The 135089-nt window shown below is 39.3% G+C and overlaps 2 protein-coding genes and 1 long non-coding RNA gene across 5 annotated transcripts; 2 read left to right on the top strand and 1 right to left on the bottom strand.

Annotated features, from left to right (window-relative positions):
• Positions 1–13515: 13515 nt before the first annotated feature.
• On the top strand, positions 13516–22632 carry hepacam2 (HEPACAM family member 2). Its single transcript, XM_061059569.1, has 9 exons — positions 13516–13724; positions 16704–17063; positions 17151–17438; positions 19248–19547; positions 20371–20496; positions 20823–20844; positions 20954–20988; positions 21574–21647; positions 21753–22632. The coding sequence occupies exons 1-9, from the start codon at positions 13664–13666 to the stop codon at positions 21861–21863; spliced, it is 1377 nt and encodes a 458-aa protein (XP_060915552.1). The 5' UTR covers positions 13516–13663; the 3' UTR covers positions 21864–22632.
• On the bottom strand, positions 22593–24530 carry LOC132991015 (uncharacterized). Of its 2 annotated transcripts, XR_009676134.1 has the most exons (3): positions 24465–24530; positions 23565–23664; positions 22593–23055 (listed from the first exon to the last, which is right to left on the bottom strand). It is a non-coding gene; the product is annotated as an uncharacterized LOC132991015 (long non-coding RNA). The 2 variants fall into 2 exon arrangements; XR_009676133.1 differs by having other exon boundaries at positions 22593–23664.
• Positions 24531–24932: 402 nt separating this feature from the next.
• On the top strand, positions 24933–134497 carry vps50 (VPS50 EARP/GARPII complex subunit). Of its 2 annotated transcripts, XM_061058936.1 has the most exons (29): positions 24933–25078; positions 25614–25682; positions 38568–38690; positions 39663–39734; positions 47691–47744; positions 54340–54410; positions 55075–55192; positions 55895–55930; positions 56352–56434; positions 66117–66159; positions 68782–68880; positions 70448–70588; positions 78696–78828; positions 88598–88695; positions 88850–88944; positions 90164–90262; positions 91663–91753; positions 93192–93377; positions 95065–95183; positions 96873–96979; positions 98090–98211; positions 102745–102822; positions 103292–103372; positions 118595–118743; positions 123939–124035; positions 124552–124710; positions 129558–129679; positions 132551–132740; positions 132857–134497. In XM_061058936.1, exons 1-29 carry the CDS (start codon positions 25046–25048, stop codon positions 132974–132976), a joined length of 2988 nt encoding a protein of 995 aa, XP_060914919.1. In that variant the 5' UTR covers positions 24933–25045; the 3' UTR covers positions 132977–134497. The 2 variants fall into 2 exon arrangements, with proteins under 2 accessions (XP_060914919.1, XP_060914920.1); XM_061058937.1 differs by lacking the exon at positions 102745–102822.
• The last annotated feature ends 592 nt before the right edge of the window (positions 134498–135089 follow it).

Raw genomic sequence — 135089 nt, 5'->3', positions numbered from 1 at the left:
TGTCAGATTATCCCTATGAATGGCCAATTACAGGCGTGTAACCCAGCTCTATTATCATAACTTCATTGAAGGCGTGTATCAGAGGCGCACACAGGATCAGAGGAAGGACATTCCTCCAGTGCTGGGATTTACATGCAAACTTCAGCTGCATGCTGCTTTAAAATCCACTGATTTCCATTGACAAGGAACATTTGGAGGAGATAATGACATGGAAGTATGTACAGTATGTTAGTCTCTCCTTCCTAACCTTTCTAGGCAACCCTAAATTTAAAGCATTTGCATCACAAAGCAACACAATGCACACAATGTATCCCACACCAATTACTGTAAATGTAATTAACATTTTTCATCGTCATTGTTCATGTGAAATCAGCTCTGAGAGCCTTCCCCCGGACTGAAATCATTAAAATGCATGCTTCTTATTTGTTTAGAGAACACGCCAATTAGATACTGCATGTGCTGTAGAGATTTAAGACAGACACATGCACACACTCCTTCTGTAACAGTCATTGAGTACGCAATACACAAAGAGGGTTTTTTTTTTTTATATTCGTTTCCACAAGTCTCTGTGTGTCATGTGTTTACTTTGATGGGGCAACTGTGAGGACTCATTTTTGAAAAGATGCGAGAACAGGATGGTTCCATGAAGAACATCTTGTTCTGCAAACATCACGGTCACAATTTAATTATTAATGTTGATTCTTCTGCTTTTCTTAACTTCTTCAGTATCTAAAAATGACCAAGCAAATGATGAGATTTCAAAAGAAAATACACAGATTAAACAACTCTTAGTTTGATGGTATAATTTTAGTCAACAATAAATACAGTTTGCAAGTAATCATCTGTCATTTATCAATTCCTCAACCTACTCATTTCATAAGTGACATCTCATTCTGTAACTTTTACAAGAAGCGGTCAAAGCGCACAGGAAAAGAACAGAAACCTGTTCATCTTGAATTTCAGGCACATTGTTGGTTATTCTGTGGTAATATGTATCCAATTGATTGTTTCTGTGATTTGTCAGTAGTTTTTGATACAGACATGCACAATGTGTTTAATCAACACTGAACATGAACCCTCTCCGTTTATTAAAAGTACACACTTTGGTTAAAAACATAATCAACAATCTGCATTACCAGTAAAAATGCTGCTTTCCAAATTCTTGGGGAAAAAAAAAAACAACAGCACATCATCTGCAAAATATAACTCAATTAACAAAAAAACTCAAATGAATTCTGCAATTCTTATTATTATTTTATTATTAATTTACCTTGTGATGCATGAATCCAGTGTCTTCTTACCTATTGGGCTCAAACTTCCTCAAGTGTTAAGTAATCATTTGCAAAGAAATTCTTTGAATGCCCTTCAGTAATGCTCAAACTAAGAGAGAATGACAAGAGCAGGTTATAAGAGTGTAAGACAAGAAGCTTTGCATAAGATACAGGAACAGAATCAATATAACATTAATTATACTGCTGTGGTGGACTTGTGGACAGAGGCAATACATGAATGAGTTTATAATAATGTTCTAGTGAGTGGTGACAAGTTTATCTTTTAAACTCTTTCCAAATCTTTGCTATGTAGGGATATTTTAAACTTCATATCAATCAGCTATGAATCGTCTCAAAAAAGCCTTGTGGGGTGTTTTGTGGTATTTATAATTAAAATTAGGCTAAAAGAGATATTAAATATATATTTTATGTATATTCTTTTGGATCAATAAAGTACATTATCTATTATTTAGAAACTGCCACTTGAAGCTTTTAACAATGCCGCCTTGTGACATTATTCTAAAAAGGAAGCCTGACATTTTTTTTTTTTTATCAGGCGACTAGTTGCCTTTTGCAGTTCCACATCTCAGATAGTAAGGTCTTTTGAGTGTTGTGGACAGGATGCCATAATTCAGGTTAAAGTAAATATGAGAAATAAAATTTATGGAGAGAAAGCAAACATTGTTGATATTTAATTTTGGTAATTCAACGCAAGTCTATAGTCTCTTACCAATTCAATTCAAGCACAGCAAAAGTACCTTTTTTACATTCAGCTTTAAGCACTACAACTAAAAGTTTATTTATTTTTCATTTTTGAATGGTAGAACTCAAACAAACACAAAAACGGATATATTTGACCATAGTTTCAAGTAAGGCTGCAGAGTATCAGGAACATGTTAAATCTGCATTAACAATGCTCAGTATTGCAATAATTAGTCTATATTAAGTGTGGTAAACAAGATTCAATCAAGTCAAAGTGTATAAGCCATTTGTTGCGTAGTTATTGATCAGCCTCTTAAATGAAGCCAGCCTTTATCTCTATTCATTTATCATATATTTGAAAGTGACAGGACCAGATTAGACCACAATTATTTTGTTAGAAAAAGAATATTAGATATCATCGAGTATAAGCTTAAATGTCTCAGGGTCGGGGGGTATTGGATTGGCTGTTGGTAAGCTTGCTTGACATGCGTATTGTTGATTCCGTTGTGTGTACCAGAATGCATAATGACATATTTATATCACTGTTTTTTTTTAAGATAACAAAACTTTAAAGAATAAACTTTTCAAAGAAAGTCACAAACCATAATTTCAACAGTGGGAATTCCGCAGATTGGTCAGTTCTTTGTCTTGTACCTCAAACTGAAAACTTGTCTGTGTAGAAATCATGAACATCCCCCTAACAACTCCTGATTCATGATGACTGAAACACCTTAGTTTTCTTTCATTATATTTTGGGGATTTTTATGCCTTTATTTAGAGGTAGGATAGTGGATTGAGTCAGAAATCAGGGAGAGTGGGGAATGAAATGGTTGAAAGGAGCCACAGGTGGTATTCGAACCCTGGACGCCCGCTTGGGGGACTATTGCCCCTATATGGTGTGTGCACAGTAACCACAACTCTATCAGCACCCCCCCCCAAAACACCTTAGTTAATACATAAATGAATGCATGAAGATACTGTTAAGACATGTGCATTCCAGATATTTCATCATGAATACATGCATTTAGTCATGATTCATTCATGCATGAAATTCATGATCATTTGTGGACCCTTATCTAAAGCGTTACCGATTATTTGTGTTTCTGAATGTGTTTCCTTTGTTCTTATGTGTGTGCACGTGGCAGCTGCTGATCAGTCCAGCCAAGAGAGAATTAGGGCCCTCCCAAGGGGGATAAGAGAGGCCAACAAGGGACAGGTGACTCCCAGATCTCCTTACAACCACACACACACACACACACACACACACACACACACACACACACACACACACACACACACACACATACAGAGAGAGGGAGAGATTGATTGTGGGCTTGTCTCCCTGGTCCCACCTAAGTAAAGGGGCATGTCCAAGTCAGAGGGTGCAGTGATAATAACCTGAAGTCCGTATAGGTGGACAGATGTCACGCACCTGGGGAGGAATCCGATAGGATCTGTGACACTAGGTTCCTTTTTAAGTTCACCAACCCTTTGTCAGGATTTACAAGCATCACTTAATGTGCTTAGTGTGTTTCATGTGAGTCAGGTGTGATCGACCCATCAGCAGATTAATATTTAAGCACATCTTGGGTCTAAAGACAGCACACAGTGGACAATCTGAGCCTGTTTTCGCATCCCCGACTTTTCTCTTCCTCCTTCTTGTCAAGCCAGACTGAAGTCCAGAGTATGTGCATGGCGTGCAAGTAAAGCCCCTTCTCTCCTCTCCTCTCCTCTTCCCTTGTCGTCCTCCTCCTTCTCCCTCCCAGCACCGGCCCCCAGACACAAGCCTCTTTCTGTTGGGGCATCCCCATGGCAACCAAGCCACTAACTTAAGGAGGCGACATAAAAACCTGCTCTACTAGGGGACACAGGAACACCTGCTGCCTCCGCCCGATTGGGGGGGTGGGGGGGTGGGTGCTTGATGCCGGGCCACGTGCAGACACACTTAACATACAAATTCATGTGGTCACCAACACACACACACACACACTCACACACACACTCACACACACACGCACAACCACACAACCACACACACACACACACACACACACACACACACACACACACACACACACACACACACACACAAACAGAGGATCATTGTAACATTCAAATGAGACCTCTAACTAACATCTGCTCCCCTTTAGAAGCTCATTTATCTTCTGATAACATCTCAGGTTGTTTGTTTTTTTAACTCTTGTTCCAGCAAAATCTAAGAAAAGAGCTTAATAAAAACAAAGAACTCGTTGTTGATAAGATTTATGGTTTCAGGCTAAGACACACATCTATCTCTGTTCTACCATTTTAGTTCTGTCTTTTTCACACCAGCGGTTTCTTTGATAAGTAATCATGAAGGACCACCTAACACATGCTCAGATGAGTCACCAGCTCATCCATGCAGCATGAGACTGTACCTAAGAGCATTTCTTGTTAAAATTGCATAACCTTCAGGGCATTCCTTGATTAAAGGGAAAAGGACCATAAAAATGAGTCTACGAGCAAGTCATTTGTTTAATGGCACCCCACCTAAACATTTTCAGGTGAATTGCTGTGCTTTATATTAGCAACAAGTGTCCTTTCTCCTGTAATCTTGTCCTGCTAGCTTAAGCTTGCGGGAGACACTGTTCATGTGGAGTAAATGATAATGCAGGCAGGTTGGGAGACAGGCAGGTAGAACATCAAATATTTTTGTCTTATCACAGCTATGCGCACTATGATGTTTTATTTTATTCCTTTCAAGAGCATTTTCCATTTTTTGTTAGGTGTATGGGTGTAAAGAGAATTTTTGCGAAAAGGTGCCTCAAAAATAATTTGCTCACATTTGAGCTGTTTTTGCAGGAAAAGGGTGCGTCCCATTGACCATGGAACTCGGATTTCTGAGCTGGGAATGATGTCACACCCGAGTTTACCGCGTTGTAGTTTCAAGTTGGCAACAAGTCGGACAAGCAACATGGACGCCTCCAGGAGTACCTTTGTTTTGTTAGCTAATACCTGGCAATAACAACACACTGCATGATAGTTTGTGTGCGATTAATTTAATTAAACAGAAAGAGGATTAAGTTTCTAATAAGCACAATAGCTACATCCGTTTTGATTTGATAGATTACTTGTGTTATGCATAGTTAGGCACGTAGCTGACGTGATTGACAGCTCCAGTTCTCAGCTTGTCTTTAGGTTGACTGAAATTTAAGCTGAGACAGGATTTCCAGCATGGCGACTGCTGCCGATGAACCTCTGTAGCCCCCTGCCGAAACACATGGGTGAGGTCACTTGTCCATTAATATTTACAGTCTATGAATGGAACGCAGTAAAAGCCCAGCTGAAACAAATAGCACAAACGATGACACAGTTTCTAACATCCCAGTAACCATGACAGTGAACAAGCCAGCTCAGTAGAGTACCGCAAGCTAGCTCAACTGAATGCAATACATCTGATATAATGTTATTAATTACACCTGCGTTTACTGCCATGACAAGACAAACAGTCTGTTGTGAAAAAAGACTATTAGCATAGCCCATATATACAACTGTTACTATTATTTGAATGGATACAGTAGGTGCTGGGACTCCTGGGATGACTTTGACTTCATACTGAACAGACAGGAATGCCACTTATATCCCATAATGTAAGCTAACTCTACAATAAAATGTATTTATATTACTATGTGCTTTAACCCTCCATTAGCTACCAGTTTTCGCTAACCTTTACACAACATTCCCAACAACAAAATACTAACACCTTCCTTACTGTGAACACGATGCCGTTTGACAAAAAGACACAGTTTAGGTCGCACCACTTGTCTCCACTTAGTTATAAAGCAAACTTTGTCATTCAGTTTTAATTTTTCTCAAGACTGGCGGCTCAATCTTCATCATAAAAACCGTCAGTTTAAAGCTCCCACAGCCCCCTTTAAAGGCCCCAATCAACAAGTGTCAGTTTGGGGTCAATCTGCGTCCTGCTGCAGGCGGAATATTCTGGAGAGACTGGTGGTGAGTGAACCTCTGGTGCCTGGCTGCTGTTCATTAAGAGTATTAATGATTAACTGAGAGTGCTATTGTCCCCCCCGGGCCCAGCTGTCCCTCCTCCGCCCGTTGATCCACTCTGATGCCTCTGGGCCACTAAACTGGCTCCATTCATGTGCTAAAGTGACAGCTGCTCCTCACATTCCCCAGAAAATTAACCGCAGACACAGGAAGCTGAAAGCAAATAAATAATATCAGACAGATTTCTTTGTCTTAATGTTTTGTAAAGGGATGGGTTGGTGATTAAAGACTGGATCAGACGGATTATTCTATGTCTGTGTGCTAATAGCTAAAGATGCAGAAGATGGGGGTTCTGACAAAGTTTGCAGTGTAGGTGCTTAGTCATTCATGGGATGTGAAAGAAGTGAAATTAATTCAGAGGAAATCCACTTAATACTGTGTCAATATACAATTTGTGATCAAATAAGGTAAAATCTGTAAAGAAAATTAAGACCACACTCAGAAATTTGGTCGAGTGAGTCATTTAATTATGTTTTTTTTTCTCACGATTTAATCTTATCAGTCTTGATTATCAGTCTTAGCAGGTGTATGTTTTAGTGTGTCTGATAGCTACCAAGAGATGAAAGCTGTTGTATAAATTAAAAGACTTTGATAAGCTCTTGAAAAAGTACAGCTGGTGCCAAAAAGATTAAATTAAAACAAATTATTCTCTTTACTGGTGTTTCTTTTCATTTAAAGTTCAAATTTGGAAAAATGCAGAGTGTGTGTTGTCATTAGTTGAGTAAAAAACACTTAACATTAAAGATAAGAAAACATTCCTTTGATATGAATAATAAAGGATGCCAAACATTCTCCATGCAACAGGTTGGCATCCTTCCCTGGGATTTGTGCAAAAAAAAAACCAATACAATGAACAATATCAGCAATCAGAACCAGTGTCAACCTAGGCGCGACATTTCTTTTTATTACACCTGTTGTAAAGGAATCAAAGTTGCTTTTATGTTTCCGCGGCGAGGCCTTGGATTGCACCTTTAAAAGAAGCCGCTTGTGTTTTCACAGGCATCTGTGGATCTTGCATTGTAAGCAATTGTTACTTATTTCACCTGGCAACACTTATACTCTGCCATCTTCTCTGTAATCAGTTGAGTGGTCACAGATACTCTATGTGCCTGCTGTAGGAGTTATGGGCCTATCTGCTCAGCACATGGTTTTACTGTCCCATTTTCTGTGTACACTCATGAAAACAGGTGGGATCTAATTACTGCTAACATGATGGTCTCTTTTTTCTGTTCTTGTGATTTTGGACCAAGTAAACCCATACTTTGCATTCCCGATTTTGTCTTCTTGGGTGTAGAAAAAAAAGCAGAAACTTTTACAATTAAAAAAAAAAAAATGCATTCCAATGTGTCATGGCTCATAGTATCAGGTGTTTCTTCAGCTTGTTTGAGGTTGAATTTTGAGGCTGTTGTCAGTGTTACTACGTTTTTTCTCATGTAGTCACTCTGAGGGTCTGTTCCTCTTTGCTAATGTGGCTTTGCAACATGTCTCTTGCCACCGTAGACACTTTTGAAGTGTCTGTGACTGATGCCCAAACTGTGACAGCAAGAACTCTGATAAAGCTGACACATAAAGCACATTGTTTTAGTACTACATGACTAATTTGGACATCTTCCTTTTAAATGTGATTCAAAGTACTAACACAGATGCATCACTTTCAAAATTGGAAAAGTTTTGCAATCTGCTTCCTTTCTGTACAAAGGTCACAAAATCTGCCATTCTAATTTCCACTGATTAGAATGTTAATCCTTTCCCTGGCGTATAAATTGTACATCCAACTGATATATAAGTGTGTAACAATTAAAAGTATTTTAGCTCTACTGGTGATGTTTTTGCATTGGAAAACTTGTATGTCTTCACGTGTGAAGGCTCTATTTGTGGTATAAGCCGGTATCACTTGTGAGGATGTGGACTACTGGGGGTGTCATACCAGATATACGTCTCCCGGGGCCTTGAACAACACAAAGAGATGCAAAACGACTACATATTGACACAAACTACAACAAAGAAACGAGATAAACTACAAAGGCCAAGTAAAGCAAAACAACCACGATGGGGGTCCTTGTACATGTTTCTGTCCAGGACCCTATTAACATATAATCCGCCCATGATTGTAAGTCCAAACACACAAAATGAAAGCGCTCTAAAAAAAACTTTGTGAAACTCTAAACCAACTCGCCATCTATTTTCCTTAGAAAACCAACCGACTGTAACTTGCTTGGCTTGTTTTCCTTCACACCTCTAGCTGATTACATCACCATTGTGGGTGGTTAAGAGGGTATCACATCCAAATACCACAGATCACAGGAATGCCTCTATTTAAGATACTCACAGTGTGATTGGCCAAAACCAGCTGTTAAACAACCCCTACTCTTATGTCCCTCACATCTCACTTTTTTTTGACAGGAGCTATGTAATCTCATACTTCTACCATGCACCAGTGGGAAACAGTTTACCATGAAACTATCAGATGTTTCACATGACAGTTAGGATGCAGGGCAGAGGACATTATGTTGATTTAAAAAAAAAAAGAAGAGGTGCAAGAGCAGGGACCAACTAGTTTCTGCCGAGGTACAGAAACATTTACACCTTACATGACAGGAAAGAGGTGGGTCAGGTGGTCTCTTTCGAAGCCATGGTTCTTGTTATGTGACATTATGCCAAAGAGCGTCATATTTTCCTCTCAAGTAACTTGGAGCCGGTCAGATAAGGTTAATATACCTTTTCACCTCAGACTGGAGCTTTGTGTTGTTTTTCAGTATCCTTGACTTTACGACTCTGTGAAGCAAAGCGGACAAGCACAGACCTGAGCAACAGGAGTACTGCTTTTCAGCCTGGGATCCTGGTCTGTATTAACAGCCAGGAGTTTACTGCTGCGGAGAACATAGAGGCGGCTGTGTCCACTCAGCTCTGTATGCATGCATGTGCACCCACCCAGAAAAAACACACACATCAGTTTGGTTTGTGGCGACACCTATTTGTCAAAGAAATGTGTTTTTGTGTGTGTGTGTGTGTGTGTGTGTGTGTGTGTGTGTGTGTGTGTGTGTGTGTGTGTGTTGGACGAAAAGCTACTGGGGAATTAATTAAAGAGTCACTACTGCAATGGAATAACGGCAAACTTTCATTTGTTGAGTAAATACACTTTACACTGCAGGGACATTTGACTTAGTCATGTCTGGAGTAGACACTTTTCATAATTGATGTCTGGTATCTGTTTTTCTTTCCCCCAAAGAAGGTCACACGTCTCCAAAAAATGATCTTTCTGGGTAAGAATTTCATTTCTAATCTCTCCATGGAACTCTAACAGGAAATAAGATAATACCTTTTTGTGTTTATAAGGGTGTCACTATGTAAACACAACTGCTGAGGAAAGTTTTTTTTATTTTTTCTATCAGCGCTACACCTGTCATTCACAGATACAGTGTCACATGTGCAGCAGAGAATGTGCACTCCAGCTTTTTGAAATAAAGACAGCTCTCACTCTCCAAAGTAAAGGCAATGATAGTTGGGGAAAAACGATGTAACAGAAACAAAGTTCTGTTCCCATAGATGTACATTGAGCTCTGTGTCTGTGGGAGTGTTTTGGCTTTAAATACACAAAGCCAAGTCTTTGACTGGAAGCAGAAGAGGATCTGGGTTGCAAGGCAGCAGGATTTGACATTGGCTTATTTCCTGTCATTGACTGCGGGTCACATGGCGAGTGCGTGGGCGCAAGATAGTGGAATGCGTTAAAGGGGTGAGGCTCTTGCCACCAGACACACTCACATAAAACACAGTTACACAGATTGCAGAACTTGCAGCTGGACCCATGCTGCACTTAATAAAGACTTCAAATAATACACTTTGTAGAAGCATAAGTGCATGTTTCTTTTGTGCACTCATTGTCAGAGGTCACTTGTCCATTACACACACACACACACACACACACACACACACACACACACACACACACACACACACACACACTGACAAACCATGTTTAAAGTTCAGGATAGAGAATGCTGGGGCAGATTCACATTGACTCGAAACCCACGCAGTCCGGGTCAAACAATCGGTCCATGAAGTCAACATGCTTGTCAGATGCAGCGAGAGATAGAAGGGTTCAATGGTGCAGCAGTAAAAAAAAAAAAAAAAAAAACAGTCATTCTCATACAAGCATAAGGGAAAAAACACGCCTGCGTACACCCACATGTACACTTGCACACACTCACACTGTGCAAACAACATTCTGTTTCCCACTGTTATAAATCTCTGTGTGTGAATGAAACTTTGTCATCCAATCAAATCACTCAAAGGCCACGCAGACGTCCCCGCCCCTTTTCTTTGCTTCCTGACTTCTCCATTTAAACGGACTCTCTCTCTCTCTCGCTCTCTCTCTCTGTCTTTTTATATTTTAGCTATTTCTTGAAAATGAAACATCCTTTTAAGTTGTACTCTAAGGTGTGAAATCCTCTTGTCAATAACCTTTCAATAATACTTTCTTTCACATTTGGCGGATTATTGTAGTAATGTGATGTGGGAGCTTACAGTATATCACATTAGAATGCTGACACCTTGGAAGGCCCCACTGTAACGACTGTTCCACACACTCACACACGCACATGCACGCATGTTAGCCAATACTGTGGCCTTGATGTGGGCTGGTGTGCTGTGTCTGCTCTGAGTGTCTGCAGCTGGAGGCCAAGGCTGCTGGAGGAGAGGAGGAATGAAGGAGGAGATGAGGAAAGATGAAAATAGAAGAAGGAGATATTAAAAGAGAGAAGAAGACGTACAAAAGAAGAGGAGCTTGATCAGGTCGTGTGGCAAGTGAAGAGGTGTAACATTTCAATGAGTAGTGATGAAGAACAACAAAGAAAGGGCACAGTGATGAAGATGAAAAGGAGGAGGAGGAGGATTAGAGTTGTGGTGAAATGTGGCAACAGTCTCAGACATGAGCTGTGAGGCTGAAGATGGAAAATGTGACATGTTTTAACACACCAAGAGGGCCCCCATTTGAGGCTGTTTGTGTTTGTGTGCGTGTGTGTGTGTGTGTGTGTGTGTGTGTGAGTGAGAGTGTGTGTGTGTGTGTGTGTGTGTGTGTGTGTGTGTGTGTGTGAGTGAGAGTGTGTGTGTGTGTGTGTGTGTGTGTGTGTGTGTGTGTGTGTGTGTGTGTGTGTGTGTGTGTGCGCATGTGCACTGTGCGCACGTGTGTGTCTGTGTGGTGGGTGGGTGTGTCACTCAGTTGCTGGTTCCTGGTTTTTGGTATAGGGCGGACCAAAACGGCCAAAACAGGCCATACCAAAATTGCTTTTTTTCATTCAGAAAAAGAATGGAGGTTGAACATTGACGAGGGACTAGCTTTGGGGATTGCAACATTTTGGTCATTTTGAGTCCAAAACCCCTCACCGAGCAGATGATGAAACCATCTGTGTTTCTCATAGTTACACATCCAAACTCCTGTCTAGAAAATATGTGTCAAAAATAAAATGTATATTATCTAAACCCTTTTCCATCACGTATCTCATAGCTCAGAGGTGGATCTGCTCAGTAGTTTTAAAATCAAAAGGTCACAGTGTAAACCATAACATCCTGTGCTTGTCTTTCACAACTTCCCTGGAGTTATGAAGATATGTTGTTCCCCTATTGAATAAAAATACACAAGAAAATCGCAAAATGTGTTGAAATGCTTTTATTATTATTTTTTTAAAGCAATTTTTCTTCTTTGAATTCCAAATCTATCTATCTGTTGTAGAATTAACATTAATTGATCCAGACTGGGAGTCTTTGCCTTATAGATGATGCAGTAGCTCCATCTACAGGTGAAGATGGAACTTGCAGGTTATGTGGATAGAGCCTGATTTAAATATGACATATTATCCCCCTTTTCCACCTTTTCAAACAGTCCCCTGTGGTCTAAATGAAAAATCTGTGCTGTGCTTTAGTCAAAATATAACATGAATCAAGCACCAGAGGAGGTTTGTAGTACCCTGTAGTATAAACCATATGTCTCAGAGCGCTCCGTTTTGGTGTGAGGCCTCCCCCCCCGAGTTTTCCCGGTAGAAATCACTTCTCTGTAGCGAGATTAAAAATGGCAGACCTGCGCAAAAGAGGGGTAGGGGGGAATCAAGAATCCAACTTGTGACATCACAAGGAGAGCAAATTTGAAACGGAGCACTTTCCTCTGTGTTGTAAGACTTATGCAGAGCACAAACAAAGGACTGGATGGATTTATTTCACATTTTGTGGGTCAGTAGACACTCAGGCTACCCAAATAATATGTTCAAAAAACACAGCAAAAGTGGATTTTTCATAATATGTCCCCTTTAAAAAGTGAAAAAATACTTGACATTTGTCTTAAAAAAGGAAAAGAAAGTTAGTTTTAAATTTTAAAAGTTCTATATTTTCTTAGTATTTCTATATTTGCTTGGACCCCAATCATTTTAAAACTAAGCTAAATCATTTGAATTGGGACCAATATTTGTTTCTAAGAAAATGAATAAATGGGTCTGTGTCGAGTTTGCCAGATCATGTGATGTAGCAAACAGATACTGTATTCATACCTCAGTTTATATTCAGTCTCTTTAATGGTGCCATCACCAAACTGGGCACCCATTAACACAGCCCACAATGGCCTAATTCATACATGCACTGAGCTCCCACGTTTCACTGATTCTTTTTAAGAGGATGACCGTGCAGAAAAAAAATCATTAGGGGACAGGATGTGTTTAAATAGTTATGTTGTCTGTGTTTTTTTGTCATTTTTGATTTTCTTTTACAAGCAAGATGACCAGTGATAGGATGTGTCTATCCTTTCACCGATTGTTAAACTCTCTTCATCTGAACCAGAAACAAACAAAAAAAAACAAGTATATTTTCAGGAAAATAAATTACAAAGATAAAAAAATGTGTTTGTGTTTTATTTAAAAATTAAATTAAAACAGATTTTTCCTAGAAAAAATTAAGTCATAGAATAATTTTTCATCTACGAAGTCTTCCTACAGGACTGAACACCAGCCTAAAATATTGTCCATGTCTCTCTGATCTTGGTGAGATTGTGTACCCTGCAGGTTCTGTAAAATGATAGGCGTGGAACATTCCTCAGTTATGTTGTTTTTTCAACACATTTCTGGAGTTAAAAAAATTCAGAAAAAGCGGATGACTGACCATTGATGGATCTGTAACTTAACCGAACTGTGTGACGTTGGCGGTTAAAATCTGTCTGTCTTCCTGCTTTTGTCTTTGTTTCACAGCCTGAGGGAGACAGAAAGACATCTGCTGTGTTTACTTGTAATGTAAAGGAACAGTTTCCATTCTGCTCTCTGCTATCCTTTTACAGCTTTTTGTCTTGGTTTCTCTATGACACAGTGAAACTATCAGCCTAAGGGGAACTTTGTGTGTGTGTCTGTGTAAGCGTGTGTGCCAGGTGGACCTCCTCTTCTTCTTCCTTCTGGTGTCAAATGGGAGGGGCCTTCTTGCATTGCAGGCTAAAGCTAGCCCTCTCTTATTTCCCTGGCAAATGTTGTCACCACAACCAGTCACATTTCTCTCCTCCTCCTCCTCCTCCTCCTCCACCTCCTCCACCTCTCTCTCTCTTCCACTCTTTACTTCATCCCTCTCTTCCTGTCTGCCTGACACAAGTCCCACATATCCCTGGAGGATAAGATGCCATGGAGGCCACAGGAGGGACAGCGCTGTCTATCTGCTCTGTTCTCTTCTTCTTTTTCACAGGTGAGCGCTCAAGTTGTTGCTGTAGAGGGATGTTCTGCTTGGGTTGTCTGTGTTGTGTCGGTGCCGCTATAGGCGTTACTGTGGTTGCTGTGTTTCCAGGGTGAATTGATGGAGTGTGTAGTAGAGAAATGTTCTTGGAAATTATGAAATACTTTGGAAAAGGAGTAAAGTAACCAAGGTGAATAAAGGAGAGAAAACACATACTATTGGTACAAGAAGCAAATTCAAATTCTATTGCTGCACATTTTTGTGTTTTCAGACGGGAAACTTGGCACTCTTATTTAAAAAAAAATTAGGCAACCGACAGTGACAGAAATTGGTCTCAACAGCCTTTTTTGCGTTGGAGTTGGAGCCTTCCAAGTAATACTTTTAGAGTCTTTTTGGTATGTTTTTCATGTATTTCCATAGTCATCCCAGTGTGACTTTACACGATTAGCTCTTCTTCTCTGGTTAGTATCGCCATAGGAAGCTGGTCAGTGGAAAGCAGAAGTGACCCCAGCCACAGCTCAGTGACTCAGTCATCACAAACATGTATCTCACATGACAGGATGTGTCTGACAGAAATAGTCCCTTAAACATGGAGGACTGCCCACCTGTTTTGATGTTTGTATCATCAACCTTTCTTTAAGGAGCTCTATTTGTCTTATCTTATAAGAGGACAGATGATGGTGGCGCTTGGACACGCACTGAGACACTCTATTTAGATGCCAAACATCTCAGACGTGTGTGTGTGTGTGTGTGTGTGTGAGGGTGATAAGAAGCAGGTGGTTGTTGTTCTGGTTGAATGTGTGTCTATGTTTGTGTGTGGCCAATTAATGAAGATATCCTCTCACCTCACACTCCATTGTCCTCCGTATCACCACAACAATATGTGCGTTGTTTGGGGGACAACAGTGAAGGAGCGGGCTCGGCACACTCCTCCTCACTCTTGCCTTTTCACTGAGTCTCAGCTGGTGTAAACACAGGCACACTCCTGCTACTGACCACACACACACACACACACACACACACACACACACACACACACACACACAGGCACGCACTCACGCACACACAGAAAGTAGCCTGCAGGCTTGTAAGAGTGAAGCGTGTCAAAAGGCTGTCTGCCCTGCATGTATTATTGAGGACATAACACCAGCAAACTGTGAATCTCTATTGTGAAGAACAACATGGGCAGCAGTCAGCAGGGACCTGGATGACACCCGCTGGGGCGTGTGGACTGAGAGGATTGGGTGACAGAAAAAAGGATATTAGAGATGAAGGAGTGAGGGGAAACATGGCTTTAAAAGGAGAGGTCAAACCAATTTTTCTTAGTTTTCTCCTATTTTTGAATCAAAATCAAATCAAAAAATTAGACTACCTGAAATGTAACTGAATCAAGAGTTTTTCCCTCATATATTTACTTTCCCTTCATTAAAATATTTAGAGATAACTAGATACACTGACAGAAGTGAAACAAAAGGACACAAGTAAGAGAAAAGTGTGAGGCTTTAGTAAGTTTGCTTCACAGTAGCACTGCCTACTCACATGCTGCTGCTTTACTCAACCTGGCAACCAAACTCATTTGCTCACTTTTAAACTTCAAACTGTCAGAAATACTCGTCAAAATATCCTATCAAACTCTGAAAATGTAAATGAGGTGTGATTGGATTTTTTTCATCTACACTGCATACTGAACATTGAGTAGTGAATTAGAAACGCCAAATTAAGATGGCAAGAAAAGAACTGCATGGGGAAAAAAACAACCTTTGCTCCTCCCTGTCCTCGTGTTTTTATTCCAGGTTGATTTAGCTGGTTACTAGAGAACAACATGTCTTAGCAACAAGCCAGCACTTTTAAACAAGACACCAAGATGTAATAGATCAACCGTTATCGGTTGATTTCAGACAGGCCGAGTGTTTGTTTTGAGACAAGTTGGGATCAAAGAGAAAAGCCTCGTCCTTGTCTGACAACAACAATGACACTATGTGGTGAGCTGGGTCAATATTAACTCATGAGAGTTTCAGGACCTGCTCAGTGTGGAGACTAGGATGTAGATTATGAGGTGACAGAAAAAAAAGCAGAAGTTGGATGGCCTTTTTTTAAAAATGTTTTTATAGTTCCACATTTACTCGATCTAATCAATAACAGAATACATAACAATGTTTTATTCATGGATTTACTGTAAATTGTGATGTACCAAATATAAACTAAATGATTGGTTTGTTAATAAGGTTTAATTACATATAAGTCATTTATTCCATTGGATTCAAAAATGTAGTAATGCATAATAATAATTATAATATGTTGACAAAACAGTTTACAGATAGCTAATATTCTTTTGTTATGCTTTCATTTGGTTATACAGGTCAAATTGACCCTTTAGTATCAAAGTGAGACTGTTTTATAATCAGTAAAAAACTCATAATTTAAGATATAAATGATAGGTTATGTATGCTGTGTAGTATACAGTGCATGTTTGTCTAATATTTATATGCAAATTTGAAGTTTATATTAAGACAAAAAAGTGTATGTATTGTTTTAAAAGAGTCTCTAAAGCAACAATAAACAGTGATTACGGATGTCTATAGATAGTTTAAGATTTTTTTAAGATCACTGGGGGACCTTTTTGCTAACAAATGAGCCACATATTTGTTCCAAGGAAATTATATGATAATGTTGCATTTATTATATTCTTCTTTGGCTATCCACAAGAGTCCATGTATTACATGGATAGAAATCTCAAAAAGGTTTTCATTACAATTCATCTTGCAACTTCAAGAGGACAGGCAACGGTGGCTTTGTAGCTTCTTACCAAATTTCAATAAATAGCTCTTATACTGCTGAAACCGCATGTGGGTCACCCTTACAGGCTGCTATAAGGATTTGGTATTGGTTTTAAGAAAAATGCTGGACAAGGTCAATTGACCTAACAGGGATTCTGCATTGATTCTCATTTTCTCTTTTTTCCTTCTTCCCCTGCAAACTTTGCCAACACAGAAGCGAGCTCTGAGTTCATCCACATCCCTACATTAGTCCATCATGGTATTGAAGGGAAGTCCCTGCTCCTGTCTGTTGAGACTCACTTCTCGTTGGATGAAGTAGAAATCCAGGGAACTTGGTCCCACACCAGGCCAAGTGGCACCAGAGCCACATTGGTGACATTCACCAAAGAGTCCACAATCACTGACATGATGTACCGAAACCACCTCATCTTTAGAGAACCAAATGTTTCTTTGCATATCCGGAAATTAAACCCGGAAGATGAGGGAGATTACACACTGGACCTCAACATCGAGTTCCACAACAAGACCGGATTGGTTATCAAGGAGAAGAGAACTGTGCATGTAACAGTTGACGGTAAGTGTCTTAGTGTTTCGATGACCACGTTGATCGTATCTGTTGACTCACCTGATACTGACCTTCATTTCCTGTTTTTTTTTCTAGTCCCTGTGGCATCTCCAGTCATTGAGAAGAAACCAATGAATGCAGTAGTTGAGGACAAGGCAAACGTAACCTTGTCTTGTTCTGTTGAAAGAGGATCAAGAGTTGTGTTTGAGTGGCTCAGGGACAACGTCCCACTTGGTTACGCTGACAGATACCACTTCTCTGAAGACAACTCCACACTTTTCATCAGTCCTGTGCGAAAAGAAGACAAGGGAATTTACCGCTGTGTGGCCAGAAACCCTGTCAGCCCGGGTCGCCACAGCAGGGCTGTTGAAGTCAATGTCTATTGTGAGTAGTTACTGTTAATTAATTTGTATTACTCATCTCATTCCCTGCACCAATACCTCCCAGAATTGCTAGTCTAGTTCTAAATTACTTACCAAAGATTTGCACTGAGGTTATTTTATGGTGAGAACCTTCAGACGTGTGTTTTGTTGTGTGGGTGGATTGGTGTTGACAGTCGCTTTTTAAGCTTAGAAAGTTTGGCACATTGACTGTATACAGGAAGTTGACTTGGGCTCTTGGTTTGTCAGAACCCATCTGGTGATGATATAGCCTATGAGAATGACCGTTTTTTGGGGATTCCTGCTGTATCAAACGTTATTGAGAAGCAGATCCATACTTTGTTTTCTGTGCGATGGCCACTACATTTATAGTCTAACTTGCTAGCTTGAAGTCTATAAAACAGCTTCAAACAAAGTAAAATCATCGTTGAAGAAGGGAATACTCTTGGGGCATTGATATCTGGGATTGAAAAGTTGCTCCTACTGTCAAATATTAACCAGGAGAGAAAACTAGCGAACCCATATCCACCAGATCCCTAAAGTTGATCACTTTTTGTTCCAAACAAATTGAGATAACGATAGACTAAATAACCAACCCCCAATGTCCCTGTCTTTATAACAATGTATGGTCAGACATGACAAATTACTGGTCAGTTCTGAGGAGAAAGTGACTACAGTTAACTTACATACTTACTACTTGGAAAATAAAAAAACTCCAAGCAAAAATAGGCTAGGACAAAGTCAGGCCAAAAAACGTTATCTCATTTTTAATTCCTTTAAAATTCCTGTTGAATTTTGTCACTCACTGGGACCAGATCAGTTAATATCTGGTTGTAGGATGTATTTGTCACAAATCTCCTGCAACATGTGTAAAAAAAATCATCTGATTGGTTTTCTCTTATATTCTCTCTGTCTGCACTCTCCTTCTCCCAGAGTGGAGGTATGAAGTCGTATGTAAATATCTGTGAGATCATACTTCTTCCAACAACTGAAAACACGTGGCTGATCTGGGACATTATTTGCATGGGAGCAGATATACCTCAAAGAGCTCTTCTGTTCTACCATAAAGTGTGTAGATGCACTGATAAACTTGCCTGGTTTTGTTAGTCTGAGGTTATAGCAGGGACTTAATCTTTCCATTAATTCATTTGAATATGGTTTCATTTTTACATAACTGGCACTTTTGTTTTGTTGGGACATTACAGAGCTTTAGCACTTTTGTATGACATGTACAGTTAGGTATATGCAACTTCCTTAATTATCTGTAATTGTGTCATGTTCATTTAAAAGGCAAAACTGCAGCTCTGTTAAATTATGTGTGTTGTGCATAGAACTTTGTAGCACTCATTCTGTGGAAAGAAAGGATCCATCTATATCAGTAAATTTGGTTTCTTGTTTTACAATGTGAAGTTCTATTTCAGACAGTCTTTATAAGTCTACGAGTAATTTATGATTTTTATTTCTCTCTGTGCCCTATTTGATATTTGTAGTCTGAAAAAACTTTACTTACACATTAAAAATGACTATAAAATATTTTATATAGCCTATATTTTAAAAAAAATCATTTGTTTGTTTAATAGCTTCTTCAAAGCCCCCCCAACTCTTAATTTGAAAGGAAAAGACTGCTCATTTATTTCCCCACTAGGATGTTTCTGGCTAGACTGTGGATTGAACCTATGACCCTGTCGACAAAATATTTATCCATAGCTGCCCATGATGCATGAAAATTAGGCAATTCTTAAAAAGAAAGCCATTGTGTATCATATCAGCAGTGAGCTGTCATGTTTCCCTGACCCACTGTCGGCCCCCGCAGATGGCCCCTACAACCTGGAGGTGAACTCAGGCCAGGGCCTGCGGACAGGGGAAGTGTTCACTATCAACCCCGGTGAGCTGGTCTTCTTTGAATGCCAGGCCGATTCCAACCCACCAAACAGCTACGTCTGGATCTCCAAGAGCCGCAACGCCACTAAAGTCATCACAGAGGGCCCGCGGCTCGAGGTGCTCTCCTACAGACTGGCCCAGACTGAGAAGTACCTGTGCCGAGCCTTCAACAACGTGACGCAGAAGCAGGACGAGGCCCAGTTTACTCTGGTGGTGGCCAGCTTAGGACCAGGTGGGTACGGAGGTGGAACATGGCAGGAGGGAACTGAGCGTGGGTAGATTTTGGGAATCCTTCGAGATAAACACTCTGTAAACAGTGTGTCATGCCAAAAGCAAAGGATGTTTAGGAGCTATGAGAGATATATCATTATCTTGACAATGACGGACAAACAAGAAGGCCAGCTTTGGGAACAATTGGGTACATAAAATACTGTAATTGAAGCAGTGTGTACACAACAGCTGAAAATTGAAACCAAGTTATGGCTATAACATAAAATGGCTTATAATAGCCTCATTTTTTTTAATCTCTGTTGCTAGGTGACTCTGCTTGCTGCCTGTATTAAAGTTCAGTGGCTGGGAAAGCAAACAGTGGACAACAGCTGTTGTGTTTGCTGACTAAGTTTTATAGCATGTGCAGTTTCTGTGTGGTCAATGCGACATTGATAAGTTGTCTTGGTTATGCTGAGAGATGATGATAGCTACTGCTGATACTGGCTATGATTTAAATGCTGTTTATTGACTCAAAAGAAGTCATTACAGGCTCAATCTTTAGTGATGTGTAGTAAAACAGACAGTGTTTCCATGAAAATTGGCAAGCCATGGAGAAAGGATCACAGATATTGATAATAGGGCTGAATGTGAGAACATTCAAACACCAAGTGATTATCTGCCAATGGTTAGCATGTTAATCTTGTGTACCATGGCAAGGTGACATAAAAATTCGACAGGGTTTTATTGGAAGAAAGTCAATTCATACCTATTGCCGGTTGAGTCATCCCATTTCAAACATTTTCCAGGACATGGAAAACTCTAAAATGTAATGTTTTTGCCTACAGGAAAGGAGAAGCAAAGCCAGGGCGGCAGCTCTGTCTCCCCTTTGGCAGCCATTACTGTTTGCTCTTTGTTCGTCATTGGCTTTATGCTGCTGTTCTTCCTCAGGAGAACCTGCCATCCTAAAAGAGGTAAGATCATGTTTGAAACCTGCTGCTTTGACAATGGTGGTTTGGTAACACGTCACCTCCTCGGACTTGAGACCTTACAGACTGTACTACAACCAGTTTAATATGTTTTATGTTTAAATGTCAAATAAGACAACACTTAACGACTCTGACAATGAGATCTTACATGCACAAGATTGTTATTAACACAGACAGCTTGGAAATGTCAGTGAAAGTGGAGGTTAACAAGACAGAGTAAAGACTACATTTGACTGAGTCAAGGAAATATTCAAATATGTGTAATTAAATTTCTGATTATTTACTTCTCTCTTTCTCCCCATGATCAACAGTGCTTATGAGTATTTATAACAGGTAAGAGTCTTGCAATTTCAAGGAATACATCAATTCACATCATTATTGTTGTTTATTCAGAGTAAAATCATTCTCTGACTTACACATTTTCCTGACTTTTTTTTTTCAGGCCGCTTTCGGAGCAGAAAAGACCACACCGTTCAGGTAAGCTAATGCTTGTTTCTATGTTTATAGCTGCTACTGAAGTTTAACGTTGCATTTATTGAAGACAGCCATTATCGAGTTTCAACAAACCGATTGTGTTTTAAGATGTTCATAGAGTTGAACATGGATTTGGCTTTCCAATGTTTTCCATGCACTAAAAGTCAGTGCAAACAACCAACCAACCAAACCAACAAAAAAAAAAAACAGGTTTGAGATAGGAGGAGCCAGAGAGTAAACAGGGTTAGGATGTTTTGATGATTCCAACTGAAAAGCGGCCATGTTTTTATGGCCCCATTACATTTCTGTTATTATGATTTTGTGCCAGAATAAATACTAGAGAACCTGCTTTGTATTTATGACATTAAAAACGGGGTGCCAGTTTAGCTCAGTATAGGCTATCCTACCATATACCATAAACAGAGGCACAAGTTGCACTGGTCACAGGTTTGAATCCATATTTGGTGCGTGTCATCCCCCGGTCCCTCTCCCCACTTTTCCTGTCTTTCTTTAGCTATCCTTTTGAATGGAACAGAGAAAAGGTCCCAAAAAAATTATCTTGAAAATAAAAAATGTGTGCATCTACAGGTCACGAGGATGCTACAGAAGACTTTGGCATCTATGAGTTTGTGTCCATACCTGGCAAAATGGAATCTGCACAGGTGATTAATACATAGTACAAATAAATGAATTTAGTAAGGAAGCAACAAGAGCTGAAACTTTTGTCTTTGTGTGTCTTTTAATTATCCTATTTAACTGTCCCACAGGCATCATGTAGATCTCTGGCTCGCCTCGAGTCAGTTCAGGATATGCACACCACCATCTACGATGTGATCAGAAATGTTCCTGAAACCCCGAGTCACAGTTTGCTGAAGTAACTTTGAGCTGAGGAACTAAGATGTAACTTACGGCCATTTCACTTAAAGACTCTTGTGTAGCCTTATTCTCTAAATCTCTGATCTCAAAGCCTGAAACTGGTTGTGATGGCCCATTTCTTTGCACAGGGGATGAAGGAGACTAATGACCTGATCGTGCACTGTTATTGTCCACAGTTTAGGACAGATTTATGGTATATTTTGTTGACATTATTGTGAGATGAAAGTGTATGTATGACTTGAATCTAGTCTTTTTCATGTGAATGTATAACTGAGGTTATAATGTTTTTTTTTTATTTTGTTAAAAAATGAAGATAATATAACCAAGAAAATAAAAGTCCCTATTTTACATAATTTTGGAGATCTTAAAACCTTACCTACTAGGTGCTTAAACTCCCCTTAGCTTGAAAACTATTTAAACTATTTAATAACTAAGATTTTATTAATATCATAATATTGTTCTAATGTAACATTCCCACCAAGGAGAGCCTGTTTTGTGAAGTGTTGTTATTATTTGTATTTTCTTATATGAAATATATATAAGTGTAAATATTGTACATTGATTATACTGCAGATTCTCTATACTTATTCTATTCTGTTTTTTTCCTATCTATTTATTCTTAATGAACAGTCAACCCTTTTTTCTTACAAATGTAGCATTTCCTCTGCTCTACATGGATATACTGAAATGCTGAAACAAGAAAGTAATGAATGATGTACAGTTTGCATCCACATGTATGTTTTGTACTTTATTAAATATAAGTCTTTCAAATGTTGGGCCATTATTTTAAAGTATGAATATACAGCCTACAACCAGATGAAGACCTTCTCTTTTTATGGCCTTTTCTGCTTTTATTCCAGTACTTTTTAATGTATTTCTCATAAACTGGCAGCATGGAGTGAACACACTCACAGATCCTAGAAAATACAAATAGCTGAAGCCAGCAAAGATGTCCGTTCTGCTGCTTCACAGTCAGTCTTTGTCTGATGTCTTGGCTGTGATTTCTCTTCCCACAAGTGTTTTGTTCGATGTCTTGAAATTGCGGCAGAGTGCTCGTCTCTCTCTCTCCCTCTCCCTCTCTCTCTCACTTCGCTGGATTGGTATGCTATGTACCTGGCGGGATTTGGAGACAGGCAGCAACAGACGGATGGTTCAGCATGTGGCAGAGTGCCCTCCACCTGCTCCTGCTGACACCTTGTCACGAGAAGATAAAAGTGTTTGCTGGTTTGCCTCTTTGTGTGTTTATGTGAAAGAGAGATCAGGTAGAGGAATAAGGAGAAAGTAGATGCACTGACGCTTGAAGAGAAACTGATTCAAAAAGATATTTTATTAAGAAAATAAAACATTTATCTACAAAGACTAATTAAGACAGCAACAGCCTGCTTTCTGCTATCAAGAGCTTTTTACCAAAACATTAGTTATACTCATTGTGACACTCTTTCATTTAAATTCATGTTCATACTGTGCTGTCATGTCCAAATACAGTCATATTGAAACTTTTACAACTGACAAATTTGAATGATATAACTCTTTTCTAAAGAAAAATGGTGAGTAAAGAACGGTTAATAACCTTAAAATAAATTAGACTATTGTGAAACTAGGTTCTGACTTTGTCATTAAGGACTGCTTTTAATGATGCCCCCTTGCATAACAACAAGCCGTTAATAAATCTTGCCCTTATTATATTGCATGAAGGTACCGACTGAGTGTGCTGTGTCGTAGTGATGGCATCTCCGGTTGAGGTTGCCATCTGTTCCGTCTCAGTATGTGCTTAAAGGGAGGCGCCACACTGTGGATCAGTGCCTAACAAACAACAGAAGAGTAAATTCACCTGAGGAGATCGACCTCACCTTCATTTGACTGGGAAATAGCCTGAGGCATCATTAACCAGGAACTCAGCTTGCATTGCCTTCTGTCTGCTGCATGCTGCCTGCCTTTTAACCAAACGCTGCTCAAAATAACACCCAAGGGGGAAATTACAAAGACAGGCTGGATGAGATGTGTGCAATATTTTTGTAATTATTTCGAACCATTTATAATTCAGAGCAAGGTCTGTGTCTAGCTTGGCAGAGTTGAAGCTACATGGCACTGAGTCAAAAAGACATGACATGATGACATCACTCTTGCAAAAGTAAATATAGAAAATGGTTGGTTAAATAATGAGGTCACACTAACTACTACTCACCTTAACCCGTTACAGACCGACTTATTAATTTAATGTAGGCTGCTATATGAACAAAAAGTTCACATATCAGCATTTATTAGAAAACAATATGCACTGGTGGAAAAACACATGTTCTTAACTTGATATAAAGTGGCATCAATTGTATAATAATTATTTCAAAATAAAAGTCCTGCATCAAAAAATGTTGGTATTAAAATAAAAAAATACAGTATTAAAATAAATCAATCTTATATGTGTTACAGGATGATACCTTTTGAGTGTTTTATCAGAAGAATGTGTTTGGCTATATTTTACATGATGGTGGGTTGTTTTCAAAATTAACTTAAGGAAAGTTATTGGCTATATCAACTTTAGAAACATTTTTTAAAAAATATATAAAAACATGAACAACTATTATGTAAAAACTATGGCAGCTTACCTTGACAGGTCTTCTTTCTCAGTAGATACTTTGTCTGATCATAGCAGGTCAGGTGTTTCTAAATGATCAATTAAGCCTTTCTTAATTGTAATACTTATCTGTTTTTTTTATTTTTTTATCTTGACATTTTACAATTTGGCACCCACACCTGCAGGTGACTGATAGGACAGAGAATGGAGTAACCGTTTCAAGGGAGGAAAAAGATCAATCTATTATTCTATATAGTGTTAAATTACTACCACCCAGTGGTAGTTGACAGCAGCACAGGTAGCATATCCGAATGTTAATGAGATAAGCCAAACAAGTACATTTTAAAATAATATTTATGTTTTAGTTTAAATCCAAATAGCCCCATTTTTTTTAATCTGTGACATTTCGACTGATAAGTTCACAAGCATACACTGAAACAAAACAAAACTACATTTCCCATGGTGCAATGGGGTTTCCCCGAGGTTCGGTGTACCAGTCACGTGACGGACAACTATGGCTTCCCACTCGTAGTGATGGAGGCGCTTCGTTGACAACAAAACAAAGTGTCGCTTTGTTCAATTGTATTTCTACTATAACGAGTGGGATTTAAGATGCAGAAGATTAAGTCTCTCATGGCCCGGCAGGTGAGAAAAGCAGGTCCACAGGAAATTAGCTGTTGAAAGGTTTTTCTCCGACAGCTGCAGTTAGCTAGCATAAGAGCTATCAAAGCTAACTGGCTAATTTGACAGCTCATCGTGTAGCTGAGGAAAGGGCACATTCAGACCGAGTAACAGCAGCTATATAAACGACTGCAATTTAAATACGAACTATTTATCTCGTAAGAAATATTTAAGATTTGTTTTGGCATCTATACGCACAGTTTTGTAGTTTTTTCTACCATTAGACAAACACATAACAGTGGAAACTGGAAACTGGGCGGTGAGGGAAGTTCTCAGTTTGCACATCAGTAATGTTAGACTCATTGGTTCACTGATGCACACAACAGATCATATCTATTACAGAAATCTGCCCAACAGTTCCCCTTCTTACTGTATGTATGCGGAGACACCAGAGTCAAGTAGCAAGTTTTCTGACAACGGGGGAACAGGTTATATTTGAAGAATAAAAAATCATTATTTGACATTTTGTGAGTCTAACACAGAGTCGTTTTTTTAACAGGGTCTGAAAAGCCCCCAAGAGAGCATGGCAGACCTTAGCCCTGTGGAGAACCTGAGGATCCCAAGCAAGGTAAATCCAATAAAACATCCCACAAAGCTCAAACTTAAACTGTCAGGTTTGTGGTTGTGATTGATGTACTTTCTATTCAACTATGTTATGTGCTTAAGTATTATTTAGATACAGTGTTTAAGAGTCATATATTGAACGGTTTACATTGTGTCACAAGATCAAAGTCAATGAATGTTTCTTGTAAGATTGGTTGGAAACTGTATATTTTTGCTGCTTTTATTTAATTCTTGTCAATACACCTAAAAAGGAAATGAAAATATGCAAATCTATAAATGTGCTTTTGAATTGTCTCAATGTCTTTTCATGCATATTTGGTATGAGCTAATCACAGGACTATGCATTATATTTAATATAAAAGCTGTGACATAGCGAGGTTGATTGTGTCACATTTGAGATCTTAATTAGAATAATTGCATGGTTTTTAAAGATGTATTTCTTTGGGCTTTTTATTCTTAATTAAGAAACAAGAAAGATTAAATGCAACAGAGAAGCAACAGGTTGTACCCGAACCCTGGCTGCCCACCTTTGAGAACTGTAGCCTCTGGGGCGCACGAACAAACCACTAGGCCATGGCGCCCCATTATTGTATGGTTTTTAAAGCTTTATTTCATTTTGAACTTCTTCCAAAATGTACATGATTACACACCTACAAGGGTTTCCACACTTAGACTGAAGTGTAAAGAGACAGAAGGCTACCATTAATATCACTTCAAGCACCGCTTCACATTAATCTTAACTCCAGCAGTGTGAAACATGGTCTGCTGTAACAGTTTTTTAGTATTTGAGCACGGCAGGGTTTGAAATGCAATCAGTCATGGTTGGTCACAGGAAGCATTTGTCGTTACCCACTTGTATTAATTTGATTTGTCAAGATATAGCAGATAGGCTCTATAAATGTAAAGTCACTTACTGACTTACACCTCAATACACTGGAAGTCGGTGGCCTTGCTTTGACTTTGCCATGTCGAGGAGACCTTCTATTAATGCAGCTGCAGGCAGAGCTCAATTTGGAAGGCACCCAACTCCATTTATTCAAACTGCAGGGTGATATAAGCAGGGCTGATTCAACAAATCATTCAGTTTTCCTCCAAAAGACTTCTAGGGGCGAATGTGGCTCAGTTGGTCGAGTCAGTCGTCTTTCAACCGGAAGGTTGGGGGTTCGACAGCCAACACCTGCAGGCTCATGTCCGATGTATTCTTTGGCATGAAACTTAACCCCAAGTTTCTCCAGCTGCTTCATTTATGTAATGGTTAATGTTGTTTGATTGTCACCCAAGTTTGACCTTATTGTGGTGTACCCTTTGTGTGCTGCCCAGCTTACAAGTCACTGCAAAAGACAAGACTAAAAGGAAGTTATTTTATCACTTCATCTAAGATTGTTGTGAAACATATCTTTCAGAGTGTTTGCACTTGTGAAATGGATAAAGAAAAAGACAGTGAGGATGACAAAAGACAAAAATTCAGCTTATGACAACAAAAGCTGTCTCCTTTAGAAGACAAACACCAAGAAAATACTTATTTTTGGAAGATGGACAATTTGGCTTCGTTATTGTCACAATAAAGTTAATTAGGTTTCATTATGATGGATTCAAAACATTTTTAACAATGCAAAGTTTTAAATCATTGTTTCACGTTGGTTCTATGCCTTTAAGATATGTTGCTGGACCTGTTGTTGCAGAAGACATCCCACAGATCAAGCTCAGATAAGATAAGCAGCTTTCAATGCTCCGGGTGTAATCAGAGAAAGATGAGGAGGGTGAATAGAAAACCATCTATTTTATTCTTAGCATGCTGGCTTTAAACTGGTATCACATTTTTACATTTGATTTACGTTTTAAATCCTTATTTATTCTAAATCTTTTGCTCATGGAATATGAAACAGCCAAATATAGGTTGACAGACAAACTGGGAGAGCTAGTCTGGATGTGAGTTGTTTGGATTGAGAGCACTGCGTCCTACTGCTCGACATTACAGCTGAATGATGTCCCCGGTGTGCACTGCAAACACCTTCCTGTTATGTGTTCAACCACAATACTGGGATGATTATTTGATGACGATAATATGCATTGACTTTATTTACTTTGCTATCCGGTCTTTTAGATTTCAAGTCAATGACATATAACCCATGCGAGCCAAGCTCTATTTTCACAAAACCCTCAGTCCTCTTTGATTAACAGTAGTGTAATCCTCTTAATAAGCCACTGAAGGGACCAGTGCACTTCTCAACATGCTGCCCTGTGGAGACCAAGTGGCTTGACTGTGTGTGTGTGTGTGTGTGTGTGTGTGTGTTATTATGATTCTAAATCTGATACAATTGGAATGGTTAGTGTGTTTCCAACCATTTTAGCTGTAACTCACATCATTAATCATCCTGCAGGAGTTGACAGCAACAGCTGGCTCACTGTAGGAGGACGGATGAGGGGGATGATTGACAAACGATGCTCTCAGTCACTATTTGAACTTGACTTGAAGGTTTGATGGAGCCAAAGCAGGGAAACATGCAATAAACAGATGCTTGTAGGTCTACTATTCAGGGTTTGGCTTACATTGGGGACAATTTTAGGGTTCATCTTCCCGCCTAGCACACGTCCAAATGTGGACAGAAGGACTGTAACAAACAATAATTTAGACCTTAAACAAAAAAGCAAGAATTCTGATAAATGAGCAATCTTTTTTGTTAATTATGAAAGACATATTCCAATGATTTGCTTCCTTTAAGCTTTTCAGATGTTTGAATGTGTTTTCACACATTTTAAAGACATGCCAGCTTCATCAAAAAATACACCACATAAAGCATTACTTGAAATAATCATAGGTTGCAACCCTGTTCTCATAGCTGGCCTATTTACTGTATTCACATTTAGCCCATAATACAGTCTAGATTTGCTATGTGCTGAATAAAACACACAGACTCCATTTAAGACTAACTGTAAAGCTAATTACAAGCAACATGACCATACATTGTAGTTCACAACCATTCTCTTTTGGTGGTTAAAATTCTCCAGACTTTCTAAAACTGAACTGTAGTTAACAAAAATAGTTGGCTACTTCACAAGACTCACTTTATAAATGAACATGTCTTTTTTTCCTTCTCAGCCCATGTGACTACAACTGCATTTGATGTTATTTTAAAATTATTGATTAATCTGCTAGTTGTATTTTCTATTCATTATTTTGCCCGTAAAAAGTCAGAATCTTAAGCCCATGTTTCTTTACAATACATATAAGAAAAACATTTAATAATCTGTTGCAGTTAATGGGTTGAGGATTTGTTATTTTTAAAAAGGTTTTGAAGGTGGAGACAAACCTCCAACCCCCTCCCTCTCAAACGCTTACTTGACATTCAAATTAGCAATGAGTGGGATATGTTATTCTTCTTTTCTCTAGTTCTTTACTAAAACAGCTTCTATATGCAAGGGGAGGAGTCGGCTGTCCCGTCCATGTTAACCTGATGTTAACACGTCTCACACAACAACACAGCCAGCGGGACTCAAACTACTCACTCATTGTACACAGTCATTGTACACAGTCATGACTCAGAGAGACATTTACATAGAATATACTTGATTTCTGCTAATATGTACGGATGTGTTAAATGTTGCACATTCTTCCTTTAAGGCCATCCTCTGCTTGTACTAAGAATATTATATCCATCTACCTGTTAAAAGTTTAAATTATTCATGACTTTAGTGTGATATGATCTTTAATATACCGAAAAAAAACCAGACAATACAGCAGACAATCTTTGGGGAATGATAAAAAGAAAAAAACACATTATTTCATGTGTAAACAAAAACTAATTTGCACCAACTCTAAAAAAAAGTCACAACCTAGGGCAGATTAGAAAAAAAAAGTATTTTTGTTTGGCTCCAAAGGGCTCAAACCTATTTTATATCACTTTGATGTTTTTGTTCTTTTTGTTAATCTCTCCAGGTCCCTGATACGGAATAAGCTGCTTTGTGGCCACACACTAAAAACAAACAAACAACTCCTTTTTGTTCAAAGCTGTCCGCCCTCTGCGGCAAAAACTAGTTTAAAGGATTTTCTTTGTAGGTGTAATATCTCCTTACCTGGTCAAACATACTGAGCCTTTGTTGGCTCCCATTATATGGGTTTAATATTTTGCAGTAGTCCACAGGTTTGAACGTTTTTTTAACAGTATTGTCAAACATTTTGATTAATGGTGAAATTAATCACAACTTATTATCCAAACACTTAATCATTTCATTAAAAAATGTAGAACCTAATGAAGACATATCAGTTTCAGTTGTTTTTACTCTTTAATACACAGGTTCCTCATGCTGATCACTCATTGTCATTGTTGTCAGAGTGGCTGTGGATCAGTGGTAGAGTTGTTTGTTTCTCAACTGGAAGGTTGGGGGTTCAATAGCCAGCTGCTGCAGCCACATGTCAGATGTGTCCTTGAGCTTAACCCCAAATTGCTCACGCTCCTTAGTTGATGGCATATGAATGTGTGTGAATGGGATTAGTTACTTTGGATAGTCACTTTACATAGCAGCCTCTTCCATTATGAATGGGTAAGTGTGACCTGTGGTGTGTAAAAGGGCTCTGAGTAGTCAGAAGACTAGAAAAGTGCTCTACAAGCTCAAGTCCATTTACCATTCTTCTTCTGCAGCAGTCTTGATCAGTCATTTAGCTACAGGAGGGACTTGCAAACAAAGAACAAAGAAATACAGAAGAGAGGGTTGATAGACAATTTTGTTGTTGAATCAGAGTAGGTCTGAACAAAAAATAATTAATGCAGAAGATGTTTCAGTCCATTTGGACTTCCTTCAGTGTAAAGTCTGGTATGCATGGTGATTCTCTGTAAATGTGGGTGACTTCACAGGTGCATCTAATCACTGATTAAATGCTTTATTGATTGAGCACCTGTGAAACCATAAAGGCCAGATCAGGACATTATAAACACATCAGAGTATTGCGGCACCTGGTTCAACATTAATGAAAGTAATTTTAGGTTGCATTTTGAAATTCAAGTGTGAAAGAGTCTAAGTCAAGCTTTGGAAGCTGAAGCGGTCTCATCATATCAGTGTGATGCTGTGTTATTTATTCAACTTTAAATCTGTTGGGGTATTTGTTGGTAACAGCGGGTTCTTTTCCTCAGGGCTTCAGTTTCCCTGAGGCAAATCCTGTTTTTTAAAAAAAGAAGGAGCTCTTTCTGTTAGTAATTGATGACAATGCAGTTACTACTTCCCGCCAGCAGGGGTCACCCTCAGTCTACTCAGTACATTTTTCTACCTCATCAGAATGAAAGAACCCTATTAAAAGCATTAATTTAAACAGACAGTGCATTCCCTGCTAAATATTGAAATATTTACTGAAACATTTGCATAAATTTGATCAGCTGAGTGCCTCCAGTGTACATGATGTTTTTTCTCTGAATACATTCGCTCAAGTTAGAGCTGTTAGAAGCAAATGTTTGATAACCTGATATCATTCCAGACTGTCTCTTGAGGGGGGGATACAGCTCACTTTGACAGATCACATGTGTTCTGTCCTTGGGTGACCACGTCAGGTTGTTCTTAGACAAGCCATTTTTTTTTTAATCATGCTTTCAAGGCCCTGATTGTGCAAAAGATGTAATAAAACAACTGTCAGACATCACAAAAAAACAGAAAAGAAGACTGCTTTTGGCTGTGAAAGAAAAATAATCATGCACTTCAAAGTCTTTAATTGAATTATATTACCTGTTAAGCCAGCAGCTGACAGCAGTGTTGCATCCTGGGTATTGCCTTTGGTTGCGATTGTGCACTAATATCCCAGAAGGCACCTGTGTTAAACCCTTGTTTAGGTAGCAGATGAGGGTCTACACTCTGTTAGGCTCACATAAATATTCAACACTGATTACAATGAGGAGGTTTTGATTTGTTCATGTAATGAATGAGTGGAAATAATTGGCCTTTATCTTGGTGTTCTCACCCCTGCTGTGTTTCTCTCTCCGAAGGATTTTGCTCTTACTTATTCTGTCTCCTATTTTACGAGGAACTGGAGTTGTGGTGCACCTTTTTGATTTCCCCTCATCCACACAGCTCTCCTGTAAGACAATGCTTCTTTGATAAGGCTTGTTAAATGTCCTGCACTTTGGATGCAAATATATTTCTAATTTGTGCAATGAGAAGAGAATTTAAGTAATTTGCAGAAACATGTAGGGGCGAGGGGGAATGGGGTTTTATTTATTCCTCATCCCTTAAATTGAAATTTGATCAAAGCATCGCGGCAGCTGGTGTAGGGAGTACTGTCTGTTTTGTTTTATACCTTCCTGAAAGAAAAAAGGCAATTACATAACCTAAGCTCACCTCTAAATTCTCTTTAGGATGTTTGGACTTTTTCTCAGCAGGTGAGATAGGTGAAAACAGAGAGGGAGTGACACAGGAGGAGTGATGTGTCTAATCGCACTGGAGGGGCTACACAGGAGGAAAGACAGATCATTGTCTTTGTTTCGTTTCATCCCTCTGTCTTTTTCTCCCTGCCCTAACTATCACTACCAATGAGTCATACACCTCGCCCCCCTCCCCCTATCTCCTCTTTCCCTTTCTCTCTCATTTGAGCTGATTTGCCACCCACCCCTTTTCGACGGTGAAGCCTGATCTCCTACCTTTCTACCTCTCCTCTCTAATCTCAGGCACTCACCCATGCGTCCCCCCAGGGGCTCCTGCTCACTCCTTTACTTTATTTCATCATGACAACACACACACATGTGCGCACACACACGCATCGCATCGCTGAAGGTGTGTGCACGAATGACAGACAATGACACATGCACATACTTTAATTTCCATCCTACAGATTTCCTGGTCTAAAAAAAGGAGGCTATGAAAAGGGACTTTGTTTGTGTACTTGAATTAAATTAGGCTATATTTCAGCTCAAACATTAAAATTACCCACAGCAGCGTAGCCTGATATAAATGTCACTCAGCCAGACACACTAACAGGAGCAGGAGCAGATTCAGTTACATGGGTGGCTCACTTCATTGCCTTGCTGCCCCCTTCTTGCTGATAGAAGCTGGGGGAAATATGCAGGTGTGTAACAGGGTTTTCTGAAGTCTATATAGGATGATGAGTGCAGATCTTTAATAGATGCATATACTTCTTTTAATAGAGTTTGTGCTGTATGTAGGGGTGTTAAAATTGCCTTTATCCCATATTTCCACTTCCACCTCAGGTTGACCTCCTTCCCAAGCCTGAGGACTATTTTTTTTTTACTGCCATTATGCTTTAATGTGCTGATGGCTCAGTGCATTGATCCCACACAAATGAGTTGTTTAACTCAGGATTACATTAAATAAAGGGTTCCTACCCAGGGCAAAAATGAAATTGCTGTATCTAGAAAGTTATTTGATATTTTACTATTTTATTATTTAGCGTAGGAATGACATGACTGTACTGTCATCACTTTGGTCCGGAGTGAAATATCTCAGAAACATGTGGACTCAACCGCTTTAAAATTTGCTTGAGGTTTTCATATTCTTTAGGGGATAAATCCTGAACAATTTGGGGTTGCCCTGATTATTTATCCCCAAGTCATCATGAGATTGATATTCATCTTTTGAGTATAATCGCTCAACAGAATTTGTCCTGATTGCTAACCAGTTTATTCCACTGATTCATTACTTCATTCTAAGTAGTTATTCTAAAGCTGGTATACAGGTATAGTTCTGAAGTACTAATACCAATTTAAATATGGGATCCTTAATATATAGGATGGGACCTAATGATATTGATGTCGATGGTTTTGTTTGAAAATGGTGATTTAAGGATGGCTTTCATGCTGATTAGACCTCTCTTGAACAGCTTTCGATGTTCCCGTTTGTCCGATCAAACTTAAAGCTTTTCGTTTACACTAAATGACTTTGTTTCCTCCGCTCTAGATCTTTGCTTGCATTGTTCTTACTATCTTATGTACGTCGCTTTGGATAAAATCATTGGCTAAATTAATTGTATGATTGTAGGGATCCCTACCGGTTAGTACCATAGATGTATTATATCGGCTATTGGGATCCACTGAATATCTGATTTCAGGTCAAAATTAACGAATTGACCAATATTCTATAATGGAGAAAAACTATTCTGTAAACAGTATGCAAGTTATCAGTCATGAAGTGTGCTGGATAAGAAGTACAACAGCTGTTGAAAATGTATTTATCAGGAAGAAAAAATGGTATCAAGATATCTCCAGTACTGATTAAACTTCCTGTAAGGAATCTTTGAGTTTGTATCCATTTTGGTGCCCGCAATGGACGAAGCAATTCCTCTTGTTTCTTTGAAGTTTTTGCCTGTTCATGTGTAAGAAGTGTTTTCTGATTTAAATCATATCCTGCCTTCTTAGTAGTCTAATGTTTCACTAATCCAAATAGGAAACATAAAGAACGCTCGTCTGACATCTACCCCGCAGCAGCATTTTACAAACATTAAAGAACACTGTATAAAAAAAAATCAATCTTTATGCTGATGGTCTTGTTTGTTTTTACCCATCAGTATTAAATAAAGTTAGTTTCACAACAAGTAGATACTTTTCACAAGTAGCTTAAACAAATGTTAGTACTGCTTTATACTGCTATACATGCTTATATAAGATATCTATCGTGCTATACTTTGTATTTGCTTAATATGTTAGCAGCATACTTACTGTACGTGAGCAGTTAGCTCAGCCACACAGAGCTGATTGCAATGTAGAATCTAGCAGTATGATTTTGGAATCATATGAACCATCCATCACCATCACTTAAAGTGTTTCAAGTTCAGTAGTAATATTTGCTTTTGCCAATGTGATGTCCATTTCATACATTTATGCACTCCTAAAATATTCATGTCATCGTCTGCTCGGTAGGCTGCATGTCTGAACACATGGCAGGATTTTTCACCCTGACCTATCGCGGTGTTTCCCCTACCATTGTATCAGGAGGGCGGCCCGCCCCCCTTGAAGGTCAAGTTAATATTTAGATTTATTTTTGGGCTTTTTGTGCCTTTATTGTAGAGATAGGATAGTGGATGGGGTTGGGAAGAAGTTATTTAAGGATTCCTTTCCGATAGAACAGGCCAGCTGTCATTAAAAGTAACGCATGAACACCAAGATTCCAAGAAGTGTTTGTGTCTGGGTCCTTCTGCCGCACCCCCCCCCCCCCCCCCCCCCCAAAAAAAAAAAAAAAAAAAAGCTGTAAACCTAGAGGAAACACTGTATCGGGACTTTTTTCCCTGCCAACCCCATAGTAAAATGTCCATGTGAATTAAGGTTCACTAGATGTGTGAACATATAGGCAATATAGTTTGGAGCAAAACAGCGAGTGGCCCTGGTGATGACATCAGTCACGTTGAGTGGAGTTTTGCTGCTTTAGGGCGCGGTCACACTGGCAATCTGTACTGTGCCGTACTCAAGCACGATTGGCCCCCCGCTGCGCCATATCCACGCTGGCCGGCAAGGCCCACCGTCACACTGGCCAGGACTAACCGTGCCCAAGCACGATTACCTCTTGTACATAACGGCGTAATACAACACATGCATTCTTTATGTTATCATGAAGCGTGCTCAGTTGACAAACAGGCGGACTCGAGAGAGAGGAAAAAAAAGGGACGCGCAGTCGAGTCTGCGTCTGCAAATCGGAGAACAGCACAGAGAACATGACAGTTATTTACTGACTTTTCAGCTTATTATAAGCTGGAAAGTGTGCCAAAGCCAAGGATGTGTACCGTGCCTGAGCACGGCACGGATCGGTCGGTCACACTGGCCAAACGAACTGGACTTTAGGGTTGAAACTTGCTTGGGCATGGAATGGATAGCCAGTGTGACTGCGCCCTTATACGCCATGCAGTTGTCTTAATATTGTTTTCCACTGTTGTGATTGTCTTGCAGAACCCTCCTGAAAAGTTACAGTGAAATTAACATAGAAGTAAGCCCTTTTCAGAAAGTATTATAACTAACCTTAGCTGTCATCACGTTTTTGTACATGCATATTAATTCTACACGGGTAATATTGGTATCGCAGTCTGTTAATTCACATTGTGTTTCAACATTGCGGAAGAACGGCACAGCTAGAGCTGCACATAGACACACAGTCAGACATGCACGCACACACAGCACTGCGGTCCCCTGCTGGCTCCGCTGAAACCGTCTCGCCTCTGTAATGCCTCTGTTACTACCTCTGAAGACGGTACAGAGGTGGGCTCACTCCGTCCACCCATTACACTTCTGCAACATTCAGATTGAAGGCGAAATGTCACAGGGGCGTAAACATCGCGGCAGACTGCCGGGCTCGACATTATAACTGGCCCGCTGGCCCGGATGAATGATTGATAGAGTCTGGGCCAGTTAAAATACTGCCTGAAAAAAATGGACAGTAACACATTCTCAATTTCACAGCGCGTTCCTGTCATACCGGTGTTTTGTCAGTAATTTTTTTTTAATACATCTTGCTAATAACTGCTACAGAATCAACGTATGATAAGCGCTTGTGCGCATGTATGTGTGTCACAGTTGAAAGGCAGCCGATGGCTTCACTGCTGACCCTCCTGTGAGGGCGCTCGCTACTCTCGAATTGTACACTCGCATTGTACACTATTAAATCAGCATTCAAAGGAAAAAAATCACCGGAAGAGTCGAGAGTGACAGCAGGGAAGAAATCTTTTTTTTTTTTTTTTAAAGATTAATTTTTGGGCTTTTTGTGCCTTTATTGTAGGGATAGGATAGAGTCGGAAATCAGGGAAAGAAGTCATTTAAGGATACCTTTCCGATAGAAAAGGACAGCTGTCATTAAAAGTAACACATGAACACCAAGATTCCTTGCTGTCGTCGTGTCGGCATGTCGGCTTGTCGGCTTGTCCCCACCCCCCCAACGCTGTAAACCTAGGGGAAACACTGAATGTCAACCCCTGAGTCTGTATAGGGCTATTGTCACCTTTTGAGTTGTGAAAGTGCCTCTTGCACAGTTAAATCTCCTGCTGTGAGGTGAAAATGTGTGAAATATAGCCTGAGGGTCCTGAAGTTATGAGAAAATGTCAGGAGTGTATGTGTGAAGAGGGCTATGGATTGGCAAAAAGTAGTGAACATGATATTGGCACTATTGTTGATTACAACAAGGACACACCACAGAGCTGAAGTTGTTTTGCCAAATAAGATGGTAGGGTTAAACGCAGTGCACAATGTAGTAAATGCTGAGGGAGTTATTTTAGAGAGTCTTGTTCTACTTCAATTTTTTTGTTCAGTAACTTCTCCTTGTTATAAACTGCTGGCACAGTCACCCCCTCCCTTGTTATTGACCTGTGGCTATGTTGGCTCATTAGGAATGTGGGTTTAAAACCCTTCATCTAAAAGACTGCAGCAATAAGCCTTGACGGATGCACAGCATGTTAATCAATGAGGCTCTGATGTTTCTCCGGGATGCTCAGAAGGGGGAATCTCTGGTGCACTTTTTTCTGTCATTCCTTTCTTCTTGTCTTTCCTCTCAAGGCTGCCTGCCATCCCCTATGACAAGCTGTCCAACCAAACAAGCCGCAATCTTCTTCCAAACTCTGAAATAAACATTTCCTTCCCTTCTTTTTTTCTCTCTCCAAAGCACCTCTTTTCCTTGCTCCCTTCCTCATTCTTATTCTGCTCTTTCTTCCATTCGTCCTCCACTCTTGACCTTGTCCTTAAACTATGCACTTCATGTTCCTCTGATCTTCTTTCTCCTCTCTTTAATGGAACTTATTCACCAACAATCCTTCAGAAGAAATGTGTTCTTAGAACTCGATTACACAGGTTTTAAGAAGAGTTTGACATTTACCAAAGTTGTCTTATCTGGGATATGTTCTGAACAAAATCTAAGAACACTGGAGAGCACTCTTATATGACAATCAGAAATGATGTCTTACTGTGTTTTTATTAATTTAGTAGTTCTATATTACAAATGTATTAATACATTATTTAAAATGTGGCACCCTTTATATCAGTCATGCAAAGTTTGATCTTAACTGCTAAATGTTAAATCATAAACAAACACTGAAGTTAGAATATTTGATGAAAACAAGTATTCAATCTAAAAAAAACCCTAATTAACAAAGAAATCTGTGATATGTTCCATCATTACATTTTACAGCGTCAGCTATTAGAAAATATGTAGACTTCTGTCAAAGCGTTTTGATTTTGAAAAAAATACAAGACGTGTGCCAGTGTCTGTTGTTTTTGTCTCATTAGTTTCCTCCAGATTTCACTATTTTTACTTCATCCGGTGTGCATCATTTTATAATTATAGCGTGATTTACGTTGTTTGTTGTAAAACACGGGAGTAAACAATTAGATAAAATACAGTATGTAAAAGACGTTTATGCTATATTCGATAAAATTCCATGAATAAAATATTTTGTCCTTCTCTTTTGGGGTGGTGAGTCACGTTGCTGTGGTGGGCCAAAAGAGAGGCTGGGGAAACACTGCCTATGATTAAATCAGCCTGTCTGGGTTTAATTTCCAGCATCACTACATCCAATTTGGAACCACTTCAATTATTTCTGACTTGAAGATTTTCATTTGGGCATTTCTGGTGTCTCTTTACTCCTCTCTTCAATCCAGTGTGACTTCAGTGTGTTTTCTCAGAAACTCTCTAAAGTATGAATTTAAGAAGATTCTCAAGTAGATATCGGTGAAATAGGCTTGTTGTTCTTTCACATGGCACCTTTCCTCTTAAATACTTCCTGTTTTGCCCTATTTCTCTTTCTCTGTCTGATGTAATTCTCTTGAAGCTTTTCTAGCCACTGCTTGTTGCTTTCATTACTTTGGAAATGATGTAATTCTCTGTTTTGGAGCTATAGTACTTTGTCTGGGGGTTTTCTTAAGTGCCTACTTCAAGGTCATCCTTTAATGGTGTTCCTGTCTCTTTCCGTCTCACCCTCTCTTAGGAGGAGTTGCGGGAGCTGAGGGAGCAACCCATCGACCCCCAGGCGGAGCAGGAGATCATCGATAGCATCGAGGAGGTCTACTTCTCCAACGACTCCTTTGACATGGTGCAGCACGAGCTGGAGGTCAGACTTCTCTCCGTATGAATGAGCATTATTGACTGAAAGAGACCCCCATTCGCTCATTAAATGATGACAAGAGACTCGCTCCAAAGTTCCCACGCCCCCCTCAGTGAAATATTAATTCCATCACACCCACCACATTTTGGTGCTACTGATAACGGCAGCATTGAATCTCTTACGTGGGTAAAAGTGATTTCCTGCACTTTGAACCCCATCTGTTTGGCAGAGTTAAAGCTCTTTCTCACCTGAGCTGCTGTCTCCTCCACTTCTACCGCGCTGTGTCTGTACCGTTGACGTCCAGATTGATGGATTGCATCCGCTCAACAGAGGAAGGGTGTGAAAATCTCATTAGATTTATCTTGGTATTGCTACACCATCTGAAATGAGACTCTCAGTCAAGGGGAAAGTAATTACCTATCATCCTTTGGGCCATGAATTTGTAATATCTTCTTTCCCTTGCAGAGTTTGTTTGCTGTTTACTAAATAACATCCTCTACCTCTTTCACTAATCTGACTTCTGATCTCGCAGACTGTATTTATTGAGGAGAGTTTTTTTGTTTTCTTTTAATAGAGGGAGAACTGCAACTATCTTCAGTCACACCAGTTTAACTAGCTAAAGCTCTTTGAAATGCTTGGTGAGGTATCTTTGAACGTTAAGATGCTCAGGAGTGAAGATTAGCTTTCTCAAGATAAATTAAATCCCTTCTGTGGCCCTGAGCACCGGAAGTTGCTGTTTAAATTTTAAATATTAATACAACTTTTTTTTTTAAAATTCTGTCCCACAGACACGTAGAAGCAAGTTTACTTCACTAAACAAAGACATTTTAAAAGCAGCATGCAGCTGTGTAGAAGCATGACATGACTGTGTGTATGTACTAGTGTGCAGAAAAGGTTCTGCAACTTTCACCTGCGTGGGAGGATGTATTGTACACAAACAATGAGGTTGAATGTTTGTATTTCTTTGTATTATTATAGAAACTCCCACCTGAGCTCAACCTGCAGGAGCTGGAAGAGTACAGAGACAAACTGAAGAAACAACAAGCAGCAGTAAGCCTCTCCCCTCTTTCTCTCCCTCACACACACCTGCAACTTATATCTTTTTTAAATGTTTATTTTGGGGATTTTTGTGCCTTTATTGTAGAGATAGGAAAGTGGATAGAGTCTGAAATCAGAGAGAGAGAGAGTGGGGAATGACATGCAGGAAAGGAAACACAGGTCGGGTTTGAACCTGGGACCATAGCCCCTGTTCATGGGGCGCACACACCAGCCACTACTCTACCGGCGCCCCACACATGCAACATTTTGATCTGCTAATAAAGACCATATTGTGAATCTAAAAGTGTTTACATTACTGATTTAAGTCAGGAGTTACAGATTTAAAGGCGTTAATGTGAATATTTTCTCTAAGTGAAATAAAAAGGTTTATACATCATGAAAACTAATCAAGTAAAGTCAAAATAATCAATGTAGCACTGCTATGGGATGACTAAAGTGCAACCAAATCCCAGGGTTGTTATAGGTGCTCTTAAATACAATATAGCAGTAGGAAATATAGAAATACATTTAAGAATGCAAAAATAAAATATAATAGAAATAATAAATTAAACCATAAAATTTGCAAAAAGTACCAAGTGAGAGTAAGAATATTAAACTGTGTAGAAAGTGCAGATAATTGAAAGATATAAATAATGTTTACAAACATAAATATACACAGTGTACAATTTGTGCGTCTCTTTTGCCGTTGTCATTTTTGCCGGTGATGCGCAGTGCATTCTGGGAGATGACTCTGTTTTTAGTGTGTCTCCGACTGATCTCCTTTTAAAGGGCTAAGCAGCCCTAACAATTCACCCTACCCCTCCGCTGCAACAAGAATCGGGATACCCCTACACGTGAACGAGAAAAATGTAGGGGTAGGGCTAAGTTGAAGGGGTAAAGGGGGAAACGGGACTGAGGAGTTAGAGTGTGATGACCACAGGCAGGAATGAGCAACTTACCCCCAATTCACACATACTCCGTGCACGCCGCGGCCCGTCAGCATGTTGTACTTAGCTGCCACTCTAGTCAATCATTGTGTTCACACAGGGCGCGCTGCGGTCCGTCTCCGGAGCGTGCTACCAACGGCACTACGCTCTGGTCCGTTTCAAATACGCAGCGAGTCTATTTTCACCGGAGTACGCTGCAGGCACGCGTCAAGTTGGACAGAATATGATAGCCCGGACAGGAAGTCAGGCAAGGAAACGCACAGAGCATCCGGCCAATTTCAAAATAAAACACAATATACGGACTCGTGATCGTATTCTTCATCACTTTATCAACATTACGTCAAAACAGGAACCGAATTAACAACAATGCATCCTCATAAAGACAAAGCAACATGTTGTTTGCATATTTTTCTCTTTATTCCCGCGGGATCTTGTAGTTCTCCTGTGATGTGTCATGGGTGCGCTCTGCTGCGCTGACGTCCCAGAAACGGATCCAGTGTGAATGGGCACGAGCCGTCCGACGGAGCAAAACCGCGGCGCTGACGGAGTATGTGTGAACTGGGGGTTAGACAGCATCCTACTCTATGAAACTGCCGTCAGAGAGTCTAGCTCCACCTCCCACAACGTTGCTGGCCCTGTGAATCAGTTTATACATAGTTTGTGTCTAAGTTGCCCTCTATCTTGGTTAATGCTGATACCAGGAACAGAACGGGATAACAATAGGTAATGTGAAGAAATACAAATAAAAATGTAAACACATGGCGATGTAGCATTTTCATTTTTTATTGAAAGCCAACGTTTTGGGCTTTGAGATTTGTATGAATGACTTGAGTCCAAGGGGCAGATCTGATGTGTGGAGACACCTTGTTCCACTACAGAGAAAGAAGGGTCACCTCTGAGTTTCTGTCCGAGCTGAAGTGCTTACAAACACACTGATGTCTATTGAAGACGTACAATATGAAACTATAATAATAATAATAATAAAACCCAAAAGTTTGTTTCATTAAGATAAAAGCTTTGGATATCTGGGCTTGCTGCTACATTATTTCAGAAAGACACATTTACTTGGCGCCACAAAGAGCCTGTCTGCCTACCTGGCAACTGCAACCCCAGTCAAGTCTACAGAGTGAGTGTGTGAGTTTAACTTCCCCTGAAACAACTAAACTACCAAAAGATTTACATGGAGAAAGACTAAGGACTGCAGCTAATCTCCTTCAGCCTCAGCAGGATCATTTCCACACATATCTCTCTTTTTCAGGTCAGACAGGTACTCGCAGTTTCAGATTGGAGAGCTGCCCCGTAAACAAACTCTATTTATAGAATCACGTGGGCGAGAAAGAAGATGTTTTGGTCCCTGCATCATCAATCCCCACGGTCCAGAGCAGATTTTGCCCACTATCCCTACTTCCTGACAAGCTTCTGGACTTTGGCACACCTGATGTCTCCCTCTTCCCCTCTGCTCTCCTACCTCACATATTTTCCTGTTTCATATTTCATATATGACACTCCCTCCTGATGTCACTTTGGGCATTTGGACATTTTCTGCTGTTGCCCACAGAGTTGTCTGTAAATTTGCTCCAGGCTTAGAGTGTAAGCCTAAGCGTACACAAACATACTCGCACAAATGCCTGCTTTCTTTGTGTGTCTTTGTCTCACTCTGGCTGTGGGCCTGCAGGCACCTTGTTGGAATAGCCATGGTAATTGGTCCTGGTGCTGCCAGGCATAAAATCAGCAGATATGTTTCTGTTTGTGTACCTCCATATCACAAGGCTTCTATGAAATATCTTCACTAAACACCCGCTTTGAAAATGTTTCTTTTTATTTTCAAGGCTGAAAAAGAGCATTGTCTCGCTGGCCAGCATGGACAGAGGAAATGCAGGAGAGAGGAAAAAAGGAGGATCAAAGCTTTAATGAGCCAAATATATACTCTGCAATTCTATTGCTATATGTTTTCCACTTTCTCTCAATAAGCCCCACAATCCTATAGATGTCCGTCATGAAAACGTTTACCAGAAAAGTTTAGAATAATCACAAGGATAGAGCATCTTTTAACACAAATTTAAATTAAAATGTATTTTTCTAACAAATACTGTCTCTACTCTCTACTCTAAAACATTCTATAACTATCACTCCCATTTTCTCTTTACACACTAGATAGATATTTGGAATTGATGTGCGTATTAACATGGAGATGTTACATGTTACATAAAAATGTAATTGTTACATAAATATGAACGGCTTAACTGGTAACCTGTCACTGACAGGTTAAGGAGAGGTTTGTTGAAAATATTTGTTGTGTTGTCAAAATAACGTCTGAGTCTGTTGATTTATTTTATTTATGATCAGGTAGATTTGGGGGAAGTTCTTAGGCTTCTTTTCATTCAAATCCAAATTTCAGTACAGGAAAAAGTTAAAGATATATTAGCAGAGCATGGCTTAAAGCAGATGCTGAATATTAATTGCAAGAAAATCTGAATTCCCTTGACAGTGTTCTGCAAAAAAGTCCTCCTTAAGGCTCCTGCATCACCTATAGAGTGCCGGTCTATACAGGCAAAACATTTCTACATGTGATTTTATAGTGGACACATATTCTCAGTGTACAGACACTGAGATGTGTCAATGTGTTAAATTGAGCATTGCACTCTGAAGAAGTGATAATGGTGCTTTCAAGTTCTCACCACGGGGCTGTCGTGTGACAGCCTTTTCCCCTGGCAGATGATGTGCAAGTTCTCCACACATTTTATCTGTGACGCTTTCGCGAAGCTGAAAAGCAGCTCGATAAAGATATGTGTGTGTGTGTGTGTGTGTGTGTAGCAGGGATGTGACTAGATGATACTAAAGTGAGAGCAATACGCTTTTTTACAATGTGTTCTCCATGTACTTCTTCCTCTGTTTGCCACTTGTTTTCCCCCCCTGCTGTGAGGAGTTGTGGGTGAACTGCTGTGTCGACACATATTGATAAATATCCTCTCTCTGACTTTCTCTGCTATGGGAGATGAGAAAATCTGCCCTGTGTGTCCGCCTCAGTTTCCAAACATAATTGGCATCTCTGACACGCGCCTTGCAGACGCTTGTGTCAAGGCCAATTGACTTTTTGTGCAGGAAGAAATCCAAAAATGTCAGCGTCCAAAGACACAGTTGGGTTATGCATTAATGTCATACATCTCCAATCAGCACATCAACACACAGATACTAGAAAGCCTTAATTAATGTGGACATGTTTTTTTCATACCTTTGAGGGCTTTCCAATACCTGATCAACTATTTCTCAAAAGATGAAACCCTAAAATAGAATCTGAAGATGTAAGATTGAACAAAAAATAGGAATATAATTTTAGATGCGTGCACAGTGCGTAATGCCTCTTCAGGGACAGCTCATAAGCAGTTTCTAACATTTTGCATAACACGTCCTTTCCGCCTCAAAGTGTCTTCTTCCCAGGAATGTAGGCTGCTGAGATGTCTGAGGAGGCGATGTTAATAATGTGGGTGAACGTTTTCAATTTTTAATGAAACTCGAAAGCTAGAGATGACTCTCCCTCCTGCAGCAATAATGAATTCTCTCCCTCTGTGCAGTATTTTAAAAGTTATGAATGCTTATGCAACCTTTGACTAAACCCCTGACCTGGCTGCCAAATTTCTTCCTGTGTTTAAATCAGGCTTTGAGTGATGTCTTGCTGGGCTGAGGAAGTTTCAGGTAGTGTGTAAAAGAGGCATACATGCACACCTGCAGAGCACCCCTGGCATTTATGAGTCAGTCAGTCTACAGAAGACACACTGAACTTTCAAGTAGAAAACTCATTTTCATTTAGCAGTTTGGATTTAAATTTTAGAGATTGATCACTCAAAAAGGTATTCAGTAATTATGACCAAAAGTCCTTAAATGTTGAGTTCTCTATCATTAGCTCTCTTAATTACAAGGAACCATCCTCACCATTGCTTAGCTGACTGTGACTGGTACTTTCCACTGCTACCAACTCTAATTAACACTAGCTAATTTAGCTCTAATTGCCTAATACATCTTAGTAAACACTTGCCAAGTAGCAAACATGTTCTTCGTGAGACACATTTATTATAAGCCTCACACATATCTATAGTGACCACTTACTAATATTGAGGCATTGCTTGATAAACTATTGTCATTTTTTCATTTTGGTTGGCCTTTACTAGATTTAGTGAGTGAGCTGCCTTCTCCTGCGACCGCTATTTTCTATTTATTTTTCTCCTGGGCAACCTAGCTTCCCTATGGAAACTAAAATTGCACTCTTTGTCTGATTGTTTCCCTAACTTTTAGATTTTTGGTCGTCAGTCAATAGTTTTGGACAACACTCTCTCCATCTGCTAATTACATGCACTGTGATTGCTTTATAACAAACTGTTGCACAACCAGCCTCCATTTGTGTGTGTGAGAGCAAGCTGAGTGCAAATGACTATGGTCTTTTAGCTCACTGCTGGGTTTGAATTATGTTGTGAAATCTTTTACGCCTTAAAAAAAGTTTAGTGTTGTGTGTTGTAGTCCACTGGTTACCCTTCAACGGTGTTACAGCCTCATTTTGGAGAGAATTATGGATTTAGGGCCTGTCTTTTAAACACATTGATTACATTTTTTTTTTTCTCTTACTTCCTTCTCTAAAGGCGTTTTCACTCCTAACCTGTTTGGTTCAGTTAAAACAAACTTGAGTCTGTTTGCCCAGTAAGTGCGGTTCCTCTGCACTGGTGGGAAAGCTGTCAATCAAACCCTTGTGCGGACTAAACTGAGACTGCTTGAAAAGGTGGGTCTCTGCCCACTTTTTTTAAGACTCTGGTGTAGTTTGTTTGTAGTAACGAACATGAACTGACCTCAATCCTACCTAACTGCAGGAAGCAACCGCTATGGGCCATCTCCATTCATCATTGCTGAACGTGTTAAAGACCAAAGGCTAACCTGATGGAAACAATCTTGGTGGATGAGCCGGTCATGGTTCAGGATGATTAACGTGCACCTTCAGCTGAACTGTATTGATAATCCCCTTCGGCGACTCCAGTCCATCAACATTGTTTTAGGGCCTCAGTTGCCCCTCATTTTCAAACTGTATAGTTTTGCCTACAGTGATGAATCGAAACAATAAAAAAACTGACGAGTGATTACCAAACCGATGACCAGAGCCCACATGAATCCGTGTGGTCGTCTGTCCACTTTGAAATTGGAAAGTGGCTTTGGAGCAGCCACAGCCAGGCAGGAGTCACCAAGTCTTTGTTTACCTCCAGGATTTTTCCTGCAAGAAATTCCAACTAACTAGAGAGTGTTTTCATCACGCTTCATCCATTCTGGCCTGCTTGTAAATGTCCTCGTGTGAACACAGACCAAACTTGGAGTAATTATTCAAAAATGCAACACATTTGTTGATGATTCAGACTGGAGAAAATGAACTAAAGGTGTGACAACGCCCTAAGCTCTTTAACTTACTCTGAATGCCGGACATTATTTTCTATCAGCATCTTATTTGCACATATGAATGTGAAAAGACGGAGACAGTCTCTCCTGGGGAATGTACAGTTTTTTTTTTTAGCAAGGCAGATTCCACCATCTGTCCAGGTTCCCACTTGGTCACATGCTGGGAAGTCATCCCTGCCCCCAGTTTGGCCTCCTGTTTACAAGCAGATATGAACACCTCCTCACTACTTTGAATAAACCAATAAACCAACCGTTAAATGTCTGCACGGTGTGTAAGGGTGTGGTTACATGGTGATAAAAATGGAAGAGAGGTAGCTCACTGTGAGAGGGAGAAAGTTGTTGTTGCCTGGGGACATCTGCTGAATGAGTGTTTGTCCTTGGTCATTATAATGAGCTTTACATTCTTACAACATAGTATTTGTAGTGACACATCCTAGATTTATTCACAGAAAATAACACGCTATGATGACTGATTTGTTCTCGGGTCGATGTGGGCCTATCACAGATCTTCTGATGTACTCGCAAGTGTTTGTCATGGCCTCCACAATGGTTATCCTAACCCCTAGCCCTAAAAGTACTATCAGTTTCAGACAAAAGTATTGCATATTGGTCAGGCTCCAGTCATTAGGGTTAATTCCTCTTGGGTTTCAAAATAACACATTTATTATTAAATTCCCATCAACCTAAGGGTGGAGTATGTTTGAATAAAAGTCTGTTAATTTAAGCCCTTACCTAATGCATGTACACACGGCTGATTAAAGCCATCAATGCAAGCTAAATCCTCAATTTTATTATTATATACGAGAGTCTTTCAATCTCTTGCCTGTGACTCACCATTAATGTTGCGTTTTCTATCCATTCATAACGATTGGTTTGTCAAACTCAAGGGAGTGTGTTACTCTACTGCAGCAATGGCCCAACTGGACCAAAAATATCCAAAGATGCATTTAAGGAGAGCTTGTAATGCATCAGAGGGAAATTAAATTAAAAAAGCAATAGATGGCTTTTTCCTCACTTCAGAAAAAAAACGTATAGTGTTTGTGTAATACCTCTTAATGCCAAAAGGGGGAGACTTTCCGTTTTTTATAGGTGTATTTAAGTACTATTCCATATCAAAGGAGTACACTTTTAATGTGTGTGAGTGTTATTATTATGCACAAATGTATCAATGTTAAGGTTATGTGGTAAACCAAAGGCAGTTGTCAATTTGACTGCATTGCTGATGCAGATTAATAAACATATTCTATCCAAAGACGCACTAGAGGAACACAAAGTACAGGAACAAACATTAGACATCACAATGAGGAACAGATGAAACTGAGTCACCGCTGAAAGAAATAAGAGTAATGCTATTTAGACAGAAGTGGAATGAAATGAAAAGGAAAAACAGTGACTCTGCTAAAAGGCTCTGGCTTTATTGCTTTCAGACACTGATTGTAATTCTTTCTCCGTCCTCAAGAGCAAGATTGCACTCACCACAAACTGCTTTGCTTGGTATATATTTGAGAATAACATCAACATTTATTTTTACATCTTTTTTCACTGTTTGCCTTCTTAACATTCTCTCTCTCTCTCCTCTCTCCATATGTAGGTTTCAAAAAAGGTTGCAGATCTCATTTTGGAGAAACAGCCTGCTTATGTCAAGGTAAGCTTGCAGTGTCGAGTCACGGCCACTTAACACAAGCATTTTTCTTTTTTTTTCTTTGCAAAGCCACTTGTCTTACATTTTTTTATTTTAAGATATAGTAGCTTTTTATTTATGGTATCTTCTCCCAAATTATTACTTAGACATCAAGGTGTTTTGATGCTTTCAGTGTGTCTCTGGATTCATTCATGTTTGAGTTTTTTTTCTGACTGCCAAAATAGGCTGCAATAGGAAATTTGACTCCAAAGATAAGGAAATAAAGAAATAAAACCAAGTCGATAAAATTCCCTCTTTCATTGCCTTGTGATGTTGCACTAAACTGAAATGAAGCAAATGAGTTACACTTTCTCTTCAGTCTATTCTCAGTCAGATCCAATAGAGAACAATCACAGAGGACCACGTTTGCTTTAGTAACGATGAGTCAGACTGAGTCTTCCAGCTGGGTCTGTTCATCTGTTTCATTTGACATCAGTATACTGATGTGATCTCATACGTGGCATCTTTTTAAGATATGCACTTTGCAGCAGCAGCAGCAGCAGCAGCAGCAGCATTCTTGACCCTCCAAACATTAACTCCATGAGTTAAGAGTGGTTACCTGAAACACCTGCAACATAAAAAAGGAAGAGAATAACATGAGCTACTTTTTCTGGAGATTTTGTAATCCGGAATATAAACGCTTGTTAACAAATCGAACTTCATCCAGATGCTGGTGCAGCGGCTGAAGCCAGTAGTAGAATCTGTGGTATCTTTCTTTAGATGTGTAAAGATGTCTGTGTACATTTCATGCACTTTGTTGCTGGATCAATGTGATTTGGCAGAAGATCAAAGTTCTGTGTGCGCTGAAAATATACATCTTTGTGCGCCTGTTGGATTTGATTGAGTTTGTCTTTTGATTTATTTGATTCAGCAACCAAGCTTCACTCACCCAATTACATATATCACTTTTGAAGAGTCTGTCGAATGATTGTCGAGTAAGTGAGTCTTAAATCCCACAGAGACTCATCGGATGACTGACAGCTTTAACAAATTTGGGATGTAGTGAAATTGCAGTGAAATTATCATCATTGTTAAGCCATCTGAAGGTCAATCTATGAATAGCAAATTGATCATTATTTCTGCGACTCCCCTCTGCAACGGTAGAGTCAAAATGACAGCAGGGCTTATTAGTAGATGTTGCCAGGGATTTTTTTGAAGCATCTCCATTGACCCCTTTCTGCCCATATTCACTTGGTATAGAATCTATAAAAATAGAGTTCAGAGAGCATTCTGTTGTCTACATCCACTGCATTTATTTAACAGCAAGAAGGACAGTTAAATATCAGGTCCTAGTATTCGGAGATAAAAAAAAAAAACAGCATGGCACACTTGGTATGTTATTCTTGAATTTTGAAGTACCTACCATAACATGTGTACCCTATCTTTCTTCCTGGAAGATAAAGTGAAAAATGTTTTAGGCTCCTCTCACTGTCCTGTTTACTGCAATGTACTTGAGGAGTTTCATCGCTCTTCTCCTCCACATCTTTTCTTTTCTGAGTCCTCTTATATCGTATATCCGCTTTGTGATCATCAAACATGTACACAGATACTACATTTGCTGCAGAAAAACACAGCCAAAGGGCATGATACAGCAGTGCTTGCATACCAAGCATAACACATCAGTGGACATAAATTGTACAGACACATACGCTCGTGCCTCAGAGCTTGAAATGATGGCTTGCTAAGAGCCTGCTCTGACTCATAGCTCTCTGTGTAGTGACCATCCCTCCTCCCGTTTGGGGCATGTGTGTAATCACTGTTGCCCTCAGAAAGGGTCAAACTGTGATCAGTCTTCCTCTTGTGCAAAGTTACATGAACGCCTGAGCCATTTTTGGTCATTGATTTACAACTTTGAATTCAAATAACTATTGGTTATTTTCTAGCAGCCTATACATTGTTCTCCTTTTTCATACATACCCCTGAATTTGATCCTCGTACAATTACATTACTTACCAGTTACATTACTTCATCTGCCTTAGAGAGGGGGTCCGCACCATAAATTTAATATAAGAAGTGGCCATAGCCTCCCAGAATGAAACGATAAGTCAATGCAAAACTATCCATCCATCCATCCATCCATCCATCCATCCATCCATCCACCTAGCCATCCATCCATTCATCCATCCATCCATCCATCCCTCCATTCATCCACCCATCCATCCCTCCATTCTTCCATCCCTCCATTCATCCATCCATCCATCCGTCCCAGTTCACTTTTCTGAATGATCCTCTTTGATAAAAAAAAATAAGCTATAAAGCAACATGTGTTTTGGCTTAACTTGTATTGATATTGCTACAGTGACAAGTTAATCAGGATTGAGGTGTAGCAATGTGTATCCATCCTCTCATCCAAATACAATCAACCCCCCCCCCCCCATCCTACCTGTATAATGCATTCTCTGATTGACACCCAGTGTTCATCCTTTAGTTTTAGAGGATATGTGAGGGCTTTCATCAGTGGGCATAGCCTCTGCCACCATTGAGTTAAATTAATGTAAAATCCTGTTACTTTAGATTGCCAATCAATGAAACACACATTGGGACAATTTGAAATAAAACTGCCAGTGACTGCCAGTACAGAATTGAGTGACCACAACATGACTTTGCGCCAGGTAGCCCTGACTATAGGTCATTTAACACCAATGTGGTCTTGTGGACTGGTATTCAATTATTTTCCACTGGAAACACTGCTGGTGCTTTTGATTGTGTTCCCCAGTCAATTTCTCTGAAAGAGATTGTTAATCTTAGCGGTCTTACTTGCTGATTACACAGGGGGGCCTTCAGCCTGTCTCACTGGGAGACTGGATACTGTCAGGCAAAAGCACTTTTAATAAATCTGTGCAGCCATGGTCCCAACTACGTAGAGCTTTTAGCTGTTGTGTATGAATGTGGATAAGGATCCTTTATGTAAAAGATGGATACAACTGTGAATCCCATTATTTGTGTTTCCAATTTACTTAAAGCTTCTTTGAGGTTTTTGCTTGTTATGAAAAGGACTGAAATTAATTCTGATAGCTCTTCAGGACTACAATAGCAGTTTTGCTGTTGAAAGAAAGCAGGATTAGATAAAAATATTACATACAAGTGCACATTATAAATCAGTAAAGAGATGAGTCATACTGCTATGTCCACAGGGGACACCAAAATCGGCATTAAGCCAAAGTTCCTCACCGGGAATTTAACAGAAAAACATGTTTTAGGCTTAACCCGAAAAGGCTTCATAAGAATGTGTAGGCTCTGGCAGCTTGGGGAACAGGGAGTTAGTCCATAGTCAATGTGAAGGAGGGTTAACTGGACGACCTCTTATGAATATATGAATAAAAAAAAACTTGGAAAAAAATCCCTTGTGACCAAAACATCTCCTTCTGAATGACCTTCACTTCCCACTCCAGCTCCTATGTTTGTGAACACTAGGAGTCGGTCGTATAGTTTAATTGATCACCTTCATGTTTACAGTACACAGATCTGCTCTATCCCTACATTTCTGGGTTGTTCTTTGGCTTTCTCTCTTCCAGGTATTGGATTTAAGTGAATCCTAGTAATGCATCCAAGCTCTTTAACCCCTTCGTCAACCCGAGACTGACTGACCACTTGTCCCAGCCTTATACTGTACACAGTTATTGCATTTCCCCTCACACGCTAAGCTGATTGAGCTCTGTGTCTGTCAGGTTAACTGTGGCTTACAGACAGCTCAGAACAGTTGTATAGCAACAAATGTGAGCCTCAGGCAACATACTGAGCGCTCAGTATGTAGACCTCGTGTGCTTGTTCGTGTATGAGATTCTGTTTGAAGCTGCATGTGTGTAATCAAGCTGTTTTTTGCCTTTTCCTTTGTTGTGCACATAACTGAAAACAGTATTTTCACAGCACATTACCTCATGGACGAAGTGTTTGCACAACCGCTGTGTCCAGTACATGTGTGATAATACACGCTATTACATAGAAATGGTTAGAGAGTTCCCGACTGTGTGTGGCCGTCTGGTGAAGAAAAAAATGTGGTTTTGTTGGAAAGAAACAGCTTATCGTTTCTTCTTAACTGAATCTTAGCACTTATTTGGGTACTTTGAGTACTGTGCAAAGATTTACACGTCAATCACTCTTTAACTCCGACTTTCCAAGAGAAATATTGGAAGAGGGTTTTTTTTTTGTCTGAGAAAATGATAATCCCCCTCCCCTGTGAACTTTTTGCACTGGTGTTGCAGCACTGCTCCCAATATGTGACTCAATCTGCCGGATTCAGACTCTAAATTATTCCTCAGCTAGACCTGGTGAGTCAGCCCGACCCCAGCTGGTTCCCACTGAGACAGGGTGCAAGGGCATATTCTGAGGACACATTTTAATGTCGGTTTGCGTGTACCAAAGCCTCCATGGCACTCTCTCATACATGCATAAACGTTTCTAACCAGAGCTTAAGAAACATTTTCTGTGTAGATATGCAAAGGCTGCATGGTCAGTTGCCATTAAATGGTTTACAAGATGTAAAAGCAGCAAAGTAGAGCACCGTGTTGATATTTTCCTCAACATGTTTAAAAAAAAAAGAGTACTTTTATTTGCCCTTTTGCCAAAAGCATATGACAATCTTGATACTTCTCTCATATATGTAGGCTAAATCTGAAGCTACAACTATCAGTCGCGTAGGGTTAGCTTAGCATAAAGGCTTTAAACGGGGGGGGGGGGAGCTTATTTGGCCCTGTAAGGGTGCTGCTACAGCACCTCCTAAAATCAGGGATAATTAAAACCATCAGTTTATGAAAACGTATAAATTATGTTATCCTGGTTTTATGGGATATGTTGATCAATCTCAATCAATCTTTATCTGTATAGCACCAATTCATAACAAATGTTATCTCAAAAAGCAGGTAAGTACCTCATTCTTATGTTATAAAAGAACAGGTGAAAAAGACTTAACGCAGTGCTATGTTACAAAGACCCAACGTTAATCCATCATGAGCACAGCACTTAGCTACATTTAGCAAAGGTACAGGGGCATGAAAAAAATCCTTCAGCTATCGTATGTAGAATTTTATGACAATGTTTACATTCAAATATCTAAATTAATTACAAATTGACTAAGCCTATGTTTTATATATATATTGAGTACATTCATTACCTCAAATATTTCCAACAGTTATCAAAGCCAGAGAAATCTGTAATTTTACAGTGGTAACATATCTTGTCGCGGCAGCAGATATAAGGCGACTTTTTGGTCTGGTTACCATAATAATCTTTAACGTGTTAATAACACTTCCTGCAGTGTAACAACTCACAGCAGGTCAGAGCTTTTCCATTGTTGGGCACACAGTGAGGTGTTTTGGAGAGGTCACCGTTGTTGTCAACATAATTGACAACAAAGGTGCAATTTGTAATCAAGCTATCAGGAAATAAGCAAAATAAATTTCCCCAAAATATATTTCTTAACAAAAGTTTTCCTTATTGAACAATTTGAGTCTTATCTTTAAAAATAATCTTAATCAGGTGTTTTCATCAGAATTCGTATCAGAGCATAGAAGTCCTCACTTCCTAAGCCCTGAGCAGAAAGAGTCACACGGTGTTTGTCCCCTCAGAGACAAGTCTGGTTATTGAATCAATCCCTGCAAACTGTTCTGTGGGCTTGTAAAGGGCCCCGTCAACACTCAAGATCATGAGGGCTGATTGGTATGAATGGGATCATTGATCTCATATGCACAGCTGAAGTGCCACTGGGATGTTGTTGTTTTTTTTATGACCGTTTAAAATTAATCTCCCCTAGACTTCATTCTGTATATGAAAGGTTGTGGTCTGTCTGTGTTATGAAATAGTGGGAACTCTGGACTGTTTATGCGGATGTTTGATTAAACATGAACCAAATAAGGTCACAGAACAAGGATCCTGTACCTCAGGCATGGAATCTGTGAGATCAAGAACATCAAATCAAGGAGAGAAAAAGAGCGGTTGAAAAGTATAGCACTTTTCTTTTTGTTCCTGCTTTGGCTGAGGGTGTATTCATTCTTTACGGAGGTCATTGAAGTGGCATAATGGCTGAACTCTCAGAGCAAAGTGCTCATTGATCCTTCTCTAAATCTCAAAGCTCAGAAGAAAGGAGGCTTTTCTGTGATTTTCTTTGTATTCTGAACATCTTCCTCTAGAACTACAGAACACCGCCATACCATATTAGCATCATCTGTTACATCTATCTTCATGAAATGCTCACAGCAGGATGCCTTTCACTCAAGACTTCTCTGATATATGTTTCCCTGTGTGTTTGTGTGTGTTGCAGTACATTGTGCAGAAAGTGATTTTATGCAGCAAATGGTATAATAACTCGCATATTTGGCTGACAGCACTGCAAATGAACCAGTGTAACAATATAGACGAATCATTGGGATTTTACAGGCCACTAGCGTTATAGAATAGCTTTCTGAGGCTGTTTCTTAGCACTCAATCGATATTTGAGCAGTTTAGGTACAACATAGTACACCCTTCTTTTGGAAATCAAACATTAACTTTGAAATGTTGTAACTGTCTGTACAGATACAGTATGCTGCTTTGTCTTATTTACTGTCATTCTCCTTCCTCACAGGAGCTGGAGCGAGTGACAGCATTACAGACTAACCTGCAGCTGGCAGCAGTCATTTGCACTAATGCAAGGAGGTAATAGAGTTACATTATACACTATCTGTTCACGAAATGAAATAGCTGCTGAAATAAGCCATTTACATACTAAGTGCCTTTCTCACAACCATGGTAACAGCCCTACCTTGTAGATTCTCCGTCAACTCACAAGCATCATACAAACACACTCGTTTGCTCGTTTGATGTGTTCTGCAATATCTTTCTTTATAGGTTAAGTTTTGGGATTGATGCATTAAATGTGTTTAAGTGTACCTTACATTTGGTATGAATAGTAGTGTTGTTGTATAATTTTGAGACATATTGTAGTATTTAAAGTAATACAGGTTTAATGTTTACTGTCTTATGTGATTCTGTTTGAGAATGAAAATACAAATTTTGGTGAATGTAATATAAGTGAAATGCTCAAGATATTCATACCAATGATTTGCCCAAATATATTTTATTGTTAGGCAGTAAAATAGTCTGCTGGTGTTACCAGAAATAAAACTGGAGCAAAAACAGCAGTGTCAACATCACACTGTGGGTCCATATGGAAAGGCTTAAGTGTTAATTTAAAGCTACAAATGTCAAGCTAAGTACTTGGCTAAATACTATTCCAATATTGTCATATACGTCCATGAAACTCCAGTTGCAGTTGACAGTAATGCCAACTGTTTCCTGCTCTGTAATGTCTTGTGTAAAGGCAACTAAGCGTCTCAAAGGAGGGATTCACAGAAGCCAGCCTGGGTCTATTAGCCAATCAGAGGAGACGACAGCTACTGACAGGCCTGCTGAAGTCACTAAGGACCATCAAGACGCTGGTAAGACTTTAACATATTTTTAGATGTATTTGTTTCTCACAGCAACTAGCTGGAGTGTGAAAGGACACCAGTAATTTTCCCCTCTAGTCCTTTTGGCTAGAGCACTACATGTGTTATTATTCTAATTAGTTCAGTTCACTCCTGACATCAAATTACTACCTGCCGGCAGGAGAGCCATGTCTACACAAATTGTTTCACCATCCAGCGTCATATTTGATTACATAATTGGTGCTGTACAAGCTATTATTTGAATTAATAGTGTAAAAACTGGGTACTGATGTTTATTACCAAACCTTTCTTTACCACATTTAACAATTATTTACTTGATGTAGGTTTGATTCTTACCTGCAGCATAATTCACACTTGATTTATTCAGAGTAAATCCTTTGTTTTCAATAATGCCTTTTTTCCATAACAAAATCCCTCAGACTGGACCCATGTTTAATCACTCTGTGACATGCTACACACATATATATAAAATAGTACCCAGTATAAAACCTGATAGGACAACATTTTGTATATATTAGATTAACTAGGAGATAAACTGTCACTGGGCACATTGCGGTCTTCCACTCCAGTCATTTTCAAGAGGACCGTTTTAAAAGACAGCCCTATGTCAACTAACCTCTAAAATGTAAGTTTGACCTGTTGGTTAATTTATGCTGCACCCAAGCCTTCCTCTTCTCTTTCTTCCCCTCACAGCAAAGAACAGATGTACGACTCAGCGAGATGCTTGAGGTATTGTGATCCTCTCCACACACACTGACACACATGCAGATTTGCTTATAGCTGACTTAAAGGTCAAACATTAGGAGGGATTCTGCACTGACAAATGCTCATCTATTGAATATTATTATTCTATATAATAGTAATATAATACTATTGTGAAGGTCAGCTGCAGCACATAGTATGGTTAAATGTTATGCAAGTATGTGAAACAATGATTTTTAAGATATATCAATCTGGATAAAACAAAACAGGAGAAGTCACACATACCACTGCTTCATTCATAGTAATCAAGGTAACTTTCTGTATGGTAATGTGTTACCTTTGAATGATTTTGTGATAGAATTAGACAGATTCTACTGTATTTTGGTTCTACATTGTACACAATATTTCCTGCATGCTTGCAAATGACCTCACTGCTCTGTTACTGAAGGAGGAAGACTATCCAGGTGCAATCCAGCTCTGTCTGGAATGTCAAAAGGCTGCCAGCACCTTCAAACACTACAGCTGCATCAGGTAAAGTAGATCCCTCAAAAATATTTATTACTCATAATCCAAATGGGAACAACCATGGTCTCATTTTCTGTGGCAGGATGGAAAGTTCTCTGACCTCTTTAGATTAAAACACGACTGCATCGAGAAGTGCCAGTCTGAAATCATCCGATGTCAACTCTTCTTAGAAAATAGGGAATAATTGGTCTCTTTCAAAAATGGCGACCCTGTGTTGGATTGTAATTGCTTTGCTCTGAGAAGTCCTTCTATTGTGTCCGGGTCAAATTTGACTTATTTTCAAGGTTAAATGAGAGACTTTTTTTTTGTCACACAAAAGGGAGGTTAAGAGGCGTTTTACAATCACTTATTTTGCTCATTGTCATTGCCTTGTTTTTCTGCTATTACAGTGTTTATGATGTCAAATCATTTTTTTTTCTATATGCTAACATTGTGAGTTGGTTGTTATTTTGGAAAAAAATGAGCACATGATTGGAATTCCTTTGAAAGCAACTGCGAGATTTTACCATAGTACTGATTGTGAAAGCCTTCAGTTGTATTAAACGGTGTCCAGTTATAAAATATATAGAAAGAGCCCATTCCTTTTTTGTTGTAACAATTCAGACACATGGCTGTATATTGTAAACCCTCTTCTCTCCACAGAGGGCCCATTATCTTACTTTCATTTCCTTTGTAATTGTGCTCCATTTCTCGCATTAGGCACGTCCAACACCGCAGCATTTTATGTATTGATTAAGAATCGATTGGGGATGCATGTCATTGTTGGCTTCCTCCCTTTTCTTGTCGCACAATGCACAGACTCAGACAGAATACTGAACAAAGTGGAGTGTGAGAATGACACTCCACTTTGTTCATTCTTAAGTATTCGGTTACCAACACATGCCAACCTTACACAATGTTTTGGGTTAATGTTCGCTGTTTTTTCATACATGGCAGAATGTGTCCTGGTCTAGTTGTGGAGGAGAGAACCAGAAGAGTCAGTCCCATTTCAAACTGACTCTGTGAAATTAACAGTTCTAAGCTAAGCTAAGTTGGAACCACACAAATGTACAAACTCAAGAGACTGCGCCCCCTTTGTTAGATGGACAGTCCATTGTGCTAATCACAAATGATGTAATAGAAGGCAGTTTTTTTTTTAAAGATGATTGTATAAAGGAGCATTGTTTTGACATTTATGCTACCCAGCTTGGCAGCCTACATGTGACAGTCACATAACTGTCACATGCTTTATTTTTCGGATGGGTTGCAAGTCTGTTCGATTGAGTCTCGAGTTACACTGGCATGTACATGGCGTGCCAACAAATTCCCTTGGATACTTAGAACAGACTAAAAGATGCCTTTGTATAGTGGGTCTGAATTTTTCTTCGTTTCCCCTCCCCTTTTTCAAACCATCCTCTTGACAAAAAAAAACAGAAAATCATCTCTGTCTTTTGAGACAAGATGTTTGAATCAAGTTCTTAATATTTTTCCAACCTTGAAGGCATTATTAACACTTTCTAAAATGTTTTCATAGTGATAATTAAACTTACTTTTATAACACATTCATCATGAAGCATGTGCAAGACATAATGAGTTCATATAACCAGCAACATTAACATCATCCACTACATAGCAGTAATGGGGCCCCAGCTTATGAAGCTTTCCTAGTTATCCTCTGACATCTTGAAAATGGTGATCAATAGAAGAAGATATACTTCCAATTTTACACTTTGTTGTTGAATGTGCTACACACACAGGCTGAAATACACAGACATGCAGAAACAGGATCCTATGGACAGGCACTAATGGAGAGAGAGATGTCAGAGTGAGGGGGCTGCCCAAAGCTAGCGCTCCTGAGCCTTGCTCAAGGGCACCTCAGCAGTGTTCAGGACCAATTTCCAGACTTGGTCGGAAATGGGACTTGAACAGGCAACCCTCCAGTTCCCAACCCAAGTCCCTACAGACTGAGCTCCTGCCGGCTAGAAAATACTATTTGTTCAAATCCATGTGCAGCTCCTTTATTGGGTACTGTGTACCCATCAGTGTTGAAAAGGTAGAGTCATTGGTTTGACCTTAATGCAGGATTCAACATTATTACAGGCATGTTTTTATGTCCCACTGGCTCACAGTTAAAATCTGCTTTAATCATAAATAAGCATTTACACCTAATTTCACATTGTTTTCCTTTAACACTGGTGTTTTGTGGGTGATTCTTGAGGGATCCTCTTGTTATTTACTGCTACAGGTGTGTCATAGTTTAGAGGCAGCCGCTGCCCTCAGCTTCCCCGCTCTCACTCCCACCAGTGGTCAGTCACTACACTCGGTTTATACACTTAGACACAGATTGTATTGCTGGTATTCTCTCATAGACTAGAATGTCAAAATGTCTTAAAACCACTGGTTCCCAGCCAAAAGCTGTTCAATAATCAAAATTCAAAGAAAAGGAAATACCGGAAGAATAGAGTTAGACTGACAGAGAGTAACATTTTTTTTTATAAATGAAATACTTTAGAATTGGATAGGTTCATTTTCTTCATTTCAATGGTCAATTCTTGACTGTTTTTTTCAAAATCATCAATCATCAATCAATGTTCCTGGGACAGTGGATACAATGATGTGCCACATTTACACATATTGTAACTACTACCTGTCACAACTGGCCTATGAATGAGGGAATGTGATTGTGATCATAATAAAACCAAACACTCCCACTTTCCATGAGCATTTGTGTCACTGTAGTCCTGATGGCTAATGTAACACAATGTCTTAGGCAGAAATCCATTTGCTCTTTGCACCAATGCTTTCCTTTTAAAAATGCTAGTGAAGCTTCCTCAGTGTCGTTGTATTTTTTCATCAGTGCATTGATCACACATCTGTCTTGCTCTGAATTACCATGCACATTGTTTTCTGGCTCTCTGCCCAAAAGCTGCTGGAGTTCTGACTGCAGCTATAACCTCCCTAAGCGGCAAGTTGCTGGTCTGCTGCACTTTGATTTTAACCTTGTAGCTTTGCTTTTCTACACACTACATGGCTTTGTTTCATGCTTGCCCTTTCTTTGTCCCCATCCCCAAACCTTTAAAAGTCAATACTGCTTCCTCAAGAAAGCACTTACACAGCCTCATGCTCCGTCTCAGTCCATTTTCATCATTGGTCCAAATGGGCAGCTGTTGGGGAGTTAAGACCCCCACATGTCAGCACGTAGTTTATCAACCATGAATCCTGCTGTGGCCTTAAAAAAGCAAATGTGTGATTTAGCCTAGAGCTTCTCTGTGGTATTATGAAGCACGCTGAACTGAGAGTAAACAAAACAATTCATTTTGTACCAGAGACTAAAAAATTGGGAAACATATTTTGATATTTAATTGGGTTAATTTGTTTATTTGAAAAAGACCATGTATATTTTCTACTTTTGGCATGGTTTAAGGCTCCTGTCAGGAGTTTTTAGCTGGTTACGAATAGCAATGGGGATCGTCATTTTTCATTGATATCAATATCCTTATCGACACTGCTTGATGATCTGAGTCTTTATCATTACTACTATTGTTACTTTCCTATTAGGTGCTGGGAAAACGATCAGATTTATCCGCCAAACAACTGCATATATTCACGTTTCTCGCCAAAACCTAATTTTATTATTTTTCTTGATGTTACATTTCAGCCCATCATGATCATGTTTTATTTACCTTTGCCTAATATTCATTTTACTGAGCCGACATTGAACACTTCATGATGTAACCTTATGTGCCCTTGTTTAGTTACCTCTCTAGCTTTAAACCTGATCACTTCACAGATTTAAACACCAGAATAATATTGTTAACTAACGGGAATTGCTACAAAGTTCTGGTGCGCTTATCACAGATGCTTTGAATAGAGGAGGACAAAGACTGTCCTGCAGCAGCAGCCGGAGTAAAGATAGTTATTTTAACCTGGAGAAAGTCAAGGCATGCACAGCGTTATGTGTGGGCCTTAAGGACCTGGGCCCATTTACCTGTGCACTTGTCCCACACTAATGCCTGGGGGAAGAATGAGTTACTTATACTACATATTTGAATGTTATTTACCATCTAAAATACAGTTTCCCCCTTAAAAAGACATTATAATTATCTTGCTATCATATGTGAAGTCTTCATCAATCAAATCAGGCCATGTTACACTTCCCATGCACTCACACACATGTGATGTTACTCTGCAGAGCTGCAGATGGCTCTGTGCTGGACAGAGAGCCAGTGTGACAGAGGCTATATGTGGAAGACAGGGACTCAGTCTTCACACAGGTGAAATTCAGTAATTTCTCTAATTGCTTCTAAATTCGTGAGCCACGTTTATTTTCTGAGCAAAGCTGTTTAAAAACAGACTGACAAATCAAAAACAATGTAGGAAAGACGAGAGGTAGAGCCTAATGTCCCTGCCTGGTCTGATCGTCTCTATTTTGTCATAAAAGCACAGACGCTCATAAAGAGACGGCGCAGTGCACTGCTCTCTCTCTCTCTCCCTTGCGCATCGACCATGGCTCTCTCCCTCCCGACAACGATTAAAACTGATGTCTCTTTTTTTGTGACTTACAAAAGTAAAGAAGACCTTCAGAATCAATATTGATCCATTCCCTAGTTTTGGAAGTTGTGAGAAGAAAACTTGGTGAGATTCTAGTCAGAAAACACAACCTATGTAAAGGACAAGTTTAGCAAAGCGATTAGACATAACCCTTTGAATGAAGGGGGTGCCACAAATGGACACAAAGTTGTGGCTCTTTGTCTAGCAAACATTTGTTCCTAACAGGAACTATCAAAGATTATTCCTGAAAAACAAAACAAAACCCATATTATAAACCCCACAACCTTTTTTTTTTTTTTTCTATTTTTATGTTTTATAGCATTACATACTGAATTGAAAAAAACTCTTCCCTTTGTCCGTATATTTTGCTACAAGAAGGACACAAAGTATTCTTTAACTCTGGTTGGGAATAAGTAGGTTATTTTGTACCAGTCATTTACCATACAAATGATCAATAAGTTATTCAAGGTAAGACTCTTACAGATCTCCACTTCAGCTAATTGCCATCTTAGTATTGAGAGGAGGCGTTTTGTATGGGCTTTGTAATCTCCTCGAAGGACAGGGCGGTACAGCTGAGTGTTCAAGAGACGCATAATGAAGGAAGGAGGCCAGGGGGCTGCTGGCTTATTCATTTCTGTGTCTCAGATACACAAACAATCCGGAGCATGCTGCGCAACATGACACTGCAAGCACAGAAGCAATTCAACTATTAATTCCTAGCCATGAAGCGTTCTTGCTACTCTGGAGTAGGACATGTGACCGTGTGTCTAAGAATCTCTCCTTGTGTATTTGCACTAATTTTTTCACTTTGGTTTACTTTCCACCATTTGATATTTTATGATGAAGATCTCAAATCACTGACAAAAACAACAGCTTCTTAGGATGTATTCAAAGTCTGATTAATTACTTTGGCCTGATTTACCTAAAATCTCAGCTGTCCAACAGTGCAATTGTCTTTCTTTATAACTTTTCCATGAATGCTCACATCCTCGGAAAGAAGTCGATACTAATATTTATACTATCTATTACATATGATCTTTTTCTGATTTTCAGATTTTTTGGGATTGGACTGGATGTTCACATTAGCTGCTGTACTAAGTCATCTGTTCAATAGCCATAGTAGTGCCAGCATATGCAACTGTTGGGCCAGCTAATATATAAAAAAAACAGATGCATGCTTTACCTTTACCTTAACGATGTAAGATCTTTGCTACTAAAAAAATCAGAGTTAATATCAAACATCTATGCTACATTGACTCCAGTAGTCTAAAGAGAAAAAAAAGACACAAAAATGGCTTATTGACCTGAAAGATAGTTTAGTGTTACTCTATGTAAAGTTGAATGATGTTCCGAAACCTTTCTTACTTTTCAGATTCTGATTCTGATAACAAGACATGAGTATCGGCCTATACCAGGTTAGCTCAGAAAGGATGGAAAAAATATATAAATCATTTTTCTTTCATTCCCTCAATAAATCCTAATTAGTAGGAAAAGAGAGAGTACTGACATTGTACGCTCTCTGCCAGCCCTGTACTATTGTTATTGTTATTATCCGCAGATGAAAGTTAACATCAGACTTAATGATTTTTACAATGGATATTAAATCACTGACGTACATGCCGATACTTGATACTGAACATTAAGCAGTGTCAGAGGCTGTTAGTGGAAGATCTTTAGTAAGTGCATGAAGCCCTCTAGACAAAATATATATATATATATATATATATATATATATTAATTGTTGCTCTTAGAAAGAAGAAGAAAACATTCTTCTATCTGGTTTGATCAGTTTTTCCTCTGAATGCTCTTCGTTTAGACTGTTTCTGTTCTTAACCTCTCCTCTCTTCTGGCTTTCCTCTAACCTCTTCTGCTTCCCCACTGTCATTATTTTGCTTCTAGTTGTCTCTTCTGGCCGTTTCACTCTTTGAACTCCTTCCCTTGCCACTTTGTTGCCTTTCGGCCTACCTTGGAACTGTGGCTAACATGACTACTATTAGGAATCCTCACAATTTCTCAGCATCCAGCAAGACCCTGAAAGCACATGAGTCTGCACATTGCCTGTTTGGCAAGTCAGCAGTCACTGTGGAGAGACTTGCCTGAAGGCCCTGTGGACACCTATTGCCAGTTATAATTGAAACCAGGGTGAAAAAAATGATGTGATTCTATTTCAATCCTTGTGTTCCCTAAAGGGAACAGATTGTTAATTAGTTTTTTTTCTCCTCATGTGCTATTTATGCATTCTGTCTGATCATGAAAGGGTGCCAGCATGTGGAGAGGAGTGCATCTGTACACATGAACACCCACTGGACAGTATAACGTAGTAATATCGACACGTGATAACAGGAGGATTAAATAGTCACCTGGCCTTTCTGCTGACATCTGTGGTTGTTCTTTAAAAAACTGTTAGTACGTATTTTCATGGATTCATTAATCTTGATAATTTTGTGGCTATATCTTTGATTTGTGTCAACCATCTTAGGGTAATTCTTCTTTTGGGTCTGTGAAGCTGTAACCTTATATGGTGAAACGTGTAAATTGTAGCAGATCTATGTTTGGCTAGGAGCCAACCATATGTTGTCAATAACTGTTTGCTAGACAAAGAGCCACATCTGTTACGTATACAAATCAGTGTCATGTCATCTTTATTGCTTTATAGTGATATACCCAAATGGAAAGGAATGGGCTGTACTTTCTAGCAGAATATACGCAACACTGTGAAGATGAAGACTGGGCCACTTTGCCAATGATTGTCAATGATAGCAAGCGATTGTGAGATCTTGGTCAGCATGGGTCAGCGATGGTCTGCACTTTGTCAGCCATGTGTGTTGTGTTTCTATGTTGTCTGACCATGGCTGAATAAATCCTAAGATGATCCACAGTCTGTTTCACCATTTCACCATTGTCCATCTACTACAGAAATAACCCCCACCTAACAAAAACTCTTCAAAATGATCATCTTCTGGACTTCTGAGTTATTTATTTACCTTTTATTGCTGCAAGCATTGATGGATCTGTGTGTGCAGTGGTTGGTTTTCTAACCCATTCTTTTGGACTTTGCCATTTCAGGTTCACAGTCTGACAACACAAGACCAATTTCCAAAGGCCAGTTACATTGGAACTTTTATTTTTTAATTAGCTTTTTTTAAATTTATTTATTTTAAATTCATTTAACCAGGAGAACCTCATTGAGATTAAGAATCTCATTTACAAGAGTGTCCTGGCCAAGAGAGGCAGCAGCACAACAAAAAGTTACAGACATAAAACACAGAGTAATTACAACACAGTAATTAAACTGCAGCATCACATTTGCTGTTTGCCAGTATGTTCTTCTCCACTCTTTTTTTTTATTGATATTGTGATGGCAAATATTCTCATTCAAGCTTTGCATAGCGGACTCGTCCGCCACTTCCACGTCTCCTTTTTATCTCATGTCTTGCATCAGGAGAAAAATTCGGCTGTTTGCATTCACACATGGAGCTCACAGGGTGAGTTTTTCTGGAGTTTTTTTGAAACTGTCAACAAGGTTTAACACTCTGCAGTATTGGGAGTACGTTGGAACAGTCTGTGATGAACGAGGTATTTATCCTGTCAGCCTCTGCTCCTCTGCTGTACCTTCTCAGTGTGGCTGCCAGAGCTATAAACCTTTGTTTAACTCTCTCCTGGGCCTTAAATGTGGACATTCAGATGTTTTCCTTCAGTAGCCAGGACCTGATATTGATCGGTACACCCTTCTGTAGTTAATCCAGCTTTTTTTCTACGTGTGTTTTCTTTATATTGGTTTCAAATTGTAGCTTCCATTGAAGATCATTGCTGTGACTTGCTGTCCTGAGCTTGTAGCTAAGAATATCTGTTTTTATTGCTGTGGCACATTCCACTTTACTGGATGCTGTTAGAGGGCGGTAGTAATTTAGATTGTGAGTAGTACTGCACTAGCACCTGCTGTCATACCGTTTAAGGTACATTGTCAATCATTTTTGGCAGTTAAGGTCACACTCTCACATCTGTCTATTGCGTCACATTGTGCTCACCTCACCTGCTGTTAACTCCATCAGTCTCAAGTCCAAAATTGTTCCCACACTCAATGTCACACAAACATACATATACACTAAGAAAGCAGATGGTTGGGCTACATTGCATCAGGCTTTGTATTGGAATGCTCATTTTGTTACCTGTTTTTTTCAAACGACCTGTGGGACTCACTCTGCAGTCCTCTCACACTTTCTCTTCTCTTCTCCTCCTAACTCTCGTAACTCGATGCCCAACCGAAAGCAAGATGCCTAATTAGCAATTTGTTAAGGACACTGTCTACCCTAGGGCGACTGCAGTCTCACAAGGCACAACATAAGAGCAGGCTGACCTGAAAAAGACCCCTAGTAAAGCAGGGACGGCGGTAGGGAAGTGGTGGAACAGAGGAGGATTATGAATGGGGGATTCACAAGGGAATTGGTGGTGTCTTGCGTCGGGCAAAATTGTTGTGTTTTAGATTGCTAGTTCAGTTTGTGAGTTGAAAGAGTTTCTCTGGATGAGGCAAACTCTAAGCACCCTGCTATGTGTTTTTATTGTTAGTTATAGTCATGCACAAAAACACACCCACAATTAATGCAGTTGATTTCACTGAAGATGAAGAGCAAACACTTGAAACATGTTTTAGGGCTGCAGCTTGTTGATAAAACAGCACTTTATAATCTTTAGATTTTTGGTGTACCGTAAAGTGTGCCATATTCTTGCTTCAATGGTAGTCCCTTTAAGCGTTGAACGTCAAAATTCAATTTCCTTATGAGTAGAATATACAAAAGACTTGCTGGTCACAGACTCTTAAATTTGTAATTTTGCTTGCCTTTCTCTGATTTATATTCTTTCAAATTAAGAATACATGAAAAAATATTGGTCAACACACAAACATTTTGTAATTTTAGTCAGACCTCAGTAACTTAAACATTTCCCACATTTTCACCTTTTGAAAATCCATACAAATATAAGGGATACTTTCTGGCACTCTTTGTCCCTTTAAGGTTATGCAGTTCAAATAGCTCTACAATGATTGCTTGATATGAATATGTACTATATGATTCATGCCTTATATTTAGCATTTGGTGGTTCCACTTCTGCATTAGAGCTGAAGGACTTACCCTCAATGATCTCCTTTCTCTCCTCACAGTGAATTGAATTCCAAACTACAAGACACTCTGGAGCAAATCGAGGTACGTGCACCTCTGCTTTTTCTCTAATTCCATTATTTGAAAGCAAATCAGTAAAGAGGCTTTTAGTAGCCAACAATATCTCGCTCTCACCTTGTGATTTTCGAGAAGCTCTCATTCAGAAAGAAGCAACTTCTACTTCATTTTGACATTTTAATAGTTTCACTTTCTTACTCTGGGCCTGGCAAATATTGACACATTCAGAAAGTCATTATTTTGAGGGGGTGAGCACTGAATTATATCTGTTTCATCTGTGGATGTGTCGTGATACATTTGTGTGATAAATGGTATGCAAAGCAATTTTCTCTGTAACACTGCTGCTGCGCTTGAGTAGATTAATTACCTACAGATCTGTCTGTACACAGGGAACAGGCGTGCATGTGCACATACATACAAAGCCAGGCACCGAGGTGCTCGTTTTTTACCTGTCAGTCAGAGTTTCTAAATAAGCAAAGATAAATATTCTCAATCATAAAGGTAAACAATTGCACTAGGGATTTAACCAACACTTTCACCTTTAGAATGCTTAAAGCAAAAACATTTTATAAGTATATATGCTCATGAATCATATGTACAGCATGTATGGCTATAAATAATAACATATGTGTATTCATATATATATACAGTATATATACATACACACATTATATTTGTTATCCAGCATATTTAACTCAATACAGATGGTATTGCTTCGTGGTCAGTCTAGTGCATTGGTTTCCAACCTGGGGCTAAAGTCCCCCAAGGAGAGGTGCCAATCTGCCCCCCTGTCAGGTTGTCCAAATTAGATTTGCACATTATAAAAAAAAGCTTGATAACATACAAACTGGATAGTTTATACAAAGGCAATGTATCTGTACTTTTTCGTGCGGTTCATTGCAGGAGCTCAGCTTTTCTAAGACAATAGAAGTGTGGGCTCCAAAGAAAAAAGGTTCTGAGATATGTAAGATATCTACTGAATTGAATCATGAAATGACCTTACTATATCATCAGACATTAAGGAAACATGCTATGTTGTTTTGCCCCTCGGTTTGCCAGGCAAATGGCAAACCAACAGGTGTTCAGCGATCAAAGCGTGAAGGTAATTGGTTCAGATATAACCGATTATTCCTGACTTAAAAAGCTCCACGACCATAGAACAGTCTATGGTTAGAACGCAGAAATGTTTCATGACCAATGCAGAGCTGGCTAAACACTGAAGCTTCTGTGTCTGCGACATGGCAACCTGCGTGCACATTGACTCCAGGGACGAGCGGACGGGGGGGAGACAGCTCTTTCCAATGTTTTGAATTTGGACTGCAGTACCCATTTTAAATGCTAGGTGTTAGAGTTACATATTGGTCCTTTAAAGCCACCTACAAAAATAAATAGGAATCATTATAAAAGTTAGACAACCCCGGGGAACATCAGCAACAGAAAGTGTTGCTTTGGGCTAATTTCATTGTCACTGGATGATTGTTCCTGTGTAGTAATAGGGTACACAAAATAATGTATACATAGTTGATTAAATTATGAAATAACCAATTAAAAGGTACAATTAAAGTTTCAAAGTACTTTAGAAGTATGAAAACATGTAATTAGATCAATTACCAGTGGCCAAAGTTATTTTTGTTGGTCTTTCCTCCAAGTATTTAGATAATGAGCTCAGTTCAAATAGTAATGGCAGCTACTGCTGCTAAATCCCGGTGCAGAGTTTCAGTGAAAAGACAGCTTTAAGAATCAGATGTAGGCTGCAGATTAGCTGTACATAGGAAGACAGTTAAGTCTTTAAAATATATTTTTTTGCAGACTTTTACACAGCAACGGGTCATAAAGCATTGATATCTCAGAGTGTGCTGTTATTTCGACTTATCTCCGTTTCATCGCCCCGTGTCCATATTTATCATGCACGTATCAGCTGGTAGCTGCATAGAACATTAATCAGAAACTTAACGCTAGTAAGGTTATGGTAATGGAAGAAAATAAATGTTTCTCACAGCAAACAAGTTTCTCACAGAAAGATTTCTGTTTTGTGTTTGCTAAGTTGATGTCCCTGATGGGGGGTAACAAATACACTACTGTTATTGAATTGATGCTGCATGTTATGTTGATGTTCCTCGGCCATTGGTTACAATAGTTGGGCCAGTAATCTTGAACGCCCGAATTTAACTTAATGTCAACCCCTGTAACTGCACTGTGTTTAAGAGCTGTTTTAAACACATGTTCACACAATGTGTTTGATCACATAGCCTTCATTAGTATTGTATAAAGTCAACTTATTGTGTCAGGGTCGTTACTCCTTCATGTGCTTCATAACTTCTGTCTGACCTTGTCCCACTTTCTCTTTTTATGTCTTTGTCAAAGACTTTCTCACATACACACTCATTTATAAACCCCCATCCATATCCTGTTACCTGCCCTTGGCCCTGTGCGGAAGCGTTTCATCTGCACATCTATATCTAAATCCCTGGTCTTAGTGCTGATAATCCCTCTCTTTTCTTACCCCCACCACACACACACACACACACACACACACACACACACACACACACACACACACACACACACACACACACACACACACACACACACACACACACTTTTCCTCTTTCCTTTTTCCCTTTGTCATCTCTCTATTTCTGCCCACAGGAGCAGCTTGATGTCGCCCTGTCCAAGACGTGTAAAAACTTTGATGTGTCGCACTACACCAAGGTCCAGCTGGCCTACACACTCCTCGGCAAGACACAGGTCAGTAGTTCGACTCAGTGACATGGTCATGGGGAATGACTAAACATGAATGGATGAGAAGCCCCCATTGATGCCAACACTTGCTGCACATTTCAAGTGTTTATATATTTTTTCAAACTTTTTCAAACTGTTTGATTAGAACAGTTTGAACAGGCTGGCTGAGTATTCATAGAATACAAGAGGTTTAATTTGGCCATGCTATCCTAAATTGATATTATATAATATCTATGTGTCTTCTAGTCCCAGTAGATAATATAATTGTCTAAAGAGCGTGCTAGTCATCCTTTGTGATTACAGGTACACCTTGCTCTGCTTGCTGTCAATCAAGATACACTCACAGAAATCACCCACAAAGAAAAGTCTTCAAAAAGAATCCCTAGATAATATCAATTAAGCCCTCAAATCATCAACACATTGAAGACAATACCTTCTCGACAACATGTTTGTGTCTGATATTGTTGTGCATTTGATTTGAAGGTGTAAAGCCTTTGCGTTAAGAACAATAACAACAGATCACTGTAGTTTCTGATAGGAATGCCTGGGAAGAAATGTAAGAGACTGTGATGTAATGATATAGACATTATAGAATGTAATAAAGCCACCTTCTCATGTTCTCTACATCACATTGTTCAGCTCTTGGAAATCAAAGTTGGAAATCTGAGTTTCATTGAGCTGGACTCAGTGTTATGAGCTTCTAAAATCCTAAAAAAATAGGATAATACCTCAGACCATTCGTGTCTTTCTTCTCATAATTCTCCTCATATTGTGACATTTGTCTGAAGTAAACATCTACGTATTAGTAGTTTGTTTAATTTAGAAGTTGATGATGCCATAAGGTCATGTGCTGAAATATATTACTGTTAAGGTTACTGTGATTTGAGAAGCCAAAGTTTCTTTTTTCCTCGCTAGTCATGGTTTTGAACAGCCAGCAGTTTTCCCAGTGTTTCTAGGGCAGATGAAGTGACTCTCTCAGAAAAGTGGGGTAAACATGTTTAAATTACTTTTGTGGCAGCAGGCACTCAGAATGGATGGGGGCAACATCTTGGGGTTCAGGAGTTTGCGGCAAGAAAATCGAATTGCTCTGCAACACCCATTACCTATAGGGCTTAGCTCAATGCTGTGCCAGAGTCTCCTGCTACTCTGGTGTCCTCAATTCACCGCGGTCCCACAGTGAGACTGTGGGTGGGAGCTGAGAAAGAGATGGTAAATCTATCTTTAAAATAGAATAAGGGATAACAGACTTTTAATTACAAAGGGATGAATGCAGTGCGATGGAGCCGCATGGTTTTTGAGCAGTTCAGTTCAGTTCAGTATCAGTTCTGATATTATGGCTGATCCAATCAATATTTATCAGGAAATTATTTCCTAACGAAAATGCCCTGTAAGCTTTCTGACAAGGACCTGGCTGCATACGGACTAAATTTGTGACTAGCTGGAGAACACAGTGAAGCTTCAAGCTACTGATATTTCATACAGGAGATTTGGGAAATGATGCCATAGCTCAATGAGGATTATTTATTCCACTTGTAAGTAGTTTTCCTGACAATGTGTTTGACTCTCTCTGCAGACTGCCATGGACCAGCTGCACATGCACTTCACCCAGGCCATACACAACACTGTTTTCCAAGTCGTGCTGGGATATGTGGAGCTGTGCGCCGGCAATGCCGATACCAAGTTCCAGAAAATGCAATACAAGGATCTTTGTACGGTAAGGAGATGAGTGTGTGTTTGTGTAGAAGGTCAATTTATTCCACCAACATTAGTCCATTCTGACTGTAATTTCCCAGTGATTTCTGGCGCTAAAAGGACCAGCCCCCTTTTCTTTTATGCCAGTGTCAAGTGTAGCCACTTCTGTAGTCAGTTAAGTGAAAGTGTGAATGAAACGTCCACCTACAAAGTGCTGAAAGGGCTTTTGACACACTGCTGAGCACATTCTCTCACACTTTTTTACTCACATTACTCCTTTAGATTTCTTACTGCCATGTAGCCAAGTAAAAAAAATAGACTTATTTCACGTGTAGAGAGCCCACAGATTCTCCATAATTGAATGAAATAAATGAGTGGGGGAGAGCGTGGAGATAATCGGGGTACAAAGTACATTCTAGCCCCTAACTCTGAGATAACTAATCCTGCTCACAATACAGAACCAATGCACTTCAGCAGCTGCATTATTTGACCAGGCTCTTCATGCTGGCTTTCCTTTACCCCAAGGATCAAAATAAATCACATTTGCACGGCCACATTACAGTAACTTTGTGAATTCATCATATATTTGCAGCTTCAGTCTGACCTTCAATGTGAAAGGGTATATAACAGTAAGGTTAAGGTTATCTCTGCCTGATCAAGGGAAATAATTTGTTTGCCTCCCCCAGTGTTTCTGCACTTCACTTTTTTTCTCCCTCACCCTCCGGCTTCATATTTTGCTGTGTGAAAGCACAGCTTTAACTAGAGGAGATGCCCGCTGTGCTCATAAATCTACAATGCCCTGTCCTTTACCTCTTACCTTCATGCTACCTCTCCTCCACTTCACTCCTTTGCACCAGCTTCCTGTCTATTATGCTCCCGGTTTCCCTACCACAGCAGTAATGATTTTATAAAAGTCGAGGGGCTTCTTTTAAAGGCTTCTTTTTGTCTGACATGGTTTCAGATCCAGAGTGGCATTCTGCCAGAACGAGCTGAAAAGTGAAATATCTGGAGTACTACTGTTACTTCAAACCTGCTCAGTTCTGTTGTTTCAATGGGGATAATTTACAACTGCTAATAACTAATATATTTCATTTAAACATTGTGTAATAAAAGATTGTAAGGGAGTAATGCTCCTCAATCAAAAGTTTTCATGGAAAAAACATTATTGCCTACTCTGCTTGCCTTGCGAGAACTTGGTAGAGAAATTAGAAAAAAAATGTGGATCTTAACAAACACACTTTAATAATAATGAAAAATATAACCTATGTATGTATGTATATAATGTGGATTTGCAAAGTCTTGCAGTCTGTAGAGCTTGAGCTTTATAAGAGATTACCAAACTGGTAATGTGAACTACCCCGCAAGACACTATCTTCAATTCACAATATCAACCCAGCCACATTACAAGCCTATGGGATAGACCACATATCATCTTCCCTAAAAGAGGTGACAGACAGAGACAAATAAACCAGCGGGAAGCCTTTTGGATTTATAAATTACAGACTGAAGAACACCCTGGCCTTAATGAGGATCTTGATTTAAATATCGCTTCTTGTAAAGCTTTGTTTTGGGACTCAAGATGTGGGTCTCTTATAATCAGGGTAATGTATTGTTATGTTATGTTGCTTTGATTCACCTTTTTGCCATCAGTGTAGAATTTATTTTGATGAATGTAGGGATAAGTTTATTTGCATACATTGGCCCTAATAATTTCTCCTAAAAGGCTTGATGCCGAAACAAGTTCAAGTGTGTTTTTTAAGGTCCACAGGGCCATGCCGTGAATGTAAAGGCATTTAAATTGTTTAAAAGATGATGCTTAAAGACTGCTTGCATCCCTGTACAAGGAGCACCTCAAACCAACACCCTTTTTTGAGTCTGGGTAGTGCTCCTTTCTACATTTTTTGGTAGATAAATGATTGGACCAATTTTTATTTAAACTTTAACAAGCTTTAGTAACCCTGTAAAATACACGTGCATGCATACAGTAGTTACACGCTCGTCCTAATGTTTACATGTGTTTGATAGATACCCTGTCAGCATACCGTGTTGCCTGGGTGAACTCGTGTACAAACAATTTCACCGACTCAAGATTGACTGAACGTGTCTTTACACTCACAGCTGTGTGACCATTATTGATGGGGCAGCGCATACACACACAATCACACACACTCGAATGCTTGATGAGGGTTGTGTGAGCATACACACAGTGTATATGCGTGGTTGACAACAATCTATTTATGTTTTATCTATGTTCCTCCTAGTTGTTTTTAAACAGAAGCTAAAAGTCAGAAAAAAAGTTTTTTTCCCCTCAATGATTTCTGAGTATTTGGGATGTCCCTGAGTTGTCCCTCTGAGAGTTTGTATGGTAGTTTTCAGAAAAGACGCACATATTGACTCTTTCTCACTAGTGTTTGAATTATACCGGTGACAAGACCGGCTGAAAATATGTGTAATCAGCAAAGCAATACTCTCTGCTTCAACAAATACCATTGATTAGCTCTTGAGTTAGGTATTGAACTTGCTTAGTATAGATGTGGGCATGTTGGTGTTTGTAGAATGAAGCAAACTTATCCAGTTATTCTGCTGATAAATAAAAGGTTAAGAAAATGCTAAAGCCACATAAGACCCACTGAACTTTCCTCTTAGTTATGCAACTTAAAATTCAAGGGAACTGGGAGCAGTCAGAAAGGTCAGCTCAGATTGGGAGAGGGTCTTATTAATTTTACATCAATACTCATCATTATTGTACAGCCTCACTCCTCATCAATCCCCTGGTCTGTCTGACTTTTCTGCTGATGGAAATAGGACAGTTGAGACCTAGTTTCATTGGACGTTCTTGTGGGAAAGAAGCTGACTATAAATGTAGGACTTTATAATGTACTGCATACCAAAACTTTGGTTTACTTCCTGTTCTTACTAATTACATCACATAAGTATTGATAATCATCCAGCCAACTGGTGGCTTTCTAGACTTAAATATATCATCAAATGGTAATATACTTGGATAATTATTATTTCTGATAATTACATATTATATATATATAATTACATATTATATATATATATATATATATATATATATATATTATAAGGTTTTGTAGGAGGATTGATATGGAAGCCTCTAGAACGGCTGGAGAGACTAGTATTTTTTTATACAAGACCATTAGCACTACTGATGATAGACAAATCACTCCAATAGTATTATACAATGGCACATCAGTAACCCACAGTGATCCATCCCTTTCTCTGTTGTGAACGTCCCATTATTTTGATATGAGCTGACCTGTAGTGCAGTTATGTAACAATGATGGGCCATTTTCACACTCTGTAGTGGATATAAACCCTTTTGCTTTTTCCATGTAAAGCATTGCAATAGTCTTAGGCTGGCATTTCGTGTTTACTTATCCGTGTCTACAGATAGCTTCATTACAGATGAAAACTTGTCATTTGGCAAACACTGTACATCTTGTCATCCCACACTATGGATGAAAACTGATGTTTCATGTTATTTGTTGTTATTACTCTGTCACATCAGTGACAGACATCTAAAGACTGCAGCTCTTTTTCATTGAAAGTGTTTTTTCTTTGAATTATTTTCTCAGAGGAATGCTTTGTTTGGTTTTCAGATTTTCAGAAGGGGGATGCCCAGTTGATTAGATGTTTTTCTCTTTAGTTTACTGGCCACATTTGTCTGTTTCGGGGGTATCTGCAGTTTGAACAGCGACAAAAACACCTTCCTATGAAAACCAAGAAGACTAAATGAATGTCTTTGACTTTGCATGATTGAAAACTTATTTCTGTGCAAAATTTGAATTGCATACTCTTTGTTTAACAAAAAATAATTCAACCATTAATTTAATGATTTAAGTCTGGATAAATATCCTTTGACAAAAGCATCAGTAAATGACAATGGAATCCAGAAATTCAGTTTATTTATTCCTAGGGGTGTACCACAGGGTTCTGTTTTGGGTCCTTCTTCCTTTACATTGTATGCAGTGGCAGCTGGTGCATCATTCTCCAGGGGGAGTGCAATTTTTAACAGAAAAACAGGGATTACATCTGAGTTCTTTAGCTTGATACTAACACATAGGGTTGCTATTAACTTGCTACCAGCATTGTGATCCCGGTAATTTCAACTTAAGAAACAATCTATTTTACCTAACATTGTTAAGGGATGGCTAAGTCCTCCATTTATACCAGCCACCCCTGACTCTATGAAATACTTTTTTTTGTTAACCTTTACGAAGATACCATTTCATAAGTACTGTGAGACTTTCAGCTGCTGAGTCCTTTTTTTTTTTTACTTATAGACTGATGTCATACCATCAAGAATACTATAAAAAGATCTAAAACCTTTCAAAAACAAATATTTTCCTTTCTAGCTGATTCAAAGGGAGTAGTAAGGGAATGGTATGTCCTTTGAAGATATTCATGATTACCTAGGAATCCACTGATATTATGTGTCGTGTCATACATTATATTTTTTGACTTTACAAAATTCTCTCTTTGGAAACTACATCACGAAGTCATTTCAAGACTTGGTCTGACTGATTTCCTTTTTTAGAGCCTGTTCTCTACTATGCCTCTTTGCTTGCACAGCAGTTCCACATTTTGCTGACTATGTTTTGATCTTTTGCAGGTTAATATGTTTGTTTATGTCTTTCTTGAAAGGAGGGGGTAGTGATTATATTTCCATAAAGAATGTGAATCAGCTAAATCAAGACTACCTGCAGTCTCTTGCACATCTCTTTTGTCAGAGTCTGGCAATTCTTTCATTCGCTCTACTCCACACGCCCACACTTGACTGAAAAAAGGCTCTCTTTTAAAAACTCCCTGACACAGCTTGGCATATGTTTTATGCATAATGACAGGTAACTGTCTTTATATCCAAAATAGATTCAGATCCTTCCTCTTTGAACTCATACTCCTGCAAGCTGGATATCTTTTTTTTCCAGAAGTTTTTATTATAATATTTTCCTGTGTTACCTTACCACAGGTATGACATGTAGTATTATATTCTCAGTTGCAGCCTTTAACATATAGTCACACAAACAGACTTGATAGGAAAGCAGTTTTGGTAGGATTAGCTGAGGTTACTTCTAATTGTCTGACCCACTGAAGATCCTAACGAACACCCACGCTCCTACCACTTATCCAAATGTCATGTCCTCTCACCCCAGTTGCCTGGCAACATGCTGCAGCATTACAGTTGGCTGGTGAAGCACATGGGGTGTAAAGTATAAGCCTTGCTTTGTCAGGACTGGTTCATTAGCTTACCTGTGTGACTGGTGATGCTAGAGTCTGTTTTGTAACTTGAGCTGTTTATCTCTATTTAATTCAGATATTTTTCCTATTTGGTAGTGCTAGATTGTCTGATTTGAGTAAAATGCCTGATGATCGTTTGAATGAAACATAATGGTTGTGTCGTTTAGTGTTACTATTTTATGCCTTTATTTCATACTGGATACACTAAAATAATATATACAAGATTTAGGTGTGTTTTAAAAAGGAATTTGTAGAGATCACTGACTCGTGACCTTGTGTGGATAGTTCCAGTTTCAGAGTACTAACAGGAAACGCTCTGCCTCTTTTAGTTTTCGGCCTGACGGGAACACACAATACACCTCTGCTGGAGGATATAACTGCATGTATCTCATTTCCCCTTATATTTAAAAATTCCAATATTTCAGCTTTCTGAATTATTAAGAATTTTCTGTGACAGTAGAGTTGTAGAGGTTTGTCCTTTCTTTATTGAAGTATAACATTTGGGATTTGTTAATGATGATTAAGTGGATTAATAAAATCAATATTGACTAAAAAACATTTAAATTTTCAAAAGGCATGGTGTTTTAATATGCAATAGAGAATGGATGCCTAATAGTTTAATGAATGTGTAATGTTAAAATGTATTTGACAGCATCTCCATAGATCCCCTATGTGTGCCTTAGAACAATTAGAATATAACATACTATATATATTTTAACAATGTTGAACATCACAGTTTTAACATTTTAATTTGAAGGACTTAAAATGTGATATACTAGTTTATCTTTAGTATTCAGTAAAGTGAAGCTACATTTATAAAATAAAAATGGTTGTTCAAATGACAGCATTCAACACGATAGTGTCTCTACAACAGTCCTTGTCAGTAGTGAAGTCGTACCTGTTGTGCAATTTAACTTTCTTTAGCAAAAGCTTGTTATCCACTTACGGCATTGGTGGTCATTACATGATGGTGTACAAATGTCTCACTGAGAATTGATTTGCTAAACAATCAGCCTGGCAACTAATTGTTTCTTGCTCAGGTATTCAGACATGCTAGAGGATTTTTAAAAAATAAGCTTAAGGTTTTACTTCTGTCAGTGTTTTTTATCTATTTGTGAGGATCTTAATATAACACATGTATTTTATTCAGACTAGAATCTGAAGTGTTCGTCTGTTGGATGGGTGCAGGAAGAACAACAAAATGGATTATTCTTGGATTGTTTTCTACCATATATAGCTTCTTTCTTTGGATTTAGAATCACTGTGAAATGCATCAAAGTGCAGTGAAGGAGTTGAGGTTAATGCCTGGGTTGATTTCTATTTTCAGATATGTTGGTAGATAATTATTGATTCATTCTAAAAGAAGACACAAGTCAAATTGTTATTAATACACATCAATCAAAACAAATACATATTGTATCTACTTCAGCAGAAAAACAAATACTTTTATTATGTCTACTTTAGGTTTTTAATTTTCCTAATAAGAAGAAAGAAGAAGAATTTATACTTTATTGATCCCGCGAGGGGAAATTCGTTTTTACACTCTGTCTAGTAAACATGCTACACAAACATGAACTGAAATACACACACATGCACAAACAGGATCCTGTGGACATGCACTAATGGAGAGGTCTCAGAGTGAGGGGGCTGCCCACGGCGGGCGCTCCTGAGCTTGTGGGGTGGGGGGGGGGGTTAGGTGCCTTGCTCAAGGGCACCTCGGCAGTGCTCAGGAAGTGGCCTGGCACCTCTCCAGCTACCAGACCAATTTCCGGACTTGGTCCGTACCGGGACTTGAACCGGCGACCTTCCGATTCCCAACCCAAGTCCCTACAGACTGAGCTACTGCCGCCCACACTGGGGGCGGAGCCATCAGTGACTCGAACTGATCCCAGACTGCCAATCAAATCTTTCTAATTGGTTTGAACACCAAGCAAGAATCCGAGTGGTTGATTGAAATAAAATCTGAGTCCTGCAGAGTCTCCATTAGATGCTGAATGTGCAGAAACAATAAGAATACAAAGTATTTTATGAAAGCAATACATCACTCGAGGCCTCCAGAATATGAACATTATTTTACAGCAAATAAAGAACTTTCTAAAGCACAAACAGATTATTAGTATATATCTACACTATTTGATATCCACAGGACTTAGATATATAAAGGAAAACATCTACTGAAGGGTGTAGTTACCTTGACAACCATGCAGTAAATTACCTTTTTGAGAATGGTTAACTGAGACCCTTGTTTTACAAGACTGCGAACTGCTGTTTTCTTTTAAAGATAGCATAAAAACTGTGTTTTTATTCCCAATAATACACAAATCACCTGTGTGTTTTATTTTTGAACAGAGTTGGTATCATATAGTATAAACTCCCTGGTTAAGTGCTGAGTAGAGATATTTTTAAATCCATATTCAGTTCATTAATAAAACATCCTTTAAACAACACCCTTTTATATACTGTATATCAGTTCTTACAGTAGTAGCTCTTAAAAATGATGTTCAGTTGGTCCTTACATAATTTATCCCTTAAGTGCTTCTTATTACTCAGAAAAAACAAGTTTTCAGACAAAGTGTCCTTGGATGATGAGCATAAGCAGGTTTTAATTAGATGTTAGAAAGAGGACAGTTTATTTTGAGTTGTTTGTTAAATCTCTTTAACAAACAAAGATTTTAAAATTGTCCAGGACAGTGTGTTTCATCACTCTGAAATGATCCTTTTTGCTTTTAATAATTACTTAAATTATTACAAAACAATAGTAGCACAGATTACATAAAATGAAGTATACAGAATACCTCACGTTTAAGAACAATGAAGTACAGAGCATCAGTGACCTTGTTTTCTTCTCTTCTCTTTATTGGCAGCATATCACACTGGACAGCTACATACCATGCCTGATGGATCTATGCAAGGCATTATGGGAGGTGATGCTGAGCTACCATCGCACCATGCAGTGGCACGAGGAGCATGACAAACTGGAGACTGCACCCACTCCAGGTAAGAGTCTTAACACCTCTTTAACACAATCACTGTTGTATTTGTCCAAGATATATATTCAGCTAAAAACTTCCTTTAGTTCTGACCTGACAAATTGCAAAAAGGAATACCCCATGCTCTGTAGAGAAATGTATCTTTGTGCAGTCACATATTCAGGAAGGAAAAAGAGCATGTCATAACCTCTAGCATAGAGAGGAAGAGTGTCACTTACTTGCACAAGCGAGTATTTTGTGCCTCAAAAATATCCGTCCTTTTTTCATTTTAGCACCCTCAAATCTCTCTTTGTCACTTGCTTTTCTTTGACTTCTTTCATTGAGATATACTCATGAACACCAAATCTGCTCCCCGTACGGCAAGATGAAGGAGTAACTCACAAATTCAGTTCACAAAGTAGATAGGGTCAGCTCTCTTCACAAGCTCTGGAGAGCGCTGCTTCTCCCTGGCTGTTTGGTTTCGACATACTGTAGGTTTATCAGCTTTATAGCCGACAGAAAGGAATGATTGAATCTGGGCTCATGAAAAGAGAAGACAACATTCGGGTGCTCCGGTGCAGAACAGAGTAGAGTGGTGCGGGCGCTGAAGCTGGATTTATTTTCCAGCTCTTACTGCGATCCTTTTCAGCTTAGAGGTCACTGAATGAGTCAGTGGTGGAATAAACACCTCTGATTGGACTATTGTTGATAAAGCATCTCCTCTCTTCAACAGTACAAATAGATGTGCATCATAGTGCGTTCTTTGTGATTAGTAATTTTGTTCCTTTATCAATTTAAAATGAGTTGGACAGTGTGTCCTCATTGGGTGAATAGAAATGAATACATACACATTGCAGATTTTATATAAGATGTTTCAAGGATAAGTGTTTAAGTAGTAATGAGCCATGAATGATTTATTTATTTCTCAGGGAAAAGTCTCATGCATTACATTGAGCGGCTTTGTTACAATGCTGATACAAACAGGACTTCAGGATACAAACTATAACATCCTTTAAATATGTTTCATATAAATCCACACATGCACCTCTTTTTGTGTTGTTGTCAGCAACATTCTTGATCATCCACTAATTAGATCTCAGACTCTTCCTGTTTTAATGGTGTTAAGGCCCTGATACACCAAGGAGATCGTCGGCCGTCGGTCCCAGTTGGACTGTCGGTGAGCGATCGTCGCCCTAGTTTTTGCGGTGTGTCCGGCTCCGTAAGCCCCCGTCGGCCCCCGTCGGCCCCCGTCGGTGGTTGGTGAGAGGTTTCATGTAACTCCAGCTCTCGACACAGGTTCGGGAAAGGCCCTTAAGCAGAGCATGCTGCTTTAGGATCCGTGCTTTCACCCATTAGTCCTATTTCTCTGTCGCCTCCGCCTCTTCTTTTCTTTTTCCACTAAGAGCAAGGGCTGACAACACCAGTGCCATTTTCAACTTTTAATCAAACATTATTCTTGATTAGAGGTACCTATATGAGGCCTATGAGTGGTGACCATAGAGTGAAAATATTAAGGTGGCGACTGAAAGCGGTGTGAAAATGTTCTTCTCGTATCATAACAACGGACTACCGCCGCCTGCTGGCATGGGGAGTTATTTCCTCTGAGGCATCTGCAGAACGTACGTGGTGGTTGGCAAAAAGAGAAGAGAGCATTTGATTGCGACTTTCTGGCCAGGACAAAAGGCAACGTGAGGCCATGCCACAGTCGGTCTTCGTCGCCACTATTTCTTTGCCGTTTGCTTGGTGTGTCAGGGCCTTTAGAAAAGAAATAGCAAGTAGTTGTTCTGTCCGAGCATTTTCTACATTTCGTGATGCGAACAGTACCAAGTTCCCCGTCTCTTCTCTGGAAACTCAGTAAAGCTGCACTCAGGTTCTGGCCCATTTGGTACACCGAGATGACTGAACACCACATCTGTCCAAACCCAGAGCTTATGTCTGGATCAACAAGGAAAGTCTCACTTGTGTCATCACTGCCTCCCTCCATCCTGCCTTCAGTCCGCCAGATGTGCAAACATCAGCCTCGGGAAGCTCAGTTGTCAAGGCAATGCATACTCTGCGGTTTAGCGGTAAGCTCTACTAGAAGTTTGTCTTACCCGCGTAAGAAAAGAAACCCACACTGGAGTTGGTGTATAGCAGTTTTAACCTCATCACTGTTTATATCATTTGTCTTACCAGAGGCTCTGTCAGATATTAGCTGCAAAAGCAGAACTGTCAAATTAGCTACCTCCTTCTTGCTGCGTATTGAAATATCGCTCATTCCCCCTCTCCCGTACTCTACAGAATCAATTTGTGGAATGGATGAGCACACAAGGGTGTCCTGAATGCCTGGTGACATGCTAAGTCCTCACAATCCTTTATTAGAGGCTATCCTCTTGGGAGGGGGGGACAGGGAGGACGTACAACACATTCCCCTTCATTGGGCCCATCTATCATCTCACCATTTGATTGGCTGTCACCTCTGCACACCCCCCCCCCCCCCCAATGTAAAGGTGACCCTGACCTCGCCTTTGTCCTGGCTGTAACCTCTCTCCCCCTACCTTAATGTGTGCATTGGGTCCATAAGTGTAGTGATTGCCTGTATAGCCGTTGTCTCATTTGTGGAAGAGTGTTTTGAGGTGACCCCCATCTCTCTCTCACACACACACACACACACACACACACACACACACACACACACACAGCAGTCACACCCACTCAAGATCATTGTCTTCTGTGGCTTGACTGTCACACATCTCACCTCTACCGTCAGCGAGGAAGCAATTAGAGAATCCCAATGAATTTAGCTGTTGACACCTGAAATATTGAGTCAGCTCCTGTCATTTTTCAGTTACTTATTATTGTCTTCTTATTGCCTATTGTATCTTTAAATACAGCTGTATATCCCTAGTTTCTTCAATTTCTCTTGCTTCCATTTCATTTTATTGCCCTCATGACTTTTCTTTATTTTATTGCTTCTCTTTTTACAGCCTTCAATACTTTGAATTGCCCTTTTCTTACCTCTTTCTCTATTCATTGTTTTTTTTTTATTCCAGGCTAATTTATTTTCTTTTACAGATTTTTTGTTTCTACACGTTGTTTCTCTTTCCACACTGCTGCTTTTTTCAGTTCATACATTTTTGCTCCTCCTCCTAAGCCACAAAGTCAGCAAAGTAGCCATCATATTCTCTGTGTTGTTCGTGCGGATGCAGACTCAACCATGAGTCCCTTTTTTAATTGTATTTTTTGAATGTGTGGTAAACTAAAAACGCTTTATAATCACAGTTAGTCCTGGAGCAGTGTGAGTGCAGGCCAGCGGGGGAATGTGGAAGGGGGACAATCGTGCTTCAGCGTGGTACGGGATAATTGGGCCTAGTGTGACTGCGCCCCTATGTTCTTAGGATGTTTGGGTTCATATGTTTTACGGCTCTTTTTTGGTTGTAAGTCAAGGCACTTTCTAAACCTTTGTTGCCATACTATTAAAGTTATACGTATTGGAATTATTAATTAATCCCACCACCTGATGAAAGTAACATTTTATTAAATAAAGTATAATACAGGCCAGGGTCGTACCTGCCTGACAAAACAGATTGACTTCTGTGCTTCACACCTGTCATCACTGATCAGCACTGAAGGCTGCCAGGCGCATGGGTTGCTCTGTGTGTGTAAAAGTAAATTACCGTGCTCATTTTGTGGTTTTCTCTCATGCTCATACACAGCATGGGCATAAAGCACAGATTGAAATGTATGAAGGCTCCACTGTGATAAAGAAAACCATCAGTTTTCAGCAGTCAGGTTGCGAATTGGCCTTCACACTTCATTAATGTTCAATAGTAACATAGAATTCAAACTAAACTGAGGAACATGGCATGTGATATAACCTCTGGTTTGCTGACCTTTCTCAGAACATGTTGCAATTTATTGTTTCTGATAGAGCCATTTCATCATACTTTTTATTCCTGCATACCTCACTTCCCCTGAGTCAACATCACCAATCCAATCGTATCCAATCTTTTTTCTTCAATATTTTCAATCTGCCTATAGATCTTGTGTTTATAGTAATTGGATTTATTTGCAAGCCATTCAAATGTGTCTCCCTTAAAGGTCTTTTAGGTTGAAATTTACATATACTGTAACATTGAAACCACGCTTTTACAAACATAGAGGTCTGCATGCAAATAAAAAAAGCATGATTTATTTTGGGTAAACATCACTGAATAAGTTAATTAAAATGTGTAGGGCATAAAGTGTGATAGCATTTATTCCCTTGGAATGTAGTGAGGTTTATAAACTATGTGATGAAATCCTGCAGATCTATATTCTCTAAAATACAGAACTACTTCTTTTTTTCTTTTTCTTCTTCTGTTATATCATTTTAATGGTTGTCAAGGACAGTTTTTTGTCATTAAGATTTTGGTGTTGTAATACTGAGAAACCATGAGTCGTGATTTCACTGCTCTTTTGCTGAACTCTCACATTTATGCAAAGTCGTGCAAAAAACTTCTCCTGTATGAGTCATAGTTTGAAGTCAGAAGGAAGCCAAGGCCCCTCTGGGTGTTCGTCCTGTGAGTCATCAAGAACTCTGTTACCCACAATCACACCGACAGTCACACAGTGGTTACTACCTAAAGAGTGACAATAAATGGCTTTCTCTATAGCTGATCCTTTCCTCCCTCTCCTCAGTAAGAGGGAGGAAATCAAGTTGAAGTCACCCTAGGGAGACACCTTTACCCAGTCAACAGCGACACCTCCGCATTCAGAAGAACCACAAAGTAGGGGGGATGAACTCACACATGTCTTTAAGAACATCAATATACTATGAACATACGTAGATGAGCTGCTAAATGTCAGAAGACATTTTGAAATCTTGGTTCTCATTATTACATTTTGAATCTAAATAGATTGAGCCAAACAAAATGCTTTCAAAAAGAAAAAAACTCATTGTTTTAACGTTGTAACCTACAGTTTACCTTTTAAATTCATGACATTATGCTTTCTGTAAGCATCCTCCAAAGTATCATTGGAAGTTGCAAAACTTTTGCTATTCCTTGAGAACCGAGGTTATTATGGACTACAACTTAATTTGCACATTTTTGTGCAAGGTATTAAGTCTAAAACAAGTCAATACTCCCAGCTCTGCTTAACCAGTTAACCAGGTTGTCTGACTTTTCTTGGGGCTCTCAGTTATTTCAAACTGTTTCACCTCGTCCTCTCCAAATGTCTTGGCTGTCTCTTCCTCACACCCCTTTACTCTGACGACCACCCTTGTGCTCATTAAATGAATCCCAGATTGGTCAAGCTGCCGTGTCACAATGTCTCCTCAGTCCTCTGTTCTGTCTTTCACTGAACGATACAACTGTTTTCACCAGTTCTGTCCCTACTAATGACCCGAATTACAACCAATGCTATTCTGATCTCAAAAGGTGTTTGATACTTCCTGTTTCAAACCTGCATTTAAGCTCCCACAATATCAGTATAAGAGTATTATATTAAAGAAATGGCAGCCGTGGCTGTAGATGTGGCTCGATTTTAAAATGCATCATGAGTACTAACTCCATGTAAATGTAGAAATTTGAGAGGAATATGTACACTCTAAATGTAATCTTAATGCAAATATCAAGAACACATAAGAGGTGCATCACTTTCACATCCATGTCTGTGAAGATTGCACATGGTAGGTGAGAGGAGATAATACGTGTTCATAATATAACCAGGGAGCTAACCAGAAATTAAACTTGATCTTCTGACAGAAATATGTAGTGAGCTAATTTGTGAGTTTTTGTAGTAGATGCAGAAAATGATGATTAGAAGGATATTTGCACTCCCAGGAAAAGTATCTGAAAATAATAATTTATTTTCTAGGGCATCTATTGAAACAAATAAATCCTGACATGAATTCCTCTCTGGGATTTTCCTCCTCTTATGTGTGTTGAGGCATCTTTCAGTATCAATAGTAAGGAGAAGGCAATCCTCAGAGTATGATTAATACAAGTCCTTTGGGTAAAGTCTACATGCAAACTGATTAAAAAAAAAAGATTGGCAGAATTCTTCATCTATTTTGTCTCTTGAAGAACAATTTAGAAAGCAAGAAATGATAGATCCCACAAAGCTGAACAGAGATGCCATCTTTTTTTTTTTGAAGCCTTCTTCTTCCTTTTCAAAAATTGGTTAACTATGTTACCCACAATGCATCTGGATGCTGAAATTTGGGTGTGTCATGCTAGTAGCACACAATGTCGTCTTTGTGCTTCTAGTCTTAAACCAAGGTCATGAGTTTTACATATTTGAATCAGTAGCCTTTGGCCAAGACCAATTATGCCTTAAGTGATACCACTTTTACATATACAGTTGTAGTCTTTGAAGGATAAAACCCTTTCATCTCGTATAGATGTTTTTTGCGGCCCACTTGGACAAAGCGGCTCATCTTATTGCTTTGCTAATCTTACAATTTATATGAGTAGGTAATGTTTTCCAACAAAGAAATCTCATCATGTTCTATTTTGACAGCCAAATCATTCATATTTTCTGTGGCAAACGTAAAAAAAAAAAAAGACTGTTTCTTCAATGTGCTGTAAATCATCTTGTTTGTCACGTACCCTGTGGCAGAGGTTGAAGGCATTAACAATTACAATATAGAAGCAGACGGTGTTGTAGGTCTTGTTTGACATTTTAAGTCACAAAATGGCATCAGTATTGATTTCCGTCTCATCACAGGAGCTCTGATAGATTGAGCACTTTGCACCCTTTTTTATTCTAATTCATCCTTGTCTTTCCTGTCTGAACGTTCGGCCAATAACATTAACATCAATGCAACTCAACCGCTGGAAAATACCGTCGGAGATTTAGGTTTGTTGTGCTAGTACGGTCTAGTGTTGCCGCAATGATTCCCTCAAGCAGAGTTTGGAGACGTCACTTGAGGAGATTTATCCCCATTTTCAGACAGCTCGCTCTGTGGGAATGTAAACCACAGCGATTGAAGCTGCTATGGAAGGCATGATGGCACGGTAACGAATGTGTTTTCTTGAGAATTATTGGGTGATAGATCTCATTGTATAATCCCAGGTTATACCTTCCATATGTTTGTATCACACGAACGCCCACTCCTTTTTAAAACTAGAACCTTCATTTGTGAACACCTCATGTAGGTGAAAGAAACAGTTTGTTCTTTGTTTGTACTTTGTCATCTGTAGAACCATAAAATAATGCATCCACAGATAGCAGGAAAACCAGAGCAGCTTTGATTTATTTAGGTTCACATACCCCAACTAGATACAGATTTTACTTTACTCACGTTGTTTTGAGTTTAGTTTTTTTTAAAAATCTTTTTCTGTCTTTTTGATCAGTTTTTTCTTTCAAGGCACCAAATAACCCTTTCCTTCTTTGTTGTGAACCTTTCTCTTCTCCATCATGATGTTAATCTTTATAGATATACCCAGTGTGGGGATGTAATTCACTTTATGTTCCCTGCTCCCTCACTGCCTCTGATCATCTCTTCAAAAAGGTCTGTGCATTGTTTTCTGTGCAGCTTTGCTACTTAGTGTCATACTTTTTTTTCTGAATAAAAATCTGACATGTGGGTTACTTGTTTAACAAACATTTCAAACAGTTGGAGACCTTTACCGTCTTTCTCTGAAGACAAATGCCTCGCCCAGCGGGGTCCGTGATCAGTGGCTTTGCTTTGACTGCATATGTTTGAGTCTTGCTGAGTTCTATTATGTGTTTGGATGTTTCAGGCTCTAGGTCTTTCAAACATCTCACTCCTTCAGAATAAGAAAAACACCAGCCCATGATTCATGCCTGTCTCCCTTCTTTACCCAAACATATGCGTCTAACACTCATTGGAGGACAGTGTGTGTGATAACAAAAATGATGAGATCATCACATACTCTGTCACACTTTTAGGTTTCCTTCAGAGCTGTTACACTGAAGACTGTAGACCGCAAATGCTTGCCTCTTTGAATGTTTTGCCCATCAATAATCTCTGCCTCCCCTGTGATTTGTTTTGCAAATGGAGATGGATCAGCTGGATGGATTCTCAACAGAAATTCTTGTCCAAGTATTCCAGTTATTAGTTTCTCTCCTGCTTAGAAACTCTTGTTTACTTTTCATTTGGGGAATTTTTTGGTTCAGTAATGACTGGATTGGTTATTGGGGTGCCGCAGGAGAGGGAGAGTCCAGAGGGAGACATCTTCTCAGCCCCTAAATCCCTAAAAGGAGAGAAACCCTGCAGCTGAAGTTAAGTAAGCCCGTGGTGTACTCAATAGGTGATATTAAATCAGTGGTTTTCTTTTAAGAACATTCTTAACCCCATCCCAACCCACTGACCTTCAGCGGAATAACCAGGATAGTAGGAGTGGGTTAAATATGAATCAATAAATAAGGTTTTTCAACAGTTTCTTTCTTAGCAGTATAAAACAAGATAAACATTGTTTTATAGGGTCGTTCCCTATAACGAGGTGCCAGTTCACGTCATGAGAATTGCCAAGGTGCCCTTGAGCAAGGCTCAGGAGTGCTCGCTGTGGGCAGCCCCCTCACTCTGACATCTCTCCATTAGTGCATGTCCATAGGATCATGTGTGTGCATGTGTGTGTATTCATGTCTCAATAACAGTGTGAATAATTGAATTTCCCCTTGTGGGAAATACATTTATTTTTGGGCTTTTTGTGCCTTTATTGTAGAGATGGGATAGTGGATAGAGTTGGAAATCAGGGAAATAAGTCATTTAAGGATACCTTTCTGATAGAAAAGGACAGCTGTCATTAAAAGTAACACATGAACACCAAGATTCCTTCAAGTGTTTGTGTCTGCGTGTCCCCCCCCCCCCACCCCCCCAAAGCTGTAAACCTATGGGAAACACTGCTAGAGTGTTGAAGCTTAATAGGGTTTGTTAAATTAAATTTGAAGTCCTGGGTCAATTTGATTACATTTACATTAAATATGTTCCTGTTAACGTTTGAATGCAGTGCCAAATAACAAAACACTCCACAACACAACCAGTGGGCTTTTCATTGACCGAGTTCGGTCTCCACTTTTCTACCTTCCTGATACATTAAAAGAATTGAATGTGGGATTGACAGCCTCCTGCTTGTTGCCTTGCCGGCTCTTCGCTGTAGGCTTTCCTCTTCACACAGAGCGAGCAGCTTGTGCACTGATTGAAGCAATTTTCAGCCAGAGGAAAGTATTACAGCCGCCATGAGATTGTTGCTGCTGCTGGTTTTCTACACCACATGCTGGTCTATCCTAACCGCAGATCACTGATCTGATCACGAGCAAGACTGGTGTCATTTTCTGACAGTGACCAGCACCCTGACATCTTACTGAAGTGTCCCCCAGTATTGTGCTATCAGATTCTAGGTTTGCTGTCAATGTTCTTTCTATTGAGCTGCTCCTGTTAGATGCTGACTGACAACCACTTCTGTACAAAAAAGACAGACCCTGGAACAAAATCCAGGCTGTCTACAGTACGTGGTCACACTGTCAATGAAGGACTTTTGACAACACTCAAACATGTCAGATCTGCAGATCAATTCCCCTCATTTTCCTGTTCAGATAAGAATGCACATTTCATACCATTGTTACATATTCTTTCACCGTGATTTTTATCAACTTGAAGAAAAGCCTTTTTTGACTTTAGCTTGGCATTCTAATGCAGTCTGCTTAGGCCTCATTGTGCAGACACCTATTGAAATAGGTAAATCGAATCCTTTTAATTACGCTGAAACAACTCAGTCAACAAAAGGTAAATCAAATGAGTTAGAGGAAATTGGATATTATCCATCTGGTTATTCATTTTCAGTTCGTCTGTGTGCTTTGTTTGACAGCCGTAGATGACACAGCGGCAGCAGAGTCGGATGAGTCAGTGGTGGACCGCAGCTATGTAAAGAAGAAGCTGGAGCACGGACTGACACGCATCTGGCAGGTCAGAGAAAATAGTGTGCACTCTCTTTTTACATGGTTTAAACGTGCCTTTTCCTCAAGAGTTTTAGCCATTTCAAACATTTTCCCCAAATTTCTGCTCAATCACAAGTTCTCCTCCCACATATCATCCTGTCCCCCTCTCTTCTCTCCTCCAGGATGTCCAGTTGAAAGTGAAGGCCTACATCCTTGGCACAGACATGTCCAACTTCAAATACGATGATTTCATCGTGGTTCTGGATGTCATCAGCAGGTACAGGACCGAGCATGAGCGGGCAGCTCTTATTTGTTTCTAATAATTGGCCATCATTATTTGTCCCTTTCCTTCTCTTTGCCTTTTGACTTTTATTTTTTAAGTTGATCTTTTTCACAGGTACTATTTTATCCCTTTAGTGACTCATGATGTTGATTTGCCCAGCTTATTAATGTTCAGAATTTTACAAATACACCAACACAGAAACACACACTCTCTTTTTCCAATGAGACGTTTGTCATTCAGACACTGCAACACTAACACTTTACATTTTATAAACCTTCTGGCTTTTTGGCTTAAACAAACTTGAAATTGCGAGGGTGCAAACCCCTTCATTTACAGTGCTTGAACTTGGGTCCAGTTGTGCACACTCAGCCTTTTGCAATTGTGTGCAGGTTTGCAGTTTGTGAAGGAAATCAGATTTTTGGAGGATTTGAAGAGATTAATAGCAAAATCCAAGAGAACATGCTACATCTTTTCTACTGAACCTGAGATTATCTGTATTTTCATGATCACATACTAATCTGTACATAGTGTTTTTTGATCCTTTTGTTGAAAATGTAGGTCCTCTGTGAAACGTCTTGAAACATATATCTGGTCTTTTAGAATAAAATTAATCAGCTGTCTGTCATGTCAGCTTCTAAAGTAGGTCAAAGTGCCTTCTTAACATGCAGAACTGTGTGGTCCTGTTTCTTCAGTACCACTGCTGACATTACAGTGCCTGTGTGTTGCCTGCCAAGTCAGAGGTATCAAACCAAGTCTGTTTACACGGTGTCTCTGTGCCCCTGCTGGCTCAGCTGTCAGTCAAACACACACAGCAGTGCTCCTCCAGGGGCGTTGACTCTAATAGGCTTTAAAAACGAATCTATTTCAATTATCTCCAACATTCTTTCTTTTTTTTGATGTAAAAAAAATGTGATAAGTTTAGAAAATGACCTACTACAACTGCAACAACCCCCCCCCCCCCCCACACACACACACACACACACATTCCCACTTGTGATGACTGACAATATAATAATTTCATGATCATTTCATGATGACTGAAATGATATAATAAATATTCCAACAACAATTACACTTTCAAAAGTTTTTCAATCAAAGTTAAAAAAAAATCAAAGTAAGAAGAAAATAAAACTGACAACCAGAATTTCATCTTGCTTCTCTCTTCATCATAAGTTGTTCCCTCGTCCTTTAGTCCTTTAATCGTCTCTTCCAGGCTGATGCAGGTGGGTGAGGAGTTTTGTGGCAGCAAGTCAGAGGTCCTGCAGGAGTCCATCAAACGGCAGAGTGTCAACTACTTCAAAAACTACCACAGGTAAGAGACGTCTTTTGCCTCTGGATCATTGCCTTGATTATGTGAGCTTCTGACATAGTATCTTGTTCATTCCCTGAGCTGACGTAATTTATTATGTGTGAACAATTATACAGAGAGTGCATGGATCTGACTTGTGCTTCTGTCCCCTGACATTATTGGAGGAGAGTTGTTATCATTGCTTGATTGCTTGAAAACGATTTCACACAATCACAACCATCGGCTGCCTTGATTTGCTCCACCAAGCACTCACATACCTGCAACGTAACTCTCTTTGGAGTAGCCATGTAATTAACCGGTAACACTCACTAGGCTGGAAGAACCTATATACATCATGAATACATAACTTCATTGCCATCCACATGAATATGTAAGCTTCCACACTGGCAGCAACACATCATCTGAGTTGATTTGCATTGATCAACATCGGGATTACCTGTCAGGAATCATCGATGAGATTCTTCAATATAAGAACTCTAATAAGCTTCATTCCTGTGACCAGAAACAGGAAAGGAGGGGGTTGCAGAGGCATGATGGGGCACATTAGAGGTGATGACATGGGGGTGTGAAATTGTAATCAGAAAAAAAAGAGTGAGAGATTACACACCCAAAGAGAGAGAGAGAGAGGGGGCACATTATCCTTCCAAGCACTCACGTATATCCGCACTGTTAGCCCGGAGGCTTCCTCTGTGCATCATCTTTACATTAGCTTTGATTTATTTTCCACCCGGGTGTCATCTCTAAAGAGATTACCCATCAGAGAACTTTGACTGTATGATGCTCATATGTGTGTGTGTCAACTGCCTGAAGTCACACACTCACTCATCAGGGGGGTGCGTTGGTATTGTTGGTCTGCGGGGTCCAAAGGACAGAACGACTCCTGCAGGGGTTCAAACGTGATAAATATCTGCAACAAGGGTGCTTTCATTTTCAATAACGTATTCTTTCTGAGTGATTGAAGTTTCAGAGTTTTAATATACTTTAAATTCACATTCAATTTGCTTCCCTGTTTTATGCCACTGTTTCATGTACTCTTCCGTCTACATCTAAAAACCTTCAGACCAGCAACAAGGGGGGCTGCAGTGTTTGAAGTCGACACTGCTCGGCCATTTCACACTCACAGACTTGATACTGACCCCGTGCCGTGTGTGAGCACCAGGGGGCCTGTCTTGAGCTGTGAACATGTCACACACACAGAAATAACACACACACACACCTCTTCCTTTCTCACTGACCTTTGCAGGCGTTCCTTTTTTTTATGTCTGCACATATAATCTAGACTCTCAGAACAAAGGAGCTGATTGAATATAGGAAATGGCATAAGGTCAGTAGTGGCCAGATGTCGACTTTTTCTTCTTCAACTAAATCACCTTTCCTTTGTCTCTCTCCTCAAACTCCCACAGGACGCGACTGGAAGAGCTGAGGATGTTTCTGGAAAATGAGACGTGGGAACTGTGCCCGGTCAAGTCTAACTTTAACATCGCCCAGCTCCATGTGAGTATGAATCACATCACAGAAGCGGGGGAAGGGACGCACAGTAGCATCCATTTATTGTACTGTCGCTCTTTGCACACCCCCAGCACAGCGACATCTGCATAAGGATATAAACACAGGGAATCCTGCTCATTTATTTTAGAGTGTGCGTTTGTTTGTGTGGGTGCAAATGTATCAGCCCATGTATCAGCCCATGTATCAACACAGAAGAATTAAAGTACAACAAACATTCTGCTACCCAGAAGAAGATGAAGCGGGGGCTGTAACTTGTGTCCAACACATGTCTTACTTTTTGACTCTTTTTGCAACAAAAAACAAACAAACATCAATCATCATAATAAGTCCTCTGCTATAGACAGTTTTTTTTTTTTTTTTTACACAATGATGATGTATTTTGTGGGAGTAAGTTATCTGGCCGTGTTGAATTTACTGGTGATACTCCAGGAGAATCGGCTTTTAAGGAGTCTTGTTTACCATTAAAAAAAAAAGATTAAACACCCTCTCACGTTGTGGTCATGTCCAGGACATTGAATACTAAGATTTATAAGATGGTTTTGGTGTATTTTTGGTGACCAACGTTCTGCTAGCCAGCCACTTGCCAGCGGCTGTCTTTCTGCTACCAGAAACTGATGGGACGTAATTGCGAAGTCTACTCCAAATCAGTCTATTGGAATTTCCTCATAATCACTTTTTGTATGGCTTAGGACATTCATGCTAAAGCCTGGATGGCATGAAAGAAAGAATAAAGCTTGCTACAGTAAAAGGTTGTTTTGCATCCAGGTATTACTTTTTCTTGTTTACTCTTTTAAGGTCCCTTAAACTGTTGAAGCTGGTTATGAAATCTTAATATTGAAGCACACTGAAGAATCATCCTTTCATTTTACTAATTCCACTGCAAAGATTCTTGCGCACACATACATGCTCTCACCCACCTGACCGGCCACACATCCCTCCCACAGCACCCACACAAAACCATCATAGGTATAATGACTTATAGTGAAAATCGAGAAAACATTGAATGAATTGACAACCAGAATCCGTATGATATTAAAGGGGCAACAAGACATTACCATTAGAAGCAGCAGCATGATTTTGTGAGAAAAGGTAGTAGTGATTTCTTAAAAAGGTACAGTGAAACATTTCATCACTTGACTCCACAGATTGCATTTGCAATTATTTCATTTCCTAAGCATGAAGCATTTCCACTTAAATTAATTATGCAGGAAGATTTGATACACCTTCTCATCTGCAGCCAAGAAGAGCCCATTGTTGAAGGTCAATGACTTGAAAGGGAACAGACAGATGATACACAAACAAGCCCAGAGTTATGCATGCTCCCAATACAATGATTATTCTGTTTTTCTGTGCCTTATATGCTTACTTTACCATTCAAAAATCTATTTTGTTTATTCAATACCTTTACACTTCTCTCATTCAGGAGTTTAAGTTCATGGGCCAGTGTCGCTCTCCGTCCGTGTCTCCGAGCAGACAGGCCGTATCCTCCACCGGCCTGGCTCAGGAGGAGCTGTCTCTTTTCCAGCAGTACCTGCAGGAGGGAAACCCCTTTGAGATGCACACTGAGCACAAAGAGGAGGAGACAGAGGATGTGCTGGCATCTAACGGGGTAAGGGCACCACTTAGACACACCAACTCCCTTAAGGGTGATAACTAACAAGGCTGCCTGTTGAAATATATCAACAAACAAATGAACAAGGGAACGAGCTGATGATTAGTAGGGAGATTATCACTGCGGATCATACGAGGGTTTCAGCATCCCTCAAGCGGCAGCATCTGCAATAACAAACTTTTATGAACCATGTACAGCCAAGCTGCCATAATTGTTGTAACACTTTGATGCATTGTCTGACATCTAGTATAAGATGTTAAAATGGAAGTGAATTAGTGGGTAGATCCAGGGAAAAAAATCAAGACCATTGCAGTTGAGTATCAGTTTGCTTTGTGCAACTGCATCATCAAACCCAGAACACCAGCCTAGCTTTATTTAAAGAGGGAGTGTGAGCCTTTTGTCTTAAAAACAAGCGCTTCAACTTGTCTAAGAAACTCAAACAAAAAGAGTATTGATCTTCCCTAATTTTGAATAAAAGCAAAACATCTGCCATAATTATGTGTTTGAAAAAGAACAAATTGATAAACATCTTCCAGTCTTTCCGTTTGTGCACGGGCAAGGTAATGTTAGCAGCTACGCTTGTTTGAAATCAAGGCTTTCTTGTTCCATCAGTAGAGCTTTAAAAACCTTGTCATCACACACAACAGTATGGCCTCTCTGATACTAACATATCCTCATTGCGGGAGCAGAAATAGCTCCCTCCGTCTATGGTCGAGGGGAGAGGAACTGCTGCTGTATGGCAGGGTCACTGCTGGACAAGTTAGGTGCTTGTCAAGAAGTTCTGCAAGCACCAACAGCCCCAATCTCAGCCTGGTTTATTGCATTTCACATCAATAGACTCACAAAGAGCCACTTAGTAACAAAAGTGTAATACAAAAACAGAAACTTCTCTGCATCTATACTTGCAAGTCTCAAACATCCCATCTTAGCTGTTAAAGCAAACAGAGGAGAAGCGACAACACAAGATGGAAACAACCTGATCTCCTTCTAGGCTTCTGTGTGGTTCAACCATATATAAAGTATATAGCATTGAAACAGTGATCTAGAGAATATTGCCAAGGCAGGCGGATTTTAAAAAACATGAATCAATTAAAGTCCGAAATAATTATTTGTTTCCTCCAGGCTTCTCTCTAATAAATAAGCATTTCTCTAGTAGAAAGTAGAGCTTACAGAGACACCCTGACACATCACCTGCCTTTCATCTATTGATATATTTTCCTTTCGGGCTCAACATGAAATGCAATATTGCACTGTCTAACATATTAGACTTAAAGAAGCCCCAGCCTTGCTGGTTCTTAAGCCTGTAATCCTTTCTATATGCCTGCTATGTTGCATGAGTTTGCTGTTAAGACCAAAGACAATATTGTCTTTTTTTCAGGGGAGATTTAACTGAACTCTCCCGCTAGTAGAATTCTGCGTCAAGCAAGTCTTTTCATGGTTATGAGCCCTTTAACACTTTTTCAAAAAAATACTCAATCACAGCCGTTTGAAAAAAAGTGAAATCTGATGGACAGGGAAGTCACACACTCTTTATTCCAGATGTTTCACAGCATGCAGAAGCACTGTTTCCACCTGTCTTCATCCCCATCCTCACTTACATCATCTGCATTTTATCTTTTCTTTGCACTGGCTCTTGGACCATTATCTCCCGTAACCTCCATCTTTCTCTCGCACATTTCTAAAGTACGAGTCAGACGAGCTGGAGAAGAGCGTGTATCAAGATTATGACAGCGACAGCGACGTCCCCGAGGAGCTCAAGCAGGACTACGTCGATGAGCAGACGGGAGACGCACCTCTCAAGAGGTCAGTTCCATGTCAAACTGTTCAGCACTGCTCTACCCTGCAGCTCAGGTTATGGCATGTGAAGTCACTGTGTATATCCAGCTGTCCATCATTTCTCCTCCCAGGTCATTACAATGTATGAAAGGAAGTGGGCATGAAAAGACGCAAAAATAAGTCACTCATGTTATTCACAGATGCAAAACAAAGAGATGTGTCCTTGAAAATCTTATTAGGAGGTTCTAAAAGGATGTGAAGTCATGCATTACACCACTTTGTGTGCATTTATCTATGATAATTGTATTCCATTTCAGCCTATCCTTGATAGGCAGAAAGCTTATATAAAGCTTCTTTTTTTTTTTTTCTTACAATGAAAAATTCTCCCACCTCCGCCTACGTGCTGGGTGACGGTTGAATGATTAGTCGAAGTTTAATAGAGGCGGAGGCAATCAAGTGATTTTTGCTGCTCATTTCCATTCAGAGGAGAAATTTGAATGCGTTTGTGTATTTTTTCTCTATAACGAATGCAAACATTGACTATCTTAGTATGTTTTAGCTGTAGATATATAGTATAGGATTCTCTCACATGATGTGGAATGCTTTAATGCAGCACAGAGTTTTTTTTAATTTTTATAACCCTTCATGTTTAATTTATTGTGTTTTTTGTGTGTTGTTTTGCATATCCAAAAGCTGATATCAGATGTTTCTGAATTAGTACAGGGAACAAAACATTCCATACCAGTGTTTCCCCTACCATTATATTAGGGGGGAGGCCCGCCCCCCTTGAAGGTCAAGTAAAAAAAAAAAATAATAATAATAATTTTTTTGTTTGTTTTTTTTTAGATTTATTTTTGGGCTTTTTGTGCCTTTATTGTAGAAAAAGGATAGTGGATACAGTCGGAAGTCAGGGAAAAAAGTCATTTAAGGATACCTTTCCGATAGAAAAGGACAGCTGTCATTAAAAGTAACGCATGAACACCAAGATTCCTTCAAGTGTTTGCGTCGGCGTCTTTGTACAACTGCACGTTGTAGATGTTGCTGAACACAATAGAAATCATCATGCAGGAAGACAGTTGAAACCTTTTTTCTTTCTTGGAAACCCCAACCCAAAACAGACTGTCTTATATACCGGTGTGACTTGTATTCCGGATTTTACGGTAGGTCCTCAATACAGAAGCTTTGTTCCAAACAATCATCTCCTATCATGTATAATGACTTATTAATGGTATCAGGGTGTTTGTGTTCAGTGATAAGATTCACAGGTCTGACATGTCCGATATTTTGCTTTAACTCTCGCCACATTTGATTTCTACTGGCCAAGTGTATGAACCCTACATTAGCCCATAGTTGCTATAATGCTAATTTCCCATTCTAACAAGCATGGATCACTAATGGTTAATTATTGAATGGCCTGCATGGTCACAACCAGAAATAAGTAGGTTCATGTAATAATTAATGGCTAATATATCTGGATGATGAGAGTCAGGGGTCCAGTGCTGCAGGTTCAACCGTTCAAAGACATCATGGCCGGGGTCCTACTGTGTCACCTGCTCTGTGTAGAGGGTTCTAATTGATCAATTACAGGACTCTGAAGCGCGTGGAGGTTTTGAACCTGGCTAAATCATTACTGAGGATTAGTGATGTTACCATATATTAGCCAGTCTCTCTTTTTCTCATGACTCTGCCCTACTTTCTCTCTCACGTACGCACCAGTGTCTCCCGTGAGACCATCAGAAGCAAGAAGAAGTCCGACTACAACCTGAATAAAACCAACGCACCAATCCTCACCAACACCACCCTCAACGTCATCCGGCTTGTCGGTGAGTCCCACACACACACACACACACACACACACACACACACACACACACACCTCCACTACTAACCTCTACTTCAGAGCAATCACGTTTCAGCCACAGTAGGCGTTCTCTCTAACCTGTTGAGATTCCTTTTAATCCACCAGTGAAGCCAGTAGCTCAGGTCTCCATCATTCCCTTTGTGACTACACAGCGCTAATAACAGTTAGCCTTCACCCTGAGCTCTGACCTTTTGTTTCCAGAAAGGTGCTTTCATGTCTTTGTGACGTGGCTTTGAAGACATCGGGGCCCTTCCTTTGGCAGAGTGTGCCCTTTGGCAAAGTGACCCTTATGATGTGATATTCATGTGTGAAAAGGAATTAGATGAGCCATTTATCTCTCTGCATGGTCGTATGACCTTCTCTTATTTAATTTAATGTAATAACTCATGATGGTGATACAGCTCTGCTACTTTTCTTTACCATTGCACACACACAATAACTTTTAACACATTTTTTTCCTTTAATCGTTCTTTCTCTTTTTTTCTTTCATACGTCTAAAATGGACATACAGTAAAAAAAAAAAAAAAGTGCTATTATTGTTTTTCTTTTGTCTTTTTTTTCCACACTATTGGTCTTATTGATTCAGAGTCGTGTGGCAAAACTTGAACCGAGTGAGAACCCCGAAGTTTGATCCCAAGCAATCACTTCTAATTCACTCTCTGCAGCACGTTGATGGAGTTAGATTGCTCCCTCAGTTCAGGAGAGTTCCCTTCGCGAGAAAGGGCATGAAAAATGAGAGTGTTAGAGAAATAGTGCTGTCTCAGTGGCAAAGCCAGCTTGATTGAGTTTATTTCTTCCGTTTTCCCACCCTCCATTCATCAGTTCTAAGTCAGTGGTAACCTTGTTACACCCCGGTACCTCTGTACCCATTGCTGTTATTACCTTCCTGCTAAATTAAATCCTCGCTTCCAAATGTATTCAAATGTGCTCCTGCTGAAGTTGTTCCACAAACGTTCACTTCCTGTGGTTAAAACCTTTAAACTCCTTAAAGATGGACTGAATAATGCATGAAATGTCACGTTTTGGACACATAAAGCTTTTCAATACTTAGTCCTGTTTTATTTCTGCACAGGGAAGTACATGCAGATGATGAACATCCTGAAGCCGATCGCCTTCGATGTCATCCACTGTGTGTCCCAGCTGTTCGATTACTATCTGTACGCCGTCTACACCTTCTTTGGACGCAATGACATGGTACAGTATTTTTTTAATCACATATCAACCTTTTTATAATAAACTGTATATTCATCTTTAAGAGTAATTTTTTTTATGGAAAACACAACCCTAATGTAGCTCCTCTGCCCTATTGAACAAGGTTCTTTGAATCAGTGACATCACTCATCAGCTGTATTGTAGCAAAGAACTGTTGTGCTGTAGGCCACCAGTCACCTCTACCACATGTTATTTCTTAGAGATGAAGCAAGATCTTATGACTGTATCTTTATAAGTGTTTCTGTTCTGACTGCTGTTATGTAAATGTTCGTTTTGAAATGTGGGACTGCAGCACTGTAAAGTACAGAATTCAAAACCAAGAGTTTAACAGAAACAAAGGTAACTAAAGGTGTCATTTCTCATCTATTAAAAAGGTCGAGCTGCTTAACTGTTGTAACCAACTGTGCTCAAACATCAACTTTCCTTGAGTGTTGGCACACCTTAATGCTGGAAAAAAGAGGACTATAGTGCTGCTCAGGTGTCTACGAGTGTCAAGAGCATAGACTTTATAAGCAAAGGACGTAGACCCCCCCCTGTGATTGAACCCATTAGTTCCTCGGCCGCTAAAATGAAGCCTCCAGTGAAGTATAAGGCCATCACCAAGTTGGTTTTCTAGAGCTAGGAGTGACCAAATATTAAGAACAGGGTGGCGCCAGAGTCAACATACTAACGTAAATTTCTTATTTGTTTAATAAGTTCATTCGGCCTCACGTTTCCCACAGAACTAGATTCTGTTTGTGGTGAAAACTGACCAGAGTTGAGTATTTATCAGACCCAAGAAACTCAGGCAGCTTATTTAGTGGCGGGTGACCATCATCACTATTGTCCACATTAATCTTCTCAGGGAAAAGTCAACAACAATACTGTCCTATGACCTATGCAGTGGCCAACATATGAATACATTTATAATAATAACCGAACGAGCTAAGAAGCCAGGTATAGCATAGTTTACCTGCTACTTAGTGATAAAAGATCAATTACGATAATTCTAGAATTTCACTCACCAGAAATGCTTGAGCCCAAACTTCTTGGTCAGCCAGTCAATACCATAAATCCCAACGACAGACAGATATTTTTATTCTTAAGATCCCACAAACACGGCTGAGAGTTAATGTCCAGTGATCATGTATTGATGTCTAGCAAGAAGACAGCAGCTACCAGACCCTGTTACTTAAAGGCTTAATTTAATCAAAAACTCACCCTTTGTACAGTTGTCATGCAGAGAGAAATTAACTATAGAGACCAAAATTGTGTTGTTCTTGTTTTTTCCCAGGCTGTTACATGTTTATTTCACAAATAAAACTGGCTACTTAACATGGGCTCTAATGGGGATTCCTTTAGAGCCAGCCTGAGGCGCACACTTGAGTTTTTTTTTTTTTTTTGTGCAATTCTGTGTTGGCTTCATTTTTAACACTGGAGGGTTCCACTTGGTCAATGATGCAAATAATGAACCACAACATCCTCTATTTGAATCTGGAATTCCTCCCCATCTCTATCTTCTGTCATTTTCTGTCATCTTCCAACGTTTTTAAAGAACCGAGTAAAATAATTCACAGAATTACAAACAAAAAAAAAGGCACAGATATTACCTCATTCATCCCTGATGTGTGGCTTCATTTACATTGCTTTTAAATACAAAGAAGAAAGCTTCACCCAGCAAGTAATCTGAATATTTTTCTACTTCAAAGCCTACGGTTACATAATGAACTGGTGCTGTATCAGTGGAATGCTGCTTCAAGAATTGCCTTTGTTTATTTCAAAATGTGGATTTATGATTTTTTTTTTTCTTTGTTTATTAGATGATTTACAGTGAGACGTGGGAAATACTGCTGCTTCCATCCTTTCTCATGGCTGTCTGTCTCAGTTAAAATGTCACTTTAACGATAGTTTACAAGCCCGGTCTAACACTCCATCTAAAGGCGATCATATCATTTATACTGCATCTCACAAAGAAAGGAAACATCATTTGTGTCAGCAGCACCCTTGGGGGAAATGGTAATGATAGCAACAAAATGACTTCTGTCCCTTCACAGTGGAAGAGATAAAGAGGATGAGCGCTCTCGGTGGGAGCTGATGCCATACACATTATTGGCACATTTGTTGGTGTGAGTGTGTGTCTGTCTCACGGGGAGATTCGTGAAGTAGGTATACTGGTTGTGAGTTGACAATTGTGAAGCAGTTGCTTTTCACATGTGTCTCTATCTGACCGCTGTGGGTACAAACTGTATGTGAGTGTTTCTGTCACATTTCCTCTGTAGATCTTTCTACCTCTGTTCCTTCTTTAAACATATACTGTATATGCCATGTGTGTTTTTTTTTTTTTTACTTCTTTCTTTTTTGAAGTACATTGTCATTAATCTTACATGTTCTGCTTCTCTCACTCAGCCATGCTTGTCTTTCATCCCCCCTGCTTTCTTTCCTCCCATTACTCCCCTGCCACTCTTTATCTGTCTGTATGCATCTCTCTTAAACTCTCACTTTTCCTTCTTTTTGCACTGTACCTCTAGTCCTCATTAAGTGTAATTTCATTAACCCACCCACTTCCTGAATAGTCTCTCTCAAAGAGCCACCTACAGTCAAATGCTAATATGGCCATGAATTTTTAAACAGCTTATGGAGATTTCTTTGCACATATGCTGGCATGTTTGACCTGGACTCTGCTCTTTTTACACTGTCGGAATCAAGATGGAGCTGCTTGACTTCTTCGCTTGAAGAGTAATGGGTGACATTAATATTCAAAAGGGTAAATAGCCCCATTATCTGTGTATATTGGTCCTGTCAACTCCAGCTGCACTACTGACTCTGAAATACACATTCTCAAGATGCATTATGTGCCAGGCTCAGAGATTCTCCATCGTCATTATAACCGGGATTTCTTCTGCTGGGGGCCAAGAGAGGCAGATTAACTAACGTTATTTGAAAAGCTGATTAATGTTTTAAAGTCATGGAAAGCTTAATTTAGTAGGAAAGTTGAACAGAAATACGTGAACTAAAGATTGTGGGGGAATGAAGACGGATCACTCTTCTGTGTCACTCTGTTCTACAATATGATGGCAGAAAGACGCGAGGAGAGAGACGAGCTACCAAAACAATGAAGTCGAAAGTTGTGTTGAGACAGTGCAGAGCAGAAAAGTATGTCACGCTTGAAGAGATGACTTTTCTGAACAGCTCTTTTTTTTATTTTTTATTCTCGAGTCATAACTCCCTCAGACACGTCTTCACAGAGGTTATCCATTTTTCATGCTCATGTGCAAGTCAAGGCTTACCCAATCGGAGTCAGTTGTGATGTAGAATAAATCAAAAGTTCCCAAACTCACATTTATAACTTATCATTACATTTCCAATAATGGTGTGTGAGGCTGATTAAAGACAGACGTCTGAAACACTTATTCTTCACTGGTAGTTTGGTTAATTCATATTTGGGGTTACAACGTTCACCTCAGTGCGAGGCTTTTTAACTCTAAAAGAATGAGGGCGACAATTCGAGCTCATTTTGAACTGTGTTTGCCTTAGTTGAAAGTTCCTAGGAGTTTTTTTAGCTGCTCATGAAACTGTCTGAAATTATTACTGATGCCTCTACATGGTCTAAGAAACTAAAAGGAACCGTTAGCATAGAGACCGACTATTTCTTGAATGCTATTATTAAAGCCTGAAACTGCTGCTGCAAGGTACTGTAGGTGTCAGACAAGGTTCATTTAACAGCACACTGCAGAAACACCCTTTGTTTTCATATTCCATAGCCAAGATTCACAATGAGTGGTCCAATTTGATTTTTAAAATAAAGGAAGAGGGTTTTTTTAAGATAACAATAATTATAAGTTGAGAACAGGATCATTAAAAAAAAGTACTGTGTACTGCTTTGTCCACAGTGAAGTACAGCAGCTTTAAGAACTCAAGAAAGACATACATGTATTAGCAAATGATTTGAAACATCAGATGTCAACAAATACTGATACATTTACTCTTTATTATGTGTCACAATGCTACAAAGAGCTGGAGTCTGCATTTCTCACAAGCCCACAACATAGCATCTTCAAAACACACAGACGCGCACACACATAAACAAGTTTGAGTCTTTTGCCAATGTCACAAAAACTAAATGGCGTTATCAAATTTCTCATCAATAAAATGTTAATTTTGCATCATTTGATTTAGACCAGAGGGGCCCCAATTCAGGGCTTTTCAAGACACAAATATGAAGATACTAAAAATGGCAACTTAGAAGCTTTTAAACTTGTGAAAAGCTGATTATTGAGGAGCCTGGAACTCAGCTTTTTGAGTTTCTCAAGAACAGAAGAGAAGGTGTCACATCAGTGTCACATCAGTGTCACCTTCTCAAAGAAACCAGGCTGTTTTCTTATGCATTTTTGAGTAATCAATAAATGTCTTCCATTTTTCTGATTCTGTTTGTATGATTTTTCTTTTTCCCACATTCAACTCTCTAATACTTCTTCCTTTTAATTTTAAGAATTTGCTTTTTGTTTGTCTCCTCTGCTGTCCATTCATCATCCATAGCCTGTCCCAAGCCCATCTTTGCCGTCTCATGGTGGCAGAGAGGTGGGTGCTGTCAGGGTGGTGGGCCCTACCTGCTTGGTAAGAGTAGATCTGCACAGGGTTGTCCCCCCCCCCCCCCCCCCCCCGCCCCGCCCCCTGCCTTGTGAGTGGTGGTGTTGATTTAAAGTCCTGAAAATTGTGCATGAATGGCTTTCTCAAGCGACATCAAGTGCACCTGAAAGTAATTTCAGCAGCATTTAGATGTTGAATTTGCTGTGATATCAACCCCCCTGACCTTCCTTATTTTCCCCTCTAGTCTACCTAGTCTATTTACCACCATAACAGTAGTGATTGTCTATTTTTTTTTTTTTTTTTTTTTTTAACGCCTTTTCCTCTCAGTTCCTCATTCTCTTTTCTCAAAAGAGCCTTATCAAAATTAGAGTGTAAAGATTCTCCCACTGCGTGAGATGGGAGCAGATGTTGTATGTGGGTATGTGCTTTCACACTTCCGTATGTGTTTCTGCAGACTCTAACTGTGCGTGCATATTGTGTGTGTGTTTATCTTCAGTATGAGTCATCGGGCCTGGGCCTTATCAGCAGCCGACTGAGAACCACACTGAACCGGATCCAGGAGAGTCTCATCGACATGGTAGGACTGCAACTTTCGTTTTCTACTCACTCTTTTAATTTCTCTTTTCTATCATCCAATGTCACCTCCCTGCCTGTCTCTTTTTCTGATGCCCAATATGCTCCCTCCATACCCTTCATCCTCATGTACCTCTCTCCTTTTTAAGCCCCTGTCTGTATTATTTTTTTTCTATCCACCGTGGCAGTATGTCTGGTCCTACTGTTGAAAGTGTGCACGGCCTTCACTGCCACAAATGCCACAAATGCCACAAATGCATTATGGGTTGCCATTATCTGGCCAGTGGTCACTGACACATACACACCCCCCCCCCCATGTTTCCAGGCTAGATGTGTTATTCCATTAGAGCTCTCAATCACTGCTCCCTGCTGTAACATTACATTGTGACAATTAGCCTGATGTGGTCCACACAGTGTATTCCCCAACAGGTCCTCTCCTCCGTTATTTGATGATACGTGTGTTCTCTCACTTCTCTTGTTTTTCTTCTTCCATTTTCTAACAAACATACGGCCTTCCATGGCCTGTCTTCAGAGCAGCTTTACTTGAACTTTAATCCAACTCTAATCTGCTATGCTGCTGAAGTAATTCCCCCTGGAGGAAAATTAAAATTTGATTCTGTTTTTTTTATTTTGTTTTCTAACAAGAATAAAACAATGATCTTTGCCCCCTGGGTCTAATTACAATAGATGTTTTAGTGAATGTCCAACTGAACTCATATTTAATTCATGTTGCCTTTTTATTTAAATGTGAATCCTTCGACTACAGTTTTAGAAATGTGTAAGTGGAATCAGTTATTTACATATTACATGCTATTGTTATTCAGCAGTAAAACACCTCTCACACCAGACAACATTAATGCTGCTTTCATTTCAAAGTTTAACGCTCAGAGCTGTATTGGAAAACAAAGAGGCCAATAATGCATATGCGCTGTTGAATTAGATTTTGATCATGCGTCACAATTTCTATCAGCTTGGAAATGAAAAACAGAATCTCTTTTCCCATGGTGATATCCTGATTTTTTTTTTTTTCATTTTCTGGAAGTCTTTGGGGCTTTCTGTCTGTCTCACTAAAATATATTTTATAAGTCCATCTTTATGTTCTGGTAACTGCATACACAAGCCTGCAGGATAATCTGTTAAATGTGCCAGTTAGTGTCTTTTCATTTACGGATGCATTTCTGCACCTTTTAAGACCCTGACATGACCTCTGTTTAGACGGTGTTAAGGTGTCAATTGTTGCTGTCAGTTCAGATAACTATCAAATAGGATGCTGTCATGGCAGCCATCAAGACCTGTCTCTTTGTTAATGTATATCCCATCAGTATGGAAGTAAGGTGAAAGGAGTGAATTGTTTTCCTACCAGCATCACCTTTTTATTCAGATACAATCAGCCGCTTTCCATCGTCAGGACCATACAGCATTTAAATGACCTTTTTAAAACAAAGCATTTATTTGACAGTTCGGCATAATGACATTTTGATGTGTTGGCAATGAAGGCCACTTGGCTGTGATGTTCAGGGCTATGGCTGAGGGAAAGGAATACACTAAGGAAATAAAGCAGGAAGTCAGAGGCGAAAGAGAAAAAATAAAACTCAAAGCTTTCAATTATTTTTTAGAGGTGTGATACAGCGAGCATGTTTTCTTCTCTCAAGGGGCACTATGGCAAATTATTCACACCCAGTAATCTTCTGGTTAATTTGTTAGATATTTTCAAAAGCCCGACGAGCTCAGCTGCCTGCTGTTCTGGACAAATGGACGGACTTGATGGAAGTGGAAAATTACAACAAAAGAGTATCAAGAGACATAAAACTTTAACACATGCACACTTACACATGCATTACAGATGACAGCAATCGTATCACTATATGTGGCCATCACAGTCTATGTCCTCAGAGGGAGGACGCTGCAGGCTGTAACTACACAAATAGATCTGCAAATGCTTTGAGTCCGTCCTTTCTCATATGCAGAATTCTTTTAGCTCATCGTGATAAATCATTCAATGTTGGGAAAATGCCCTATTCTCCGAGCTAACACTATCTTGTTCTCTCGCTGTTCTTCTATGTGTCAGATCATGACCTGAACACATACATCTCACACAGACACACTTTTCCATTATACATATTGAAAACATAAAGATGAAGTTTCCAGAGCTTGTGTACATTTGACTCTTTACCTTATATATTCAGTTTGAATGTAGACTATGATTCCTTTGTTTCAGATAGGTAACTAGAATGTATTCAAAGAGAGTACACAAATGCACTCCACAACCTACATGCCAATACACAGCCTAACACTCCAGAGATTGACGCGGGGTAGACCTCATTTGTAAACAGATTATAAAGTTAATTGCACGCTGCATTTCAATTGAGCTGCGAATCCTTGCGGTTTTGTTCACCTGACTTATCGTTGCAACTGTTTGATTCCAAAACCGATGTGCCTGTAATGACTCCGAGTCCCATATGAACAGTGGTAAAATTCCATCTCATTTTGTCTCCGCTACCAAATGGCTTAGAGTTAAATTGGGAGCCCCATGGGGGAAAAAGTAAAAGATCATCCCCTCATTTATGTTCCATTTCTCTGCCTCCCTTATTCTTGATTACCTCTACGAAACCCCCACAGCCGGTCTGGGTATGACAGTTTCATTTGGAGTTGACTCACTTTTGACTTTGAATATTTAATCGAGAGTTGTTTGGAAGGTTTTAAGGTTAGGGAGAAACTTATGAGAGTGACAGCGATGGAATTGCCTTCTCCATTTTTCCCCCCAAAAAAACCCTCCTGTTACATAATGTCCAATTAATGCGCTGTCATCAACACCGGGTTCAAACTGTGTCGCCTTTACCTAACAGGACGCTCTAAACTGAGTTATCTTCATGAAATAATAATTAACGTACAATCCTTCAAATCCTTTCTTTTTTCTGCGTTGGGGTGGGTTAGATGACATGCCATCTCAGAATGGCACCATGAACTACATCTGCGGCCATATTGTCGCTGCCAGAAAGTTCAGCTGTGACAGCTGTTGAGCCTCAGGCATCATTGTGAAGGGAGCTGCCACTAGCTCTCAGTGCTTAAACCACCACTATTTACTCTTTCAGTCACTCAGTCCATTTTTTAACCACGATCTCTCACATTTCTTCCTTTTCCTTATTCCATCTGATCTGCTTGTCCTGTCAACTCCTTCCCTTTACCACATTTGGAAAGGTTTGTATCTGCATTACTAACACCTTGACACAGGAAGACAACTGGAAATGTGTTGTTTTCTGTTTTACAATTGCTGAAGTCAACACATAACTGTGAAAAGAGCTGAATAAATGCATGTGTGAGTGTGTTTGTGTGCATGTGGGTGCTCAGCTTTAGTGTAATAAGGGACGTTTTTGCAGGCCTGGCTCTCAAACAAGAATGAGAATGTGGGTAATTTCAGGACTGGCATCAGTAATCTGGCAGTGAAGAGTGCTTGCCGACATGCACAAAAACCCACTCGCAAACAAGAAAACACATTTTAACAGAGAGAGTACAGACTTCAATTAAACTTGTACAGGTTTGTAGTCCTATTGTATGTCAGCAATGCAGTGTGCAATTTTTCACACCCTCTTTCTGTCGTTAGTGTTTATCTCTAAGCATGTGTTGTGTGGTTGTGGTGTGCAACTATAGCTTGGGGAAGTTAACACACTCTGGCATGCGGCCTTTCATGTCACACATACACACACACACACACACACACACACACACACTACATGTATTTCACACTGCAGCAGTCATTAGTTCTGCTTGTCTCACAAGGATAGATCACTGTCCAGACATGTCTCAGTGTTGTGGCCTGCTGTCTCTCTCTGAATGGTGAAACTGACCAGAGGGGATTCTCATTTGACAGGGATTATGGATCATAATTAAGCTCCATGGTGTGACTGTTTATACTGAAGTCATCTGGGCATCACTAGTATCGACTTTTTTTGGTGGGGTTCAGTAAACACACACACATTTCATTGATAAGCCCAGCTGCGGGTCATGCTCCTCGGCCATGATGAAGAGACAGTCAATCCCAATGGATAGAGTAACCCAACTTCTTGTCTGTAACTTGTGCAGATGACTCATCAGCGCTCCAAGTGTGACAAATGTAATAAGCAGAATCACTGCTACACCCCACAGGGTCTGCTTGCCTTCCAGCACGCGTCCAGCTGAACAGAGCAGATCGACCTGGACAGGAAGTCAGACGCTGGAACAGATAGAGCATCTGGTCAATTTTCAAAATATATTGTACCACCATGTACAAAATGCCAATGGTATATCCAATGTTTTCCCTACCATGCATTTGGAGCGGCAGCCCGCCCTACCAATGCAACCTCGCCTTACTCCAAAAGAAAGCACAAAATAAACGTCTCTGCTTTACTTGCATTTTCCTATCAAGGCTGAGTTTTCGTCTCTGCACAATCACACTGGCTGATACATTTGAATTGACACGCTCGAGTTACTATGCATGCTGCTCTTATAGTGCCAAAAAACACAATGTATTTTGTAGACCAATGCATCCATTTTTCATAACACTGTAATTTTGATTCCGTTTATTAAAATCCCCTCTATTTGATGATCTAGATGGATTATTGTTGGTTTATATTTGAAGCGGAGGGAGAGATAGATCGTCAGTGGGCGTTCTACATTGATTAATAATGAGAGAGAGAGAGCGCCGCTCTGCCCTGCACTGTCTGTTGAAGAGCTTGTCTCTTTGTGCTTTAAAGATAATTAAGAGACGATCATACCAGACAGGAACTATCCCGACTATCCTCTGCTCCTTCTGTGTTTGTTCAGGATTCATCAGTCTTGATAGGACAGCTATGAAACTGGACAGTGACTCTCAGCAGAAGCAGTGTCAGTTACTGTGGATGAGACTGACAAGAGACAGATTGTAAATTGTAGACTGGGTCAAACTTGAGTCCATGTCCTTCACTTGTTGCCCCCTATGTCCCATCAACAGAGCCCCCGGTCCTGCTGATGGCCAAAGTAACATGACATGCTTGCGAGCGTGTTGGTTTATCAAGCAGGGGCAAATCCAGACTTTTCTGTTTCAGGCTGCCCAACTGGGACCCCCCCCCCCCTAATGCAGGGGTGGCATGTGGCTCTCATGTTTGGCTTTGTTAAACCAAAGATTTCCAGTTACTGCCATCTCGTGTCTCCCTTTTCTTGTCTGACTGAGACAGTTGATCAAAGCAGTAACTTTGAGAGTAGTAGTTTCCAAACACATTCCTAGAGGAGTCTGGGGATGTCGCACACAATAAATGAGAGTCCTAATTTCATGTGACATTCGTCTAATGAGAACTACATTTCTTGTATGAGAGGGATGAAGAAGTGCAATAGGATCCACTTGACAGTAATTGCATGGCAGCCAGTTCACTCGACATGGCCATAAGTCTCAGTGGGATGGACTTGGAGAGGAGTAAGCAGTCAATCATGTTAGATTGAGACACTTCAACTGAGAGATCTCTTTTCAACTCTCAACGGGAAGCTTCCTTCATGACGAGGGTGATTACAGATCCATTAAGCTCTCCAAATTTACTGCGGCTTTCAAATTAGGGCTATTTATTTTTCTATTCAAATTGGGAATAATAAATGAAGGTTGTTACACGTTTTTAGATTTGCCTGCAGATGCTGGTGTTTAAAAGGCATCAGTTATCATCAGCTAGGGTAATTGATTGCTTAAATCTTCCTCTTTACTATGAATAAGGTGCGAGTGGATATTATTGGATATATATTATTAATATTATTTACACTTTGATGTGTTCTACACTACTGCTTTTCAAATCTAAGAAATTCTTGAAAAACCTTGTGTTTTTAACAGAATGCTTTTCAAAAGATGCATTGTGGGAATATTAAAGCCTCTTAAAACATTTGTTTTCACAAGCACAGTTGATGCATTTTGTATGTGTTTAGGTCTATTTGTAGTCAATCCCTAGGGCGTATAAAACTACCTCACACAGTTGAAATGATGGACCCAGGCATGTGATAGTGAGAGGGAGCTCCCGTCTCTCCTCAGATGTCTGCTGGGGCCGATAGATAGAGCCTCCCATACCCACCGCAAAAATACCTCAGGCTGTTAATCAAAATGGATCTACTCACAACAAACCCCTCAGTGGATGTGCAGGGAAAAACCCAAGGATGAAATAGATTCTCCAGGAGCAGAGGTGGGCCTGAATCAGCACTTTAGAAAAGCATTGAAACCTAAGGGCCCGCAATGCAGACAATGGCTACTTAAGTAAAACAAGGGAGCCTCCTATGCTGCTGTATACTCATTTAAGATATGCAGTAATGCTAAATGGTATATGCTAGAACAAATAATATGAATTCTCCAAGGACTTAAAAAGAAGACAAACTCTGAAAGTCACAGTATAATGAAACAAGTCAAGAAAACTTTTGCTACATTTGAGCTAATAACATTATTTTGCTACATTGGCTAATAAGTTAATTTGAACATAAGTCCCACCTCTGACTGTGGAGGGAGCTAATCAAAGTTAAGATCAGGGGGTGTGTCCCCTAATGTAGCCAATTAGAGGGGGTCCCTGGTCACTGCAGGGTGAGGTGACATACTGTGGAAACTTTTTTTCAAAGATATTAAGAGAAGAAGAAAACATGTCCCCTATGAATACCACAAAACATTACATAATCTCATTATACAAACACAACATAATGTGTTTTCATCTTACTCATTAAGAATCTTTTCTCAGCTTGATAAATATCTCGGCCCCTGTCTTTGATCTGTTTGAAGAAGAAAAAAGAGCAGGGATTTATAGTCATCAAGCATCTCTTGTACCTCTGTTTCTCTTTGCTCTTATCTGTTCGTAAAGCCTCGCTGTACGTTCATTTTACAAGTTTTTTTCTTCAGGGCTTACTTTGTAATCATTACTCAGGGAAGAGAAGCTCCCTAGTGTTGATGCTTGATGTCTTCATAGCTCTTAACAGCGCTCTTAATTAATACCTCACAGGCAGACATAGAACTTGTTTTCCCCTCTCCCCTGTCCACGGAAAACAAAGGTCTTCAAGGACAGTGAAGATGATGTTTGCACTCTCAAACAAGCTACTTGTTTTTAACTGGATATTGGTAACACTGACAGAATCAAGTCAAGAAATTCTTCCCCAAAGGCTTTTTGGGTCAACGCTACTTTCCAAAATTCCTAATCAAATTATAGGTTGGCTTGTTATAAATGCAGTTTCTCTTGAAGTACTGATGTTCTTTTTTTCTTTTTCTTTTTTGTCATCAACATAGGTCTTTTCTTTTGACACTGTAAATAGCTTTTAAAGCTGAATGGGTGCCAACACTTCCACATTCTGACTCGCTCTAATTCTTTGTACCGTTCACATTAATTTTTGATCAGCTAAGATGTTTTGTCAGTGCCGGAGAGCGAGTACAGTAGTGCATGACTGAGAGAATTCTGTTAAAATGATGAGAGAGAAAAATAAATCTGAGAGTAGTTTGACCTTAAAGCAATGCAGACGGAAAGAAAGAGGTGAAACAGAAACTAGATAGAAGCCCAATACACTCATTAAAACATATCAAATGTGTTTATATCAAGACAGAGACGCTTGGTTTGTAAGGATGCGAAAGTTTCATCACGCATAATGAGTATACATCAACTGATTATCCTAAGATATGAAATAGGCCCCTTATTTAGTTGTCTGAAGTAGCTTTTCCCTCCGTGACATGGTGTAAATAATATTTCTAGCAGGCGTTCTTGATGAACAAAATGTTCTTTTGCGTCGTCTTTATCATGAAGTCACTTTCGACAAGGTGTTTATTACAAGTCTCTCTCTTACAGCCTGATTTCTCAAACCATTTGTTTTGTTTCATGTTTATCTCATAGAATGACAAAGTCGTATTAGTTTTCCAATTTAAGTCAGCACAGTTTCCTATAGTAATATCTAGGACATAAGTATATTAACATCATGTAGGGCCAAGGTTTTAATTACTTGAGTATGTTCAGGGTGTAGCAGAGTAGTCTCTATTTAAAAATATAAAAAAGAAAGACGCTATCTGTCTGTCACCACAAGGTTGGAGTCTCGTTCTTACTCACCGTTTAGCAAAGAGGGCTTTAAATGGTTTATTAACTTGAGGGTTGCTTTTATCTGAGCACTAGTGCCAGACAGATAATTAAAACATGGGGAGTTCACAAAGAAAAGATTTGTTCTCTCTCTCTGTCTCTCCAGTTCTGTTGCTTGGCTTCCATTTTTATCATCATTTGAGATTATTCCGAGGAGTCAGACACCCACTCATATATTCTCCTTTTTCTCCTGTAACAATGGACAGAAGTACTGTTTTTGCTCAAGACTCGTTGTAAACTTTGATTATTTTTTCTTCTGAAGTCTTAGAAATTAAAGACATGGCTGTTTAATGAGAGGCCCAGAAGGGGAAAAAATGCTGTCATTGTTTATAATATGTCAAAGTCCTTAGCTATGCAAATGTACACAAGGTTTGTTAGCTTTACGTGCTATAAAGGGCTAACGGCTAGCATAGCAAGTCTGTAGTGTGTCCTACACTCATTAGCTTCTACGTGACACATATGAGGTGACAAGCTCTGCTAGCCAATCACACATGAGTTGTTTTCATTGTTTATAGGGTTTCCATATGCTACTCACACAAGGCTTGTTAACTGCTGCTTGATTATAGCAAAGGGCTAACGGCTGGCGTAGCAGGAAGCCAAACAGGCTGTTTTAAAGCTGCTGTGACAAACTTTGCAAGCTGATTCATTTTGGTCATTCATAGAATATTGCCCTGCAAAAGTAATTATGAAAAAACAAACATTAAAGAATTGGGTGAGATTATAAGTGGGGCAGATTTGCTTTAGGTTGGAGGAAAATCGTATTTATTAGCGGCAGCTTCCCACTACTTCTGTGATTCAATGATTAACATAGTTTTGAAGATTACTCCCAAACAGTTCGATGATGAAAACGAAACATTAACCAATAAAAGCCAGTCTTCTTTTGTACAGCAGGTTTATTAATAAAGTTTGTTTAAAGATAAAATTCAAACAGATCCCTTAACAAAGAAATCAAAACTTGATACATATTCTGAGGGAATCGTTTTTCTCTGAGGTCGACAGTTGTTATTATTCTAAATTGATTCACAGTCTTTAACCAGTTCAGCAGGCTGCAGAGGACCTGCTGGCTTGTTTCCAGTCTGTTACTTGACTCAGGATGTGTTATCAGCATTCTGCTCTCTGGTCCTCTGTACCAGGGAGTTGAACAAATTGTACCATGCAGTGCATCCACCTCGGAGGATGCCAACCTTGTTTATTTCCTGCAGAGCTTGAAAATGTACTTTGGGTCCCACTTGCTGGCGTTGCTGCTTTTCTTCAAAGTAACCTGCCCTTTTTGAATTTTCCAAATCGTTTTTTTTTTTTCATGCAAAAGAAATCTAATAAAAGTCACTGTAGCAGCATTTTAAAATATTCTTAAAGTTATTATAGCAGAATATGAGGCTTCAGATGTTAAAATTGTCTAAAGAACACCTCACACTGAAGGAAGCTTTATCAGCTGTCACACTTCATCTTTGTAAGTTTTATCACATTTCAGAATGAAGTCCTCTGAAGGAGGATCACAGGTTTGAATTTTGGAAGATGATTTAGCGTTTTTTCTTTCGCACATCACAGACTGTCCTGTTGTCGTATTAAAAAAAAAAAAAAAGAATTCCAACACAGACACTCATTTTTCTGTGGGTAATCTGCAATGAGTCAGTGGGCTATAAAGAGAAATGTGAACCTCTTCAGTGCAGTGGTGCAGAGGCAGTGTAATAGTAGATGAAATGCTTTCAGTCTGCATAGACACAGAAAGGTGCAGGTGGAGATGTGATAAGAATATTCTGACTTTCCATACAGCCATTTTTCTCGTATTGTTTGCCATGGTTCGCTTCATTGCTTAATTTCCTCCTTTTTTTGTGGCGGCCTCTGTGTTTGACTCGGTGTGATAACATAAATTATCATTAACTTCTGACTGCGGTGAAAGTCTTTTCAGTGAGAAATGAAAACGAGCATATTCCCCTTCCAAATCGATGTCAGCCGTATTGAAGAGTAGCCGCCCTTGGCTATCGTAAAACGTCCTCATGAAATGTTCATGAGTATCTCTCCTGTGTGAAGAGTGTGTGGTTGGATCTCCAAACTGCGTTGGTTAATGCGATAGGAAGAAGTGGGAGCATTTCATTGTGGAGCTGTTTTTGACATGCTCAGATGCACATGACATAGTTTTGTGCACAGAGGAAATCATTCATATTGTAATACTAAACTCAATGTCTCACCACTGCTTGCACTGGATTCATGTTCATTCTCCATTTGTCACAACTTTCTTTCTTTCATTGTAAACAGAAAAATGTGAAATCAGCCCCTGGATGGATTCAATGTCACATTCTAATGACTGCAATGTCAACCTGTCAGTCTTCAACTAATGAGTATTTACTGTAGCTTGATTGCAGGTGTGAGTCTGAAAGATTATGTGTGAATTAAGGAAATTACCTGTTTATTCTCGAGGTCTGCACTGCATAATTACTTTGCTATTAAATTGTTCTGCTGTTTTCTATTTTCCTCACGTATGTGAGGGTGAAACCAAAATGTTGGGATGTTGTTTTTTTTCAACATCGTCTCCTAAAAAAATTCTGAAATGATTTATGGATGATCAAATTAATTGTCTTTATCACTCTGCACTCGGATTCTGATAGTTGTTATCTTGTAGCAAATGTTAAAAACCAGCACAGACCAATAATCATTCGTCTTTATAACAAACAAAATTCCATTCTGATAAAGCCATTCCATTATGTATCTCCGTGTAACTGCAGAGAAACTGCTGTTTAAAGGTTTGCACTGCTGCTAAATATCTCCCACAGCTGCAGGATGTAAATCAAATGAGTCATGACCTCCTCACTATAAGTCACGCTATATGGAAAGGTCTGCTTCATCCCCAGCCACTTTGAAAAATCAATCCCTCGTGTTTAACTTGTCCAATATGGCATTCCTTTGTATACACGTGGACGAGTAGCAGGCACATTGAGTCAGTTTGCTTTTTATCTCGCTGAAGTCGTTTGTCATTTTGATCGAGCATCACCGTAAAAAATCACAAGTTTGAGCGGTTGTATCTGTGGTGATATCAAATAGCCAATGCGGTTCACCACAATTGAAAACAGTGCGTCTACAATGATGACTGAAGACCTGATGTCTGTATTTGTAAAGCTTGTATTTGCCATTTAACTAGTTATTGATAATTTCACAGATTTTAGAAGCTGCCTTTTGGTGCCAACAAACGCAGAGAATTCAGTGCAAGACTCACTCTCAGATTCACTGCTGCAGAAGCAGAACATATTGTTTGTGTCCATCAGTTGTATAAAGAAATTAGGACATTCTTCTTGTCTTTGCAGATAAAAAAAATATTCATTCAGACTATATGCAATTATTTTTTTTAATACTCCTGTCTTCCTGATTTGCATGTATGTCCCCAAAAACCATTCAAATATTCTAGGTCACCAAAGGGCAACAATGGTGGTGAATTATGTTAATGCTATTCCATCAAATCGCGTTTGCCATTGAGGTGCACGTCAACTCACAAAAGTGAAACAATGTGGAGCACAGGGAACTTTAGAACCCGTGTTTACCCTCTCTTTCTTGCCTCTCGTAATTTTAAATGTCACTGTTTTTTGTTTTTTTTCCTCCATACTTTTTCTTTTCAGTGTTTCTTTTACCGGCAGAATCCCCGCAGAGTCATACGCAGTTTGAAAGACACACAACTTTTCTCCTGATGCTCTTTCAGGAGTCTGTTTTAATGCTGCAGGGGCTCAGTCAATGAAAGGTCAAGCCTCATGCGGAGTAATTAAAAATAGACCGAGCCAGACTTTCCTGTAATGTCAGACTAATGAAACGGAGGTTGAGCTGACTTTAGAGGAGATATATAACTAACCTCTATTAATAAACAAATACAATAAAACACAGAGCTAACATACATTATCTTCTCTTTGGGGGCATTGAAACTTGGTTTCCAAACAAAGAGGTACTTCTCACCCTGAAGAGCATCTGGTCACACTGTTATTTTTTCTTGGAAACACTGTGTTCACAGCCGGAGCCGATTTTTTAACAATGAGCCAGTCAAAGAAAGAAAACCATATCCAGAACATTTAAAAAACCACAAGAATAAAAAAATCTAAATCACTACCTTAGATCTGTGAAGCACAAAAGAAGGTTCAAATAATATCTTGTGTTTCTTTTGGTCTCGCATGTCACCCGTGCATTTGACAAACAGCCGCTTCTCCGCCACAGTTTTGATCATGATCCAGATCTTTAATCTTCTGTTGCAAATTTGCTGTTTTAAGTGAGTACTAATGGCTTCTCTGGATTAAGTCCACGGCTACAACACATTCATCGCGTTGGTTTGCTGTAAATTTGAAGAAATGTCCTTCTTGAATCCTTCACTTCACAGCTCTCTTTGACCGTTTTGCTTTAGCCTGAAATGTGTTTAATCACACAGTTAAGCAGAGCAAGGCAAGCATGTTGTTCATTTCAAGTTAAGTATACTAAGTACCACTGGTTGACCTGTGGAAATTAAATTCACCCTTTTTTTTAATTGGTGTGGTGGAATTCTGGATAAAGCCAATTGTTCTTCTTAAAAACCATAAAAAATAATCTTGATTTGGCATCCCATGCTTTAGGATATCATTTCCATTATGGCTGAGACCAAATGACCACACAACACATTTTACAATACAAACCCCCTAAAATGCATCATGTCAGAAACAAAGTGTGTGTGTGAATCTAAAAACCCCTCTAGCCACTAAATAAATGCATAACAAAAGAGAATAGCTTCACAGGCTCACCTTTGCTTGATCTGACATCAGATAACTTCATGCTCAGCTGGTTCAACGGTTTAAGGGCCGGCAGGTATTGAGGGGGTTTTGATCTCCAGCCTTTTGCAAGAGAGGAATACTTTTGCAGTGAATAAAAAAAAATCCCTGTATTTACTTTTCATCCTTTTAAAAAAATAAAAATAAATCCTGGCTGCATACTGTATATCAGAGGAGGGAAATGTGACTCATGCAATGAATCATTTTGTGTGTTTAGAAGCAGATGAGGATTCTACTTCCAACTTGAATTAACAGTAATATAACTTTACAGGTAACTTCATATTTCCCTTCTTGTTAAATAGCCCTGTAATGGTTTATTTTATTCCCTGTGCTTACTTCTGACATTTAAATACCACTTCTGTTTGCACAGACTTGCTTTTTGTGGGTATATATTTCACTCTCTATGGGAAAGCCATTAGATTCCCTCCACTGTACAGGCAAATAATCCAATTCAAGCGTAAATCTTCAGAATGTGATAAAGTTTGATTTTTGGACCGATAAGGTTTTTCTGCCCGGCTGAAGGTTTGATTGAATGCAGAGAGATCACTCACTGAGGTTCTGGAAAAGGAAGCACTTTTCCTCATCGGAGGAGGCAGAGTCGGTGTTGCAGTTCTGAACTATAAATTTTTAGCAGAGCTGCATGCTTTGCATTTTTTGTTCTGTATGCTAAGCTGTTTGCGTAGCTTATTTTTTTGTGAACAGATTGCTGAGGATCATAAAACACCCGAATAAACTCGCCTTGCCTCTTCTTGATACTGTGTGCCTGCCAACAACACTCGTTTGACGTCAGCAATAACATTTCCTTCTTCTTTCTTTCTTTTTATTTACATAAAGGCTTTTAACACACAAGTTCTGATATTCTAATGAAGTTGTTTTTCAGAAGAATAAAAGTGATGTAACCATATTTTTTGAACATTGTGCTTTGATTGACCTTCTTTCCTCCTGTAAAGCTGCTCCTCTTTACTCGCTGCAGTCTTCCATAATAAAAACCATCCACTGCTGTGGTGGAATAAATGTGCTCGTACACAATATTAGCCTCAGATTGCACAGGAGTGCAGTGAGTAAGTGGATGTTACAGTCCACCATTAATAGTTCCCATTCGTTCATTACCTGTGCAATTGCTATTGATCTCCCAGAGGCTGTTCCAGGGTTCAGTCTGCCACTGAAAGGTCTGACATGCCAGTGGGATACGCCATGCCAGGCAGACGTGCCTTATAGAAAATAATATCCTCTACCCGCTGGTGTTGACTCTCAGTGGCTTTGTATGCAAATATAGATTATTGGGATTGATGGGATGGGATTTAGGTTGAAATCATTCTCTTTCTATTGTAATTGTTTTTCAAATGAAGGGATAAAAGGCTCGCCGGATGGAGACGTGTAGTGGAATATTTCAAAAGAAAGATAAAATGTTTGCTGTTGAGGAGGGTTCAGTGGGATTTCAGATGTTACTCAGTATCCAAAGGTTGATTGAATTTTAGATGATGCTTACCCACCAGTAATCATCGTCATTTTGTCTTCATTTTACAAGTTAAACCTTTAATAAGTAGAGTTAACTGTTACAGTAACATCGGGACGGTGCTGTTTCGCAAAAACCATAACAGAATTAAGCTTTGCATCTCATGCTACCTATGTTATCATGTGCCTCATAATATTAATATTAACTATGCTTGCAGAAATTAATAACACTGTCCAAGCAGCTGATGCAATCAGTGATTTGAGCGGGATAATTACAGAATGAGAAATATGAGGTTTCAGCTGGGAGAATTTGGGATTTGCTGCTTCTCTTTTACTGAAAGAAGCATTTGGAATATATAGATGAATAAGACATACTTTATTAATCCCCAAGGGGAAATTCAGTTTTCTCACTCTGTTATTGAACATGCTACACAGACATACAGTATGCACAAACAGGATCCTGTGGAGATGCACTAATGGAGAGATGTCAGAATTAGAGCCTCACAGGAAGGAGCGCCTGAGCAGTTTCGGGATTCAGTGGCTTGAGATGCAATGCTCAGGAAATGAATAGGCCCCTCTCCAGAAACTAGTCCCACATTCAATACTTTGGACGGAAACAGGATTCGAACCGGCAACCCTCCTTCAACTCGAGTCCCTATGGACTAAGCTGCTGCCACAATAAACATGAAAAAAATAAGAATTATAAGTCACAAATACAAAAAAAACTTAGTGTATTTTAAATTTAGATTATTTGCATAAACTATTGCCAAGCTTTGATTTGGTACTGCATAGTTGAAATACAAATGATAAATATTTTGTGCCTCAGTATCTCTGAAAACTGAAAAGAGAAGAATATATAATGAATTCACATTTATCCGTCTGCTAAGTATCTTGTCCATCTACCTGTGTGTCTTCCAGGAGGCTGTGGGGGAGAACACAGGAGTTCACGGTCCGGCAGAGGACAGGAAGGAGAAGGTACCCAGCCCCCATCTCAGCCAACTCGTGGTCCTCACTAACAGCGGGACTCTTTACGGACTCGCCCAGCGGGTGGTGGCCACTGAATCTCTGTAAGTACTCTCTGCACCGCACTCCAGATGAAGACTTAACACGTTGCATAACAAAGTAATTATAAAGTAATCAATGTAATTGCAACCTAGAAACTGATGCAATTACCAGTATAGGTTTTTATTCTTCGGGTATGGGTGGAAAGATTATGATAACATGGCTTTCATTTCGTCACTATTGTTTCCTGGCTGTTACGTTCATCAAAGCGTTTTCTATGATCAAGGTTAAGAGGCCACTTCTCTCTCACTTCTGTGCCTCAAGGAGCTCATTTCATGAAGCAGCTTTACAGAACCTGGCCATCAAACATTATTATTTCAATATTCACATAAAATCATACAAAAAACTAAAACAGAAAGAAAAAACTCTTCCCTGAAATTGACTATTTTTACTTTTGCAATGAGTCACAACTTACTCATTTATTTTCTCCCTCTTGGACTCCTGTGTAGTTGTTCTCCCTCTCTATTTTCCCTGTTACATCACACTCACAAAGGCACCCTCATATATAACAAGGTCAAACTATTCCTTTTTAGACAACTCTTGGACATGAAAACTCTGCAGTGTACATTCACTTTATAATGAAAGTCTGTAAACCGAGAGCCCAGATCGACAAAGCTGCAGAATGGCTAACACATTCTCTCACAAATGTTTTCATGTATAGAAGGTAGACAGCTAGGTCAGATGAATGATAGAAGCAAAAGAGCTTAAGTGCAGAGGAAGATATTTTGTGGATGAAGTATGAAAGAAAAATCTGCTGATATCCATGAAGAAACAGAAACCGGTTAAGAGACCTTCTGGCATGTCAAAAACCTTCTGATTCAGTGATGAAGGAAGAGAACCAAACATGAACCAAACATGAACTCAACAACATATACAAATACAAAACAAATATTCAGAAAACCTAAAGGCACCTCTCTCTCGCTCCTTTTCATGCCCAAACAATGAATCACCTGGGCCAGATGTCTACCCAGCAGAATTTTATAAACAGTTTCAGTGCCTTCTTTCACCTCTTATTTTCAAAGTAATATCTGAAATTCACCAAAACACCACTGTGTCCCGTCATATGAACACTGCAAACATTACGATGTTCCCAAACCAAATAAGGACCCCACTTAATTGTCCAACTATCGGCCAAAATCATTACTTAATACCGACACAAAAGTCATAAGCAAGGCTTAATCAGTTAGACTCCAATCAGCAATCTCATCAATAATACCAATAAGACCACTTCAATTACAAAGATGTTCTCAAAAAGGATGCCCACAATTGTTTGCTCTTTTCATTTAACCCCTGACTGCAAATAGTAGACAATGTTACCACCACCATAAAATTATTCTTCATGCAGATGACATCCTGCTATACATTATGAGTCCATAATCTGATCAGTAACTTTAGTAAGGTGTCTGGCCAGTCTATCAACGGGACCAAATCTGAGATTCTGCCCACAACAAAACCCAACTGGGAGCCTGTGGCTTGGGAACCAAACACCCAAATATATTACATAACACCCAGAATCTCTATTTCTCTAAATTCAAACAAATTAGTCAAGCTCAACAAAAAGAATTAACTGCAGTACCTTTTTGCCATCACCTCTATCACCCTACCCCCATGTTGGTTCTCCTCTTTTCATAGCATAGGAAAATAAACAGAAATCAAACTATCCATCATCCAAAAACCTAAACAATATAGCGGACAAGGGGCCTTAAACTTCACCTACCATAAAATCCGGTGTATAAGACGCACTTTTAATACCTATTTTTTCGTCTTAAAAGTTGGCTGCATCTTATACACTGGTGCTACCAATATACCAGTATAAAATACTGAAACACGCGCCGTCACTACAGCGGGGCAGCAGCCACTATCACTGCGACCTGATGGGATTTAAAACCCATCACCATTCATTGTGTATTGAAACTGTGCTGGAAAAGACGGCGACATAGACCAGTCTGGCTGCACTACTTTTTCCACATCTTTTCTCCCTCACGAGGTTATGATCATGCATTTACAGAAACAGTGGTAAATTGTTCTGTAAATAAACCTTGTGGAGTGCTCTTTTGATTGAAAGAGTCCTATATTAAAGTTAAAGAGTGACCAGTGGAGTCGGGCAGCGCGACTTGCAAGCTAGGAGTCTGTGCCTCTGATTCACAACTTTCCCTGCAGGCTGAGAGCTCAACTACCGTACTGTAGCTAGTAAGACTGCAAACTCCTGAAAGAGAAAACAGACGGAACTAAAAGAGCGACACAGCTGCACGTTGTAGACATCGCTGAACACAATGAATCGTCACGCAGGAAGAAAGTTTACATTTTTTCTCCCTAATAGACATCCTAATAGGGTGCGTCTTATATACCGGTGCAACTTATATTCCGGATTTTATGGTACTACATTATCTCACACCAATTACTGTACATTAATACTGGACAAATGAAATCAACCTAACCCTGGCTAGATATAGATACATCTATTAAAACTCATAGCCACTACAAAAACAACAATAGAGTCAACACCACTCTTTGTGCATGGTGGAAGATAAGATAAGATAATCCTTTATTTATCCCACAACGGGGAAATTTACAGAAAATTTACAGAAGTCAAATGACATTCTCAAACATAGCTTATCACCATCTCTCCACACCCCACAAATGCAAAATCCCACGTTTTTAATCAACAACAAACCCTTTATCTACCTAACCTGGAATATGAGAGGAGTAGCTAACCTCAGGCAGCTACTCAGCGATGGCTTACACATGACCTTTGACTGAATTAAAAAAAAAAAACCAGACCACTGCTACTTCCAGTGGGTCCAGTTAAAAGTGGTCAATAGGAAAAACATCAACACCACAACCTTTAGTAACCTTTAATGTCTTGTCCATCTGGTCCTGTCTTAGCTTTTTTGCCTTTTCTGTCTGATGTCTTTATTTTTCACATGTCAATAGGCACATATAGATAATTATGTATTAGCACTGTGTAAATCTGTAAACACAAAATAAAATTCAAAAAATCTAATCTGTTCATTCCAGAAGAAGCACTGACTTTATCTGGGCAGAACTGACTGAAGGTTTTTTCTGTCTGAAAATGTTTTATTAGAAGGGACAATCTCAGCCTGAACACCTCTGACATCCTCAGCATACGGCGTTGTAAACATCATCTTAGAAAAAAGAAAGGGCAACATAGTTCACAATCCAAGTGGTCGGGGGGAAAAAAAGAGGTGTGAGAGACATCTGAAATCATAGGTGCTCCTCTTGCTGTTGCTACATGTTGCTTTTAATAAGTGTGATCAGATTAACTGAAAGGTGGGCTCAGTTTTGCCCACGCTGCACCATATTGTGAAGGTAAACACAAGCTGTTGCAGCGAGCCTTAATATAGTTTCCTCTGCTGCATGAAAACAAAAAAATGCCCACTGAGCTCATTTATGGTGCTCTGGCTGTGTTTAATGTAGTGCTTCCAGATGTGGTGTTAAGCAGACGGTACTTATTAATATAAATGAATGCTTTTAATATAAAGGTTCCTGGTGGGGTTACATTTATTTACTACAGATGGTCTCTTTGGAGCTTCAGTAACAGCCTTATTAGTGGATAAATCAGCCATGCAGAGATTTGAAATAACATAGACCTTACCCTAAGCATATTATTTTCTGTTTTTGTTTATCTTCCCTCAAAAATAATATAAACAAAGAAGTATATTTTGAATTTTAAGCATACAATTTGTTGTTTACCGGCACGAGAAGACACTGAAGAGAATCATTCAGGATTTTGTTTTCATAAACAAAAGGCAAAAATGTCTTTAAAAGTGTTCCCAACATTAAAATATTAGAGCTTCTATAAGAAGTGCGTACTGATGAGCTGGGAAAAGCAGCACTAGAGTTTTTCGGCAGAGAGTACTTGATTTATTTTTAGTGCTTAGAGAGAAATGAATTAGGGATCTTTATCAAAAATGTATGTTAAGGTTTTTTATAAAAACTAGAAAAACTTTCAACCAAGGAATCAATAAACCTTTGACATTGGTATCAGCCTCAAACACCCCTTATTGTCCAATTTGTATAAAAATAAAAACGAACATTACAAAGCTCATACACCACATATTTAATTATCCTGCCTTATTTCAAATTCTGAATGAGTATTTTTTTACCTTTTTTTAAATAAACACACTAGATTCTGTAGCCTGATAGTCTTGGTGTCCATTCATTTTCTCGTCTTTATGCAAAAGTTTCTCCCTCTCATATGGTGAATCAGCTGACGAAGGAACAGGGAGTTGTTCAAAGTGACAGGGTGCTCTGTGTGATGCAGGCGGGACTGTTTGACGCTGAGGATGAAATTGCTCACTTGGTTTCGGAGAGAGTTCAAACTAAAATTGGTTTAAGTGGAAGCACATCATGTGTAGGCCAGCCATTGGGCCATACAGTTTTTTGTCTGGTTGAGTTGTTTTTCTTCTTGTAGAGGCACTGTCCAATCCGTTGTGTTGTTGTTCTTGACTTGGAACTATAAAGACCTCACACCTTAAGAGGCGCTGCACCGCAGCAGACATGTTTGTTAAACCTCAGAAGTCAACTCTGAACTTCACTCCAACCTCAGGTTTTGTTTAGCGCACAGTTAAACACTCGAGATTCATCGATCGGCCCGAGTCAACAGGACTTTATTTTGTCAGGGCTGGACTCACAGAAGAATGGGGGTGTTAGTTCTGTCCGTATTGATTTTCTTGTGTCCTGTCTTTCTTTTTCCTTTTACTTTGCTTGTCCTCACTATATTAAGGCTAACTGAAAGCCATTCATTGTTAAAATAAAAAAAGAAGGACAGGCTGATTTGTTGTGCTTGAAGTAGAGGTAATTTCAAAAAGTGGTCTTGAGCGGTCTTGAGACAAAGACTGATCTCGAGTACTACGACACAATCCCTTTTTTCTTCTTCTGTTGTTTAAATGCTGTTGTGTCAGAAAAGGAAGGCTGAGCTTTGACATTAGTACTAGTATTGGTCAGTTGTTCTGTATTTTTGTGATGTTCTGAAATAAAAAGACACCAATGAACTTTTTTGTTAGTTTCTAAAACTTTGGTCTTCCAAACAAACAGAATTCAATCAAAACTAATATCAGCTTTAGTCAACACATCTGTCACTTGTTAATAACACAGGGACCAGACATAGTAATTTATGTCATTGATGTCTGCTCTGCTGAATTTATTCTTCTGTTTGTTATGCATGTTTTTTTTCCAGTGTGTTTTTGGCAGAACAATTTGAATCCCTACAGTCTCACCTGGACACAATGATGCCTTTAGCCAAGAAACCCTTCCTGCAACAGTTTTATTCTCAGGTATGCTTTCAGCTTCTCCCTCAACTGTGTGTACTTCCAATGATCTTTATGATGCAGTTAATGCAAGGCCTTTTCATTTTCATCATTGAATCTGTAACAGAACAAACATTATCATAAGAATCATTCTTAATTATAAACTTGTATACTATATCTAATCCATCTAATCATTTTTCATTAAATGTGTATCCCTGGGGACAAATGATGATGTATCTGTCACTGAATATTATACTCGTCCTTGATCATCAAAGAAAAAAAGTCATTTATACCCCTCAGGCTCTTCCCATCTTTTCTGTTCTTGTTGTGGTTCCCTTGACATTTCAAACCGTCAGCTGCTCTGGCAGGTCTGTTTACCCATCAACATAAAATGAATGTCATGTCCTAAATTTATACCCTGGAAGATATTGTGCAGTCCATGATGTTTTTTGTCTTTGACGTCGCTGTTCGCTGCTCACATAATGTTGAAAAAACACGTTGAATAAAACACACATACATGTCTTCTCCTTTTCCTCCTCTCAGACGGTGTCGACAGCCAGTGAACTCCGCAAACCAATCTACTGGATTGTTGCAGCGAAGGCCATCGACTACGAACAAATGTTGCTCATGATGGCGGGGGTTAAATGGGACATCAGGGAGATAATGTCACAGCATAATGTGTACGTGGACGCCCTTTTAAAGGTAATTTTGCATAAGAGATGTGTAGGTGACTGTTAACATAACATGAGATGTCCCATACTGTTAACACTTTCTGATTAGAGTCACACATTCATTCATTCTTATGCATCCTTATGGCTGTTACAATGAAGAGAATTTGATAATGAAATGCTAATGGAAAACGTGGATTTTTTACACAAATAGCAGACACAAAGCAACATTTACATTAGCTTGAAGTTTTACATCGGTCCAGCAAACCCAAATTAATCATATACAAGTTCTTGTTTTACATCTGTTTTTGGGTGTCCTGAACTCCTGAAGGAAATATCTTCATCTTCTTCAGCAGCTTGATGCTCATATTTATTACAGACTCGTACTTTCTCTTCCATTTGCACCAGTAAGGTCGTGCATAGTCGGTTTATCAGAGCTATTTCACCAAAGCAGAGGTCTGGTGCTGGAAACATGGTGTTTAAGTGTAATGAAAGAATGAAAAAAGTTGAGCCTCCTGCCTTGAAAACCAAAACAATGTGCCACAAAAAGCTGAGGGATTTCAAATGTGGATTTTAGAACAAGCAACCCGTTTAACATGCGTCATTTACAATCTTAATTGTTGATGTTTTGTGTTCAGAGACTTCATGGACACTTTCCCTCATCATCCGTGAAAACATTTCTGCATTAAGATTGTTGCATAAATAATGCTGAGTAGGCTCTAAGTCAGTTGAATACTAACACTGATAATAAATAATAATAATACATAAAAATAAAAGTAAATTTACTGTATATTAAAATATATTATTTCTAGGGCTGCAGATTTGGTTATGTCACTTGCGCCATGTACAGAGGCTATCGTCCTCATAGCAGCGGCTGTGGGTTTGAATCCGATCTCAGCCCTCTGCTGCATGTCATCCCCCGCTCTTTACTCCCAACATTTCCTGTCTCTTTTCAGCTGTCCTTTCCAAAAGCAAAACAAAATATAGCTTAAAAAAAAAAAAAAAATATATATATATATATATATATATATATATATATATATATATATATATATATATTTAAATATATAGTTTCTGTTGAGTTTATTTTACATTTAGGAAAAGTTAGAACTCGTCCAAATGTTCATTATTTTTCCCTAAACAAATACTAACGGTCCTCTGTAGCCCCCTCTGTGTCATGTGATATCCATGTCCCAAAATGAAGACACAAAAAGCAGCAGTAGATTTTTTTTGTCTTTGTACCTGTTGTGACGAGCTAGCACTGGCTACACCTATAAATACAACAAAAAGCTAGCCCTAACCTCGGACAACCCAGAATTAACACAGATTAAAACCATGATAAAGACGAAGAAGAAGAACCTTACTGTTCCCTAACACTGTGAAATTCAGTCTAGGTAATCCTTGGAATATCTTTGTGGTTTACATAACACTTACCTCTTATTCCATGTAATGTCAAGAAGTCTTTCTGCTTGAGTTTCAATTAATTCAGGAACTTTTACAATCAATTATTTGGGATGGTCTGAATAATTTAGCTCATGGGTGAGCTGATGAGAGCCTTATTCAGATCTGTCCTCAAGTTTTCAGCTTTGTTTAAGACTTTAAAGCTCAGTGCTAGCAGATAATTTTTTGGGGGAATTGAAAGTTTTAGTGTGTCTTTATGCATGCTGCTCACTTATCCCATCATGCATTTTTCATTGGGTTGGAAGGACATGCAGCACTCGTTTTCTCACCTCAGAGAAAGGTCTGAAGGGCCCGCTGTGGTGTGAAAATCCTGAACAGACCAGCACCAAAGCAAGACAAATCCCCACGTGTGCATCCGAGTTGCTCAAAGACATGTTGATGAAATCTCTTAAGAAGGCACATATTGGTGAAATAGATAAATGTCTTCCGATAGAATCAGAGTAAACAGTTATGTGCTTATATAAATTCAAACTCACATTTTGAGTGCCTGAATGACTCATACATGATTTTCTGGTTCCAGAGACTCCGCCGTTAAGTCCGTTAATTTGGCTCATGAGCTAGTTTTTAATGGGAGAAATCCTCAGTCTCCCTGGCCTGGTTTGAATGCTGAACCATGTCAAAATGTCTGACGTGATGCATATTACAACTAGCATGTACTTTTCCCCCCATCAGGCCCTAATAGCCTCTGCCAACTTGTCAGACATGCATATGGATTGTGTTATGTGTGCTGATTGAACAGAATGTGCTACATTTTGTCAAACTGCACACAGGAGGATATTTTATTCATGAATTCAGGTTGATCAGTGGCATTCAACAATGGCATTGATTTGCATATAAAGTGGCGAGGAAATACAGCAGCCTCGGAATGACTTCATTGAAAGTGCTTAAGTCAGACAGTATTGTGCCACTGTTTGTGAATGAATAACATTTTATTCTTGGGAGGAAAAAAAAATAATGGAAGTGTGCCTTAAACTCAGGTCTATTTTTTTTAACATGACTCTCTGAAAAACAACGTAGACATTTCCTACATCCATCACAGGCACATTAAATCTGTGTGGACTTAAATGTGTTCCTTACAGCATCATTTCATCATCGTTGTATAATTGAATGCATAATAAAAGTTTCCAGAGTGCAGTGAGTACACAGCAAGTGTCTGGCACACCTGAAACCTGTCTTTCATTTCAGTACATTCTGTTTCTTCATCTTTCTCAGCAATATTTGACCATAATTCTTTGTGTTCAATCTTTAAAGAGGGAACATTTGGTGGCTGATTAGGTAGAAGCAACCTCATGTCTGGTTGGAGGGTATGAAGACCACATTTTGTATCAAGAGATAGTGAAGGGCTGCAGCTAAGCTTGAACAATGTGTACCAATGAGGCTTATGACCGATTCCCGAGTGAAACTATGTGGTGGATGATGCTGTTATTTGGGCTGGGGCCACATGTTTGTGTCTTCAAGCAGATGCAGAAAAACAACATAGCCGGCTAAAAACGTTGTAAACAAAAAGTGACAACAAACTTAGTATTGGAACCAGAGATGAAGGAAACAGAGGGCGGTGTCAGGGATGGCATTAGCAGTCTATCTAGTACTTATATTCTCTCTGCTTTGCTGATGACTTGTTAAGTTCTCTAAATCTTATTAAACAATTGGGCAGATCAGGTGTAGGGGGATTTTATACATGAATATGAGCAGGACACATTTTAAGGAAAAAAATATATATACAGTATATATATATATATATATCAGTCAGTGTTTCCTAAAGCTCAAGATAACATCCATAAATGACCATAAATAAACTAGAAAATGTTCATATATATAAAGCTGTAATAAGAAAAGAGAATGTTGTTTAAAAAAAACAAAAAAAAAATAGAACAACCAATCATTTAACTGTATCGTGGGAAAATGATGTAATTAAAATAATTGACAACTAATTGATGAAAGAATAAATACTTGTGGCAGCTTTGGATTGGTGAGTGTCATAACCCAAAAAAAAACCCAAAAACTGAAGGAGTCGGATTTTAAATTCAGCCATAACAAGACAGATGAGGTGTGTTAAATCAGTATAATCAGTGGTGAACGTGTGGATGTGTGTAAAAGCATTATGGTGTATGTGGTGTTGAAGAGTGCAATAACAAAATAACTAAATTAATAATGGTGTCAGCTCAAACTCAAGCTTAGGCAGAATAGAGAGAGACCGAGAGGAGCAGGAAGCTGGTCCTTATATCCTGGGTGGAGCAATGGGCCCAGGTGCTCCAGATCAGGCAGGACACATCATCAGCACCTCAAAGACAATACAAGCATATGAGTACACAACCAGACACACACTCTAAGCAGGGGTCGTCACAGTGAGATACCTGCCGACGAGACGTTTTCACAATAGTGAAAGGTCAGATATAATATACGACATGAATCAAGACAAGCCCAAAGGCAATTGAACAGTTTTCAGCCTGGATGGTCCAGTACCCGACTACAGTCTTCAGCAGCACATAAATGATTTCTTTTAGCAGATATTTTGCAGGCTTGGGGGATTCTTTCTCCTGAAGCCGTCTGTTCCGCACATCATGATGTTGTGTTCGTCAGTTCAGACTGTAAAGCCATTAAAAGCATTAAGTTAGAGTGGAGGTATGATAATAACCAAGACAAACTGCAGGCTCTTTACTCCATGGAATAAATGATTTGGTCTTGATTGATTGATAGATCTGATTTATTCACGTCACCATTAAAGTGGGTTTAGTATGAGCCAAAGCATTTCTGAAAAGATTTACACACCTGATTGATTATTCTCTGTTGAAAGAAAGATGTTTACGTTTTGAACATTTTTGTTATTGTAATTGAGAAAAACCCGGAGTGGAATTTAAAGTCTGACTTCATTCACCCGTCTTGACTGATGGATTATGGGTATTTGACTTCTTGGTTATTGAGTATATTTTGAGTGGGTTATATGTGGGTTTCTTGAGTTTCCTGTAAATAAGATTAGTTTTGCTTTGAGTAGTTTTTGTGCGTCTCTCATTCAATGTAAGGCTTTGCTTTTTCATGTGTACAATCCTTGTGTGATGTTTAGATTTTTTTTTTTAAACTAACAAACCAAACTTAAAAATTGCAACAACAAAAACCACAGACTCATCTTAAATGCCAGGAGAGAGACCTAACAAGTGTTAAAATAAGAAGATAAAAAAACGCATGTCAAAGTCAAGCTGTCACCGTACAGTATGTTGTTGGTGTGGACTTTTGTTTTCTAAAGGTTTTAAAAATTGTGTTGGTGCTGTGATGTCTTGTTTGTAGCTACAGCTCTTTTTGATATACTATGCACAAGCTACTAACATATTATTACCTTTAACTATTGTGAAAATGAAACTTCACACTACTCTAAACTCTCTAAACTCTTGAACGATGTCCACCTTGTGTTTCTCGTCCTCTCAGGAGTTTGAACAGTTCAACAAGCGTCTGGGAGATGTTTCCAGACATGTACGCATCCCGCTGCCTGTGTCCAATGTTCTGTGGGAGCACTGCATCCGCCTGGCCAACAGGACTCTAGTAGAAGGGTAAGACAGAATTAAAACATCCATAAACTGAGGGGGATGCTTCATTATTGTCAAGTGGCTGACAAAACGAAATATATGTTTAAAAAAACACACACATTATTATGCATAATATTTCCCTATAAGTAACTTACAAGCGCCTTATTTATAGAAATGAGTCTTAAAACCTTTAGTAAGATCTAGAAGCATACCTGTGTTTAAGACAGAACTTCACCTGACCATGACAAACCTCTGCACACGCTTAGGATTCCTTTTTATTCCAGTACAAGTCATGACCGCCGTTAACGTTCGGTTGATTTTCCCACAGAGGTAACATCCATCTATTAATACTTCTACAAAACACATGTATCAAAATGTGTATTCTTGTCTTGTTAGTAGTGGCTTTTTTCTGTTTTAATGCTCTCGGGTTCCAGCGTCTCTCAGGTTACGCTCTCTTTTTCTCTTGTGTCCTGTACACATAACAGCATTAATGAGTGATTGTATAATGGTGATTCAAGGCTTCCACTCTCACCCATCGTCCATGGCATTTTTACAGACAGAGAAGATTAATTTTTCTCCTCTTTCATTTTATTTTTCTGTCATTACTTTTAACATCTGCACGGCATAAACAAGAAGGGGGAAAAATACAATTTCCAGAGCATGTTGTCAAGCTTCATGAAGAACAGGGGAAATTACCTGCAGTACATAAGAAACCTGGAGACCCTGCTGCCAAGTTCCTTTGGAGTAATCCCCCGAAGAAAACCACTCTTGAGCGGCTGCCATCTTTTTCTCTCCGCATTCTGGCAAACCTCCGCTTCACATCGCTCCAGCTTCACCAGAAGCCCATCAGGGGGATTGTATGACACAGACCACTCTCACAAAACGTTAAAACGCTCTCGACACATCCCTTGTAATGCATTTCACCACTTTCTCCTTTGTGAGATATGAGCTGTGATAGGTGACAGAACAGCAGTGGGGGTTTCCCCCCCCCCCCTCTCTCGGCACTTGTTACCCCTGCTGTCTTTTTACTTAGCGCCCATGTGTGGAGTAAAAAAAAGCTTTTAGATTGAAGGTGTGATCTGACCTGAAAGACTGGATGCACAGAAACAGACCCTCTTGATGGATGGTGACGAGGCACGACGCTAACAGCTGACCATTTTTGACAAGATTACACACATTTTATAGGGCTACACAAGTCGCTGAGATGTGCTAATCTGTGCAAGATACAGTGAAGTTCTCGCTCGGGTTGCAATGACAGGTGCAGAACACAGTTTTTAAGTGGTTTCGGGTTTGCCAGGTGCGTCAAGAAGGAAAGAGAACATTGAGCATTAAGGATCGGAGGAAGGCTCAGCCTCACCCGCTGAGAAGTAAGGAACATGTTTACCTCCTTTTCTTCCCATTTTGTAAGAGAACATTTGAACCCTCTCCAATGTACAAATGGCCCATTACGACTGCAATGTTCTGCAAATATAAGCTGCTGTTCTGCTGCTGTAGATCAACCTCCACACACACACATATCTCCCTCCCCTCTGGCACCACAAGAAGACGGAGTGATCATATTTGTTTGTTTGTACTTTGACTCACTCAGCCTGTTATTTAATTTCTTCATCCAACGCTCGTCTCTCCTTTGTGGCCCGCAGAAAAACGCCTCCCTTAGCAGTCTGAGCCTGAGCTCAAACACTCAGCACCGGACTCTGGCAGGCCTAACAAACTGAGAGGGAGAGAGGGAGAGAGAGGGGATGAGGCAGAAAATGGAAACAGGAGAGGGAAAAGCTGTGAGACAGAGAGCAGAGATGTGTGTGTGTGTGTGTGGTGTGTTAATGTACCGTAGATGTCACACATGCTGACCTGCCAGTGGACAGCACAGTACCTGCTGCCAAACACAAACAGCAGACTCACACACATTGGAAAAAACATGTTACACACGTTTACTGACACAGTACAGACATCTGTGGGGACCAACCTGACTGAATATTTAAGTTAGAACACATGCAGATACATAAGATAATTGTCCGAATATTCACTAAACAGTAAAAAAATGAAGACAATGACAAAACAAAGAGGTCAAACTCTAATTCAAACCAGTAAACAATTTTTTGAATAAACTGAAAATTCACAAACAAGCTATTATGGATGCTATTCACATCTCCATTCAGTTTTCATACTTGTTTTTAAAAACTCAAATGGGTTCTGAGTGTTACCCAACGGTTGCTAATCTAATTTACCACACTTTTTTTTGGCTTCAGGAGATTTGAAATTATTTCCATTTTTACTCTGATTTTAAAAAAGAAATAATAATATGACAAGCTGAAACCCATCTTCCAGACATCTCCTGCATAACAAATTCACATTTGGGAGCTGAAATGAGAATTTAAAAGTATTGCAATGCAAGTTTCTTCTTAATATGCAGAGACAAGTTTGTCTGCAATTTTAGACCTGGATACATAGCTGAATTACTCTACCGACATCCTGCACACTCATCAGAATCAGAAATACTAAAATGGAAAATAGAAATGATAAAATAAGCAACAAGTACCAAGCGAGAGTAAGAATAATAAGCTGTGTACGCTGGGAATTGAAAGATATAAGCAATGTTTACAAATATACATAAACACATTGTGCTGTGTTAAACAGTGTAGATATTATTTATATTTTTTTATATTTCAATATAATTCTTGAAAAAGGCCTCCGTGTTCTTAGACCATATTGCACTGCATGGAATGAAATATGGTTATGTTATCTTCAAAGGAACATCTACAAGTGATAGGTATATTTACCTAAAATACACTTTACAGAGAATCAACCTGCCCTCCAACAATAAGGTGTCTGAACCTGAATATTTGGGTTGAAGCTAATAATGGTAATTTCTCTCTGCTGCTTTGTCCCCTACTGTAGCTATGCTAATGTGAAGAAATGCAGCAACGAGGGCCGGGCCCTGATGCAGCTGGACTTCCAACAGTTCCTCATGAAGCTTGAGAAACTGACCGACCTGCGACCCATCCCTGATAAAGAGTTCGTGGAGACTTACATCAAGGCCTACTACTTGACTGAGAACGATATGGAGCAGTTTATCAAGAATCACAGGGTGAGACGGTGAAGCAGTGTCAACATCTGCATAATGCTGAATGCCTTATGTTGAGAGACGGGTGTGTTTGCATGTCTGTTTTTTTCTTCTCACATATTCTGTGTGTATCTGTGCAGGAGTACTCCATGAAGCAGCTTGCCAACCTGGTGAACGTTTGCCTGGGCTCGCACATAAATAAGAAGGCTCGTCAGAAACTTCTGGCGGCCATCGATGACATTGACAGACCCAAGAGATAGACTGATGACAGGAGCAGACCCTAAACATATCATCCAGCCACAGAGACTGACACTCAAGCAGAACCCCATCCCGTCCTGCAGAAGAGCTCATCACAGAATGTCTTCATATTCCATTTCATGTTTGGGTATTTTTAAGTAAAGCTGCTATTCACATTAACGTAAAGCTAAAATAATAGCCTATTGCTAATTGTTTGTTAACCTACAGTCATTGTTTGGTCAAAAACAAACTCAGTTTTTTTAAAGCACCTCATGACATACTGGTGGACATAAATACTAAAACCATCACCATCGAGCATGCTAAAGTTACCCTACAAACACTGAACATGGATCACAATGCACGCCCTCATCTTTTCATTTTAGAAACTTGCTGCTTATGACATTTGTCTGAAAATTGTCTACATTCAAAACAGTTTTAATGTCTTCAATGGCCAGATGGAACTGACTTTTTCTCACATCAATTAACAGATATAACCTTGTGATATAAGTGTGTTAACGTTGCTCTTCATGGTGTTACATCAACTCCATCCTTTCAATTAAACAAAAAAAAAGCATTTACCAGAAGTCCAGTAACATACGTTTTCTGTACTAAATATGTCCCAATATTGGATCCAAGAAGACTCTGAAGCAGTTATTATTAACCTCTACTTTCTGATCTCAAGCTTTGTCTCATGGTTGAATGTCCCTTCCAGATGCAGATGCAGTAGATCTCACTTATCGTTCATTTGAATCACTCTTTATAAGTTATTCTTATTTTCTTTGTGTATCGTTTTACTTCAGGGTATTTTTTGTGCCTGACTGGATGTTTCTTTGTTCTGTCTGTCTATGATATAAATCTAATATAATAATGATCCTGAAAATAATATAAATTGCTGTAGTTAGCATTCAAATATTGTATATGAGCACCAGCTGCATTTGATTGTTTGCCATTTGTTAATTATTTGAATGTCCTCTAGTATCTGATCTCCATGCTGAGCATTCAAATGTGTTTGTTTTTTTTGGGTTTTTTTTTTTATCAGTTTGTGCAGTCGGACATTGATGATATGAATCCTCATGAGTTTGTAACTGAACTGCGTCAGCTACAAGAGCTTTCCTCTGCCGCTTTAAAGCTGCCCCCACCTGTCGCCTCCATTAGAGCAGACCTGCCGAGAGGGCAGATTGATTTTCTGCTAAAGAAAAAAAAAAAAGGACTGGAGTTAGAGTTTTTGATATGGCTTCATATTTTCTGTGCACCTACTCCATGAAGACTATTGTAAATGTGAATGTTTTGAACAATGTCTGTATTTATTTCTGGCTTCGTGTCTTGTTTAGCGTTTTTATATAATGCTGGAAGTGTGCTGTCATTTATCACCTCTCAGTATCTTGTAACTTATCAGCTGAATCTAAAAAAAAAAAAAAGATATTTAAACTTTGTGAAATTATGTTAAGGGTCAAGTGCACTATTGTGAAACTAATCAGTAATCATTGTTTAACTGTAGGTTGAACCAAAAATGATTCTAACATAATAAACACACTAACAATAGATTTTTAGTGTCTCTTCTATTATAACTCATGATCCTCAAATATAGCTTTATCATATCCAACCTTTAAAATCTCTGTGCCCGAGCATTTTTCATACAGACATTGTTCCCCTTCATGATAATATATGAGTGTTACCTTTCAGCAGCACCAGTGTCACCCTAATGATGTTGAACTCAGCCAGGAGCAGGACACTGTTCCATTAATTAAAGTGGCTTCCTGTGTGGTTAAACCCTGCAGCCTTCCTCTTTAGGAAGGAGCCCACTAATCCTCCTAAAAGAGCTATGAATGACTCATTTCAACTTTGATGATTCACTGTTTTTTTTACTGTGCAAAAGTGTAACTGTTTTTCTTGTCATTAAGCACAAGTGGGACACCTCTGCAAGGGATACAAGCTGTATGAAACATGGACATACAGCATAGTCTCAGTGATGCCATCCATTGCTTTCTGAAGCGGTGTTGTGAAGCCCAACGACAGCCGGTGCCATATTGTAAATGCTGACTCCGACTTGGCTAATCGAGAAGCAAGCAAAGAGGTGGAGTTGAGGTGTGGGCCGAATTCATATCTCAGTTGCTGAAACATGCCTGGAGCTTGTCA

This window comes from Labrus mixtus, chromosome 16 (assembly GCF_963584025.1).
Source record: "Labrus mixtus chromosome 16, fLabMix1.1, whole genome shotgun sequence".
In the NCBI taxonomy this organism is placed as follows: Eukaryota; Metazoa; Chordata; class Actinopteri; order Labriformes; family Labridae; genus Labrus; species Labrus mixtus.
The sequence above is the reverse complement of the archived record's forward strand: the minus strand, read 5'-3'. Positions and strand labels throughout refer to the sequence as shown.

What these genes read in the sequence shown, in the direction of transcription:
- hepacam2 (XM_061059569.1), top strand. Translation starts at nt 13,664, where the DNA reads ATGGAGGCCACAGGAGGGACAGCGCTGTCTATCTGCTCTGTTCTCTTC. An exon ending in AACCTGCCATCCTAAAAGAG is followed by an intron (nt 20,497 to 20,822) that starts GTAAGATCATGT and finishes CATGATCAACAG; the next exon opens with TGCTTATGAGTATTTATAAC. An exon ending in GCAAAATGGAATCTGCACAG is followed by an intron (nt 21,648 to 21,752) that starts GTGATTAATACA and finishes ACTGTCCCACAG; the next exon opens with GCATCATGTAGATCTCTGGC.
- vps50 (XM_061058936.1), top strand. Translation starts at nt 25,046, where the DNA reads ATGCAGAAGATTAAGTCTCTCATGGCCCGGCAG. An exon ending in GGAGACTGCACCCACTCCAG is followed by an intron (nt 78,829 to 88,597) that starts GTAAGAGTCTTA and finishes TTTGTTTGACAG; the next exon opens with CCGTAGATGACACAGCGGCA. An exon ending in ATGTGCTGGCATCTAACGGG is followed by an intron (nt 93,378 to 95,064) that starts GTAAGGGCACCA and finishes ACATTTCTAAAG; the next exon opens with TACGAGTCAGACGAGCTGGA.